Genomic DNA, 130,002 nt, shown 5'->3' with positions numbered 1-130,002 from the left:
AAATCCAAGACAAGAAAGAAGATAGTTTACCTCAGATATTGTTGATTTGCAAGATTTTTGAAATCCTACCAGCAGAATATTCCAACTTTCAGACAACTTGGTTAATGATTCACAAGGATAAAGCGAGAAACCTTGACAATCTTACAAATTGGCTGTGTACAGAAGCAAGAAAGCTGACTTCAAAGGAAAATGAGAAAGAAGATACAGCTTTAATGGCAGTCAATAGATCTAAAGAAGCCAAAGGTAACTTAGTAGGTCTACAGAAAAACAGCAAGAACAATGATAAAAAGAAAAAGTGTCCATGCCACTATTGTCACAAGAAAGGACATTGGTTGCAAGAGTGTCAGAAATGGATAGCGGATGGAAAACCTGAAAGAAAACCTGAAAAGAAAAGCTTGGAAAAAGAATCCAAACAAGCAGCACTAACCATATTAAGCAATTGTGTTTTTCAAACCCAGAATACTGCCGTATCACATGATTGGTACGTGGACAGTGGTGCTACCAACCATGTTACACATTGTAGGGAAATGTTTACTGACTTTGAACAATTTGAGTTACCTCATGCAGTTACAATGGCAAATGGACAACAGACAAGTGCTATTGGTAGAGGAACAATTTGCATCATGGAAGCAAATTTGGATGGTATTTGGAATCCAGTAAAGCTAACCAATGTATGGTATGTACCTGGTATTTTTGCAAACCTATTTTCAGTAACCGCTGCTCAAGATTTAAATGTAAATAGTAAATTTGTATCGACATCCAAGGATTGCACTTTGTTTGATAGAAATGGTAAACCACTCATCAAAGGACATAGAAGTCCAGGCGGAGGCTTGTTTAAATTAGCAGTAAGAAAATCAGTAGACCTCATGGCTGTTATGATGGAAGGAGTTCCAGCTGTTAATCAGTTGCAGTTACTTCATGAACGACTAGGACATCAAAGCAAAACTCATGTACAAGAGTTTGCAAGAAGAGAACTGAACCTTAATCTCAAGCTCGACAATGAGGTATGTGAAGGATGTGCTTATGGGAAAATGCACAGGACACAATTCAGAAGCAGAGATGAACACAGAGCTTCAGTACCTGGTGAAATCGTTCACTCTGATGTTTGTGGACCTTTCTTTGAGTCGATTGGAGGTTCAAAGTACTTTGTATTGTTCAAGGATGACTTTACTCGCTACCGCAGTGTTTATTTTATGAAGACAAAATCTCAAGTTGTAGAGAAGCTGAAGCAGTTTCTTGCAGAAGTCAAAGTCACAGGCCATGTAATATGTAAGTTGAGATGTGATGGAGGAGGTGAATTCGACAACGAAAGTATTAGACAAGTCCTTCAAGTGAATGGAATACAACAGTTGATCACAATGCCATACACACCACAACAGAATGGATCTGCAGAGAGAGAAAATCGGACCATAGTTGAATGTGCAAGGTCAATGATGCATGCTCACGGTGATCTGCCTCAAGGCTTGTGGGCTGAATTGATAAACACTGCAGCCTATATTTTGAACAGAACTGCTAAGTCATCAGTTGCCGGAAAGACTCCATATGAATCATGGTTTGGAAAAAGACCTACGATAAAACATTTACGGGTTATCGGGACAGATTGTTTTGTCCATATTCCAAAGCAGAGAAGACGTAAGTTTGACAAGAAAGCGATGAAATGCAAACTTATTGGATATGATGGTAATGATGGATATCGTCTCTGGAATTCATGGAAATGTACTGTCATTCGGTCCAGGGATGTAAAATTTTTGAAAGAGCCTATTAGTGAATCCATAGTAAATAGGCCTATATCTTCAGAAGAAAAAGTCCCCGATGAAGCAAAAGATGAGAACTGTTCAGCCCCTGTAGTAGAAAATGTCCCCATTCTCTTTCCTGAAGATGAATCGGAAGAAGATAAATTGACAGACGAGGAAGCAGAACAACAGGAAGAAAACGTTGTGCAAACTCGCCAACTCCGAGATAGAGCTATGGTAAGGCAGCCCATTCGTTTTGAAGATTTTGTGATGAGTGCTGTTATGGGGAACACACACTATGAACCTAATACATACATGGAGGCATCGAACTGTGAAGATCATCTCCAATGGCAAAAAGCAATGGAAGATGAGATTAACTCACTTCACATGAATGAAGTGTGGACACTTACTGAACTACCCAAAGGTCACAAAGCCATACCTTGTAAATGGGTATACAAAGTAAAAACAAATGCGGATGGATCCATAGAGAGATACAAAGCCCGTCTAGTAGTGAAAGGATTTGCACAGAAGAAAGGAATTGATTATAATCAAACCTTTAGTCCAGTAGCAAAAATGCCAACAATCAGAAGTGTTATCGCAGTAGCTGCTAATGAAGGAATGAAACTCACACAATTTGATGTGTCTACTGCCTTTTTGTACGGCAAAATAAATGAAGAAATTTATATGCATCAACCAGAAGGATTCAGTGATAACAGTAATCACGTCTGCAAGCTTAATAGAAGTTTGTATGGTTTGAAACAAGCACCAAGATGCTGGAACGAGAGAGTTGGAATGGTCCTAACAAAACTGGGACTGAAAAAGAGTGATGATGATCCATGTCTTTTTATCCGTAACAACAATGGACATAAGTTAATCGTTGTTCTATATGTTGATGATGGACTCATAGCTTCAACTCATGATGAAGACTTAAATTCATTCCTAGTAGAATTGAAAAAAGAATTTAAAATCAAGTCAAAACCAGCAATTATTTTTTAGGATTGGAGATTTCCAAATCTGGTGAAAATATCAAATTAAGTCAAGGAGGATATGTTTCAAGAATTTTGGAAAGATTCAACATGGAAAACTGCAGATCAGCACCAACACCTATAGTAAAATCTGAACAGGAAGACAAAAGAACAGATGAGACGTCTTTTCCGTATCGAGAAGCTGTCGGAGCTCTTATGTACCTCATGGTTAGTACCAGACCGGACATAGCGTACGCAGTGAGTGTCGTCTCCAGAAGCCTAGAAAATCCTACAATAAATGATTGGTGTCGAGTGAAGAGAATACTCAGATATCTTCAGGGTACTAAAGATTGTGGAATCGTGTACAAGAAGCACATTGGAAGTGGCGTTCTTAATTGCTACAGTGATTCAGACTTTGGTGGTGACCATGAAACCAGGAGATCGACAACAGGACTACTGACTCTGTACGCAGGTGGAGCGATATCATGGATCAGCCAACGACAGCCTTCTGTTCAACTTTCCACTACGGGAGCAGAGATAGTAGCTGCGAGTGAGGCGGCCAGGGATGCAATTTGGTTAAAGCGATTACTAAGCTCATTAACTGAACTTAAAAGTACACCTGTGATCTTCGTAGACAATGAAGCTGCTATATGTCTAGCACAGAATCCAGAGCATCACAGAAGAACCAAACACATTGAAATAAAACACTTTTTCATTCGAGAACAAGTGACAGCAGGAAACCTGGAAGTGAAGAAAATTGACACAAGTGAACAACTAGCTGATTTGTTTACAAAACCTCTTCTTGGACCAAGGTTGAAGGTTTTAAGACAGAAAATTGGACTGGCTTAACGTTCCCATGAAGTCTCTAAGGAAGCCTTGAGTAGGGGGAGTGTTGCATATAATAACTATTGGACTATGTTTATTATATTTAGTACTCTTTGACTTCCTTATGAGAATTCAAATGTTTTTGTTTTACATATGGTTTTCTGTTGTTCATTAATTATTCTGTAAATAAGTTTGACCAATTTAGTACATCATAAAAGTTTCTTCCAGTAAAGTATTCTTTTCATTTCATTCTATTTAACTTGTAACAATAGTATTTTATAACAATATCATACCCGAAGCCTTATATTTGTTGATGCGATAGGTTATACAAAAGATAGGGTGTGACATAAAAGATGCTGTGGTTTACAATTGTAGAAAGTAGAATAGAACTTTTAATAAGCAACTTTTTGTCCATCCACCTGCGTTATGATAATCCTGCTGTATGCACCAACTGTTGGCAAGTCCAACACACACACACACACAATGGTTGAATAGTTTACTCAGTTTCCCAAACTCAAATGTGCAGGTGGGGAGAGTGTAGTATTTAGGTATAAGAGTAACATATTCAATAAATTCAAAAACTTCATCACAAAACTTGGACTGATACAACTTTTCAATATGGGCTGTGTTTACATAAATTACTGCATTATCAATAAAGATGAAGAAAATGAAAAAAATATATTTTGAAACATTCGATAAGAAAGGATTGCGGACTATTGCGTAGTATGACAGTTTGACCGGAGTCAGCCAACTTCGCTTTGATAGTGTAGGTGCCCAAGTGAGCGACAACCAATCTTGGACCATGCTTAGGTTTCTCATCAACATGATAATAGAGTTCTTTTTAGCATGGGTTTATGAGTTAACAAACCTAAAGGGCTTAAGTAAATCGAACCAAAACTTATAAAACCGTTTCCTGTCAGTAACAAATTCGACACAACATAACAATTGAAACCTGTATTAAAGAAAAGATAAGAGGTGATGTTTGAAGATGGAATTCTTAAATATACATAGGTCAGTAGGTATGTCAAAATTAAGACTATGTTGTAAATAAAGAAATATAAAAGCTAAAGAATCTATGTGATACTTACTTTTGAGATGTTCTTGTTTAGACTTCTTTAAAATGAATAATATGATTTCAGTTTCTGGGTTATTTATCGTAGAAAGCACACACCAAGTTTGTTTGTTATTTTTACGTCATGGATGAAGTACAGTAAAAACAAAACACCCTGAAATTTGAGAAATAAGGATTTGTTTCTTTTGATTAATTAAATTCACATGTTTCAATTGATCGAATAACTTAAATAGACATTTCAAGTCTAAATCACTTTCAAAATTATATACGGTAATAGATCGTTTTTACAAAAAACTACTGAAAAAAGGAGGATTTGTATATTTTATCCCGTGTAGTAGGTAAAAAAAAACTTTAAAATGACACCTCATTATTTATGAAGAAATAAGGAAGTTTTAAATAAATTACTAAAACATGGCTGGTTTTATGAAAAAATGTCAAAAACACTCGTATTTAGCATTTTGTATCATGATTTTTAGTTATAAAATGAAGCAAACCTTACTGTTTCTAGCTTAGCCTTATTCTACTCTATTTTACAACTAAAAACCCTGATATTGAAGTTTTTTTTTTAATTGTTCTTGTCGAACTTGGTATCGTTTAATAGAAAATTAAAAATAGCTGCCATTTAAATTTTTCAAACCTAAATTACTAAAATATGGCGGATTTTACAAAAAAAAGTCGAGAACACTTTTATTTAGCATTAACGATAAAAACATAACTGAAATATCAGCGTTTTTTAGTTGTAAAATGAGAACCAGGCTTAGTCAGGTTTGCCTTATGATGATATTTTGAGCTGATGATATTTTAGTTATTTTTTAAAGAGTTTTTTTTTAACTTGGTATCGTTTAATAGGGAATTTAAAATGCAAAATAAGAGTGTTCCTGAAATTTTTTCATAAAACCAGCCATAATTTAGTAATAGTATTAATAGTCAAAGGTAATAGGTATATTAAAAAAAAAAATTAAATGGCCCTAATTTTGAAATCATAAGTTAAATAACTTCTTGATCAGCATTGTATGCGTTATTAAATTTACGGAAAGTAAATAAAAGAAACGTCTTATAACACTTAAAACATATATTTACGCTTATACTGTTACTCACAAGACGGTAAATATACAAAAAAGATGGTAAGTGGTGATTGATTTCGATTGGACACTTCATCATCGGACCCAATAGGCGAATGACATTCTGCCTATTGAAATAATGAGAATAATGAAGCTGCATTATTCTTATTTCTAGTTTCTGATATGAAACTAGAAATAAGAATAATTTTTGGTTTTAATAGACATAAGCTAACGTTTTATGAGAAGAAGCCAACATATTCAGGCATAAAATTTTATAATTCATTACCAGACAACATAAAATGTATAACTGATTTTGGGTCCTTCAAAAAGAGATTGAAGTAATTTATTATTGTTAAACCTTTGTACAGTTGTAATGAATTTTTTCGAGCATATGTCGTCTGTAACAGTTAATTTAATTTCTTACAGTGATTTATAATTTTAATTTATTATTGTATGATATATACTTGTACTTACTAGTTTATAATAGTACTTGTTGACGCCATTCTGTACTCTATGTGTACATAATGAATAAAGAAAATTTCGATTTGTTTTGAATCAATCATTTAAGATTTTTAATACGTTTCTTTTCTTTCAAATGATTCAAATCTTAGTAGGTTTCAGATTAAAATCGTTTAAAGCTGGGTTGACCCGTGCTCATCATTCAAGTGAATAGAAGCGATGGATTTGTCCTATTGATAATTGTTGGAAATCACCACAAATTTTTCCAATTACTTTGTTTAATTAATTGACAAGAAGTTATGATTGTTGTTCGCCAAGATTTGGTGGATTTGCCCATACAAATAAATTGTGTTCACCTGTGACACCGGTAAGTGCAGGTGGACTCACCCATTGTTGCGCTCAAATAAGCGTACTACTAGTATATAATTAATTATGTTATCTTGCCGAAAACGATCTCAATGATATTGCTGTGATATCTTTTACTTGTGTTGCATATGGGAACATAAAGATTTAAATAAATGGGGGTTTTGGCTTCTGATAACTTTCAATGAAGAGTCCTGGGTCTTACCATGAAGGCAACAGCAATAGCTATGTTCCAGAAGGAGAAATAATATAAATTGTGTGACAAGGTTGTACATTTTATGTTTGCTTTTTACACAAACTAGTGTACCTGTAGCTTTAAATCGAGCAATTGTCAATTGTTCATAACAATCCGATATAATCAAAATTTCTTGAAAATATCTATCATTTTTCAGAAGCTGGCCATGTTTTTTAGTGATTTTTCTACAAATGGATCGACGTACCCATAGCTGCCTAAAGTTATCCATGTTTATCTTCATCATTGATAAAGTAGCCTGCATGTGTAGCCAAAATGTTTACAAAATTCTGTAATTTTTAATAGCGATAAAAATTTTTCACATTTACCCTTCTCAACCCGATTTCCAGCATAATCTGTCTGTCACAATTTCATTTGCTTCAAATAGCATTAATTCTTTTGGCTAGTTGATGTAATGACGTCAATTATATTTACCTGTAAAAATGCAGAGTTAAAAGTCCTGATGTTGTTCAGGTGTTTATTTTTATTTTTTATAAGTGAATTCTTCAATGAAAGTTTTAGTAAAGGTTTCTTGGATGTAGTCCTATTCTTCTCAAATCACTTGGAAACAAAGATTAAATGTCCTTGAGTACAGTACCAGTTTTATTTCGCCATAGATGGGTTTCCTCTGCAAATATTACAAAGTCCATGTTTCCTTCTAGAAATTGTAGCACTTCGGCTAACATTCTTGTTCACCGTTTGTAGGAACTAATGTTCTTCATTATTTAGACTAATAACGATAGTAAAATTCTGAATAAAAAATTATCTCTATTTCTTCTACTTGGTGGCGTTCTATGACTTTTCTATATTTCCATAATCTGCAAATCGGTTCTTTTAATGATTGCTCAAGAAATACAGTACTGTGTCAATTCAGTTTTCTTATTTTGTGAAATATATAAAATTGCCCACACTTTCTCAGCTTTTTCCATTATAATATGTACACATCTAGATTCAATAGCAATTTAAAATTTTAACAGCAATTAAATTATCCAGCTGATCATAATGTAAACAAACAATGATAACATGGGAACTCATTCTGCTGACAAAAACCGTGCTTGCCTATTTTATATATAGACTAGCTGTACCCGCGGGCTTTGCCCCGTTCAACTTCACAAGTGAGCTGCTCGTTCGCATGGCTCAATCACGTCCTGGTTGATGTTCGTTCGCTACGCTCACTCACCTTTAGGTTGGAGCTCGTTCGCTTCGCTCACTTACCTTCAGGTTAGCTCGTTCGCTACGCTCACTCGCTTCCAGGTTGAAGTTCGTTCGCTACGCTCACTCACCTTTTGGTTGCAAATTGACTGTAGTCATAAATTTAAAAAAATAATAGTGCTGCACCCTGTTGGTAATCCTTGTAACTTTAATGCTATTGAACATCATAGAACAGAACCAACTTGTTTAATTGAAACAGCTGTTAAGAAATTCCTTTTAAATATGAAAATCATAAGGTTAACATGGGAAACTCCAGAGCCACTGGGGCGGAGCCCGAAACTCCGATCAGAATAAAAACTACTTAGTTTTCCTATTTAATGCCCAAAGAATCGGTGTACCGAATTTCAGCCTCCTAGGTAAATGGGAAGTGGGAGAATTAGTGATGAGTGAGTGAGTCAGTCAGTCAGTCAGTCAGTGAGGGCTTTGCCTTTTATATATTAAGATGATTAAAACCTTACTAAAAAGTTTGTTAAAATGGTTCATCGACATTAATAGATATTTAATTGCAAGAAGAGAAAATAGGAGAAGGATATGGTTTGAATATGTTTGTGTTTTAAAGAAATATGAACACTTTAAACTCTAGTTGTTTTAATTTTAGACACCTACACAATCTTATTGCCATAAATTTTGTAGATAAATAATATCTAGAATTGAATGTTTTCGACTCTAAACCCTGATGAATCGCTTCTATTGGCCTGTGAATTAGTGAACTCCACAAAACCCAACTACTTCAGCATGAAGCATTAGAGTTCAAAAATTCAAAGTCAAATGCATCCTTAGACATCAATACAACAACAGTAATAAAAATAAGAGAAGCAGACATTCTTAATTCAGCTTCCCTTTACATATTTGTACACTGGCTTATATACACGAGCTGGAGCCAACCTTACGCTAAGTACTTACATTAGGAATAATGTACATCTCGTTAACTATATACAAGAATTATTAAGAATCAGTAAATTCAGCGGTCAAGAAATATTCCTCCTATCTTAGTTTTAAATCAATTTGGTTTATGAGATCAAAGCTCAACTGCCAAGTATTTACAATTTTCAACAACAACAGCTTTAATTGTTTTAAATTCTCTAAGGCTACAAGTGATTAGGACCTCAAATGGTTATATCTTATAAAAATTACGGGGAATCGGAAAATATACCGTTAGGACATTTTCATAGCTAAAAGCCAGCAACATTTTGCGTAGGTATTTTTATAATTATCCCTCGCTAACTGGATATAGTAAAACAGGTCCAAATAGTAAATCTATGGCAACATTCAGCGGTTAAAATATCTATGGTAACTGGAGACTTGTACAAGTTCACATTAAAATATAAATTTACTAAACATTCTTACTCTACTCAGTGATGCAAAAATTGTTCAAGCTTTGCAGGCTTTTGTTCAACTAACCTTGCTCGGTAGAAAGCTGAATTGCTAGAAAAATATTTATACAAAAATCTCTTCATTAACTCGCTTGGCCCAATTTATTCAATAGTAAAATTTTAAACTCAGTAAAAAAATTATTATTAAAACAAATCTTTGACAATGGAAGAGAAAATGTCTCAAACACCAGTTAAGATAATACAATAAATAAAGCTAAAAGATAAGGTACATCTAATATGTAAACGATAACTATTTGTGCTAACACAAACACTGTAAAATTTACATAGAGTAATTCAAAACAAAATAAAATTATTGTCATAAAAATGTTATCACTAAACACATAGATACACATTTTCATAAATTGTTTTAATAGTTCGATGGCACCTTCACACTCACTTTTGCACACCAAAAAAAACCACAAAATTAACGCTTCTGCTTTTGGACGAACTCAAATTGATGAGTCTTGTGTTCAAAGACAACATTCAATGTACACAGCAATTAACTAGTAGCCTTCCAACCATACATACATTTCATCCAGCTCCTTCACTTGTCAGGTTAGTAATATAGTTTGAATTTGGAAATTCAATAAAATATATGTTTAAAATAGAGTTTATCTCTACATTAAAGTGATCTTATCACACTAAATTCATGCGATACCTTAACGTATTTCATACCATGAAAAATATGGTTGACACTTTACTTACATTCTCAAAACGTTCCATTAAGGCAATTTGAAAAATACTACATAATAATTTTCAAGTTACACAATTTTTAAGTGAGCATTAATTAAAGGCGAGCTTCAGCCTGACAAGAAGAAGTTGCTGACATTAGATTATCACAGATAGTCAAGTTCAGGTGTGCTTCAAGTATCTTTACTACAGAACTTGTTCTCGCACAATCACAATCCAAATAAACGATCCACATTATTATGGCGTACTGATCAATCGACAAATGTTATGCTCTACTTAAAGTAAGGTTAACTTATTTGTATTTGTGACAGTCTTAATAATAGAGGTGAACAAATACATGGCCTAATGTTTCATATAAAGTAATTTGTCATGCCTTAACTCTAAATTTGATATGAAAACTAAAATGTATAATATACACACGATTAACCCTGAACGGCCTAAAAACAGACCTAACATTATTCAAGTAATGAGAACATAAATAAAAATATAAAATACTAATAATTACATAACGGGACTAGTTAATAAACAAATTTTGTAGTTAAGGTAGTTTAACTATAATGGAGGTAGTAAACTATTTATTAGTGTTAGACACTTTACTCAATACGTAAGAATAACTAATATTTAAAACATATAGAAATGCTATTACAGAATAACATGAACCAATAGGGACAGCTTACCTATCTTGCTAGTTGATTTTCGATTCAAACATTGCTTTTAGCAAATTGATAATGAATGAAACAACTAATATTCAAGGTGTAAAAAGTATTCGATACAAGAAAATAAATACATAAATTTTTTCAAATGTACCACTTTATCTTTAAAAAGCAAGATTGAGCGCCTAAATGATATTTCCTGTTGATTGTAAAAACAATTTAGAGGAGGTGACCTCTAGTTGGATCATCCGAAGTAAAAAGGGGGAAAAAGCTCCCACAACAGAAACATACATTCTACAAGACAGACTCGATTTGTTTGATCTCAATGGTAGGCTTGGATGGCTGTCCACCCACGGGGCTCGGCGCAGTCTCTACGATCTCAGGGATGTTGTGATCTTCATCGCCCTCACCCTCCTCCTCCTCGTCTTCATCTATGGGTGTGAGCGCGTCTAAGATGACCGGTGGCTCCTCCTGTGGCACGCAGCTCTTGAGCAGCGGAGCGACAAACGACGCGATTGTCGCCAACAGGAAAAATCCAGAAGCCATGAAGAATGGGTACATGTAAGAAAGCGTTGCGTCGTAGATCATACCGGCCACAGGCGACCCTACGATAGCTGCCGCTCCACGGAACAGGATCAACAAACCGAAGGCGTTGGTCAGCTTGTCCAACCCCAGCAAGTCCACGAGGATGATGGACGTAAGGGAGATATAAGCAGCTGTCAACAAAAACATAAGTTTATTAACCCTTTGAGTGCTATGCAACGATATATCGTTGTTATAAATATCCAAAGGATATAGAGAGGAAGTAGTTAAAAATTACTTATTTAAAAAAAATATAGCAAAACGGCCATTGGTGACCTGCATCTAGGCATTCTATCCCCATGTTAAATTTTTAGCCAGATTTGTTATCAAAATCATCGCAGATGATGTGAGCCACCGACAGATTGTGCTGATCTAAATTACTAATTTCTGTGCAATAGTCGGAGATAGGGCTCTAAAAATATACAATAATTTTGTGTTTGAAACCGATGGTGACAAGTACAAACTTGACAAAGTAATGAAAAAGTTTGATGACTATTTCATGCCAGAAAAGAATGTCACATATGAGAGACTAAATTTTTTCTCAGAGAACAGAAACCTGACGAGAAAATAGACAGTTATGTTACCGAGCTTATGGACTTAAGCTCAACTTGCAATTTTGGTGATCTAACAGATAGTTTGATTAGAGACCGTGTCATTTTAGGTATTAAAGATCTTGCCATTAAAGATCGCCTTTTAAGAACTAAAGATTTAGACCTTTCTAAGGCCCTAGACATATGTAGGACTGCAGAAATCACCAAGACACAGCTAGAGGGTAATTGCAGTACCAGTGGGGTGAGTGGGTCTGCCGATTTGGACCGTATCTGTGTGGACAGAAGAGGTACGCCTCAACACCAAACTGCAAACTCTGCTAAGCGGAAACCTATTTCGCAGGTTCCTAAATCTAATAGGCCTACCTTCAGTAAGCCTAATTCTTTTCAACATGATAGGTTTGGAAAGCCTAAAAGTAAATACCCCCGCCGCAGCAAACCTGACGCCTAAGCGAATTTCCATTTGGCTGAATTGATTTTCAATTGATCTATTTAAATAACATTAGGTTTAACGAGTACCTAGGTTTGCTGCTACAAGGAAACTAATAAAGTGTGTGTTTTAAGTAAAATAATTATTGCTTAGTATAAAATGAATATATTTGCCATGTTTGATCAAAAGATATCCATAAACAAGCAAACTACAACATTTTACAATATTCTCCATAAGAATAACATGGGAATTTTAAATTTTCCATTTTTTTAGTTTTCTCCGTAACCAATAACCGTACAAAAACACTTTGATATACTGAATTGTTTGTTTTTTTAAGCTTTTTAAGAAGGTTTAGAGAAAAATTGGGAAATTTTGTGTTTTGAGGGTCAAAAGTGAGAAAAACCAATTTTTACCACATAAAACCCCCCATAAAACCCTGTTCCCATGGTCCGATCATGCTGGATCGCGAACTCATTCAAGTTTATCCCGCCTTACACCTTCAAACCAAATTTCATCAAAATCGGATAAAAATTACTCAAGTTATCGTGTTCACGGACACATATATATATATATATTTATACATATATAAAAATTTGAACAAGTGGTGTTTTTGGCCTCTGGGGACATCAAAATGAAAAAGTAAATCGGTCCCGGGCCTAAGTCTTACCATGAGACCTACGGTAATAGCTACGTTTAGCTGCGGTTACGCACACAAAGGTGATCATTGTCCAGCGAGGGGCAAAACTTGTCTGAAATGCAATAAATTAAATCATTTTGCAAGTCAGTGTCATTTAAGACAGTCCGTCTCGAAATTCCGATGATGCTGTTGCTGACAGTAATGACTTAGACGTACCAGAGGATAGTCAGGAACTATTTTTAGGTAGTGTCGAGTCACAAATGAGTGAGTGTAAAGACTGGACGGTTCGCCTACTTATTGACGACTACTTGCCAGTGATGCTTAAAATTGATAGCGTTGGCGCTCAAGCCAACGTGATACTTTCAGTTTGCTAGAAATTGACAGGAATAATCTTGTTAAAACTGTGACAAGGTTAACCTCTTATTCAGGTCAAAACCTGGATGTACTTGGCAAGTGTACCTTGCAAGTGGCATTAAATGAAGATGCGCCTAAGCATAGGCTAGACTTTTATGTGGTTAGGACCACGTCGCCGTGTATTCTTGGTTCAAGCTCAAGCGTTGCGCTCAATCTCATCAAGAAGATTAATGAATCTCGAAGTGACAACCTACTGGAAAGTTTTAGTGACATTTTTACAGGTGTTTGCTGCATTAAAGGTAATCATAATATTTACATGAAACCAGATGCCAATCCAGTTGTTCATTCACCTAGAAAAGTGCCTTTTGCACTTAAGCCTAAGTTGAAACTTAAATTGATGGAATTAGAAAAACTAGGCATTGTTAAAAAGGTATGTAGTTCTGAGGTATCGGAGTGGGTAAATTCAATTGTTATTGTAAGTAAGAAAGATGGCGATATTAGGTTATGTATCGATCCTAAAGATTTAAATGAAGTAATTGTTAGACAACCTTTTCACATTCCAACCTTTGACGAGATTGTTAGTAAACTTTCTGGTGCTACTGTTTTCAGTATGCTTGATACAAAGAATGGTTTTTTTTACCACATAAAGCTTAGTGAGAAAAGTTCTAAAGTTTGTACATTTAATACTCCTTTTGGGCACTACCGCTTTTTAAGACTTGTATATGGCTTGATTTCAAGCAGTGAAATTTTTCAAGAGAAAATGTCTCATCTCTTGGAAGACCTAGAAGGTGTATCTGTATATATAGATGACATAATTTGTTGGGGTAAAGACCACGCTGAGCATGATACAAGGCTCAAAAAGTTGTTCCTTAGGTTAAGATCAGACATAAAGTTGAATAAATCAAAATGTAAAATTTCTATCAGTGAGCTCAAGTATTTAGGCCATAAGATTTCTGGTAAAGGCATAACACCTGATGTAAGTAAAATAAAAGCAATTAGTGAAATGGAAGTCCCCAAAGACAAAAAAATCTCTATAGAGGTTTTTAGGCCTAGTAAATTACATTGGTAAGTTTGTAAAAAACTTGTCTCAGCATACTGCGCTTTTGCGAGAGTTATTGAAAAAGAATATTGAATTTAGTTGGTCAAAAGTTCATGATGAAGCTTTTAGTAATTTGAATCAGCAACTAATAAAGCCTCCTGTTTTTTTGATTCAGAGAAACCAGTTGTTCTATCGGTTGATAGTAGTAAAGATGGTCTTGGTGCTGTACTTTTACAGAATTGTTTGCCTGTAGCTTATGCAAGTAAGTCGCTTAACGACACTCAAAAACATTATTCTCAAATTGAGAAAGAACTTCTTGCTGTTGTGTATGGTTGTGAGTGTTTTCATCAATATGTGTTTGGTTTGCAATCTTTTGTTGTAGTGTCAGATCACAAGCCTTTGATAAGCATTGTAAAAAAGAGTTTTGAGCTGTGTCCACCTCATCTTCAAAGAATGTTGTTAAGATTGCAGAGGTACAATTTTAATTTTAAGTTAGTGTACAAAAGAGGTAAAGATCTTCACATTGCTGATACCTTATCAAGGGCCTGTTAAAATAGTTCTGATGACTTAAATTTAATTACCGATGATATTGATGCTCAGGTATGTGCCATAGTTGATAATCTTAGTGTAAGTGATGAACAATTGTCTAAGCTAACTGAATTAACTGATACTGACGATGAGTTAAAATTGCTTAAACATTTCATTCTTAAAGGATGGCCTATGCACAAGAAATAAACTCCAGAAATTATAAGACATTATTGGTGTTTGAAAGATGAATTGTCTCTGTGAGAATTTAATCTTAAGAGGTACAGCTATTGTCATTCCCAAATGTATGAGACAAGAAATGTTAGCTAGGCTAAACTAACCAACACAAGTAGACTTCTCATCCCATTGTAAATTTTGAAGAACGTTTTTTGTGTCTAGTTCATGTACGGTGACACTGGGCGCTAGTGTCGACGAAACTTCTATTATTTTAGGGTTAATTTCTTGATTTGTGCTTTACTGTTTGGTTATATAACTAGGGGACAAGTTATTGTTTATGATTAGATCGTATTACTTGGTTAAACGAGGTTTTAAATGGCTGTAACAACGGGAAACAAATTGTAAACAAAACACGACCTCTACATAAACCGTACAGAACTAACAATAAAATTGTCTTCAGCTGTTCCATAAGGATGAGAAATCTACTAAGCGAGTATGTTTTATCTATGGCTACAGTATACACACTGTGGTGTAAACAAAACTATTTTGAGGCTAAAGGAATGATTTTTTGGCCAGGTATGTACACTCAAATTGAAAACACGGTTCTTTCCTGTGAAACTTGTATTTTGCATTCTAACAACAATCGTAAGGAACCTTTGAAACCACACTCTGTCCCTTTCCTCCCTTGGGAAAAAATTGGTATTGATTTTTCAGACATTAAGGGTCCGTCCTACATGATTGTCATAGATTTTTATTCTAAGTACACTGAAGTGTTCTCCCAATCAAACATGAAATCACTCACAGTGATTAGTAAGTTAAAATCAACCTTTAGTAGACATAGGATTCCAAAAATTGCATTTTCAGATGGCGGCACGCCATTCACAGCTAGCGTATTTCAGGATTTTTCTAAAACTTGGGGTTTTACTCACACAACTTCTTCTCCATTGCATTCACAAGCAAATGGAATGGTACAGCGAGTAGTTCAGACGTTAAAGAAAATGTTAATTAAAGCTGTTCATGATAAAAAGGATTTGTTTTTAACTATGCTAGAGTACAGGAATACTCCTATTTCAGATAAGATTCCCTCGCCTGGTGAAATATTGTATAACCGTAAACTAAGAGGTATTTTACCCTGTACTGAAGATGTTTTAAAGCCTAAAGTGTGTAAGGATGTTAGGAATCATCTTCTAGATAGACAAAGTATCTAGAAACGTTATTTTGACAAAAAGGCTAGGCCTTTAAGTAGGTTAGCATTAGGTGAAACTGCCGTAATGAAATTGAAGGATGATAAATGGATTGAGTGTACAGTTGTAGGCTATAAACCTGGAAGTAACCGATCGTATGTTCTCAAATGTTCTGGCAGATTGTATGTAAGAAATAGAATTCACGTTAAGCCATTGTTTTTACACGCTTCTTACAATCAAAACGTTAGGTTAACCTCTTCACATGTTAGACCTGCTGTAGTGTTAAAACATTCTAAAAATCTAGGTAGTTCAAACTCTGAGCCTATTCCAACCAAACATTTGAGTCTTTCGAAACCAAATAGTCCTGTGAATCCTCGTAGTCCTGTAAAGCCAGCTAGTCCTACTAAACTTCTGAGTCCCGTGAGGCAGCCTAGTCCTATCAAACCTAACCCTAACCCTGCTAGCCTAAACCCTAATCCTGCTGGCTTAGAAGATGTTCATTGGAAAACAAGATCAGGTAGGATTGTCAAGCCTCTCAAAAAACTTAATTTGTAAGGTTGAAGTTTTTATTTTTGTTATTTAAGTTTTATATTTCCTGTTTAAATTTTATTCTGCCTAAGAAATCTAAAGTAGGCTATTCAGTTATTAGTTTTAAGTTTTGAAAAGTGAAGTTTATTTTCAATCTATTTTCTCAATAATGTTTGTCTCTGTCTAAAATGTTAATTGTAAGACATCAGTTTTATTAGGCCCTAAGTAAAAATTTTCATTTAATTTGATCTGACATGTTTTATTTGTATTATCAAGTGAAGTTTTATTTTTGTATGTAAAATCAACATATTAATTTTGTTTTCAAAAGAAGGGAGATGTATTAATGTTTTTATATAGTACATGATCAACTCTGACTTGCAAGTTTCTTATTATTTTATGTATTACTCCATGCGTTGGGCCGATGGCTCTTGCTCAGAATATACCAAGATGTCGAGCAACCAAGATGTGTCTTTTGATTATTAAAGCCCTACAAGTCCGACTAGCCCTAGTTCAAAAGGTAAACCAAAAAAGTCTTACAAAATACAAATTATTGGCCTAGAACTCTAAGGGTTAAATTAAAATAACAATTAAGGGGTGTTTTATTAAAATCACATTAAGTATCAACGTATCAGTAATGCATAGGCAAAAGGGATGGCGAACTCACTGCCCGGTAGGGATGCCTTATAAGCCAATGTAGATGATATCTCTGGTCCCCGACACTGTATCAGTATCTTTGATAAATTTTAAGGCTTTATTCAATGTTTGAATGAAAGTTAATGTTAAATACTTAAGTTTGAAAAATTGAGTTGGAAATGATAATTTTTTTGTTATATGAATTCTGAGCGGGCCTTAGAAATTGTCTTTCACACAAGGTCAACTTTATTGCCTTACCCAATAGTGGAGTTGTGGGTATCCAAACATAGGATGAATCAGATCATCCAAGATAAGCAAATTAATATCACAATACAGTGCTACTAAGTAAGGAGAAACAGTTAGAGTGTTCAATATTTTTCTTAAACAAGAAATTAAAAAACAAGTAACTCACATATCGAGAGGCCAAAGACAACGGAGACAATCACATACTGGGTGTAGGTGGTGCAGAGAGGAAAGCAGAAGACAGCAATGGTGGTAACAACAAGACTCAAGTTGTTAAGGAGAAGAGAATTGACCCAGGGAAAGTCAGCCACCCAGCCGCAGAAGACACGACCTACAGTGTTGGTAATGCCGATGATACTAAGCAGGAACGATGCTTTCTGCTCCTCTATACCCTGAAACAATTGACAAACACTTCAGAATGTGGTACATGACAGGATAGTAAAGGAAATCTCAATTAATATCCCAAATCGTAGCACCAAGAAAGAAGGGTTAGGAAATTCCATAGGCTTATACTGTTTAGAAAGATCCTATCAACTCAATTATTTACTTTGAACCTTGGTTTCTAGTTCCAACCGCATTGACCTGACAGCCAATTCTCCATGGTAGGTCTCTACAATTAGAACGGAGATGAATTTTTTAGTCTTCAAGAGATGATATAATAAAAAAAAACATTTGAAAGTTGGTAAGCCTTACAACTAGTTAACCAATGCAATCACCTCCTGAATACCATGTTTGTCAAACATTTATATGTGTGGAGGAAATATTATGAGCAATGAATTAGAACAAAGATTAGTTTAAACTTATGGACAGGATATTGTACCCAATCAGGATTTATGCTTGAGACCTAGATATATTCCCCTAATAATTTAGCATTACCAACATTTAAGTTTTGTCAATACTTTTTTTAGAGTTGTGGCCAAACAATCCCAAAATAAACAGTAATTTAAGATTCATAAAGCAAACATATAAAATTACTAACCCCTTCCTTAATAGCTGTGTCGACCAGGTAGACAAAAGGAACGTAGAGGCCAGCCATGCCGAAGACATTGCTGATTCCTATCAATAGAAACACTGGGTTCTTGAGCAAGCTGTAGTCCAGCATAGACTGTAACACTGACTTGACGGAGTCTGGCATCGTCAGGCACGGGCAAAGGTCCGCTGGCAAAACAAAAACCAAAGCACATGAATAATTTTAAACATTTTTATGGTTGATATTTTATTGGATTTCCAAACGAGATTATGTCTTCTTTTGTCCACAAAATGTATCGGCTTGTCTAGTGGTTACAGCGCGCACCTAACCTAACCTAACCTAACCTAACAAACTTACAAGCTAATAAAATTTAGCTACAAAACCATGAATGGTTTGTCTGCAGCAATTATTATAATGTTTGTTATTTCACAGTGCTTTTTTATTCAATCAGTCTTTTGTTTCCCTTGTTTTATAATTAACATGTGGATCCTCTATACTTGATTGGCTAGTGGTGCTCAACAAGAAGGACAATGTGAGATATCAAGATATCAAGAGTTGCTGGCTTGATTCTAAGCAAGAGACCCAGGAATCGTCAATGGGCTATGAACTAATGAGTAATGATGCTATCTAAAGAATAGGTCAATGTTAGATGGTAACAAAACCAGAGTTTCGACCGTTCCCTATCAAAAGGTAAAAAAAATTTATTGAAAAGAAAACACACAAAATAAATATAAATACATAAAGAGTGTAGCAGATTGTTTATTTTTACATTTCCCAAACAAATCGCCAATTTGGTGGACGAATATTTAAAAATCATCAATGTCGACATCCATTAAATTATCTTCAAACTCTTCAACTTTTACATGAAATTCTAATGTTGACCTATAGATTCTCCCAAAGTACAACTTACATTGGCCTCTCTCAACATCATTGACTCGGTTGGTGCTGTATTGAGGCAGAGACAGCACACTCTGACGGTAACCAGCGAGCGACCGCTGACTCTGATACTCGGGTAGGTTCATCACAGAGCCGGAGTAGAAGATGTCCTTGCGTGACAGTGGACGGATCAACTCCTTCCTTGCCTGGATACTGATACGGGACATCATCATGCTCTCAGCATCCATCTGTAGAACAAAAGATGGTGTAGGTGAATGGAGTTTTATAGATTATCAATCCACAATCTCACCACCAATAATGACTAGCATTTACGAATATGAGGTTTTGTGATAAAGATGATGTTTATGCACTGTTGGTAAGTTAGTTAGTGCAAAAAAATGCTTTATAAAAAGAGAGGTGGAATCAGTTCTCACTGTGTTCTGCCTATAATTGAGCTGTCTCTTTAGTTTTTAAATGGTTAATCTTAATAATATTAATTTTTAATGGTTGGTAATAAATTAATTTAGGCTATTGATCCAGGGTTTTAGACACCTAAAAAACAAGTACTTTAAAAATGTAATATTTTTTACTTTTTCATAGTAAAATTAGTGTAAAGAAAAAAAATACTATGATTTTTCCTTCAATTGTTTTCATGTCAAGAGAAGTAACACAAAATGCGTTTGTTAACATTAACATTCCAATCACATGAACAAAGGATTTACTAGTGGTGGAGAACATAAAACCACTATATTTTAGGGTACAAGAATATCCTTCACCAGTTTAAATACACTGGTGTAATTGGTGGAAAGGCCAACGAATGTAATAAGTGATGATCTGATGTAGTGAATAGGCCAAATCAATTACCAAGAGTAACACTGATTAAAAACACTACAAATCAAATTAGTATTCTAAGAAACTCACATCTGTTTTAGAGATGCCCATGTCATCGGTATTGTTGTTCTTGCTGCCAACGACGGATGCCGTGGACAGGCGCAGGTGGAGGGATTTGCGAACATCTCCGTTAGAGTTCATGTTCCCCCGAGAGACTCTGATTGCTTGCAACGTCGGCTTGTAACGTTCTCCTTGGCTCGTCTTGCGAATCCTGTCAAAGAACGGTACAGACCCGTTTTTTGGAAGACCTTGTGTAGAACTAGTGAAGGCGGGCTGTGACGCGTTTCTGGGAATTGCTCCAGCTTGGCGGTTTTGAAACTCCGTCAGAGAAGTTTTCTTTAGTCTAGGCTCCTTGATTTCCTCCTCTGATTTTTTCTTTTCTTCGATTTTCTTGTCTTTTTTCAATTGTGCATCGCCAGATTTCAGGTCTGGCGCGCTTCCACTCTCTGAATTTCCGCTTGAACCACTTTGTTCAGGAATCTGAAATAACATTTAATATTGAAAATATTTTTTACTATTTATTATAGAAAAAACTACCAAAATAAATTTAAGGATCAAACTATGAATTAAAGTGAAATATAGTTTTACACTATTAATTTTACAGTTTAGAGAGATATCTCAAAACTTTCTGGTCTAGGATGAAACTGAATCCATACCACATTATCCATATTGTTTTGTACCATATTTTCTCACACATTCAATCATTTTGTGGGTAGCCAAGTGGTTATAATAGTGCTCGCCTTCAAATCTGAATGTCGCTTGTTCGATTTCAAGTAAGATTCATACTGGAACCAGATGCTATTTATCATTGAGCAAAATTAATTGCTAAAAAAGGTGTACGTTAGATGGAAACAAGACCACAGTTTTTCTTACAGAAAACGTAATAAATGGACATGATGGATAAACACAAATTAAAAATACCTTAGCCTCTGTGATGGTAGGCAGAACAGCCATGGTAGGCACTGGTGTGATGGGTGTTCCAGGGACTAACTGGTCCAGGTTGAAGCTGGAATGTACCCCAGGGTCTACATTGATGGGCATCTTCATTCTCTTCTCCATTGAACTGTCATAGAAACAACAATTAAATGGCTTTTCAAGGCTACAACAATAATATCTTATATGCTACCCATTTAAACGAATTGCCTTTAATATTACACATTTTAAGATCTTTGATATGACTAGGACTCTTTTTTATATTATTTTGTACATCAGAGCATTGACTATTGAATACTAAGGTAGACGGACGTCTCATCTATATGGGCCAGCTGTAGCCAATTTGTATTAAAAATAATAAAAAAACATAGTTGTGTTAACCAGACACAGAATGGGCTAGTTTCAAAAATTATATTTTCTACCTTATTTTTGTTGTTGTTGACCAAGGTTATGGGTCAAAACAGATGCTATAGCTTACAATAAGTCATTTCATTAGTATGATTTGGTAAAAAGGCTTGTGTATTCGTTTAATAGAAATTATTTATAGTAGAACCCTGGTTAATCGAAATAAAGGGGGGGAGCCGTTTCGGATGACCTATTTTTCGGTCATATGCTAAAAATAGCCTAAAATACAGTATTTTATTTCAGCTACAAAAATGTTACAATGGGTTAGAAAAGCCCCTTTCTAAGGAGAGAGGGACTCGGCGCTACAACTCGCTTTTTACATATTACGTATTGTACTTATATTTTAACCCTGAATTAATTTATGGAACCGTTACGGTTAACCCGTTTTCGCTTAAAATGAGGTTCTACTGTAATTAGATCAGCAAAATTTGTCAGTGGCTCACATTAACTACTCCAATTTTGATTTAAAAAACTGGCGACAACTTTAACATAGGGATGGAATATATAGTTCTATCAACAGTCAAAGATCAGAGGCCTCCAATTTACCTATTACGGAAAAGGTTACACAATATTTAAACATAAAAATAAGCTAGGCGTCCTTAAATACTATCCCGGGTATCCAGCCAATTGGAGAACACATTTGGCTGATTGGGATAAAACGTCTGTGAATTATATGGAACACACATATTATGTTTTGTATTGAACCTGGAAACTTGTAACACTTTCCAATGATTGGTATATTGAAGTACCCACCCGTCCGGCAGCTGCACTATGAAGTACGAGCCTCCTATACTGCCTCTCTCCATCTGGAAGCGTTTCTCATCAGCCATGCGCAGCAATAGAGGCTTGCAGTTCGGGCCCTCCTTGGGGAATTCCAGCGGCCGCATCAATGCTCCAAACACCTGTCAAACACTCATCGTCTCACTGCAGAGCTAAACAACTTTGGGCTTTGGAAAATCGCCAGAAAAAAATTAAATTAAATTAAATGCATTTTTTGTTAGAATACAGTGAACAACCTAACTGTACATAATGAAACTTGAACTTGAAAATGCCTAACTAAGAAACAGAACACAAAACATTGAGTCGAAAGGTAAATAAATACAAATAGCAAAAACAAAAAAGAAAAGATTTACAAAGGCAGAGCTCATGCATAAACTGAGTTGCAAACAGAATGCTTTTGTGGAAATCGTTTGGAAGATTATAGAATTGAGAAGTTATCTACAACAAACAAACAAGTTATTGAACAGATAGGTGTTTTCTTATGAACATTTTAGTAGACTTTTAGAGAGATAATGGGTTTAGAGAAATGAAGACAAAGGGGTAGTGATGGATAAATAGTTAGCGATGAAAGCGTAAGATTTTGGTTGATAATACATAAACAAACTTGCCATCACCGACGATGAACTCAGGAACATAAAGGCACATAAAGTAAAATACACCTGGATTACTGTCACAAGATCCTAGTTTTGGTTGCACGATCAATGGTTTTGGACCTAAAAGGTTTTATTTTCAACCACATACTGAAAATATAGTCTTTACTTTAAACCAAAACTTTATTACCTGATACTCCTGACAGTTATCCCGGTATTTGTGTGTTTTATTTAAATTTTACTTTTTTAGCAATATTTAACTTAAAAACAAACCACAACAATCACACATAAGAAAAAAAAGATAAAAATTTTAAATTTACATCAGTCGAATGGTACTTACCTTACCTGAATCAGTGAAATGTTATCAATTTGACTATGAAATGAAGGCTGTTTGGCTATAAATAATAAACATATTTTATATAACTCAAAAACAGTGATAACTCTTTTCTACACGATTAAAGAAACAAAAGCAGCAAACCAGACGGACAGAACCATGAAATACATATTAATATTATTATCCAGAACAAAGAGTTGTTAACAACCTTTATTTACGACTGTCAACACTGTTTCAACACGAAAACTACTAGTTTTAATCAAAAATAAAGTTATCTACAAACATAAAATTTACATCAATGTTTGTTAAAACCATCCCAGCTTTTAGAAAATATGGTTTCAACATTATTGTAAGTGTTAATAAATTGTTAACCTTTACAAATTTTGCTTTTATTAAAACTGAAAACAGAGGTACAGTTACAAACTCCGTCAAACAATGTTAGAATGCATATTCTTGGTAAGGCACAACATTTCAGAGCATACATAACCAATGACTGCAAATTAAAAAAAAAAAAACTAGATATATACACAGTGCTGGATTTACCACTAGGCCACAGTCTAGGGCCGCAAGCAAAAGGGAGCCACAAATGATTGACAAAAAACATTTTTTTATTAATTTGTCACGATTGAAGGTGACAATAATGATGTCCCTATGATTGTGGTGAAGATATTCTTTTCTTTTAGGGTGAGTATCACGATTTCCAAGAGATCCTGGTGACGATGATAATGTCACCATGTTTGTGGCCTGCGGGATATGTTCATGATTTTGCCACCTGGAGACGATGACAGTGTTGCCTTCATGATCGTTTGATTTTCACGAGTTCATCTGCAATCGCAGGTCACGATGATGATGTCCCCATGATTGTGGCCTGCCGGTAATGTTCATGATTTAGCAGCAGTTGCAGGAGTCAGTGATGACATTTCCTTGATTTAGGGTTGGTAGGTGTTAACAAATTATCTGTGATCATGTATGAGAATGAGGTTCGCGTGAAGCGGCTCGGGGGAGATGTCCACGATTTCATCCACGATCGTGGGCAACATTGACGATGTCCCCTTGATCGTGGGAGATGTTCACGATTTTATGGTATTGCAGGGAATTTCCACCACAGTGGTGGGGGCCGCTCGAGTAATTTGGCCTAAATCCAGCACTGAGTTAACATATAACTTTCAATTTAAACCAGTGTTTTATAGATTAAAATAAATAAGCCTACGTTAGAATGGGATGGAAAACCTATTTTATTTTCCAAACTTGTAATAGTGCGGAAAAGTTGCAAATTACACTGGCAAAAAAAGGAGGGATAAATATTCAAAGTAGAAGAATATCTTCCAGTAATGTGTTGGGTCAAGTTTGATAAAAAATTGTTCAAGTTCTTTTTTTCAACAGTTTATATCTTCTCTGTGTTATTACAGCTTTGAGCAATAAAAATTTGTTTATCGGCCCACCCTAATGCATATATATACATAGGCAAGGCAATAGTGAATTATGGACAGTAACAAAGTAAATATACAATTGCAAACACCTTATAAGCTTAAGTAAAATTAAGCATTACAATCTATAGTTCAAGCATGTGCATATTGTTAAAGCAAAGCATGAAAGCATTCAAAGAGCAATGGAAAACAAGAATAAACAAGCCAAGCATTTAGTATTAGAATAGTTGTTTGCAACTAAGTAATCAGGTAACTAATATGTTAAAGTGGGACAAAAAATATTTCAATAAAAGTATTTACAAAGCTTTATCATAAAACGGATGAAACATGATGTTATAATAGTGTATAATGTTAGGAATGGAAAAAAGATAGAGCTAAAGTATAGTTATCAGGTTAATTCAATTTAGATCGAGGTAGGCCTAGTAATGATTATTAATTTGTTATTACAAATTTATGAGCTACAATGAAATAATTTGATGGAACCATAAGAAAGAAAAAGACACAGGAAAATGAATTGCTATTTGAAAAGAGGAAGACAACAGTGATAGAGTAATAGTTTGTGCATAGTAATTTGGTTATGATGTTTAGTGCATTAATGTTTACGGTTAGTGACATGCAGTTATGGACAGAAGTAATGAAGATTAGTTAACAAACTAAATAAAACAAATTGATTCTCTCAGTTCTCATTCCCAGCTGTGTTACAAGTTCTTTTCCACCTCGAGAGGTGATCAGACCCTAGTGTAGTTCAGGCTTATAATTGTTTAATTGCCGATCTACTATGCGTAACAACCGGTACAAACGTTTGTTGGTTTTTGGTTAAATATTATTGGGTTTAGAGTAGCTCAATATTTTAGCCTAATACAAATAGAAAGACTATTCAAATACAAAATAACTAAAGCCGAAAGCATTTTCAGGACATAGATATAGCAACATCGACAATATTTGGTGTTATTTTCATAAGAAATTTTAGTTTGTAAGAGTTTTAAGAACTTTTGAAATATTGTTAGATCGTTAGAAAGAATCAACAATAGCAACAACAGGTTTTACAACATTTTTAACAGTTTATTTATCCTTTCTAAGTTGAAGTTACATCTCACTTAAAATGGTAGAATTTTGTTACTGAGTGATTAAAATGGTACTTTCTGTTGAGTGGACACTTTTGAGTCAAAACCATAAGGATACGGTCAGTAAAACAAGGCCCCCAATCAAACTGAAACTTCTATCGGCGATGTGTACACAGTTTGTTAAGATCATAATAGTATTCACATAATTTTCAACATTGCATACTGCACTGATACTCAAGGGCTTAGCCCAGGAACACAAGAGTAACGATTGCAAAGGGGGAGTAGCAGTAGACTTTTGAGACAAATGGACCAGTACATATGAGCGAGCGGCAGTAGCGACACCTCAACAATGCCGTTGCGGGCAGGAAACAGCCAAACGGATCACCAATCTAATATTAATAAAAAAAAAATACTTTTGTTCTCAATACCGAATGTGGTTCAAATTGTAGACCAAGTTGGATCAAATTAATTAAAAAGGAAGGATTGATAAATTACTCCTAATACACACAATTTTGAAAAGGCACTGTAGGATTTATTCATAAATATTAAGAGTTATCTATTCAGTATTCATACAAAATTATATGTATATTTTTTAATGCAACAGGAATATTTAAAAGTAGGGGTTTTACCCTAAAATTATTGGGGATTGCCATGTTTCTAATGGGATTTGAGTGTTTTGGAACTTTTTGGAAGAATGGAATAGTACCTCACAATACACCCTGTGGAGGGTGAAGTGGGGTAAGTGGAACCAGGTTTTAGCATAGTTCAATTTTGACCTTACATTCCTCAAGTAATATTATACTTGTGATTGTGAAATTTTTTGTACCAAAACTTCAACTAATTAGCTTTTTAAAGACAAAAAAGATCAAAAAGAAAAAAAATTCTTAAAATAAATTTGAGATAGCCTATTGCCTTTTTTTAATCGTTTATCTTGCCAAGATCTTGAAAATGACCACAATATTGCCATGGGCGGTTATCATAACTTTGCCATGAACGTGGTAGATGACCACGATTCTGCAGCAAATCGTAGGCCATTCTTGAATTAGATATGATTCCAAAGTCACAAAGTATCAAGAACAGTATGATGAATTTGAGGAGTTGAGAATCAACCTATTTCCATTTTAAAGGTTCACCCAAGGACTCAATCAAAGAATTCAGTGTGGGTACCATGATTAAATTAAATTTGCATAATCAAAAAGAGCCTTGCACTTAAAATGTTTAATTTAACTCTTTTACTATGTGCTATATTAGGTGTTAAATAGTAATTGAAGGTAAAATAATTGGCAAATAATTATACTGGTAAATTAAGTTTGGCTGAGTGTTTTCCGCTTTCAGAAAAAAATTAAAAAATATTTTACCTAGGCTATAGCTACTGTAGTAAGGAAGGAAAGTTAAATATTGTTCTTCCAAGCAATAAATAATCCATACAGAGCCAAAATATTTTTCCACAATAAAAAGACAGTCGTCCACACAACAGACAAGTACCACAAAAATACAAACACGGTAAGTTATTTTTCAAATCAATAATCTTTAGGAATTCATGAGAGTTGAAGCTTTCAATTTAATATGTTGGTATACAATGTATATATTAAAAAAAAACGGGGGTACTAATTCTATCATAATTCATTTGGTACTTATTTTGGTGCTAAATAAATACAGAAAAAAATGTTGGTGCTAACAATATAAATAAAAAAAATCTCTAACTTTTTGCAAAATAAGCATTCATCTTGCCACAGTTCAGCTAGTACCCGGACTCGAAGCGGCATAAATAATTCGGCTCAAAGCCAAAATGCAAAAAAAAATAATGTTTGCGTTGGAGGGAGTGTGTGGGGTCTAACTACAGCTCGAGACGGAAGAGAACTCACAGCACAGTTGAGAATAAGTCCTGCGAGGATCAGATGAGCGCCCCTCCACTCGTACATCTCCAGCAGAGTGGTAGCAACCGGGGCGAACACAAATGTGCCGAACCCAGAGCCGCACACAGCGAGGCCAGTGGCTAGCGACCGCTTCGTCTCAAAGTAGTACCCGACACACACGACGGCCGGCAGGTAGATCATGCCGAACCCGATACCTGAAACATCAGACACACTGACTTTAAAGTAACTTACACTATTTCTGCAATGTAAGAGTCTCAACATCTAGGGTTTACCAACTTAAGTTTAGTAATATGGAGGAAAATCTTTGGTACATCTATAAACACATTTTTGTTGTTTATTCATAGTTGTTTTCACTTGACCTTGGTACACCAATCTTGCATCATCTCTTTTACTTTTAATTAGACACTTGCTTTAATTTGAAAGCCATAAATATACTACCGAGCAAACTAAAAGTGTCCTCATAACCTTCAAATAATTGTTTGTAAGAAACATTTGCCCTAACTTTTCCCTTACAAAAAATGTTAAAACTGCCAGGGGTTTGGATATACACAAATTAAAAATTAAAATACCCTGGTGTCTAAAGCTGTATTTGGAATTTTTGAAAAGGGATAGAATAAAGTTCAAATAGTTGACCTGAGGAACCTGGAGATCATGACTTAACACATTCCCTGGGCTCCAATATCCTCTAACTAAATGAGTACTCTTAAAAAAATCTAATCAGCCACTTGGTTTTCATTTAAATATTATAAAGGCTGCGTTTTGTGGAGTCAACTTTAATTTTGTTATTTGAATTCAATAACCATTGGAATTTTCATATAGGTGTCCGAATATGCTGACGTAACATTCTAAAACATGCAGTTTTTCAGTGAGGTGCAAGGGTGACTCGGCAGCAGAGTGTGAAAATCTTCAAAATGTATATAATAATGTACTAGTTTACTATCACAAAACGTAAAAAATGTCATACTTAATTTTCATACGTCCAATGTTTAAATGTTCCTAAATCAGACTTCTATCTGTGAAAATAGGTTTTTTTTTAACATCCTTCATAACCAAACTGTCACCATTTGACAGAAGCAATATTCAATAAACGAGTTTCCCTTAGTATTTATTTTTTAAATATTAATGACCTTTAGCAAGAGAGAGACACCTTTCATGAATATTCATAAATAGGACAAGCTGAAAACTGTTAAAGGTGTATTAAATTTTGACAGGACAACCATGAACCACATGTCCCAATTTGATTGGAAAATTATAGCAAGGGACAACAATGGGGAAATATTCCAATGTTGTTTTCATATAAAAAAAACATGATGTACACACCAAAGAGTAAAATCCTTCTTCATTACACATTTTAGTTCAATAGACTAAAAGGTAGGCTGATGAAATTCAGTAGACATTTTAAATGTCAAATCAGAACAGAAGATTAACAATGTAGGTGACATACATTACAAAGTACAGTACTTAAATACCGTTTGAATGATTGAGTAAATTTTCCACTTGTTATCTCATCTTGACCCGTATCAGGTGCACTCAACTACTTTGTAACCTAATAACAGCCGAACAACCCATTTACCTAACTCATATGAGATGAAACATTTATTCCAATTTAAGCTCTGAATAAATATGTAGCTGAAGAAGGTTTTAGGTATGTCCCTAAGAGTGATAACAAACAGTTGATTCACTGAACTAGATTAGAGTAATCGACAAACCAGTTTGTACGTTTTGATGTATATGAGTGAAATATGATTGTTTCCAAGGAGCAAAACGTTCAGCTTTATTGTAGATCTAGTCCAAGTTAAAACAATGAAAAAGGACCCTAAATTTAGAGTCACAGCAACAATTTTATTGTAATTATCTATTGTTGACAAAGAAATTTGGTTAGTGTGGAAGGATTGTGAAGATAAAGTATGACTCTATGACTCATTCGTCTTCCTACTTCCTACTCCAAACGGGGTAGCGGATTTTTATCCCCCTGGAATTTTACCCCCTGGGCAAACGTGACGTCACAAACCAGGGGGTAAAATTCCGGCCGCGAACTTTTGAGTTTCGCGACATCAGCTCGATGGATTAAACGTGGAATTAAACATATATTTTCACGGTTGTGAATTTAATCAGAACACATCAAATTATCAAAACCTAAAATGTGGCCAAAAGTTTATTCGCGGCCGGAATTTTACCCCCGCGGATTTAGAAGTCTAATGAAAGTAGTCAGAGCGTGATTAATTAGATTAGCGATATAAACCGGAATTTTACCCCCTGTCCATATAACTAGCGTTTAGACAACTGAAGATGTACGGGCCGGATTTTTACCCCCGGATTTTTACCCCCGGAATTTTACCCCCGGATTTTTACCCCCGGAATTTTACCCCCTAGTCAGATGCATAAATTAGTGAGAATGATTAATTATCTTCATTCAGTTTTAATTTAATAGTAAACATTTTATTATTAAGTAGCCTCTTAATTTATTTGTAACATTAACAAATTGAACATGTTAATAATTTTAATTTTGAGATTCGAGTATCAGGATTCGATCTTGCTGGACTGTTGGTTAATACGATCAAAATAAAACAGCGAATTCTGTTTACTTAGTTGAGATTACAAAATAAATAAATAAAGATAGGCTACTAAATAATGAACTGTTTACAATTAATTAAAAACAGAAATAAGGAAATCAATCATTCCATTTCTAAAATCGGCCAGGGGGTAAAATTCCGGGGGGTAAAATTCCGGGGGTAAAAATCTGGCCCGTACATCTTCAGTTGTCTAAACGCTAGTTATATGGACAGGGGGTAAAATTCCGGTTTATATCGCTAATCTAATTAATCACGCTCTGACTACTTTCATTAGACTTCTAAATCCGCGGGGGTAAAATTCCGGCCGCGAAGAAACTTTTGGCCACTCAGGTTACTACGTCATAGTGACGTCAGCTTTGCCCAGGGGGTAAAATTCCAGGGGGATAAAATTCCGACGACCCCTCCAAACATCCCTCAGATGTAGGACCATCTACAAAGGGTAGCATTAGACTAATCAGTTGTAGCAAAACAAGTAAAATTGTTACATGGTTGAACCATTGACTATACACGTCAGCTATAAGGGAAAATATGTACACTAAATAACATGTGTAGTAATAAGACCACAAACTCCCCACCCTGTCTGGCTCTTCAGGGTGAAAAAGTTATGTAGAAAACGATAGAACAATAGCTATTTACATTAGAAGTGTAGTAAGAGCGTTTTTACCTCACGCAGGTGAGTGTTGTGCGTAATTCACCTAAGTGATGTAAAAACGCTCTTGCGTAACGTGTAACGTAAAAGATTTTACCTGACCTGACAATATACAGGGGGTTACGTACAACATTTTTCATTATCCATTTCACTCATCTTCTAACAGCAACGTTCTTTTACAAACAAAAGCTAGGTTAGGAAAATACTTTAAAGCATAACAATAACATTCAAGCACACAGCTGACTTCTAGCGGTAAACGTCGTTGGCTCCATAGAGGTATATTTTTTAAGTTAAGCACTCAATGTTATTTAAATGGGTTTCATTACCTCACCGAGTGAAATTTTTCAACTTTACATAACTTGTGAAGTAAAGAAGTTGTCACGCTTGGGATAGGAAAGTTTAACATGGCGGGTTATGTAAAATATTTTTTGACACCTCAAGCATTGAAATCAACTCAAGTCTTATGGAGGAGGATTAACTCAATTCTTACGGAGGAGATATACAAATGGTTTTTTTTGTTGCACTCACCCTGTCAAGGGCTGTACTAGTTGGTGCTCATAAGTACCCATCAGGTAGCGACTTAAGTGGCTGCTTATCTCATTCCCAGAATCAATACATCAGGCATCATACTGTAGTATTGTATATTTTGACTTTAGAGTTGAAGACATCCCATTCCCATGTTGTGGTCCAAGTTGTGGCCATTCAAAATAAACGGTATCAGAAATCTGACGCATACTTTCTCCCACTAGCTTGTCAACAACCTTTATAATATTTTATCGAGAAAATCACAAAAGTTGCAATAACATTTGAACCGTATTGTTTACAGCAATGGTGGGTTGCACTATGTTGTTTAGAATTATAAGAACCATAACATACTAAATTTAATTAAAACCAGAATTTTTTTAATCCGAATTTCCATAATTTTATAGGGTTTTTTTTATAGGAAATTAATATTTAAGTTACCATAACTTTTGAACCCTAATTTTTACAGCAATGGGAGTTATATGATTTTGTTCAGAATTTTCTAGGCTATAACATACTAAATTTTTATCGAAATCGTTTGGGCCATTTTTAAGAAAATTTTATATTTCTGTTATTTTATGGGTTTTCATGGGAAAATCACCATTAGAAATGAAAAAAAAAAAAAAAAAAAAAAACGCCAGAAGATAATATGGATTAGTACCTACATACCAAATTTTATCGAAATCGGACCACAGGTGTAGTCCCTAGCTCTGTACATATTCAGACATACACGCAAACACACACATAAATCATTTCAAAAACCACTTTTTTTGTCCAGGGGGACCCAAAACGGATGTATCCATTCAAAACTCAAACTCGAAAATTTTGATGAAAACAATACTTTCTCCATATTACACTATGGTATAGGGGGAGAAAGTAAAAAGTGGTAATTGTTGAATTGAGCGACCGTCAAGAATGTGCTGCTATTAACCATTGATTTCTATGGTATTGTTAGCTGGATAGCTTGATAAAGTGCTTGTCTAGTAACCATTAGGTCGCAGGTTCAATTCTGAGAAGATTTTGTATATTTTGATGTTTCGATGCTGGACCAAGCTGTCCTTCATCGTTGGAGCTTTTGATAAATGGCCCTGAATAAACATAATCCACTGAATAATCTACTGAATGGTATGTTTTACCTCCCATGAAGCCATATGTGAGCATCAGAGTGTTGACGTTGGGAGAGTACGTGCTGAGTACGAAGGCTGCACACCCGATGAGACTGCCAGTGACACACACCGCACGACAGCCGTACTTGTTGGTCAGAGCGCTCACTATTGGACCTGCAAACAAAATTAAATGTCATCACTTACATCTTCATAAGGTATCAATTTTTAAGACTATGTCAGTGACAAATAAACAGTTCTGTAAATTAAGATCGTCATCAAATTCCAAATAAGTTCAAATCTGAAACCAACTCCATGTTCTTGAATGAATTCACTACTATTCAACAACATTGTAGCCAAAAAGGATGTGAGGGAAAATCGAGGCTCCTGGCCTCGAAGTTAGAACCGTATTACGTGTAAGTTTTTGTAAGTAAGAGGTCAATCCCTATTGAAATGCGTAGTCAGTTTGCAAATGTGTTTGCAGAAAGGACTTTGGATGTGAAGAACACTGTACAGGTCTCAGATTTTAACTTGCTCCCTTGCATACCAGGAGCTTGAGGATACTTTACTATTTTACAGAAAGCCATCACACCAATGCTAAGACTTAAATAAGCTATCACTTGTAACTAACTCTTGAGCATTTATGAGTGGGTAGAGTTAAGAGAAATTTGAAATTTTTATAAATGGAAAATTAGGCTCTATTTAGATGGCCACTCAATGTAGTTTAGACATCAACTCACCAACACTGAGATACATCCCCGAGAGGAGTGACCCGGCCCACGCTGTCTTGCCCTTGCCCTCGCCAAAGTCCTTGACGTACTCTCCGAGGAAGACGCCGAACGTGTACGCAATGCCGTCCACTATCATGTTGCACATGAAGCTTGCGAACACTATGACCCAGCCATAGCCTCCGTCTGGTGGTGGCGGGATGTCGTGGAACTCGCAGTACGACAAGTTGTCCTCGTCCTGAGGGGGCGACATGTCTCCTTCTCCCCCCTCCGTCAGCCGCGCCGTCTCCTCGTTCCTCTCCCCACATGAGCACTCGCTCTCCGTCTGCAACAAACAAGATTAGATTTTAGATTTTGACAAAATTACTTCGCCGACATACCAATGTGAGTATTTTAAGGCAACAATGAGTTTTGAATGAATAAGATATGTTACAGCTTCTACTGATTAAGATCAGGTGATTCTTAAAGTCAGGCCCTATCAATCTTGAACAGCTGATCCTAGTTTCAAACTACCAAAATCATATGATTTTTCCAGCAAAAGAAATTATCAAACCTTTAAAAAACCTTTAACCTTTAAGTAAAGCATGGTGCAGATGAAGAGGTTCCAAATCTGATAAGTAAAGAGGTTCAACAAAGTTGAAAGTATTTCTTTGATTTTCATTCCATGAAGTCAATCCAGGGTGAAGTCAGTAGCTTATTAATGGTTCAAAAGTGCAGTAACGGTTTTGATCATTGGACTTTTAGCTTTATATGGATGAAACTAGACAATAAATTCCCATCTGAAAGTTATAGCCAATTTCAGAATTTAAAAAATTAATGATGATGAAATTGTGCGTTGATGTAAATTACTGTATTTAACCTAGCCAAACTGGAAGCACGTCTTAATGTAGGATATAGCATATCTTATGTTTCATAAACTATCAGAGTAACAAAAACGGAGAAAATAGAATTTCAGACTGCGGAACAATATGTAAGTGGGTCATTCAATTGTGTTCTTTTTGGGTGAAGATTTGCTAATAGCTAGTCCACATCGATGATACGTCTATTTAGTATCCAAAATTGTATTGTCTTGACTAAAGAAACCGCTAATCTTCACCAGAACTTGACAAGATAACGTGACGGGCCCAAGTATGCTGTTATTGGAGATTGCAGACAAATGGGTTAGTAAAGGAGCTCAAGCCCTTTCACTGGACCAGAGCGTCCAGAGCAGACAATTATTAATGTCTGGATGGACCAAGAACGATGTAAACACAGTCTATCTCTTAGATGCGAAAAATTGAAGAGTTCAAAGAGGATGCATTCAGAATGCTTGAGATTGTACTAACAGCTAATGAGTATTCTGTTTACACTTTGCAGTATTAGTGGCGCACACAGGGCCTAGCGAGAGGTTATTTAAACAGGTACTGCAGTACAGAGATGAAATTACACAATGTCAAAATTAGAGTATGTTTCAAATTGAAATATCAATAGCACATGGACCTAGCCAATGAGTGTCACAGCTTTCCCCATTGACTATTGAGGTTTTGTGGGTCTGCATAAGTGAGGCAGAAATCCAATTTAAGTCACCGATTGCACTGATGTTGGCAATCAACCCTTTTGATCTAAACAAATAAAAATATTTACAATAGGCACATTTGAATTATCTATATATATAAAATCCAATGTATGTTTGTTTGTATGTTTGTCCTTTATGGACTCCAAAACCGCTCGACAGATTGTAATGAAACTTTCAGGCATTATTAAGCATTATTCAAGGATGGTTTGTGTGAAGTTTGGTGCAGATCCGTCAAAAGGGCTCCGCCCCAGTGGCTCTGGAGTTTCCCATGTTAACCTTATGAGTACTCATATTTAAATGGAATTAAAGAATCTTAACAGCTGGTTCAACTAAACTATCTGATTCTGTGATGTTCAATAGCATTAAAAAGTTAATAGGTTTACCAACAGGGTGCAGCACTATATTTTTTAAATTATGAGAACAGCTAATTTGCAACCAAAAGGTGAGTGAGCGTAGCGAACGAACTTCAACCTGGAGGCGAGTTAGCGTAGCGAACGAGCTAACCCGAAGGCAAGTGAGCGCAGCGAACGAGCTCCAACCTAAAGGTGAGTGAGCGTAGCGAACGAACTTCAACCAGGACATTATTGAGCCATGCGAACGAGCTCATCTTGAAAATGAACGAGCTCATCTTGAAAATGAACGAGCATGTGACATAAAACCACAATAGGACAGGACGACGTCTGTCGGGCCAGCTAGTTTTAAATAAAACTCATTCTCAAGCTAACATTCTCCAAATGTAAGTTTAAATACTCCCACCGCAGCAAATCTGCAGACTAAGCGAATTTCCATTTGCCTTATTGGTTTTTCACTTTTAACATAAGGTTTAACGAGTACCTAGGTGTGCTGCAACACCTAGTGGAAGAGTAGTGGAAGAGTGGTAAAGTGTGTTTTTAGTAAATTTTAATAGCTTAATGCAAAATAAATACATTTTCGAAGTTTGATCAAAATATTTTCATAAACAAGCAAACTACAACAGTTTACTGATTCTCCATAAGAATAACATGGTCATTTTATATTAATTTTTTTTCTCTCTGTAATCAACATAAAAAAGAAACTTTGATATACTAAATTATATGCTTTTTTATCTTTACAGGTTTAGAGAGAAATTGCAAAATTTAATGTTTTGAGGGTCAAAAATGAGAAAATCTAATTTTTACCCCATAAAACCCAATTTCCATGGTCCGATCATGCTGGTTCCCGAACTCGTTCGAATAAACCTAGGTTCAAACGTTTGTCCCAGATTTAATAGGAGGATCCAGGTGATACCATGAGACCTACGGTAATAGCTTATTCCCTATAAGGGAAATTCGCTAAAAGACCCTTAACATTATTTTTAGCTGTTATTTATTGTAGGAGGGAATAGGTCTAGAGGTAGAGCACGGAGCCCTGAGTCCAATCTCGCAAATAGATAATGTCTTTTAGCAATGTAATGTCGCGACTCTATGCCTATGCCTGCTTTGAGTCTAGGATTCTAGAACGTGAAGTTGTGAACAAATGTTATTTACCCTGCTTGACACCAAGTAAGGCTTTTGTGAATGCGAATCAAATTCTTCCCCATGAGCGGCCACTAAAGGTCGCGGAATCTTCCATCGCCGGGCCGGGTGAAAGTTTTGGCGGGTGATGCCGACGTCGTCCCGCTAATTCCAGCCGATCAGCTGATCGGGGCGCTAGGCTATGCATATCAAGCGTGTTCCATTTATTCATCGAAACTCGCTCGTAATTTCTCAAAATTCAATATCTCGTCAGAATATACTCACTAACAACTTTCATTTTAACGACGAGATCGCGTTGGAAAAGTTAATTGTAACATGCTTATCCAGTGTTTAAAATGTCCAGTGTATGGACGTTTTACGATCTCAAGGTTGTATTGCATCATAAGGTACAAGCACAAAAACTTTCGATGGACAGCTTGTCTATTTTAAATAAAAATTCAAATGTACATTTAGATTTTGCCGCAAACCATGATTTTCTATGGTAAATCTAGATTTGTATAACATTTTAAAATACGTTTGAAAGTCTTAGTTTAGATAAGCCTTAGTTATCCTAGTTAGCCTTAGTTTAGTTAGCCTTAGTTTATCCGTAGGACATACATGGGAAAATTTGTTAGAAGTCCAGTTAAATTCAAATGTCTTATAGCGGAAATTGTTCAAAACAACATTTAATATACGTTCTTTCGATACCACTACCACTTAAGGTAACCTACAAAAATATTCAATAGTCAATATTGTTCTTATAAGTAAACAAGTAGTATGCGTATACAATAATATTGAAATCAAATTTACTAAGTTTAGTTGCAATCGTTAAAATCATGAATGTGTTTGTGAAACTAAGCAAAGACGAAAGATCAACACAAAGTGAAAGCAATGCATCTTTAGCCTATACGCATTATCACTATTGCGACCTTTAAATTACATTTATCACTAAACACTGTCTAAATTCCAACAGGGTTTCCACAACTTCCTGATGTCTATAAAAAACCAGCAACTCTACAGTTTCCCCTTAAAAGGTAATGTGGCTAAATATTAAGTCATGACACGAACTCGTGTCATACTGTCATTCGTAACAAAATCATTTCCACTTATACCCGTTGACTGAAATGAAAATAGGTAAAAGTTTGGTCCCCATTTTTTGTAAGGTTCTCCTCCCTAACTTAATACGCTTAAAGTCTGATTTTAAATTCCAAAAACATAAACCTTTATAGCAACCCAGGCATCTTGTTTTTATAACACATATTTCACAGTGAGTGGCAGAGTGGTACAGGTTTTGCTCAATTTAAAATGTTTTATGTTTTATGTTAAAACTAGCACAATCTTTTTATTCGGGAGGTTAAAACAAGCAAAAATTCAATACAACATTGTGTCCTATACCGAACCGTTTAGCGTCTGTCTCTCTGTATGTGTTATGTTTTGCAAAAAACTTTCATATAGGCCTATCCAGTTTGAGCTACACCGTTGAAATGCTGCAGCAATGTTTATCTTTTTGACCACAGCCTTTGTGCAAAATACGAATAAAAACTTTTGAACCGTTTCAAAATGGTTTAAACAATATTTAATGTCAAATTCCACAAAAACCAACCGTTGAGTTTGCAACAAATTATAGGATACATAAGATTTGTAAATATTACGCAGATTCCAACGACATCATATTAAAGCTTAGTTAACTTTAGTGTGGTTAAATAATAACTGATAAATTAATGTTTCTCTTGTCATGGCTACAGTTTTCTCCATTTAAACAATGTTGAATCGTTAAAACTAGTTTTTGTTTAAATGGAGAAAACTGTAGTATGTATAGCAAGAAAAAAAAATAATTTCTCAGTTATATTTGACCAATTTAAGCTTATAGAAGAGAAAAACACTGACAGGCAGACGCTAAACGGTTGGAGATAGGACGCATTGTTATTGCATTTTTGTTTGTTTTTACCTCCCGAACAATCTTGTAAGGTTTGTCCTAGTAGAAGCTGGACACACTGTATGGTTGTTAGTTGTTAGAGTACCAATTCACCTTCTAACAACGTTGTTACGTACCCGGACAGGTTTGAACGAGACGACAGGATAGCTGATTCTGCGGGCTGGTAAAGAATGTCGTCGCATTGTAGCTATAACTGTGGACCTAATTACTAGGGATGATCATCAGGGGACGTCATGGGGAGGCACTGACAACACTAGAACAGCCCCAGAGTTCTCTACACTCTGAAACTTTACGATTACGTCGCGTGGAGATTCGCCTGTGGCACTTACTACAGTGAGGGTAGATTCCACAACTCATTTGGCACTAAAAGGTGAGAGTTCCACAAAAAACCACATTGACTCTTAGAAGAGAGAGAGTTAGGAGCGTCAGTATTGCACAGAAAGGATACTCCCAGAAGAAGGTACTACAAGGAAAGGGTTCTACCAACAAACACTAACTGAAGGGAATACATTCTTCTCACTAACACTGAAGAGAGGATGAGTATCTAGATGGTAGCACTAACTCAGATTTCATTTCTTAACGCACTATTTCACTGGGTGTAGGGAGGTAGATCCACCTGACAACACTTCCGATCCACATTGCACTAACTAAACATTGGTCCTTCTACCCACTGACACTAAAGGACCGCGGTGCTGCAGCAGTGTCGACACTAACCACAGCCACTGCCAGGGCCGTAGTGCGGAGTGTGGCAGTGGTCGTATATCAAGGTCAGCACCCGTCACCCGAGGCATCATCATCATCAGGAGGCGCGGTCGCAATCATCGCATTGTTGTAGATTCAGTTCCTCCAACTGCAGAGAGAGGAGGGGGGGGGAGAGGTCGAATCAAAATTGATAACGGACTGTGATTGAAATGTGAAAGTGAGGAACGTTGGGTGGGTTCAAAAACTACGAATCGAGATACTACAGTGTGGATACCCAGAAACTACAAACTTATTGCTACCAAGTTTGTTCTACGGCGTGCAGACCTTCTTTGACTAATAACAGAAAGAGACATGGTTGTAGCCAATTTAAAAATGGAAATTAAAGTGAGTTGAGTATGCTGTCAATTACTGATTGTTTCGAACAAGCAAACTATTGTTAAAACCGAGATTGACCGGAAAACCCAACTGAACGTAAACTTTAGCATTTTCCTCATATCTAGCACAATCTTATAATCAAATGAAGAAATAGTTATTTGTGCAACTAGTGAGAAAAGTGAGCAATTGACTCACTCGAGTGAGGCAATTGTACTTTGAACTCGAGTTGCACATTATACTTTTCCTACAGTTACCATAAAACAAATAAATTTGTGAAGAAACATAACCTATTTTTACACAGAAGTGAACGTTTAATATAACATTTAATGTGAAGTGACAAATACAACAGTACAACAGCTGACCAGCTGATTTACAGCCAGTGCTGCCAACGTACTTCGCGCGCATACGACGTTGCCTGCATGTTACGCGCTCACTATTTCGTGCCTTCACGTTGCATATCTGGAGTGAGACAAAGTAATTAGAGTGAGACAATGTTAACATTGTCTCACTGATGAGCGAATTGGCCACTTTGCTTTCTCAAATCAGTGAGAGAACATGTACATTGTTAGGTAACTGTAGGAAAATATAATTTTTAATGGAGTTAATTCAATTCAACAAAACTACCCAAAGTCGATCCATGATTATTGGCATATTTTTAAACGATCATTCAAAACAAAATCTTGGTGTTGTACAAACTTATCAAACAATTTTATCACAACCATTTTTAGTGAACAAAATGTAGGTAAAATCCCAATATCTAGGTCGGCTGGAACACCTGATATAGATGAAATAATAACTTTAGTGTTAAAAAGCAATTGTAAACCATCGACGTGGTAATCCCGCAGATTTAATATACGCCCGAACATTCTCTAACTCGTGCTGGTAAAACCGCCAATATGTACCAAGGTTCATGGCAAATATTTCCAAACAAGGATACGCCAAAGATTCGCACCTTACAGGGAACATTAAAGTACAGTAAAGTGTATGTTACAATTGAAAATAACAGTCGCCCGGTACCAATGGCGCTGTGTCCCAGCTTTAGTGTACCATTAAATGCATTTTATGGCGACCAATGTCACAACTGTGATGGGAATTTATTGGTGTTTACAAGCTGCCTACTTTGTTAAATAGTTCCACTAACATGATAGAAAATAATTGTAAAAAGTGTGCTAAGTGCTTTGACATTGAACTTCTAAGACTTGATACAATCACAAAAATGTGTTCATGATACGTTTCATAAAATAAAATGTTGTGTTGAATAATGCCACAATTGTCCTAATTTTAAAGACATCCTATTTCTGTCAAGAACATAAACTTAAGAATTTCTGAGAAACCAGACAATATTTCAAACTAACTTTAAGTTACTTTCCGTCTCCAAACTGTTGGAAATTACAAAAAAAAATTAAACCTAGTTGAAAACACTTTTTAAATTTAATTTTAAGCATTGTTTTTAAGCTAGATGTAGGATTTAATGAAGTTTTCTTAACTCAATGCGCATACAAAAGTGTTCAAATAGTAGCAAAACATTCAAATCAAATATAGTGCAATAAGCTTCTTAAAGAGCTGTCAAAATGTGAGTATCTCTGTTAATTTCGATGTTTGGTGTGACATAAAAGGTGTTATAATTTGCAGCAAGTGCCATTTAAGTTTAGCTCTGTTCAACAGTCGGTGTTTACGAAGGTCTATAACTACGTCTATTTTCATTCAAAATATTGCTTCATCAATAACAACATGGGAGAGGGATGTCTAGTTCATAGTCAGACATGAGACATCGCTAGTTCCCAAACTCGCGAATTAGCAAAAGTGGTCATTCTTGACTATGGATATTTGAGTACCCTACAACATAGTAGCTTCGTAACAAGAATGTTCCTAGTTGACAAGTTTGCTGGACCAGCCAATTGAGCCAATGAGATGATGAAATGCTAACTACTTGTGACTTTTCTGGTCTGACAACACCACACACGTCACATAGCTCACTGCAGATAAATGACGACTGTCCAGTGTTTCGTACTGAGGCTAGTAATTAACCAATTGGCGGATCTCGGAGGAAAACAGCGATAAATATAACAGGCCTGATTGAGATAACGATAAAACAAAGTGACATTAGTTTAAAAATTGGCCTATATAGACATCCAATCTTTTATCTTTTATATTATTAATAACATGGAAGATTAGTAAAGGAATATAGCGGTTTTTTTCATAAATCAGATAACATTGAACATTTGCTTTGCTTGCTTCATTGTGTAATTGGCTGCTTTATTCAATAAAACAGCGATTTGTGTAATGTTTAGTCAAACATTTATTTCAAATCATCCAGTATTTTTTAAACTCATCTTTTAAAGATGTCAAGTCTGTTTCATTAGGCCGTTAGATTACGCGATGCACTCTGCAAGCTAACTTTGCTAAATGAGCGTTCAAACATTTTTGGATTTATATTTGCTCAAGCCAGCTAAATAAATTTAAAGTCTATAAAAAAATCTAAAATGTAGGGTAGCCTATTTTATATTTTAGTATCCCATTACATAGTCTCACATCTTAGATTAGCACTGGTTTTACATTTAATTTATTTTAACTGCCAGTCACACAGCTTGGAGATAACTATGCAGTAAAATTTAGTACTTATCGTCCCAAGATAATAAAAAATCACAGACTCCATCCAACAGTTGTTATACACAAATTGACCTAGAGTGCTGACAAGAGCAAGCTACCATTACACCATTGCAAGCTAACGTAATATAATTACCATTGCAATAACTCGTTTCCCCTGCAAGTAGTTAAACGCAGGCTGTGCACACTTGTGTAGAGCGGGCGAGAGCGATGAAATGTAGTCGCTTTAGCAATGGAACATTTAACTTGTAACACTATATAGCGTCATAAACAATGTCTACAATCTTTTACATTTGTTTGAAAATTTTGGAACTAATACAGAGAGCATCATATAATCTAAAACGTGGAGTGTATATAAAACTTAAACTACACACAACGAAAACATTTATTTCTGTTATTCGGTTAGTTGAGGTAAAAGGTTGTACACCAAGGAAGTACAGCTGCATTTTCATATTGCATTGAGAGTAACAGTTAGCTGAGACAAACGTTTCAATATTTATTAATAATGGGAGTTCAGTATTTTCAATTAACTTAAAGGACTAAATAGTTAAATTCAGCGAATGGTCGTTATTAAGTGCATGGTAAAGATTATCAATCATGATTATAAATAAAAGTCAAGACAGAATGTCAAAGTGCAATGACCACCTCCTCTGACACGACGTAAGATGTAACGAGTGACATGACAGTGTAAATGTCACAGTGTAAATTGATTTTGGATACTGAAGAAGACATCCTTTCTTATTGAAAAAAGACGTATGTGAATGAGCCATTCACATAGCATTTAAAGTAGAGTATACCATCATAGACTACAACACAAGTAGACTCCTCATACCAATTGTAAACTTTGAAGCTCTTTCCCATCTAGTTCAAGTTGGTGACACTGATCGCTTTGGTCGACGAAATTTTGTATCTATTATTTTAGGGTTAATTTCATGATTTATGCTTTACTGTTTGGTTATATAACTACGGGACGAGTTATTGTTTATGATTATATCGTTTTATTTGGCTAAACGGGGTTTTGAATGATGAAATAACATGAAAAAATTGTAAACAAAACACGATCCCTACAGTGCACCGGACAGAACTAAATATAAAATTATTTTCAGCTAATCCCTAAGGATTACAAATCTACTAAGGGAGTATGTTTTATCTATGGTACCGGTACTTTAGTCTTGCAGCATAGTGTTACGAACCACTACAATTAGGTGATACAAACTAAAATTAATTTTCCTTCCAGAATTTATTGTTAAATAACACATGCACAGTCTGTTAATTGTCCTTTCCATATGGCTTGGTTGAAAAAAGTCGGCGTAATCGACAGAAATCGGCCGTTTGCATCAGCACACTCTGTCGATAACTCAATTCAACCAAGTTTATTTTCATTCTTCTACTGTACTACATTCACTACTTCTTTAACGTGGGAATGGGATGGAATGTCCAGCTGTATACACAGACTGTGTGTGTACTGTGCGTGATAGTGTCTCGAGATTCGGTCGTAAGTCAGTTTTACAAAGGGGCATTCATCGAACTAATAAACACAGGACAGTGACTCGTACAGTATGCGGGTTGTCACAGGGTCAACAACACAACTACACACAACAGAACCTAGAACCTCGGTAACAAAACCCGCGATAGCAACAATAGAGAGTTGATCATCACCAACCTATTGACACTACTACTGCAAAAACTGCAACATATGTATATGGGACTTCGTGTAGAACTGGTTTATTTTTAATTAAATTTTGTGTTACAATCCTAGTCTTGGCACTAGCGGTAGAGTAGGTTTATTAACCTAACAACAACATAAGAACATGATCGATCAAGCGTTGGATCAATATGGCAATCTGTGTATTTAAAGGCAATAACATTAGTGGGCGCTTTGGGAACATGTATTGGCACCGGTGCAGCCCGTGAGTTTGTCTAGAAGACGACTTTGGGTCGCCGGATTTCTACCCCCGGATATTTACCCCCATGAAAAAACGCCTACGTCATTTTGACGTCACGAGGGGCGGGGCTTATACACGTTTGAGAAACAGCCCGCGACTGGAAATCTACCCCCGGCCATCTACCCCCAGACATCTACCCCCGGACATCTACCCCCGGACATCTACCCCCGGAAATCTACCCCCAGAAATCTACCCCCCGTGGTCAGCTCTGCCGTGTATCGGCCAATATCCATTATGTTGTATAATTGATTTTATAAATTGCTTTACCTTCTTATATCCAGTAGTAAACATGCGATATGTCGATGTCTGTTTTAACATTATCCATATTTATAATCCAATAAGTTGTAACAGTCCTTTTCAACCCCCCATTGTTACTTTCACATACAGTAATAGCTAACGGCGCATGCTAAGCACGGATTGAAAGTGTTTATCACAAAAGATTGACCAATACGATTTTAATACTATTTAAAGGTTCTTCAAAAAGAAGAGAAACCGGTTAATTATAACTCTTATGACGTACGGTATGGGAATTATTTTATTCATTGAATGATCAACCATATTTTGTAACTAACGCAATAGTCATTATTGCTTTTACACTTATTACTCATCAAAAAAGCTAAAGAGCTAAATGCTCAAAATTTGTATTACTTCAATCTATTTATCGCAGTTATATGAATTATCATAAGCCTTGAAAGTAACCGTCAATGTCGACGGGTTTCACCTAATTCTGTTCTGTATATTACATTAAATTCCTCATTTTAACATTTTACTGGCAGGAAACCTGCATATTCACTTCCTATATGGTATTCTTATGAATGAATCTTTTGAACACTTATTTATGGAAATAAGTTGACAAGTTTTGTTTTAAGGCAGGATTTTCCAATAAGACTTTATAGATTCCCTGAATATACGAATGTGCTGCAATGGGGATATTTAGGCGTATATATGTATTAAAAGATAAGATATAAAAGATTTATTAGGCTATGCTTAAAAAATTGAATGTGGCCATTATTTTGAATGTGAATAATTGTCTTATTTCAGGTCTTTAAGAGAAAATACTTTAAAATCCTTTCTTAGTACGCATCTAAAATCTTAGAAACTAAATTTTTTACTTCTAGGTGATATGAAAAATTTGCCATTATACACCTAACTTTTATTGATGAAAAATTACAAATATAAAAAATATATTTATAATACAAAATATAATTATAATACAAAATAATACAAAATACAAAAATTAAATTTGAATATTTTTTTTTATTTTAAGTCTTAAAGAGAAAATACTTTAAAATCCTTTCTTAGTACGCATCTAAAATCTTAGAAACTATTTTTTTTACTACTAGGTGATATGGAAAATTTGCCATTATACGCCTGACTTTTATTGATGAAAACTTTTGATCCTCTTTCTCAATTAAACAGTTTACAAATGAGTTTTAGTTTACTAAACAATTATTACTACTAGGCCTACATTGAATAAACCGGAAGTTCACCACAGTTTATTCACTTTATCCTTTAAGAAATGTGTGTAAAAACAATGGTTCAGTACGATGTAACTTGACCATGTGAAAAGTGCGCAATATTATATTATTTTCATAGCTTTTTCATCTCCTGTTTACAGTTGCAGACGATCTATTCATGTTTTCACAACCTGACTTAAAAATTGATCTGATGAGTACTACTCACATTTCACTTTTAAACTGTTACTGTATAGTGTTTGTAAAAGTTGGTCAACCATTGGAAGCACCTTCTATAGTTCGGCCGCTTAGAAAACGACCTGCGCGCTAATGCTAAACCAATGCTGGAGGAGGTCGTTTTCTAAGCGGCCGACCTATAGGAATAAATCAAAGGCTTAGGGGTCAACCTTTTGAAGCCATAATCGAAATATCCTTTTAATTACCATTTTGTGCTGCGCTAGATCTTAAGCTTTTAAAAGACACCTCAATCGTAAAAATCTGTGAAGTAGGTCGGGTTGAAAAGTACTGTTACAACTTATTGAATTATAAATATGGATAATGTTAAAACAGACATCGACATATCGCATGTTTACTACTGGATATAAGAAGGTAAAGCAATTTATAAAATCAATTATACAACATAATGAATATTGGCCGATACACGGCAGAGCTGACCACGGGGGGTAGATTTCCGGGGGTAAATTTCCGGGGGCAGATGTCCGGGGGTAAATGTCCGGGGGTAGATGTCCGGGGGTAGATGTCTGGGGGTAGATGTCCGGGGGTAGATGTCTGGGGGTAGATGTCCGGGGGTAGATTTCCAGTCGCGGGCTGTTTCTCGAACGTGTATAAGCCCCGCCCCTCGTGACGTCAAAATGACGTAGGCGTTTTTTCATGGGGGTAAATATCCGGGGGTAGAAATCCGCTACCCCACGACTTTTTCCTCTTTCTTCCTCCACCGGGGCAAGATTCATGCACCGGGGAAATAGTACGGTGCGTAATACACCAGCGGCCCCTGATTGGTCAGTTTCTTGGATAACGTCTGCAGCTATGGAAAGATGGCGGATACATCGAATAAATGTCCAATTGTTTATCAATTGTATGAAATATGTTACGTAATAATTGATATATGATTTAAATTTATTCTGTGGTTGTAGGTTTGTTCGGTTTAAGTATTATAAAGTAAATAGTAGGTCGATGTGTAAATTACAATCACATGAGCACGGTAAACCTGGGACTAACCGTTCTGGGATCCCGAGACTCTTGTCCAGGGGCGGTACCCGTGAGTAGGTCAATCATCAGCACCGATGCACCAATAAATGATCCCAGAACGCGTCCAATATGTCTACAACCGAAACATATAAACCTATCCATGGTAGAAAGAAAATACCAATGCTTCTATCGACATAAAACACAAAAGCTATAGTAGACGAGACAGAACACTTTACCACAAAAACACAAGTTAAAATGTTACCATATTTTCGTGTAATTAAGGCTTAAAACACAAAGTTTGACGCGAAATTTGTTTAGCAAAGAGATGAGTTTCGTCAACAATCTACTGCCCAGCCCAACAAGAGTGGGTAGTGTCCACTGTTGCTGTACTATGCAGCACACAAGTAGCTATGCCAAGTGGCGACCGCCCAACCTCGCCAGTCAACACCACCATCAACACTGTCAATATTTTCATTACATCTACGATATCCTTATATATAATTCTGTAAGAAAAAATTTTTACCAGAAAATTGTGGATGTCTGGTAAGTCGCAGAAAAGTGGGAGGGGTCTTAAATTAAAGGTCTTCACCCCAGGGACTCGGAAAAAATAGCAGAATTCCCATAAAGTTACCAGAAAACTAGATATAACGTAAAATATCCACCATAAGAAATGCATGGGGACTGAAAAACGTCTGCATTCTATCAGCTGTTACTTATTTATTTGCAATGTTTACATTTATTCCGAAAGTCAATGTTGGTAAATAATGTTTAAAAATTAATTGTGTTTGATTTTTTTGTTTTCCGTTTTGATAATGAGCGAAGTCACTGGACAGGGTAGGGGAAGACCTGCAAGACGTGGAAGAGTGTCCAGGATTTCAACAGTCTTAAGAAATGCAACAGAGAACGTCATGTAGGGCCTAACTGTGAAAGTAATCCAGACGCTATTTTACAACCTGTCTTTAGAAGAACGCTGGAAAATGAGTTGAGTGTTGTTTTTTCACAATCTAGGCTAGGTCCTCTTAAAGCACTTGCATGCATTGTGGCGTATTTCACTTCACAGAAGAGGCCACAAATGGACATTTCAACGCATGTTGCCACAATGGACATGCCACAACCACAAGTAAATGACGAACTAAAAGAACTGGTTTTACATGATTCGAACTTCATAAAAAACATAAGGCAATACAACAGTGCAATGGCTTTTGCGTCGCTTTCCACTACACAAAAAGAGATTCCGGGAAATGGACCTTACTGTCTTAAAATTCAGGGACAAATGCATACATATATTTCTGACTTACTACCGCAAAATGGGGAGTTGCCTTCATAATAATTAATAATAGCCTAATTTTAACCTTTACATTTGGTTCTCAAAATGGAAACTATAACAGAATTCGTAAGATTACAAAACAAATCATCAGTTTTAAACTAGAAAAGATGTGCAATGTTTGGCTGTATGATTTCATCTATGATTCGTCGTTCTCCGGGCTCAGGCCAAACCGTGTGCACGTTTCCATTTGTAAATATGTTGTGTTATTGATTTATTCATTATTTTACAATTGTATTTCATTGACACATCAGAAGCAACTATAAATACGACTTATAATATACGACTCCAACGGTCCAACGGAAGGAAAACCAAGATATAAAACGAAAAAAACACTGATAATTTTAAAAACATATTTCGAATGTTTGTCTTTTTGTATATGGTTTTTTTTATTGTAGTCTAAATTAGGGGCTATGGCCCCTACAGGCCACTAGTTTATACTATAATTACATATCTGTTATAAAACTCCGTCATATTACTCATGGTGTTAAGTGGTATTAACATGATTACATTAGGCCTACGTCAAAACAACAATATTTTATTTTTAACCTAGGCGTCATTTTGTCTAGGACTCATGCCTTGAATGCATTTATCGTCAGGGTACCGTAAACTTGGCATAGAATCATCTGACTATGACTACCAGAATGGTTAATCTCGCCTTCAAATCTCAGTGATTTGTTTAGTGATTCGGTCCCAAGCGGAATCGCTTCTGGAATCAGATTCAATTCGTCATCGGGTTAAAGTTCAGCGGTGCTATCTAAAAAAAAGACCTAGGTCAATTTTATTAAAACCAGGAGTATTGAACTGTTTTCTTGACTCAAAACGTTGAAAATGCTGCTGGTATTTAAACACACACACAAATTTATACTTGAGAAGAATCAGCGACACAATTTTATGATACAATTGAAATTACGACAAAATAGTTTTCTAAACAAATGTACACAACACTTGTACGATTTAAAACCATTCAAGTTGCAAGCTCGGGCGTGGCAGTAAAGCTGGGCATATGAAAACACTGAATTTCCCCGGAGGGCGGCAAATATTTGAAGTAGACAAGTCGAGAGGCCTACAACGACAACGACAAACATAACAAACACACACTGAGATCTGTCACAATACCATGTCAATATGTAAGGTCAAAGGTGCTGTCGGCGCGGCTATACTGTACCATCGAATAAAGAGTGTTCCTCGAAATCGAGCAAAGTGCTAGCTCGATAACAGTATGCAGTAAGAACAAGACTGCCTTATAAATTACAAATGAATTGATTAAATTGGAGTTATTCGACACCACCGCACCATTTTGCGTGTTTTAAGGCGGATATTATAGAAGGTTCTTTTGCCAGGATGTTAAGAAGAGCTGGGTACACTTTCGAACCATCGACAAGCTTCCTTCAGGATCGAACCGGCATCCCTCTGACCACCAGGCTATCACTATTCACCCCAGCTACCTATCTAAATGTTATATAAGGACATCATGATAGATTATATTGGATAAATTCGTGTTATAAGACGAAGACACACCAATGTGCGTTAGAATATGATTGAAAGATGGGCATTAAATCGATTAGATCATCCTGCTACCAAGATCAGCTTGTTCTTTAGCAAGGCTCAAAAAAGAATGATTAATGACAGCTGGATACACTTTCGAACAAACTTTTTTTAACCAACACACACATTAATCTTAACATTAAAAAATTATGTGATAAGCACAATAATATTTAACAGGCCCCCTTTTGGGACTTATTCTTGGAAGCAAATGTAAATCTTTTCACTCATAAAGAGATTAAAAGTCGAATTATGAAGGTCATAACTTACATCATTGTCAAAATACAAACACCTCAGTATCTCGAATTGTTACCCCTCCCTATGTCACATTATTACTATCACATATTTAGATTATATTATTTTCTATTTGTACGACACCAAGTGTGGGTATCATAGGACGAAGATGAGTGAAGAGAGTTGAATAGATGTAATTGTAGTTCTGATCAACTTCCTTTTTAACCATGAGCATTTATTGCAAGCCCAGGGTCAAGGACAACTGTATAAACTTTGAAACCACCAAACGTTTACTGACTTACTCAACATCGAACTGGCGACCTTCTGAACAAGGCAAGCATGAATGGTGTGGTTCAACGGAGCGAAGATGGACGCAGCACAGCAGTTTTGTACGTAATGCAGATACGTGTTGTAAACACCTCTGTTATTAGCCATAAACCCGCACTCACAGTGTTGACTCTGATCAGTTATAAATCATTTCATCGTCTGTGTTTGAGCCAAGTCGTAAAGACTGTGTGAAGGTCTGATGATAAACGCAGCGCCCGTCTTAACACACTTGGCTCTTTTGTGGCAGGTTTAAGTCAGCGCTCTTTTTATTACAAAAATTTAAAGAAAATGTACATTATTTATCAATTTTTTTTGTATTTTTTTGTGTACGTTTACACAGGACAGATAGGTACTGAGGAAGAAACTATATTAGAATTACGTTTAACCTACTCAAGAAATAACGATCAAAATGTAAACCTTTGAGGGGCCTTTTGCAGTATAGAATTGTAGTATTGTTTTCACTAACATCGTTTGAAAACAATTTACAAGTCTCAGACCTTTTATTTACAATGCGGGGGTTTTCATCAAAATACCTATTAGAGTTGTTTATCCAATAACAATCAGTGCAACGCCAAGACCGATGTTTCAGCAAATCATTTAAGTTTTTCCTTTAGATAAAATATACACAGGACACTTTCAAACTCAGATAAATTACATATTGCTAGTAACTCGTGCCATTCACTAAATAGATAACCTCAAAAAGATGTGTGTATTACTTGTCACAAGTGGATGCTTCGCAGACCTTGTCAAATAGTTAGTTGTTCAAGTTTAAAGTTAGTTAGTTTTATAAGATTAAAAGTTAGATAAAACTGAAATAAGTTGAGAGTTTTGTTCACAGTTTTTGTATTTTTATAGTAACAATTTCAAAACAATAACAAATGAATTATAGCCAGCTGGCATTAAATATATTACTGTAATCCATGCCATTGGCACACTCCGGGCGAAGGACAAACACTAATAATTCTTCAATTCTAGTGGATATAAGAGATTTAAGGGACGTACAACTTTCTTTTTCGAGCTGAGAATCACTGTAGCACTTCTTATTTTTCCGTCTCGACTTGAGTGAAGTTCTACCATCTTTCGCTTCTTCCATCTCCCACAAGGTGGGATTTTCTTCCAAACGTCCCAAGGTCCTTTCATAGGTGAACTCTCACTTTTAAAAGTAGTGTAAGGTCTTTTCTCTGCAATCATCTTCTTTAAGGCTCCACCTTTTTTGTCGAAATCAAAAAAGTGGCTTGTAGTAATCATGTCGTCTGTTACACATGATTCACTGAAGGATGTGTCAACAAGTGGTCTTGAGTTTATAACTGCCTCAGACTTCACGAGAACAGTTTCCGATTGTAAGTAGTTTATTCCAAAGTCTTTTTCAAATGGGGTTCCTACGATCTTGTTTATGGAGGCATCAGTTAGAATACCTATTTCTTCAGTTCCATTCTCCTCAGTCGGCTCTGCAGGGTTACATTTCCACTCTGGACATTTCATTTTAGGCCTAACATTTTCCATTTTTACCTTATCATTAAATCCACACAAAGCTATGGCGTCATCATTCTGATAGGGATAGTCGTGGATTTCTAAATTCTCTATGCTCCGCAAGTTCCTTACATTCAAACCCTTTACTGTCTGAGAGTCAGGCGTTTCAAAGTTCTTCTTCATTTCAAAATGGTTAGTGGGTTGAATTATAGTGTGAAAGGAGGATGAATATCCAAGGTGATGATGAATGTCCGTTTTCTCACTTAATGCTTGTCTACCGCTTACAATCCAACCAACTTTGGAACCGATCAGATAAAGACCAGACTTTAACTCTATTCTTTCATATGTCATAATATCTAGGTAATAATCATTCCCAATTAAAAGATCGACTTCAGAATCTTCATTCTGGTTTTTGGCAAAGTTCAATGAGGGGTAGAGTTTCTTGATTTTACTGACATCAATTGTAGTGCAAGCATGAAGTTTTCCGGTAATTTTTGGTACGACATTACAGTTAACCTTAAGTAAGTTACCATCAAGTAGTTTAATACCGGCAGTAACAGTTTGGGTTTCAATGGTCTTAGCTTCTGTATTACCAAAGGAAAAAACTGATAAAGATTGTGTATTATTGCACTCAAGTTTAAGTTTTTTAGCAAGATCCTTTGAAATATACGACCTCTGACTTCCAGTGTCAAACAGAACTCGAGCAGGTTCGGACAAGTCATCATTCACAACATATACTTTTGCAGTTTGTAAAATTGCATTTTCGTTTGCCGAAATCAGGGAAGTTTCTTTAGAAAAAATAGAGTTAGCAGAAGAGGATTCAGTACTTTTAGTGTTTTGAAGGAATCGTTTGGGACAGAGACTCCTATGATGGTTTGTCCTCTGTTTACAATATACACAAGGTTTGCTTACCTTACAATCTTTTAAGTTGTGGCCACTCTTCAGGCAAATAAAACAGAGACCTTTAACCTTACTTTTTCTTTCTTCTACAGTTTTATACTTCTGGCATTGGTCGTTCCAGTGGGCGTCTTTGCAGAAAATACAGGTTGCAGTTCTGTTTTCGGTCGATGGAAGGGCCTGTGTAGTTGAAAAATTATCTTTTTCTGAGATACGAAAGTAGTTTCCGTTTTCTGATGGTGGGATGGAAGTTTTTGTTGATCCTAAACCTAATAACAGTTGTGACTTTTCTCTAGCTACGATTATATTTCTTACTATACTACATAATTTAGTGGCATCAAGAGTATTATCTACGTTGTTTTCTTCTACTTTTATAACTATATCCAGAGGAAGTTTCCTCATAATCAGAGAAAAAAAGAAATTTGAGTTGGTATCTTCGCCTAAGTTTTGTAGACACCTGATGTGTTTGTCAATAACATCGAATAAGTTCCTAAGTTTTCCAGTGTCGTTTGATTTTAATGGACTTAAGTCCATCAAGGCTTTGTAATGCGAATTGATTATGAGTTGTTTGTTAGAAAATCTTTCTTGGAGTAAAGAAATGGCAACGTCATAATTGTCAGCAGTTAATTGTAGACCAGCAATGCATAGTTTGGCCTCTCCATGCAAAAGGGAGTTAAGGTAATTGAATTTATCTACTTTAGTTAAATATTGCTGACTGTGAATGGCAGAGTTGTACGAGTCCCAGAACTCTTGCCATTTAAGAATGTTACCTTCAAACATGGGAAGGATTAGTTTGGGCAGTTGTACTAAACTGTGTGGATTTTCCAACATTCGCTCGGACGAAAGACCATTTGAATTATTGGCATGATCATTGATAGCTTTCGTGTTGAATGCTTCTAGTCTTACCTTCAAGGTTGATATTACTTGCTCACTGTCAAGTACGATACCAAAAAGGTCCTCGGCGTCGTCGGTACCCTCCACAGTTGCCGACCCGTTGGCTGTGTCTAGGTCAATCTGTTCCATCAAGGCTTCTAGGCGAGCTGAATAGCCTTGCAGAGTTCCCAGCGTCGCTAGTAGCGCGTTCCTCGAAGGGTCCTCGGCGTTAAGCAGTGTAGTCGCCTCTGCAAGGGTAGACTTCACACGTGCCGTGAGAGTGGCAGCCTTCTTCCACAGTCGAGTCGTCATGTTCAAAGTGCAGTTGAAGTTAGACAGTACAAATAAGTGAAATAAAGATCAGTTACGTGTGGATCGTTGCAGCTCTGCTACCATGTCAAATAGTTAGTTGTTCAAGTTTAAAGTTAGTTAGTTTTATAAGATTAAAAGTTAGATAAAACTGAAATAAGTTGAGAGTTTTGTTCACAGTTTTTGTATTTTTATAGTAACAATTTCAAAACAATAACAAATGAATTATAGCCAGCTGGCATTAAATATATTACTGTAATCCATGCCATTGGCACAGACCTCTTCGCAACTACGTGCCAGATGCAATAAATGTGCAAGTGCAAGTCGTTGTACACTGCACACTGCACAGTCGGCTGAGAGATGGAGCAACTACGCCTACGCTTGGCTGAAATCCAGCGTACTGCTTACTGCATACAACGGCAAACTGCATACAGTATGCACCGACAGATTGGTCTATGATTATGCGTTGACAAATGTGAGGGTAGTCACTCTTTTTGAGTGTATATTAGTTCTTCAGGGTAATTACTCAATTCGCTAGTAAAATCAAGTATTTTGAATAAAATGCGAAAATAACATTAGTAAAAATATTATCACTCTTTAAAATAAAAATATGTTTTTTTATTTGTAGATAAGGGAATATTATAATTTGTGTCAACAAAACTGGACTCTATACCTTTTTTTAGGTTAAGGATTGTGCGTTTTCACTATTCATTCAACGTGTCATTCATGTCAATTACAGGCATCATAGAGGGTAATTAAAATAACCATTTAGGTTCAAGTTTTACAAATTGTTCTTTGAATCTGATTTACAACAATGTTTTTATAAAAAATAAAGACATGTTTGTATAATTTTTGCGAGAATAAAGTGGGGTTTCTTACTTTCTAGAATGAATATGTTGTTTATTTGTATAGGCCTACATTAAGGTGAGTTTGTTTCAGCTTCCTTTAACTGTGATAACATTCACTATTGTCTATCATTAAGATATATAATTTACTTTGTGATATATTTTGTCAGACACTTACTAAGCCTTCGGTGGAGGTTTGAATACCAAAAAGTGTTAGTATTTGAGGTGTTTTAGATGGTAATTTAGGCGAGGATTGATGGTAGTTTCATGAAAGACGGTTGGCAATGCTGCACACGCGCCTACTTCTTTGTCGATGTATCATAATTATGCAATGCACCATGCACGCAACCATGCATCAATATGATTAAACAAGTATATACTCCACCACCAGGCTTACAGGTGCATCACCTTCCATTATAAGCACTCACAGCAAACGAAATGTCATTTAAAGTTTGTGTTACTGTGTTTTATGTGAAATACATTATTTTTATTCTAACATTTTTAGTTTTGGGAAATTAACCTTTTCTTGGTATAAGGAACGTGATACCGTTCATTTATCTAGCGATATATCACATTATTTTAATGCTGTGGTTATAGTATACGACGATTCAATCTTGCGAAAAGTCAGTAGCTTTTAGACGGTTCCACACTGGACCCAGATGTTCTTGAAATTTGGCTTTTAATAGACGGCCTCGACTAAAGAAATAGCTTATCTTAGTAACTAAGCTTCACAACAAGGCATCTGACTTCATTCTGTATCCATCCAGCATTCATATTTCGGAATGCACCCAGTAGGGTCCTTGTCTTGATTGGCAATAACAATACTCTTGATAAAATAATGGAGCAGTTAGTTGTACAGGGTGGCTAGTGAAACCACATTGAAAAATTCCCTGACTTTTCCCTGACAATTCCATGATTATTTTAAACTTTCCCTGATCGACAAATTCAAAATTACAATTTTAATACTAACTAATTCTTCAAAAGGACTAACTAATCTTTATCTGACAGATAGCTTATGTTTGTTTACATGAAAAAATACATAAAATCTATAGATACAGGCTAGCTTATATTCAAACTTTGCAACTTGCCTTAATAAAATTAAACTGAGTTTGATAAGATGATACGCAGTTTATAACAAAATTTAATTTGTACAAAAACACAAAATTTATTTGTACAGACATTTTTTTTAATTTTTACCCACACGGCATAGCCTACGTACTCTCACCAGATCGACCTTACCTAACAATTATTATAATATTATTTTAAACATTTTAAAATTTTCCCTGACTTATGACAAAATTCCATGACTTTTCCAGATATTTAATATTCCCTGACATTTCCAGGTTTTCCAGGTTTTCCAGGTCACTAGCCACCCTGTTGTATTCATAACATGATAAAAACACGCGTTAAAATGTGTATTTGCTAAACGACCATTATTAATGTTGTTATACTTACGTATTTGCGTGACTAAATTAAAGCATCTAAGAACGTTAATGCAGTATTCGTAATGTATCTAAAACTGTGCATATATGAATAACAAATCAAAAGATTTTCAAATATTTAAACTCGGGATATGCCTAACTAATCTAGGAAACACGTATCTTGGCCAGACCGGTCAATAGTAGCACCAACAGTAATTTGTCTGTTCTTTATCTCGATATTAAACACCCGCTTGGACTACAGATATAGTTTGACGTCAAGTCTGTCTAGTTACTAGAAACCAAATTTAGATATACTCCATCGATGTAAACACGATAGAATATAAATACTGGAAATATGATATTACCTATGATGCTGTATTGGTGAACATAGATTGAATATTATTTTTTAATACTATCGTAATTACTTTTCAAAACGAATAATTTACAGTTTGATATACAGTAAAGAAGATTATATAGTGCAATAATGAGTGGCATATATTATACATTATTCCGAACCGATAGTTGAAGATGTATAAATTAACATTATGTAATTATTTGTGAATACTGTACATAATTACAAAGCAATACTCAAACTACATTACGAGTTTACATAATAATCAGTAGTGATTGGGCTTACTTTGAAAGACATTTTGACGCATTTTATGAAATAATTTAAATTCTATTATAAAAATATCTGCAAACATTTTACAAAATACTTAAACTGAACTGCAATACCTCAGTGACCACAATGGGTTGAAACGTTAAATAATTAGGCCTACTAATCACTGTAAACCAGGTGATTTGAGAATATGTAAATCACAGAATAAAGAGTATCGGTGTATCTAGCTTTATTCTCTGGAAATGTGTAAAAACAACAAATCAAAGTTTTAAAGAATCGTTTTGCTAACAGCCTATAACAATGATTGCACATTTTCAATTGTACCAAAAAGTCGTCCTTTGCCATAGTAGATTACGATAAGTCAGCGTTGGCTAATAATAAAGTCGATTGTTTACCACAACCCGCAACGAGAATGAGGTTCTCTATGACTTACCTAAAACACAATGATAGCACATTAGAAACAAGGATAACGCAAGTTAATTTGCATACTACACTGAGGCTCAAAATAAAGATTGATGACTGGTTAAGGCCCGCCGCACATTGGAGCGAGGCGAGAAAACCTTGGCTGGTAGATTGTCTAGTCTCTCTATAGAATGTCCGATTATACATACTTTGCTTTGCTGATAACAACAATCAGCTGAAGGTGAAATCACGTGACCAGATCAGCTGGAGCCGAGCCCACGTGACTACCAGCTGACTGACCTTCAACTGGCGTCTATTACATCACTGTTTTACCGTTTCCCGCACTGTCAACCAGTCTTCAATTGGCTACAGCAGTTGTAATTGCAAAGCTAAATACATGGCTCGAACTGACTTAAACACGTTTTAACGAAATCAAACTGTTTAAACATTGTTCTGGTTTAACCAACAATATAAATCACGGTTCACAGTAAATGAGTTCTTAATGTGCGTTGTGAAGGAATTTAGCGAAATAATATCAATAGCATAATGTGATTGTGAAATAAACCTTGTAAGTTTAATCTAAAACAAGCGCTTGTGGACAAACTTTTTTGTATAATATGGGGTACAGTATTTGGCAACGAGAAATCGATTGGAGTTGGTCACAAGGCTGGGAAAAATCCAGTTTCCGCCATACAGTCCTTTAAAGTAAAGCTGCGCGACCACTAGTTCGGTACGGTACGGTTGGTACGGGATTTTCCAAAAGTTAAAAACATTGAATTCAATGAGCATGCACCCACTGCATCGTCACGTCTGTCAACGGCGTTCCGCACCTTCGGGATGTCCGATAGAAAGTCTGGAGCTACGAACTCCAGGACGATTCCGTGACGGCGGATCCGTCCGACGTCCGACCGATCCAGTGCGCGCGGGCTTCGGACGTTCGGGACGGTCGGTTCGGCATTTTCAGCGTTCTACGGTTCTACGCAGTCTGCTCTCAGTTTTCTGTTGTGCTCGTGTTCAGTTGAAATCCTAAACGCAACAAGGATGGATGTGAGTACGCTGATTAGTGCTAGTTGAAAAATATGAAAAGATCTACAATGTCATTGAAATAGACTTAATTGAAATTCAAATTAGGCAAATGGAAATTCGCTTAATCTGCATGTTTGCTGCGGCGGGGTATTTATAATATAAAATACTTTAAAGAAAATTATGTGTGCTATAGTATTCAAAGTTATTTCCTCAACTTAAATACAAGAACAAATAGGCCTAGTACGCATAATTATTTCATTACAAACAAAACAAAGAGTAGGCCTAGTAACTTTTCCGTCCTCATAGCCAATACAGTACATAGCCTCTGCGCCTGAACGCCCGATCCATAGTGCGCGCACCCCCTCAAAAAGATTCCGAGACGACTGTACCGATCCAGTCGTCAATTTCCACAGAGCATAGTTTCTTTTTTGTAGATGTAGTTAATAAAACAGCTGATACAGGTAATATTTATATTTATTTATGAAGGTGTATTAAAATTTAAAATGTTTTCTTTCTATCATCTAAAATTTGTTCACATTGATTAACGTACATAATAAACATCTTTAATTTAGCTAAATAGCTTATCTAATAAATTTTATGTTTAATTCTCCTGGTACTATTTGATGAAAATAATTGCAGAACAGATTAACGACTAATCTTAACACTTCAATTTCATTTTTGTTTGGTGTTTAAGACAGATAATAGACTATCAAAAAAGGTTAACTCAAACTTCAAGACGCACCTGTAATGGGTAAGATCAAGAACTTATAAAAAGGACTGATGGTGGTGATTTAATCGCCGAAATGCATTTCCTATAGGCCTAAAGGAGTATAACGTGATTAATTGGCGGACACAAGTAATTTATCCTTTTCTATTCTAATTGCAAATGTTTTTCATGGGTTGACAATGTTGAGATTTCAGTCATAATGGAGATTTCAAGTAAAGAATCACCTTAAAACCGGGAAACATATATTTCAGTCGTAAACTTGTAATCTAAAAGTATAAAAGAGGATGTTTGTATATATATTTGTTTGTTTGGCAGTGATAAACTCAGACACCGCGCCACGAAACTTGGTACATACGTGTAGAATGTCATGGAATAGGTTTATACCACCATCAATTTCGTGATCCGTCCAATCGGCTCCGCCCCAGTGGCTCTGGAGTTTCCCATGTTAACCTTATGAGAAATGGAATTAATGAATCTTAACAGCTGTTTCAATTAAACAAGTTGGCTCTGTTCTATGATGTTCAATAGCATTAAAGTTACAAGGATTACCAACAGGGTGCAGCACTATTATTTCTTTTACATTTTTGACAACAGCTAATTTGCAACCAAAAGGTGAGTGAGCGTAGCGAACGAACTTCAACCTGGAGGCGAGTTAGCGTAGCGAACGAGCTAACTGAAGGCAAGTGAGCGCAGCGAACGAGCTCCAACCTAAAGGTGAGTGAGCGTAGCGAACGAACTTCAACCAGGACGTGATTGAGCCATGCGAACGAGATCATCTTGAAAATTAAGAAGTTAAACGGGGCAAAGCCCGCGGGATTATAAATAGTCAAAGGCAAGACAACGTCTGCCGGGTTCAGCTAGTATTTTCTAAAATTCATTCAATCTAGCGTGGGAAGTTCATTTAATCTAGGGTGGGAAGTTCACAATATTGTTTTTAACGATTTAAAATAAATTACATTATTTCTTATTTCTAGGACGATGAACTAACATTCTAAAAAGCCCCTCTGAAAATGTAATATGGTTAATGATATTAGAAATAAACCTAATATAACTTATCAGTAAACAAAGCGCCGCGCCGGTCACCTAGATAATGGATGGTTTATCTTTTCCTAACAATTGAAGTAGTGATGCAAAAATTGTTGCAAACCATGTTTGGAGTTCCATTGTCCTTGTTATGTTTGTCATCAGTAATGACTCGTTAGTCAGTTAACATGCAACCGAGACAAGTCACTGTTCCTCACTACTACAGTTGACTACGGATACAGGTCACTAGGGTCAAGAATGGCGAGTCCTATAGAGTAGGCCTAGCGATTGTGAAACTAAAAGCTGCAATAAATCCTTGACGCAACCGGTGATGCTGCGACATGCAACGTAACAAGTGACGAATCTCACGTCAAAATCCTGGACCAAGGACGTATCTAATCAGTAGATGAAACTGATAAGGAGTCAGTAGCACAATCTAGTATCACGTTAGCGATCGCTATCACAACACAAGCTGATAACGGCATGCAAATATCTCAATACTGCCACAATGTTGTTATGCAACGAAATAATCAATATTGTGAACAAAATTATAAATATTTGTAAACTCTTAGCTTTGTGGGGGGGAGGATATAGTGAACAAGTTGCTAAACTGAGGAAATACCATAACGATTGCAAGTTACTTGTATTTGCAAGATTTTTGTTTGACAAGACGGTAAATGCGTTATTGCTTAGGTTAAAAACTGTAATTTAAATTATGAATTAGAATAGATGATGTCACCATTATGTGTCATAACTCATAAAACACTGTACACCACTGTCTGCCAATTAGGTGCGTATCAATTATTATTATATTATTATAATACTAATATTATACTAACCCAAAAAAATATGAGGGAAAGAGGAGTGTAGACTGGAGTGATATGATGTTTGTAGCTTTCTTACTGACACATTAGGATTAGTATTGAAATAGTATATTACGATACCAGTCCAAAAAAATATGTTTTTACCGGACGAGTCGTCGAGTGCGGGATTACCATCCGAGTAAGGTAAACACATTTTGGACGAGTGAAGTACGGAATTTTTCGCCATAATACACTAAATTAACCTAACAATTAAAAAAATAAAAATGTACAAATCCGAAATATATTTCCACCGAACAATCACTCACTACTCATAACTTCTAAGAGAGGTTATGTTTTCTTACAACAATGTTCTTTTTTAAACAAAAATTGGCGACAGCAGAACCACTTCAAAGATGGGATGTCTACCTATTTATCCAATAGTCAATGGCACTACTAATCCACTTCAAATCAAACATGTACACTTATATTACATGTATTTAACTGTTCAAATACCTTAAACCATAGATGAAGTAATATAAAACGCTGAAAGTGTTCTACATCTTCTACAAAACAAATAAGATGGAGTTAAAACTAACAGTAGGCCTAGTCCACAAACACTGGAAGCTGCGAAGATCAATGAAAAAGTATAAACAAAGCTTGGAAGGTCAATGATGTGATAAACTGTATACAGCATGACACAAATAACCTTTTACATTTGGATACTGAAGTGAACATCCAACATACATGGGCCAGCTGTAGCCAATGCCATGGTAGCAAATGAAACTGTCATGTTCAGCAAACTGACTGACTCCACTCCATAATGTATATTATGTATATAATGTATACTATGCAATCCAAAATGATCAACTTCCACAAATAGTCATCCTCAGGCACAATTCAAGATGGTTGTGTTGCTAGCCTATAGTACATTTCCCCTACCAATTGTACATATTGTACATAGTGCAATAAATATAAATAGGCATAATCACCTTAAATGATTTTTTTACATGAAAACAAATATTGTATTTATAGAGTTACAACACTGTATGACCCGCCAAATGTAAGTGAATACAGAGGGAATATGCAGATTGAGATCTATGTGTACCGGTATCTAAAGATGAATATTTGCCTTAAACATTTTTTTTATAGGAAGAAAATCTGAACTAGATAAATGAAATGTGAGTCAAAAAAGAAAGTGACAATATTCAGTGTGGGAAAAATTCCACAATCCAGATAACATAATTTATTTTCTTGACAAAAATTATTTATTTTCATTATCTTTTGATTGTGGTTTTAATCTTAATTTAGCGTGTACAAATATTTCAACAAAACTTTATATTTTTTCAATATTAATAAATATATTCATACAATCACACAAAAGTAGAAATTATAGTGATGCAAAACTAGTCTTTACCAGCCAACAATGAGACAATCTGTACGCATAACAATCCTTCTTTCTAAAAGAAAATAAAACTCTTGTGTTTACTTTCCACCAATATTTAAAAACGTTCTAAAAAAATGCAAAGCAGTTGATTTATAGTCAAACAATCTTAATTATAAACTTATCCCCGACTCATTAAACACCGGATTTACCTAGAGCCACCATTAAATAAACAATGAATAACTGATCTCCGTAACGCCGGATTTACTCAGAGAGAGTCACTCTTAAGAACTAACAATGATATTCTTCTACCCGAACATTTTACAGCCCTTGTATTTTTAAATAAAAATATAAATTACCGATCCAATAAGCAGGTAGTACTGTATCCCTTCGTCCAAGCTACGGGCCCTTGGTCTATCTCGGCTGTGTAGGCTGTAGGCACCCATCATACTAACACAACCACCCTATCTTATCACATATCACTACTGACACTTAGTAGAAGCTATATTAAAATCGCCACCTTCCAACTGCGCCACAGCACTTCTTGATATAATTATATTGCCTTTGTGTCAAATACTAGAATCAAATTTTCATTTTATACCTATAAAAAAAAAGATAATTTCGATGAAATTTTCAAATGTCACAGAGAAAAGGTACAAGGAGTTCTATCAACTGATTTTACCTATGCTATTTTGCTTATTTTGAAAAGTAATCAGTGGCGGTTCCAAAGGGTGGGGGCTACAGGGACTAAAGCCCCCCCCCCCCCATCGGACCCTGTAAAAATCAATTAAAAAATACAGTATGTCCTAAAAACGTAGCGGAGGATTTGAACACAGTTTCAGATGTTTAAAATAGCTTTAGAAAGTCAACAAACGGCTTTAAAAACATCATATTTTCTGAGGAAGAATCTTTCCTCCTTTCTTTCAGGGGTGCTTTTACACTAGGCTAGCAACACAACCATCTTGAATTGTGTCTGAGAATGACTATTTGTGGAAGTTGAAACTAGCTGACCAATTGGATCATTTTGGATTGCATAGATGCTGGTACACATGGGTGTACCACATGGGTGCAGGGGGGCACCTGCCCCCCCCCCCCCCTAGAAGCCAGGATAAGGTATAAAAAATTGAGATCCAAGAAAAATGTTATTAGAACGAGAAAAGGAGTAAGATAGACTGATTTTTCATGACATTTTTTGACACATGTTATCAATTTTTCATTTTCTTCAATAAAATAAAAATTCCTACATTAGTAATACAGACCAATTTCTTGCAATATGTATAAACTAACAACTTTGAGTAGTATAATGAATCAATATAAACATATTTTTGTTGCATTATTTTGTTTTCATTTGCCTTCAACAATAATGTAACGAACAAAATTGATCTACGGCATAAGTTACCAGGCATTCTTCAAAACAGTTTAACACACATTTCGGGTGTTATAAATGGATGTGAAAAGTTGGCATGGACACAAAAATACAGTTAAATGTTTATTGTACAGCTAAGCAACCTGACCTGACCCCATTGACGGACATAAAGCCACTTCATAAACTAAGACTTAAACACTGGATTATCGAGCTAGGTTTGTTATATTAATGTCTCAAAATAGCGTAAAATACGCTAGTTTCAGCATATTGTTTTTTTTAAACTTTCCTGGGGGAGAACCCCCTGACCCCACCCTCCAGGCCCCCCGGTGGTTCAAGTACGCTCTCGCCCCCACCCCCCTAGTTTGGATCCTGGGTACGCCCTTGCTGGTACACCAAATTTCTTCTATTTAAACAAACAAATAATTTAACTGAGTAGTAATAATAGTTTTACTGAATAAATACAACAAACAGACTAAACCCAAAACACTTGTTAACTATTCAAATCCTGTAATCTTATAAATGACTCAAGCAAGTCACTGCTTCCCAGCCACTGTACTAGCAGCTGGTTGAACCATGAATGGAAAGTGACTAAGAATGAAGTCAAGGTCTTGGATACTAATAATTAGAGCCACATGTTTCACAGTCAAATAGCAAACTCGCTACATAGTAACAAAAAAATATAAACATTTAGCTGTTTAAAATTTATATCTATTTATTTATACGTCTAGAATTTTATGTCACTGTAACTCCCGCTAATTTTTTGTACTTAAATATAAATTATCTCTGTATCATAAGATATTTTGAAAATTACATCTGCCAGTTTTAAAAAGATTGCAGCATGAAAAGAGAACCCCTAGAAGGTTTAACATCCCTGTTTATTAACTTTTAACAATTAATTAGTAAAACTTTTATTTTCATTTTCCAAGTACTGTACTGATTAAAATCATCTTGAAGGCCATAAAAATATCCATTACCTACGTAAATAGTTTCTGAGTAAATTTACTATTTTGTTAACTTGTTCACACTCAATTTGATAAGGACCTTTCTCAAAGTGAATGTTAACATACCGTACCTCATTTCACACATGAGTGAAGTGCCCCCACCAATTCCCCCTTACCTGGGAGAATTGGTGGGGAGCTCCTTCCTTTGGTGTAACAACTTAGCCTATGTAGTTACAATTTATTAGATTGTAACAGAAAACAGACAAAGGAAGGCGAACAAAATAATCTCATCGTAATTTATACTTTTTTACTCTGTTCTTGTTTTCATTTCAGAAATAGTTAAGTTATTATGTTTTTGCATTTAAAATCTTTGGCAATTTAAGATCAACACTGTCCAAACAAATAAAAATTACAAAAAAACTTGTTTACTGATTATTGTACTGATTATTTATAGCAGGTAAGCTAAAAAGGGAAACAAAGAACTTTACATTTTTCTGTTAACATAAGCTACCATTTTTATTACTGTATAAATATAATTGTAACTACATTTGCTAAAATTTAAAAAACACAAAAACAAAACAACTGATTCTCAAAAGGATAAAAGGTCTTAATAGTTGGCAGAATGCAAAGGATACATTAATGCCTATCTCTTATTTGTTACCATTGCAGGTGGAATGATATGTTGCGAGCCGGCATAAATGTACAGTAACTTATTGACAATCCGAGTCAGGCGCCGGATTGTACCAAAGTCCTATATACTGCTACCACACCAAGCACAAACCTCCTCTCCTTATCCCTAAGACAATTGTTGTTTGAGCTCTGTATGAGGTAAATTCTTTTTTCCTACAGTCTACAGTCACCCGACAAAGTTGGCTTCCTTGTACTGTTTATAGTACAGAAAGCTGCTAATTGCTGCATATTTATACTTTGTCGTACGGTTTATTACAAAATGCCTCTGCAAATTACAAAAATATACGGAACTATTTTCTCAAGTCGCGCGGAGCACATTGCTTGCCCAGGAAAAAATAGCGGAGTGATACGGACCGGAGACTACTTTCTCTAGGGCACCTATTTGTGTTGCCAGCTGAACCTAAAAACGTGTTTTATAGTGTTTGAAAGACTAATTATTTATATGCTTTATGGTGACAGTAGGAAAAATATAATGTGTAACACGAGTGCAAAAGGCCTTTGCTGTACTCGAGATCATTCCGCACTCGCCGCATTGCTCTTGTGTGCAGCAAAGTGCCACTTTGCTCACTAGTTACACAAATAACTATTGTTTTAATATCCTAACACTTCAAAATATATAACTATATTATATTTCAACTGTTTCTAAGTAAATTGTGGTTTTTCTTTTTCACTTACAATTAGTTATTCAATTAAATAGCCAAAAAAACAGCCAAAGAGCAATAGGCTATCTTTTGTTACATATTTTTTAATTTTAACAAGTTGACAAAAAACATTTGTTATTTTTAAAGTTTTACAAAGCTTGACTTAAGTTCCACCTTTATTGCAGGGTTGCCACCTTAAGGTTAGGGAAAAATCTGGACATGGCCCACTCCCCCCGGATTGACATAGGCTATGGGCATAAGGAACCGAAATCGGGACTGTCCCGGCAGAATCGGACGGCTGACAACCCTGCTTTATGACATTTTGCAAAAGTTTTGTTCTTGAATCTTCATAAAAGGATTTGTCGACCTAACCATTATGGTTTGTTGATACCATTAGGCCTATAGGCCTACTGATTGACATCATCTCTGATCCATACATAGTTTTTTCATTAAAGCTCAAAGTTTTTTCACTAAAGCTCAAAAAATAAACCAGGATAATTGTAGCCTAATATTCTCAAAACCGTATGTTAGAATGAGCTTGTACTCACAAAGTTCTAATAAAATTTAAAAACATAATACTCTGTTTTCTAAATCAATCGATTAATCAAGTTATATCCAAAATCTCGGACAAAGATAACGAAGACAAATATCCAAGTGTTAAAGTAGGTACCATTATTGATTTTATTTTTCATTTTTTTTTTTCTGAAAAATATTTTAAAATGTTTTTTACCAGTTAGGTCAACATAATTTAACGTCACAATTTGTATTGCAGTAAAATTGTATGTGAATGAATGGACTTTAATTGACAAAGAACGTGGACATATCAAGACAAACGAGAATAGAAGAATGCAGTCTCAGTTGCCAATGTCAATCAGGCCTGGTGTCTGAATAATGGATGTGGTTTACATGTAAGTAAGGTGAGCTGAGTGCCTTGCTACCTACTACAGCTGTTGAATACTGATTCACACTATCATCACTTCAAACTGCTCCTGAAGTTCAAACATTGTTACTTAACAAATGTCTATCTTCAATAAGGTTTACCAGAATTTTCTACTGTCCAACACCATTGTTAATTTAGTTTTTAATTTAAACCTGAGAAGTATGTTGGATGCTATTCAAAGTGTTGAACATGAGAAGGTGGTTGATCAGCATGTAATTCTTCTAGCAACTCTCTTAGCCTACCCGTACTTACCTACTTACTTAGCCTACCTGTAGGGGACTAATTTTTCTGTTATAGCTTATTTTCTGTCAAACCAATGGTATAAAGTAAGTAGTGTTGTTTTTTCTGTAGTACGGTACAATTAATTTACAATAATTTCTGTACAATTTTCCTACACATTTTTAGGATACGGTAATACATTTAAAATTTGTGTTTGGTCTGTGATTGATAATTTTCTGTGGATATAAATTGAACATAGGCTAGCCTAATAAGACTCTTGAATTACTCGAAATGGAATACAAAATAGAATTAGAACACTCCCGCCACAGCAAACCTGCGGACTAAGCAAATTTCCATTTGTCTGAATTGATTTTCGATTAAATTTAAATAACATTAGGTTTAACAAGTACCTAGGTTTTCTGCTACAAGGAAACTAATAAAGTGTGTTTTTTAGTAAAATAATAAAAGCTTAGTAGGCTATAAGATAGGCTACGGTAAATAAATTTGCGAAGTTTGATTAAAATATATCCAAAAACGAGCAAATTACAACAGTTGTTTACAATATTCTCCATAAAAATAAAATGGGAATTTTCAATTTACAAGTGTTTAATTTTATCCGTTTCCCCTACAACCGTACAAAAAAACTTTGATATACCGGTACTTAATTATTTGTTTTATTAATCTCTCTAAAAAGGTCTCTAAAGAAAAATTGGGAAATTTTTCTTTAAGAGTCAAAAAATGCGAAGTCAATTTTTATCCCATAAAACTCCGTTCCCATGGTCCGATCATGCTGGATCGTGAGCTCATAAAATTTTATAAACCCTTACATCTGTAAACCAAATATACTAGGCCTATAAGAGAGTTACAACACACTTATGCCTGCCAGGAAACAAAAGCAAAGCTCAATCGTATTTATTGATCATTTAAACGAAGATCTTTTTACTTATTACCAGCATTTATGGGGGATAGTGTATTGAATTTAGAATATTCAAAAGTCTAATTCAATAACCACATGGCACCAAGAAACAAATCTTCATATAAACAAATACAATATTTAGTCAAATGAAACATACCATTTATTTACATCACCTGTTTCAAATTTTATTTCTTTATATATTTTGTAAGTAAACAAATCTAACCATAATTATTTCAAAATCCCTGACATGGGTACCGGTGTAAAAACCTACTCCTTGAAATTCTACACCAAGTTTTGTGCCCATCGGTCTAGCGGTGTAGGTTTATCACTGCCAAATATATATACAAACCAACATCATCTTTTATACCTACTTATAAATTCTAAGACGTGCTTTTAAAAATCACACAACTTTACACCATAAATAGATCACACAAACAGCCTGAAAAAATTTATCCAACCCAATTTTTAAAACAACTTTACTCACCCTGGAAATTTTCCTGGACCGGGACACTTTTCTGATACGAGTAGTAGACATAATCACTGAACCCACCTAGGGTACGGCACAGACAAAAGTGTCAGACAACGTGAAACACCTCAGTCCGAGAACACAACCACACTGATCATCACCAGACGAGTACGGTACGCCACTTCTAATCTATCTCTTCCATGTCCACTCTAGAGATAATCAAGTCAAATACCGACTAATCATACATCCCAATTATCTTCGGTCACTTAAGTCATAGTACTAGTGCATCACTAAAACAACAATAGGTTACAAAACAACACGCCTAAAATATTTTGGTCTTTTAAGAAATTATCTTAAACCAAATGCTATTAAAGCTTGACTTGAAAATAAGAACAGCTTTAAGTTAATTTTTTACTTTTGATTTTCCATTTGACACAAACAATTAAACACTAATATTCACTCTTTAACCGTGGCCATTGGCTATTAAGATATCAGATAAATCACTAAAAAGCACTACCTCACTAATGAAAAAAAATATTAAAGCTAATAATAGGCCTACAGCTTTATTATTTCAATATTCTTTCTCCATAAATTTATAACAGTCATTTCAGGCAGTTGAGTTTTGTGCATAATTGTCAGAAATTAAAAAATATACCTATCAAAAACTAGGTGTCTAAGTTTAATTTTAGGATGTAAAATATAAATTTTAATATCCTATCTTCAAGTTTATTTAATGAAGGGTTTTAAGTTAAGTTAAAAAATTTTAAATGGGACTTAGAATAAATTAACCAAGTGAAAGTGTGGTCACATTTAATAACAATCTATGAATTTGATCAGCCTTCATTTATTCATTGATAACCTTATCTGTTTTATAACTACTCTAAGCTAGTAATCAGAACTAGCCTAGTCAAACTAAGTTTAATATAACTTAGGCCTAGCCTTCAGGAAAATAATGAAATGAAACAATTAAAATATAAGCTAGCCTAAGTATATACAATTTTATTCACAAGAATTTCATGAAAAAATTTGGGTGGTCTTTTGTACCATCTGTTGTAAAAAACAACCGAATGAAAATATCGATCGATATATCAAGTATTCGATATATCGTTACCTGACTAACCAAACATGAAACAATCGATATTTTCATTCGGTTGTTTTTGACAACAGATACGGAAGTCTACCGAAAAATGTTGTAGGATGGAAGCTTAAGTTAATTTAGAGCTTAAACATTACTTTTGCCAGTTACAGAGAACATGTGATATATTATCGGATTAAATATCAATATATATTCATGATGTTTTTATATTTTTTAAATAGCCTACCAATAAAAAAATTAGGCCTAGCCTAACAGATCAAAACTTTGGTTTGATGATTACATTGGGGAAAATTGTATTGAAATGAACTATGGGCCTAACTAATGGCTAACTTCTATCAATATTTAAAACGAAAACATATCGCGGGTTCTCTGCGGAATTGTTAAGCCTATCCTTTTTGCCCCAAAATGGTGTCATTTGACACTAAAAGTTTTGTTGGTGAACGAACACTTCATATGGGCTCTTGTCATGATCGAGAGGATTTTTTTACTTAATAAAGAGATTAGGCCTAATTTTATCTTCCTATGTTCATAGTAAACTTTCAGGCTGGAATAATTATTTAGCATTAATTACCAAATTAACAATGATAGTTTGCCCTAGGCCTTTTCTAAGTGTGGTCTTTACTTTCTCAAGTTAGTTTACACAAACATCAACCAAAGTTTAAGTTTTACTTTGTAACCCAATTCATTTGCTTATGTGGGTCTGAGCCTACTTATAATTCGGTCTTTGATCTACATATGAACCGAATTACGTAGTCTACATAGTGGTAACATCCAAACAAGTTTGCTGATTGGTTCAGTCTTTCATTCTTAGCCATGCTAGGCCCCTAGTAGCCTTACATCTTTTGCTACTCTAAGTTATGCATGAGTTTCTTTTAAAGCAAATTTGTACACGAAGAATAGTTTTTTTTAACTATATAAAAAACGATGTTTTTTTCTCAGTTACTCATAAAAACCCTAATGATTGATATTAAACTTATTAACATTAGATTGCTTGGTACAAGACAGAATTTAGACCTGTATAAATCATCAACAAGTTAAGTTTAAGCCCTATCATACATAAGTTAATAATGGAAAGAAATACTGAGCCATTGTTAATGTGGGTTGGAGAAGAATGTGGAATCACTTAATTGTAAACATTTTGGGTATCATCAATTAAATCATACAGTAAAATGTAAGCTACTTAGGTAGGCCTAGGCCTATTCTATCTCACCTAGGATTGGCCCTATTAGAGGTTATGATTGTTGAACTTAGTATGCACTTGCACTAACAATATCCAAAATTGGTTTAACTATTAGTAAAAAACCATCGTATGAAATCACGCATTTTACAATGGCGATATCTTAGAGCTATAAATATTAAATAACTGAATCTGAATCTTAAAAACAAAAAAATAATGAAGCAGAACGCTTGCCCCAGAGTATCACATTCACATCACAATCACAGCTGATCAAAGTGTTCCGCTCCGCCATTACTGTCACACAAACACAGTTTGTCCAAACAAAATGAAGATGGTTCCTGTTTTTCCCACAACGCGCCAGCACGGGAGGCACGAAATTATACAGTCTGTGCCATACTATAAACAAATAATGACCACCCGTATATTTTAAACTAACGCTAGTAACTCTACACTTTCATTTTTTGATGAATAAATGACTTGGGTGTGTTGCTAGCCTAGTGGTTAGCGTCTCGGACTTCGGTGCAGGAGCCCGGCACATCCACAAAACTTTAATTTGTATGGGTTTGGACCTCGTTCCCTTAAAATCATTTGTACTCACGTTGACTTTATTATGGTAAAAAATGCCACTGGCATAGAGGAAAAATTATAATGATGATGCTGCACGATTATAACACCAGACAACAAAATCGTTTGAGCGTACAAAACGTCAGACTAGCTACAAATATAGAATACACTACTTAATCTATATCCAAATCCAGAGCTCATATGCCATCTTATCCAGAAAAATCACAGTAGACTCCCCTTCGTCTCTCCAATTCTAGAGGTAATCAAAGCCATAACGAGGGAAGAATATTATTTCAAGGACCTTTGATGAAACTAATTACGACTCACTCACTAATACCCAATTAATATAGCCGAAGTCTACGGCCCGTAGATTAATACTCCACCTGGTCTGTACAGTGTACGTACATACGTCTGTGACATACAGTACTGGTAGCCTTGTGTTTATGTATTTTCAATATAGATGATAACTATTATTTTTTCGTTATTATCAATACCACCATCAACGAGGGGCAAGATAAAAAGTAAATGTGCTAGAACGCCGATAAAACTTTAAGTTTCAGACCAATATTTGCGTATGATTGTTGCGTACACACTTGATGAAACCGGAGTATGTTTAATCTATGATAAAACTTATCATTACATTGTTTCAGATACAGTATTGTTTTCGATAGAGTTTAAATACACTTAACCTATACACACACAGTGTCCCTACTTACACACATTCTCTCCTATTCTGGACTTTGAGTTGTTTGTGATTAAATGCTCACGTGAACTAATAGGCTTTTTTGCCTTGTTGAGTTCAGACGGTAAATATTTGAATCGTTAAAGATTAGAGAGAGCAAATATGTATTCTATCCGTAGATTGCATTAAACCCAACCAATTATTTTTTACTTTAAAGCCATGAAAGTCAACCAAATAAACGCGTTCACCTTTGTTTTTAGTAATTTTTGAATACTATGGCTAGTGTATGATTTCATAGGCAAGTAGTTTAGTAACAATGATATATAGTAACTCAGTTTGGTAAGCAAAAGTCAAGCGTTGAATGATGCGTACAAATCGACGAGTATTAGCTACTTGTCAACTCTTATCAAGAGCTAAACCCTCATCAATTACTTAAGTAAAGTAGTCACATGCGTGTTTGACACACGATAGACAGATTGTGGCCGTATCTTGGATACAGAGTCGAGTTTGAAAGTCAAGTGGGCAAGAATGTACATCTTATTCTGAACGCGTTTATGTCAATAAAGTTATTTCATTCATCTACTTATATGCGGGGGGGGGGGTCACTGAGGTACCTGGGGGGGGACAAGGAGTACCCCTCGGTGAAACAGGGGGGCCCGGGGTCCTCTTCCGAAAAAAAATTGAAAATAATGTTCTTACATGAGCGATTTTAAAAGATGCTTTCATTATACGATTTTAAATCCTTGCATTCGCTTTATAAAAAGTTATTAATTGTTTTGAAAAAAAAAATTTACCCATATGTACCATAGGGACTTGCATTTTATAAAGTGTAATGTATGTTTTTGTATATTGCTTAAAAAATTAATATGCGAGATACAATTTGATTAATCAGAAGAATACAGGGCTTCATACTTTATATTGGGGACAATAATAAAATACGTAGTTTAGTATATGAATTGTTCTACTATCACTTTGAATAAAACAAAAATATAAACTAAACTTCCAAAAGGCTAATAGACTGATGGTTCTAATAAACTTCCGATTTTCTTAAAAGACATCAGGTAGGACACACAAATTGCTGTGTGTTTACCACGACTAAACATCACCGGTGACAGACTTATTATAGCTATTTGCATTAATTGATGTAATTCTATTAGCACACCAGTGTTTGTGGATTATGGAATAAGTCGGTTGTAATTCTTGTATGTGACTTTAATGAAAACAGTAAGTTATCTTGTGTAGAGTTATCTTATCTGAAGTATAGGTAGAAATATTATACTATGAAGGGTGCTTCAATGTACAATTTGCAACAGGCAGACGACAGACTGAATGGTAGATGATAATACACATCAATCAATAGTGTCCAAAACAGACGTTAGGTGTCTGACATGCTACCACTGAGGTGATGAATGAAAATCATAGTGAAAACTACTCGGCGCAATATCTGCGAAATCGTTGTCAATTTGTAGGATTATTGGGCCTCTTGAAATCTCCTGCAAACTATCCTAGGCCGCCTTAGGCAATCCTACAAGCTAACCAAAATTTCCAATATCTATGGTTTTGATCCCATAATGGCTATTGAAAGTATGTTCATGTTTGTAGTCTGTCAATTTTGTCACTATTGTCACGGACTCTTCCCAGCCATACTTTAAAAGATCTGTTATATGGCCATCATTTGCTCTTTTAATGATTAATCATGTTTGGTAAGGAACAATTCAGGACTTTTCTTGCAAATAAATCTGACTCCATGATGAACACTGAGGATAGGGAAAGTATTCCCATTCCTCGAAGAGTGTTTTGTTGGGTGAAAAGTTTAGCATCACGTATCCTCCTTGAGATGCGCTTTTTGGAAGAGAACTCCTATTGCAGCAGCTTGACTGTCCCGAAAGCACAACTCCATCGTCACATTAGACTAGAGAACCCCGTAGGATACCTCAACTACTCCTATCTACTAGAGTTTCAAAGTTGACAAGTTTTGACACAACTGACACAATTTAGGTGGAAGACTGGAGTCAGTCTTACACGTAATTCAAAATTATCATAAGCTTATTCCAGGCATTATTTTCAGAGATGTATATTGCAAGGTACTTGACATCCTCACACTGCTAGAAGTTTTATCTAAGTTTATCAGTGGAGGTGGTTCGAGTGTACATATTGTAAAAATCGTTTTCCTAGTGTTAACCAGGCAAATGTCCGCACACTAATCAGCCACTGAATTCAGACTAATTTGGGTACTATTGATCAAGGCATTACCAGCAGAATTATAAACAAGGTAAATTCCTAGACTTGCTTCCTAATTTTAGCTGAATAATGCATTTCTTCACACCAGTATATTATTTGCTTCGTATAACTGCCGCGATTTTGTCCATGGTCTATCAATAATGATGATGGTCTCTCGTCTCAGTTATAATCTCAGAGGCTATTTTCTATTTGCCAATATTTCGTTTTATTTGGTATAACCCATTTTTGTTAACATACATTGGACAAACTGAGTACAGGTAGCTAGAAGAAATATAACTCATTTTTGTCTTCAGCTAATTCATAAGGATGATGCATCTTTAAGAAAGTATGAAGCCATGATACTGAGAGTTACCTGTACGGAAACATATAATAAAGATGTCATATCTTTAATTAAGACATCGATTGTGTTTCTAAGATATTTTACATGAACGTATACAAAATGGTTGTAAACGTGACTCAACTGCGGATAGATGTGGAAATCACTAGAAAGATTCGTTAAGCTACAATTTTAAACTAAACATTTGCTAAATTTGTACCAGTTTCATTTACCCAATTGCTGAACTCGGAAACAAACTGGAACGCGTGACTGACAAGAGTTATACAAATGACCTCTTGTAAACATCCCTCGGGCCCTAGCCACTGAAACAACTTCCTTCTCTAAACAAAATGCCACAGTGCTTTGCATGATTATTGTTTTATCTTTTCAATTAAAATTTTGATTTGCAAAACGAATTGTGGAATGTATACATTTAATGAATTATATAAACCACGTAGATGTATTTTGGGTAAGGTAGGCAGTTATGGAAAGCAAATAATTGAGTACAAAGGAATTTCCATTTCCAGCAAAAAGTTTAGTAGATCAACATTTAGTTTATTTATCTGCTTGTCAAATTCACAGGTCCTCTTTTAAGATCTCATGAAATTAATTCTGTTTTGCACACAAAACTCAGATGATTAGTGAATATTCTTAAGTAACCTCTAACCATACCCAAGTTTAGAATGTTAAGCCATTGACTATTGTATACTGAAAGGTTGTGCTCTGTAAGCAATTAGGAAAGAATGATTTATCATTAACAAGCAACTTATTTATGGGCTCATTAAACAATTTCTCAGGTCGTAAAAAAGATTCGAATGTAGAAAGAATGTTTATTTTCCCATGTTGAAAAAAACTTTCTCCCTTTCAAAGCAAAACTCTCTTGGCGTTTATATTATTCGTTAATGAAACAAAATAAATCGTCTAATAAATTGTAGTGGCAATCTTGATAAAAACAAGACTTAGAATCAACAAAAATTACACTACGTTAATTTCTGAGCCCAAATAATTAGCCTGATAATCTAAATGCGTGGAATTTGCTATGAACGTATCATCAATTATCATCAATCATCAATCACGATACAATGCTACAAGTGGCTTTTCTAGTTCCATGTTAAATTGAGACTATGGATGTTCATTAAGTACGACTAGAGGTCGTCCAGTGGTGGAAACTCGACAAAAAGTTTGTAATGTACAGACTTCTCTATTTTCACCCCACACTGTAAATAGAACATGTGGTTGGAGTTTCTTCAATTTGTTTTGATTTTCTGTTTATATTTCGTCACCAGCATAGAAACCCATAAAGCCCATGTTATTTTTTTCAGATTTCAAATTCATTTTTGGTGCTTATTTCTCAGCCTATTTTAATTTTTAAAGGGATTCTGCACATCTACAGGAAAATATCTTTCTAACAGTATGCGAAGATTTTTCCTGCGATGCCCTTGAGCTGAGAAAAAAGGTTTTAAAGAAACATGCTTGCCTATTAATATATAGATGGATGGATACTACTCTACAGTGGTGGTGGGTGAAGAGGATAGGAAAAGGATCATAGGAAGAGCGACCTACAGTATAAGGTAGCTGGTTTGATCCTGAGAAAAGTTTTGATGGTTCGCAACTGGACCCAGCTGTTCCTAATCATTGAGCTTTAAATAAACAATCCTGACTGAAGAACAGCTGATCTTCTTAGTCAGTAACAAAGCAAAGCTACACAAATCATCCCACACCATTCTACACTCTTTTTTGGGTTACAAATTAACTTTTCAAAATATTTGTTTAAAATAAAAAATAAAAAAACATTACAAAAATCATTTAAGATTCAAGTGAGACTACCAAATAACTTTCTTCATGGCGCACGTCAGTAAACTATCAAATGTACCAAAATTTGACTCTCTACATTGCATTTTCCGTGACTGTCGATAAACTGGTAATCACTTTGTGAAACTTTGAACAGCCAGGAAACCCAGCATTGTGTTGGGCAAGTCCAGCCATCGATTGACGCTCGCCACCTCACGCTAGGGGAGTTACATTCACGTCACCCGTGGCGTAGCGTGGCTCTCACCATGGATCCAACATAATGGCTACTTTGTCAAAATTGAGAAAAACATACATGATAAAATGTGGCACAACGTACAATTTATGAACAGTGCAGAGTTGAAAACTTAACTGGATCCCGTAAACTGAAATGAACCCACTGTACCTCTATACCTAACTCCGTTGATCACCTCTATCGACTCATTCGAAGGTCTTACATTCCATCTTCAACAACATCAGCGTCCTTCTCCAAATATTCCTAAGTATCTCTTCCAACTCTTCTTTTGTCAGCAGGGTGCTTTTGTCAAGACGGGGCTGCTTTGGAAATGTATCTTTCTTTATTGCCCAACCTTCAACTATCGCCATTTTCAGATTTTAGACCTCATTGGGAGTTTTTATTGTCTGACGCAACAATCCGTTATTCACAATTATTCAAACCATTTTACTTCCAAGTCGTCTTAAGTACCTATTCCTATTAGTTTAAATTATACATAAGCGAATCATTTTTTATGTCCAATTACACGAACCAAGCAACATGCAAACAATGTTATGAGCTAAATCTAAATGATAACTTTGTCGCAATAAAATCGAAATACTGGTACCAAACCGGAAGTAGGCCTAATACTAAAATAATAATTGTACATTATGTTTAACACGTTGAAGATGAACTTTGAAAGTTACAATTACAGTTTATTTTTTTAAGATCTTGGTGCAGAACGATAAAGCCATTTAGTTAGTCCTCCTTAGTTAATATATTTGTACAGTACTTTCTTCACATTTATTTAAATGTCATCTCACAAGATCGGTCTTAAACTCCTGTTCTACAACAACAAAAATTCAGTATTAAAGAAAAAAAGAATTAAAGTGGGAAATATAAATAAGAAACTTCTAATAAATTTAGCATAAACTTCGACGTTCAACAATTTCAAACTTATAGTTTGAACAATTCGGTTCTTACTGAAGAATCCTTATAGCATGTACCACCACTAGAGGTCCAAAGGTTGAAAGACGTTTGAAGAGCTCATTCCCTCACTTGCTCTCTTGCTCATTACCTCCCAAAAGATTTGACATCAGTTTCACGCTTAAACTTAAATATATAATCAGTAGAAAAATTCCCTTTAATCTAACCTGACAAAAATATCCAGCTATCCCAAAACAGTTTTGTTGTCAAATCTTTTCACAGAACATAACCTAACCAGGTAGGTTGGGTTTTTATTCTGTGTTTTTTGTACGATCGTATTCCACATTATTTTTACAACAACAACAAAAATGACAGTATTAAGTAAAGTGCAATACAGTACTTCTATTCCAGTCTGTGGATTTCTAAAATACGAGCATTGTGTTTGGACGCGTTCCACTTCTAAGCTGAAATAGATCAAGGAAACGCAACGTTGTTTACTGAAATACTTCCTCGTTCCTTATTTTCAAACGTCTTCTTTTTTAAGCCTTAAAAGTGTACTACTTTAGTTTATGATGTTTAAATTAAACCGCAAGTCAAAGAATATACTAAATGGTCCACGATTATGTCATTGGTGGTCATAAACTTTCAGAGGAAGGATTTATCCGAAACAAAAAATAACCCTTAAAGTAAGATACCAAATCCATTTTTCTAGAAAATTCGGCCTAAGGCTCAATTCAGGATCTGAACCACCCATTCAACATCACCACATTGTTGAAACTCATTGGTGGTTGGTCGAATTTTGAACACGATCCCTCGGAGCAAAACCACCGCACTTTCACGTCAATACCGCACCTTTGAAAATATTAGGTACAGTAGGAAACTTTATTCCTAATAAAAAATAACGTAATGTTGTATACACATCTCAGCGTTATAGAAATAAAGGCTAGAAAATAGTATGCATTTCAATTTGTATCGTTCAATATAAACATTGGAAAACAATATTTGAAGTTCAGGCACAACGTCAAAATTGGTATTCACCAGTTTTCCTCCACATACTTTCGTAGTTGTATTCAGTTGGTACCTGTTATTTGGAGTACCATTTCCTCCCATTCTATTACGTAACTAAAAAATTGTATCTATGAATTAGAATTGATAGAACAGCAAATTTATCCTAATTACGAAGAAAATAAATAAATTGAAGAGATTTTGACCGACCGTCTACAAGAATCAAAAAATAACAAAACAATACGCATAACAACAACAACAAGGCGCTTGCAGTAAGGTGCCATTATCATGTCTCCAAACCATCGGTCTCTATTACTACTCGATGCTCTAAACGTTTCTGCATTTTGTTATAAGGACAAAACTAGCACAGGATATAAGCAGTAAAGCCCTGTGTCCAAAATATTGAGTTATTGCCCTTTGGGGCCGAGTCGCCGTGGCGCGCTCCTGCTTTTACAAAACGACTGTTTTATTTCTCTCCATTTGGCACACAAGTTAATTGTTGTGGTATTCTTTGCTACCAGATACCAACTTTTGAGTTTCAAGCATACGTAGTTCAAGCAGAGTGTGAAGAAACTGAAATGTATTTTTTTCGACATACTTTAGTTTTGTAGAGAATAAAGAAGCGTTAAATTCTTACCGTGGCGTTAAATTCTTTGTCATTCGTTACAAGCGTTGAAGTAACCTACTGGTAACAGTTTCCACTGCAAGATCGTCTGTGCAAACTTGTAAAGGGAACGCGTAAAACATAATGTACATATTGTGTCTTTGGGAAAATTGAAACATGTGTTTAACAAGGAAAACAATTTAAACAAACGAATAAAATGATAAAATGTAATTCAAAGTTAAAGGAATTTCGAATAAATTACCTCTGATAAGTGTAGCAAAACATTTAACTCGGGAATTTAGATTTTCAATCACTGCTAAATAGGTTTGATTTATGGATTGATTTGTCGAATGATTGATTTGTAAAAAAAAATAATAAAGGATAATAGATGCCTTTGAATGGATCCGATCTAATGGTTTGATCCTGAGAAGAGTCTGGGGGCTGGCATGAATTGCGCCAACTGACCTGGAGTCAGGTAGTCGGGTATTCATAAACTGCGCCAACTACTCCAGGGAGCCACCAGATACCTTCATCAACTGCGCCAAGTGGTGGCACTCTTTGACTGTTTAAAGTTGAGAACAGGTTAGGATAGGTTAGGTTAGTTTGGTTAGGTTAGGATGACACGTAAACGAGTACATTCCTTCTGCCGCCAACTCACCCCTACCTGGCTTGGGCTTGGCGCAATTTAGGAAAATGTTTGGGGCCCTTTGAGAGCTTGGCACAATTAAGGATCTCTTTGGCGCAATTAATGCACGACCAGAGTCTGTAGCTTTTGTATGGTTCGGATATAGACCCAGTTGTCATTGATCATTAGGTTTTTAATAAATAGTTAGGCTAAAAAACTAGTTGATCTTAGTCAGAAAAAAATATGCAATCTCATTCATTAAACTTATTTCATTACTTGCCTTAAACTATTTGGTGCGTCACGTCGTTGTAATCTAATCTAATCAAAAACCGCCTCCAGTTTTTACATAGGTTGATAAGTCTACTTGTGGTATACAGCCTCTACTTACAATGGTCAGTTTTGAGATGTTGTAGCACGCGTCGCTATGATGAGATGCACACAGATAACACTCTCAAACGTTGGACGTTCAGTCGGTCAATTGGTATCAATTAGACTACAGCTCGGACACCGGATATTTCTTGAGTTGGCATTTTTAGCGGTTCAGTTGGTAAGTAGGATAATTCAAAACAATTTAGCCGAATTGTTTTAATGGCGTTGAACTGCTATTAGGGGAAAAGCTTTATTATGATATAGTTTCCTCTATGAACCAAAACGATATCACGATGTTAATGTATTGTTATGCTATTTACTTCAAAGTTCTATTTAAATAAAATGTACACATGACAAAATCCGTCTATTAATTAATTGAACAAATTAAAGACTACTACTGTCTTCACTAGCTCCGGGCGTTGTAAAGTAATTTAATAGTAAGTGTTTAACTAGATAGTGTACCATGGTCCTAGGATGAACTACTGAATTGTCTCTTTGCCACCTGAGGACGGGATCAGTTTCCAGATCCCGAAACGTCACGAAAACTTAGTTTTTTACCAATTACCTTTAGTGAAAATCCACAATAATTCATTTTCTCACGAAGGGAAATCTCCGCAATAATGTCTTAGATCAAGTAAACTCGCCATTACAATAAATGAGCAAGAAACAAAGAAAGTGAGTGTTCTTCATTGAATAAAATGAGTTCCATTTCACTGAGTTTTCTACCCACAAATTGCTTACGTTATTGTTATATTTTAAGTTTTACTAAAATTCCTTTAATGTAAAAATGTTTTATCGTAAGGTGTTGAAGGTTTGTTTGAAGATTTGAAGCTGCATATTATTTGGTTGTGCTGAATTGTTATGTATCCGGTAGTGTCCTAAAAGAGTTCCCCTGTCTAAACGAGTCAGTTAAAATGTTCTTTCTAGACTCTGTCATCTATCCTTTTGTTACTATGGACCTTAGCTTGAAGGGAGTATGAAATCGAGATACTTAACGTTTTTTACGTTATGTCCGACATTTGTGTTTGTATGCTTCAAAAGCTTGTTCAACAAAAATCTAAGATATCCAGTAGTAATTATTTGCATACAATACTCGGACAGTGCATTAGATGTATTTCGATTGTTAATTATATTGGCAAAACGGCTGTTACTAAAAATTCACTATACAAAACGTATACATAAATTAACCTTATTGCCGTTCGTGTCCACTCACAAAATATACAGCAACCATTACAGAACACGCTGCATCCATTTGCCTTATCAAGTAAAATAACTACAAACTATAATCCGACGGACACCTACACAAATTTCAAATCCGTCCAATCTAAATTTTACAGCCACGTATTACAACACAAAACCTAACGATTGTTTCATAGCCCTTCAAAGTCGGTAGTAATTTAAAAACAGTTCTATATCAACACCAGTCTCTAGGTTAAATAATACACAACTCATTCCTCATATTGTTTTCTGTAACTCCATTGTTCAGACAAGAGAAGCTCAATATCAACTCTGTTGAGGGCGCAGTGTCGACGCGGCCATATTTTGAAAAAGAAAAGTATCCTAATAGATAAAATTCAAAAACAAAAATTAAAACGTTCTCTTTTTAGTTAATCTATGTAAAACCTGCATTGAAATAATTTTTTTCCAAATTTCCTGGTAAACCCATATTTTAAAACCAATCTACAAATTTTCCAATGCTAGGAAACAGTCCAAACCCTACTCACCACGACCATGGTGGGCACTGCCAGGTCCAGACCTCCGTCCTCCTCGTCGTCGTCGGCGTCCTCTCTACTAGTCGCCGGGCCCATGGTCCCAACAGGGCATAGTCCCGAACGTCCCGCGCGTCCCAGCGAGACTGGCCTGGGATCAATACAGGACATCGACCGTGCCACCCCCAGGACCACCCCCAGTATCACCCTAGCGCTCGCTCAACGCCATTCATGGACTGTTACAAGCCGGCGGTGTGACATGGCGCAAATTATCGGGGGCTACATTTTTAGATTTGGACACTTTTGGTTATTGTGAACAGGAATTTTATTTTTTTACAATAGTTTCTACTTTCCTGTTGTTTTAGTAACATTGACTTCCGGATAGTGAAGTAGACATTCCAATCTACAGTATATGGGCCAGTTGTAGCCAATTTGTATTTCAATAAAACATAGTTGAAAGAGCCACGTACAGACTACACTGCTGTCAAAATTAAACTTTCTCCGTTCATTTTGGGTACTTTTGCAAATACAATGATGCGACATAAAATATACCATCTATATTTATAAAAAGTCATCTTTTCGGTGTGACTAGAATAAAAAGTGTAACGTACTCGAAAAACCGTAATTGACAATTATTCATTTAATCACGACACTGCGCTGTTTTATATTTGAGACCAGTAGTAAGTATATGATTGCAAGAACACATGTTACAATAATTAATTAGCTTGCATATAAAAAACAAACAATAAGTGATATTAATTCATATTCATGTTCATGCAAGTTCGTATAAGATGGAGACGCCACCTATAGTTCGGCCGCTTAGAAAGCGACCTCCTCCAGCATTGGTTTAGCATTAGCGCGCAGGTCGTTTTCTAAGCGGCCGAACTATAGATGCGTATTTTAGCCCGAATATGAGTGAGGATGCGTGTAGAATGGAGTGTGATGTCTTGTGTAGCTTTGTTACTGACTAAGATCAGCTGTTTCATTAGTCAGGATCATTATTTATTAAAAGCACAATGATCCAAAAGGACACCTGGGTCCAAAAAAGTAATAAGTAACCATAGACAGGTTGAGTCGTGGAGACGAAAAGCGATGTTCATGAATATCTTCTAATGAAGAGCGAGATTTTGATTTGGAGCAGTTGGTGAATTCGAATAGATAATTTATTCTGAAGTCAAATCTGTCATTGGTAAAAAAACATCCAACGATTTCATTAACATCTAAATGATTCCAAAATAACGATATTTTCAACTCAAAGCATACATTATTCGATTTCTCAAGTTGTGCATGCTAGTAAGCAAGTATAAAACGTTAAACAATACAATTGGTAACAACAGGAATGTGTTGTATTAGACTAATAGAATACATTGGTGGAAATAAGTCAATTTTATGTATTGACAATATTTTCACCTAGGAAAAATCTTCAATCCATTAAATAATCTAAAATGCCTTACCCTAACCTTGGAGCCGAGCGAGGTAGGTCGGGAAGTCGAAACATAAAACATGGTCAACGCCTCGACTGCCATGGTTCACTACGTCTAACAACGAAATTGTTACTTAAACAGATGTTTTGTCAACAATATCACAACCATCGAGGATCATCCATCTCCGAAAATATACACAAACCTTTAAAACTTGAAAGTCATAAGTTACAGACACGGAGGCTAGGGCTGACTAAATGTTATCTTCTTATCTCACCTTCACTCTGTGTTTACAACTGGCCTAACGTCGAGTGCTTCTTGCACTAATTAATTTTTATAAAAATTCAATTTAGATGTAGAGTGGTGGTTGTGATCAGTAGAGGTTTAATTTGAGTGCTAAGTTATGTTATAAATTTGTTGTTTTTCTGTAATTTTCATATCTCTATGTATGGATAGAATAATATTAACACGATGTGTAATAACCTTTGTCTATGGTAATAATAATTGTACATTTGATTGATTTATGAATCTTAGGGTACTCGAGGGAAAACTGAACTGAATAAAGAGGCCAATAGTCATTTTAAATAAGTCTGACATACAAAATTACAAGTATCTTGATCGATCTAAATATCAGTAGTATGTTATATATGATGATATCGCACAACGCCTAACGGATATTGGTAACCAATAGAAGGTTACCTGTCACTTTTATTTTCATCACTACTACTTCAACATAGCAACACACACCTAGGTGCGTATTTTAAGCTAAATATGAATGCAGGGTGGGGTGACATAATCACTGTTAACAATGCTGCTAGATATGATCAGCTGTTTGATTAACCAACACAATTAAAACGCCAGACGTTCAAGCATAGATTAAAGGAGAAGACAAGTATATGGCTCAAGGGCAGCTGGGCAAAAAAGACCCATCAAAACCCTCAACCTCAAAAAGCTCGACCTGTCAAAAAACTAATGACTTTTTTACTCTTTCATTGTAGGCATTATTTTAACATATGCACTGACGTTGACATAAATGCGATAAAATTCAAAATGGCCATGACTATTCCCATGATAGTAAGAGTACGTACTAAGTAAGAGAGGTACTTTTGAAATATTCTCAAATTAATTATACTTTGAACAAATACTACACATATAGAAAAAAGTACAAGCAGGCTATTAGATTATTTGGTTAATTTTTTGGAGCTATCTTACCACCGCGTCATCGATAAACTAAATACAAATAGAAATACAAGAATGTAAAAAGAAACACTACAAAGGTGAAGTTATTCCTAGTTTTCGTTGTGTCAAGTGCAACCGCAGGAAACATAATTAAACTTACAAGTTAAATAAGCAAAGCCACGAGAACTGTGAGGTAAGATGAAAGCACGTGTCACAGCGGGCGTCCACTGTTGCCATGGCAACGACAACGTTGTCAGCTGTAACCTAGGCTCTGATTGAAGGCAATACAAAACTCGGAAATAGTATTTCATCACTAGGACGTAAGGGGGCTCTTTTCGACCCAAGATCAAGTTTTACGATCGCGGCGAAGCCGAGGTCGGAAAATGAGCGAGGGTTGAAAAGACACTTTTGTCCGCGTGATGAACTATAGTTTTCGTCATATTGCATCATTAATTAACGAAGCTAGAAAACGGGATAAAGATAACGTCTCAAAAAACTTACAGCTTGTTTTCAATTCTGCTAATGTAAGCAGCTGTTTAGTAAGTGATTTAATTATTTCGTCCACTACGATTTACTGTAAACTAGTAGTACGCTTGTTCTGCGCGTAACGGGATGAGTGAACATGAGCGCAATAATGAAAGAGTCCACCCACACCTAGCATACTTACCGGTGTCACTGGTGAACACAAAAATGTTATTTGTATCGGCAAATCAACCCATGAGTCGGGGCAAATAATGGTGAGTCGGTGGCTCAGTCGGTAGCGTCACGCGGACTTCGGGCCCAAGGCAGCGATGTCGTGGGTTCGGATCCTAGTCACAGCCACTAAATTTCAGTTCACCTTTGTCCTGTACCGGCTCACCCCTTGCTTTGCTGTAAACGATCCACGCTAGGGCGCTTAGTCTATGTGGACAGGCAAATGCAAGGTTAAAAGAGGCTGCCAGTGCCAACCTCTTAAAAAAAACCAAATCTCAGTCAACAAAAATCCTAACTTCTCGTCCATTAATTAACCAAAGTCATTGGTAATATACGTAATGTATTTCCTGTTTCTCTCTCTTCTCATAGCATTTTATTATTGCAGATACATCAATCTAACTGTCAAAGAGTTCCCATCACAAAGAGTTAATCACAAAGAGTTCCCACACTCTGGACTGTTCACCTTGACTACTTCCTTCACCACTTCCTACTCGTGGACCTGTTTCCCTCTCTGCTCATAGCATTTTAGTATTGCAGATACATTAATCTAACTGTCACAAAGGGTTCCCACACTCCGGACTCCTCGCCTTGACTACTCCCTTCACCACTTCCTACGTCGTGGACCTGTTTCCCTCCCTTCCCATGGCATTTTTAGAATTGCAGACACTGAACATTATTCTAATCATCACTGAGGGTTTCTACACTCCGGAATGCTCGCCTGGACTACTTCCTTCACCACTTCCTACGTCGTAGACCTGTTTCCCTCCCTTCCTATAGCATTTTAGAATTTCAAATAGATTAATTTAACTTTCACAAAGGGTTCCCACACTCCGGACTGTTCACCTTGACTACATCCATCACCGCTTCCTACGTCGTGGACCTGTTTCCCTCCCTTCCCATAGCATTTTAGTATTGCAGTTACACTAATCTAACTGTCACAAAGGGTTTCTACACTCCAGAATGCTCGCCTCGACTACTTCCATTACCACTTCCTACGTCGTGGACCTGTTTCCCTTCCTTCCTATAGCATTTTAGTATTGTAGGTATATTAATCTAACTGTCACAAAGGGTTTCTACACTCCGGACTGCTCGCCTCGACTACTTCCATCACCGCTTCCTACGTCGTGGACCTGTTTCCCTCCCTTCCCATAACATTATAGAATTGTAGTTACATTAATCTAACAGTCACAAAGTTTTTCTACACTCCAGAACGCTCGCCTCGACTACTTCCATTACCACTTCCTACGTCGTGGTCCTGTTTCCCTCCCTTCTTATAGCATTTTAGAATTGCAGTTACACTAATCTAACTGTCACAAAGGGTTTCTAAACTCCAGAATGCTCGCCTCGACTACTTCCACTACCACTTCCTACGTCGTGGACCTGTTTCCCTCCTTGCCTACTCCGGACTGCTCGCCTTTGACTACTTCCATCACCGCTTCCTACGTCGTGGACCTGTTTCCCTTCCTTCCCATAGCATTTTAGAATTGCAGTTTCACTAATCTAACTGTCACAAAGGGTTTCTAAACTCCAGAATGCTTGCCTCGACTACTTCCACTACCATTTCCTACGTCGTGGACCTGTTTCCCTTCCTTCCTATAGCATTTTAGTATTGTAGGTATATTAATCTAACTGTCATAAAGGGGTTTTAACACTCTGGACTGCTCGCCTCGACTACTTCCATCACCGCTTCCTACGTCGTGGACCTGTTTCCCTCCCTTCCCATAGCATTTTAGTATTGCAATTACACTAATCTAACTGTCACAAAGGGTTTTTACACTCCAGAACGCTCGCCTCGACTACTTCCATTACCACTTCCTACGTCGTGGGCCTGTTTCCCTCCCTTCCTATAGCATTTTAATATTGCAGTTACATTGATCTAACTGTCACAAAGGGTTTCTACACTCCAGAATGCTCGCCTTGACTACTTCCATTACCACTTCCTACGTCGTGGACCTGTTTCCCTCCCTTCCCATAGCATTTTAGAATTGCAGTTACACTAATCTAACTGTCACAAAGGGTTTCTAAACTCCAGAATGCTCACCTCGACTACTTCCACTACCACTTCCTACGTCGTGGACCTGTTTCCCTCCCTTTCTATAGCATTTTAGTATTGCAGGTATATTATTCTAACTGTCACAAAGAGTTTCAACACTCCGGACTGCTCGCCTTGACTACTTCCATCACCGCTTCCTACGTCGTGGACCTGTTTCCTTCCCTTCCTATAGCATTTTAGTATTGCAGTTACACTATTCTAACTGCCACAAAGGGTTTCTACACTCCGGACTGCTCGCCTTGACTACTTCCTTTACCGCTTCCTACGTCGTGGACCTGTTTCCCTCCCTTCCTATAGCATTTTATTATGGCAGATACATTAATCTAACTGCCACAAATGGTTCCCACACTCCGGACTGCTCGCCTTGACTACTTCCTTCACCACTTCCTAAGTGTCGTGGACCTATTTCCCTCCCTTCCCATAGCATTTTTAGAATTGCAGATACATTATTCTAATGGTCACAAAGGCTTCCCACACTCCGGACTGCTCACATTGACTACTTCCTTCACCACTTCCTACATCGTGTACCTATTTCTCTCCCTTAAGTATTACCGATACGTTAGTCATAAAGGGTTTCCGTACTCCTTTCTTTTCACTGCTCACCTTTCCGCTTCCTCTACGTCGGGGACCTGTTTCCCCCCCCCTTCGCATTGCATTTTAAAAATATACTAACATCTTTGAATATTTAATATTCAATGCCAACATTAAATTGAATAATGTAAAAAGCTGCTTTGTTCTAAATACAAACATACCTATATACTTTTAATTTAAAGGTGAATTTTAATACTGCACATAAAAGGTATATAACTGCCGACTAATATTGTTAAGTTCAATTTATTATTCTGAAAGTTGTGAAATTTAATTAGCTTAAATAACATTATTCTGAAAGCTGTGAAATTATAATGATATATATTCATAGACGCCAAACTGTTTACTCCATGAATGAAAGAGCTTAGAGTAAAAGTCGTTCTCTCTGTCTTAAGTAGACAACAAAATTTTTGGTCGCAAAACGTAAACAAATACAAAGAAGAAGAAGGTAGCTCCTAATGTTATTCTTATGGGACAAATTTAAAAATGTTTTTTAAGTATTTTATAATTACTACTGAGCGGAATCGTCTAGAATTTTAATGAGGTCTTCCCAGTCGTGTCATAATTATTTGTGCAAAATTTGAACGCTATAAGTGCGACGGTTCTTGAGTTTTTGGTGCGAACACACAGACACACACAAGTGGACAACTTTTCTCCGACTCCGCTAGACACGAACACGATACATTGATTCGTTCACTTCGTTCACTCATCTATTGTACCATCAATCTGTCAAACCATTGACAAGAACGCAACAATAAGCTTAGTAAATAAATCGAAAATAATTCCCCATGCATGTAATCGAATGATCGAAACATACAATGGTTTACAATAGCTGATATTTACTCCCTATGGAGTAAAATTACTACTTTAGACCCGCAACGTATGTGTAAAAAAGGCTGTTTTTGCTTCAGTATGACGAAAAATACTTGCCTCATTAATTAACTTATTTTTTTACAAATCTATTATTTATTGAGATATTTATTGATTATGGACCATTTTTCACTTTCTAACATACACTTTATGGTGTGTTACAAAGCTACAACAAAAATAACAAATCTTATGTAAAACAATAGATTAAATTCATACAAAGTAAAATTTACTTAAGGAAAATTAAAAGTCTGAAATAGTGAATCTTTAAATGTATTTCTAATGAAGTAAATTACTGATTTCTGTCGAATATGATAACTTTTCAATCAAGTCAACGACTTATTGTAAAAAATAGCATATTTTAGGTCACACATCAACTCTCTCAGTTACAAAGACTGGCTCACTCAACTATGTTTTTTTAATAACAAATTGAATACAGCTAGCCTACTATAATACTGTACCTAGATGGAATTTATGGGACTACTGTACAGTATCCATAAGTAAATGCTCATAAAAGAATAAAAATCTACTTGTGGATCCATTCGACCCTTAGTCTATATTTTATGGAAAATAAGATCCCTATTCGTGAATTAGAAATAGTGCTAAATAACAACGTGTTTTCAAATCCTCTTAAAAAATATATATATTACGTCTATTAAACTGAATGTTAAGAACAGAAGTTAAGTAAATTAAGAAAATACATAAATTCGCTTATTCTATATTTAGTTACCTAACTTATTAGATTAATGAATTCGATTTATAAAATAAGTATTGCTTATTTTGTTTATTATTTTCATTGTTTAGTAGTTAGGCTAGTGTGTGTGTTTGAAGTGGCAACAGATGCTCGTAGAACTATTGTTTGGCCTAGGTTCAAGCATGCAATTTGGCAAATATAAACACTAAAATTGGCAAAATATCATAGTGATGTCACTAAGCAAATTTACATTTCTGAAATTCTTAGGCCTATATTTTAGATATCCAATTATTTTGATTTAAGTTTTCAACTATTTTGTGTATCAGATCAATAGTTTTTAAATCCGTACAAATAGAAAACTGTGAATTTTCTACTTTTCTCTCTTGTCAATGAAACGCCCGAAACGGTACGATACCACGACAACGCACTAGCGTACAGGTGGCTGCTTACTGACTTATTGCAGGCAGTCTCATATTGCCGCATGTGCTTGCCATCTCACTTGCAATGGAATTAAACTAGGCCTATGTAAAATGTTACATGTAGTTTAGTTTCAAAATATACTTAGGCCTAAGAGTTTCTATTGAAAACAAATCTATTGATCACGTAAAACAAAAAAAATTGGATTATGTGAACTAAACACTTGAAATTAACTACAGTATATGTTCGCCTACATTGTAAATTTGTTTTCTACCTTTACATGCAAGTGGGGTTTTGGCTCCCTAGACTGGAACATCACGAAACGTACCAATTAGTTGTGTTTTGCACCTATCTATAAAGCATATATATAATCTGATAAATAACATATGTTTAATATTCATTTGTTTATGTTGTTTATGTAAATATTTACTTTTGGTTTTATAAAGATAGTTAATACCAAACTATGATGACTTTTAATTATTTATAATAGCTTTACTGAAGGGCAGGAAGTATGGGTTCAAGATGTATTCAATAAAACATGGGATGAAGGAGTAATAGAGAAGAAACTTCAACAACCCAGATCTTATTTAGTTTCTATTAAAGACAAGGGTATAAAGAGAAGAAATAATAGATTTATAAAAAAAAGATTAGGACTCCAAGCTCAAGGGGAAGATGACAAATAACATATGTTTAATATTCATTTGTTTATGTAAATATTTACTTTTGGTTTTATAAAGATAGTTAATACCAAACTATGATGACTTTTAATTTATAATCATAATCTGTAATGCTATGTCTTTTGCTTAGTAGGGGAGACCGGGGATACTTGATACATAGGGAGACTTGATACACCCCACCTAATTTATTACTCTATGGTTAGAATCAGCTGCAAATCAAACCAGATACTCTTTAGGTTGTTTCTAGTTTCCTGTGTTGTCTGGAATAATCTGCTGCACATGATCTGCATATGGTCTTGAAATATTTCATTTCCACACTTAAAAGTAAGTATTTCCTATATCTATATAAATGTGTCTCACGCATATAATTTATATTTTTTAGTTGAAATAACATGTTACATTGTAAGGTACATATTTAGTATATATGCTCTATCAACCTCAGCTCTTCTAAGTTAACCTCAAAGGAGATATGGAACTTGTTATGAAAAATGGTCATAGAGGGACACTTGATACAGTTTTCAAAGGGATATTTGATACACTGTATCAAGTCTCCCTATATTCAAATTCATCTTCTTTAGCCATTTTTTATAAATGTTTGTTATAAATATTTATATATCTGTGTCAAATACTGTTGGTTTTATTGGCTAAACTTGTAAAATGACCACTTTAAGTTTAACCTATAACTATGTTAGCTTGTGTGATTTGAGTTTGTAGTTACCGGTATTTTGCCATTTATTTTTTATTTGTGTAGTTATTTACGGCCTAATAGGTCTAACTTAATTAGCCCACTTATAACCTCAGACTTTATGAGCCTAGGCCTAAACCTAGGTAAAACTAGGTTACAACACTAATCCTTTGGACTAACTTGTTACTACAAGTGTTTTTTTCTTTTTTTTTAGATGCCGATGTTTTACAAACCGAAGCCTACTACCAATGTACGAAAGAAAATCTCATCTGAAACAATGGAGGCAGCTGTACGAGAAGTTGTTGACGATGGAATAGGATTGCGGAGAACAGCACTTAAGTATGATATCGACAAAATGACCCTTCAGCGGTATGTTAAAAAATTCTTGTCAAAAAATGCAGAACCATCTTCAATGACATTTGAGCCAAACTACCATCAACAACAGGTTTTTACAAAACAGGAGGAGACCATGCTTGATTTTCTTCCAGCCTCAACCACAGACAGACCAAACCCGGAGGCTTCTGAAGGAAACTCCTCAGACCAGCAACCCACCGGGCCTAATAACACGAGTTCAAATCCAGGAACGTCAAGCGATATTCCAACTGACAATTATTTATCTCCTGTAATAGGCCTAGAGATTGAAGTAACAAGTACTCCTGTCTCTAAGAACTTGAAAGAGAGAGAAGGGGAGCGCCACATTCTTACCCCTGAAGACATAGCTCCATATCCGAAGGCAGGTCCTAGGAAGGCCCAAAGAAAAGGTGGGAAGAAAAAGGGCAAAACTCTTATTTTAACAGACACCCCTGTTAAATTACAAATTGAGAAAGAAGTGAAGGAAAAGGAGGAAAAAAAGAATCAGAAGAAAGTGAAATTAAATTTGTTTACATCAAAAAGTAGGCCTGTGAAAAAATTTAAATCAAGCACAAAACATACGCAACCCTCATCTGAAGAAGAAGAGTGGGAGTCAAGTGGGAGTTCCAGTAACTTTGAACCAGAACCACTGTCGGAAGAAGAAGATAATTCAATAAATGTTGGAGACTGGGTGCTCGTAGCCTATAGGTCAAAGAAAAAGGTTCGTAGATTCGTGGGAGTCCTTAAGGAGAAAATTTCTTTTGATGAATGGAACGTTAAGTTTGCTCGCCACATCGAAGGCAGTAAGTTTAAGTGGCCTGATTGTGAAGACATCAGCTGTATCGATGACGGTCAAATTGAAAAAAAACTGTCACCACCCAAATTTCAAGAAAAAAATGACAGATTGACGTTTTCTTTTCAATGAAAAATTTGAAGGACTATGTATCGAATAAGACAAAAATTATCTTGACTTTGTTATGAAACATGGCCAATATCCGATGTATTTAAATATATCTATAAATGTTCTTCAGGTGGCCTAGTTATATTGTTAACGAAAGTAATGTTTATTTTGTGAAGGAAAACCAATTTGTAAGGTTAAATTTTGTCTTTTAAAAGTTCAATTATAGCCTAGACTTGTATTTTTAATATAACTGTAAGCTGTTTTTTATACTTTTTGAATAAAACCATAAACATATCTTGTGAGTTCTTACTATTATAACCAATTTAACCCTGTGTATCAAGTGTCCCCAAAGCTGTCTCAAGTATCCCACCCCTGGGGAGAATTGATACACTTTGCAGGCTTTTATTAAATAAAAATAAAAAAATATATAACATGATTTTTAATGTTTGAAACTTTGGGTTTAGCTAACCAAAATGTTCTGTTAACAGAAAAAACTGGTTAGGTGGTTCTAGGGAAAATAGGAAAAAATAGAAAAATATAAGTTATAAAACTGTATCAAGTATCCCCGGTCTCCCCTATTTTTTGCTAGAACTAGGATCTTATTAGTTTTTAGAAAGTAATTTTAAGAACCAAAATTGTGCTTACGGTAGTTGTTTAAGGGCCAAAAAGTGGTTGATAATCTATTTTCTTCCCCCACAAAGGCTTTGACTAAGGATCAATGACATCGAATTTGCATTTTATTGCTCAGCAGCCATATAAATATAGGGATTGTGGTATCAATATTGGCTTACAGTAGGGACTACGAGGATTAATTCTTATATTTTAACTTGTGATTATTTCATAGCAATAGACCAATTCGTATATAACAAGGCAAAAATGTGGTTCGGATTCCACAATAAACTGTAGGTCCCTTAGTTGCCATTAGCTGTATGGGCTATTAATTAAGAGCTGTGTCTAAGGAATGTCGGCCTAGTCACTAACAAAACTACAAGATCGCACCACTCATCCTACACTCATCTCCATTCATACTTAGCTTTAAATAACTACTTTGTATGGTCGCCATTTCATAGAACAGTATTAACAGTGAAAATTGCATTCACCCATCAGGTGTAAAAGCATTTCGCAAGCTCTTGATTTTTCCGTTTACAGTTTGAACTTGAACTTAAAACTTAGTGCGGCATATATAGGTAGGCCTATTTTATTGATTTGATTATGTAGTTTTCCATATTTTTCACGATCCTGAATTAAGAATGTGTAGTTTTTGTGTTGCTTGTCCCAGACTGGATGTAGTGTTGTGGTTGCCAAACTATTCTGGTAAACGGGACAGAAAACAAACCTCACTGTGTAGATGTAGACCAAACAGTCCACATGCGGTATGATACAGTTAGGCTATTTCAGTTTAAGGATTGGTTATTGGCTATTAAATGTAACCTTTATCTTTAACTTAACGAAAACATATTAGTTAGTTTCATTTATATCCCGAGATATAAGTAGCTGTATAGTCCCTACTTGGACATTATGATTGTTGTAAGAAACCTTTTAAATTGACTTGAATATTTGTATGCTTACTTTCAAAATAGAAGTACAATATTGACGGATTATAGCGGATATGAACTTCTATTAGTAGGCCTACAGACTACAGAGACATGTCTATTTATATCGTATTCCATGAGTGTCAACGCCATCATGGTACTTTTTAAGTTGTTTGCAAGGGAAAGGTCCAAAGTCTGGTCTTGCAACTATCTAAAGCTGACTTTTAGTTAGATAGCATCACTACATTGACAATCCAATGATCGACCTCGCATGGAAACGAACCAGCAACCTTTAAGAATTATTGAAGGCCAGTCCAACCACTCAGCTACACAGTCAGTATTGACATGTTATTAAGAAGAGGGCTAAGTAATTAGTAATTGTGTCACAACGTCTTAACAAAACGTATTCCCTAAGCGCACATTTTGTTATTTTATATTAGCCTACATTATCCCTCCATTCAAAGTCCACACACTTTACTAACTGTAGGCGTAACTTAGCTTAAGTTATTAACTTCTAAAAGATTTGGATAAATCAATAAATTAACCATTTAAAAAAATAGATTTGTTATATCAAACGCTTTGACGTTGACAACCACTTTTCAAAGTAATTATATAGATTGGACAAGATGGGAGCTAGGTGGGTAGATGAGAGTAGGCTGCTGTAAATGAGAGAGAAGCATTATAAATTTAATCGACACAACAGACTCTGGCGATACCGAACATGAAAGATGACATGTGAGCAAAAAGAAGACAGTCAAATAAATATCAGTACATTGAAGGAATATTGTGAAAGAGGCATGTTCATTAGACTTGATGGAGATGGCCAAGTTGTTGTCTTGTTGTACATTGCATTGGTGACGAGAAACGATTGTACTAGTACTAGTACATCGGTTCTTTGACTAATGACTACTACCTAAATGACAAATTGATATATAGTTTTTAATTAAGTTGCCTTGATTTTGCTCTAGTACAAAACAAATCTCAGTAACGCCTTGGCCTTGGTTTGGTAAGGTAGTTTTATTTTATATTTTTCTTATTATGGACTTCATGACAAAACGAACTAAATGTGGGTACCTTAAAGCTTGGTGACGACCTATTAAGCTTAAGTCTTTTGTGTAGGCTTAATTTCATTTCCATACATGGACAAACAGAACTAGGCGCGAATACCTCAGCGATCGGACAGTTTGGGGAAATATAAGTTAAAATTTTGGAACTTACCTTTTGTCGGCGAGCGAACTCCTTCTGTGTCTGTTCGTAGTCAGCGATCTCCCACACATCGTACTTGTGGAAGGAGAACATCGTGATGTATCAGGACATCAGGATTACTGGCACTGACACTGGCACTATTGCACTAACACTTACACGCACTAACACATCCCACACTAACACTATCAGGATTGTAGAAGATCCTCCTCCAGTAGTGTCTGAAGCATGGTCAATATAACGAAAAGATTCACAAGAACAAGGTTGATTTGTCTTCAAGGTCTACGCAATTCTCTCGCACTTTGCCTGCAACAAAAACGAGAATTTTGTCAAACATACAACGGAATAACCCTAGGTCAGAATGTTATAACGTTTCAAAATTATAAAGTAAATAATAACATAGAACAGCTGATTAACAATGTTAGCTGCGATAAGCCGATTACCTACTAAAAGAATTCAAATAGAGTATGAGTTTCATAGTGAAACGACAGATTTAGCATAGTTCCTCATTCTTGTGAATCAGATTGAGATTGTTTAAAGGTATAATAGAGGGTGTATATAAAGTCCCGCACGGGCTTAATATTTTCTAAACGATAACAGATAAATCAATGAGATTTGGTAAAACAAAACGGCATCAGCACCTAAAAAACTACTTTTTGAAGGAACTGTCAGTTTTCTGTCGTATCATGGAGACGTCCCGCAAAGAGTCAGGAGGAAATCTTAAATAGTAGCATAGGTTGATATGTACATCGAATTAAAGGGTTTTATTAGTAGAATACAATGCTCCAGAGTTGAACTCAAATGGACAACCAGTCAAAAATGGTAGCCGTTCAAAGATATCTTAAATATGCCATTTTGAATCTTTGAACGGCTGCCAATTTTTACTCAGTTGTTCTTTTGAGCTTGAATTTGTGGAATTGTAATCTACTAAAAAAGACCTTTAATTTGATGTGCATATTGACCTATGCTTACGTTTACGATTTTCTTCCGATTCCTAGCGGCTGCACCCCTGAGGACTTAGCATTGCAAATTCAATGAATCTTTGATTGCTGTCATTTTTGACTCGGTTGTCCGTTTCAGTTCAAATTTGCGCCATTATACCACACTCTGCTAGGCCTTTAATTCAATGTGTATATGACAGAAAACTGATAGTTCCTTCAAAAAGTTGATTTTTAGTTGTTGTGTTGATGTACCAAATCGTATTGATTTATCTGTTGTCGTTTAGAAAATATTAAGCCCGTGCGGGACTTTATACACCCTGTGTAACCAATGAGTAGAGTCCAATAAATACAAAAACAAATTACATTTAAAAGTATCAAAGTGTGCAATGATTTATGTTCAAGCTATTGCTATTTTAACCATTGAGTAAGTAGGCCTACATATTTAGAAATTTACCCCCAAATAAAAAAGTGATATTTAGTCAACATCAAATAAGCTAAATGCAAAATAAAACAGACATCAGCTGTAAAAATATTTTACAATAACAACTCAACTTACAGTATCCAATATCAATGATAAAACCAATAGAAAGCGCAAACAAAACCCGCTGGAATTTCTGGCTTTGCGATCGGAAATGTTGAAAAGTGTTTTATAAGCCTCTACTAAACTGCCGTACGTAAAAAAAAGTTATTTAAAATGTAGGAGGACCAATTAAGCATTATAGTAAAGATTTTCTTTTACAGGTTTCTGAGAATTTAAAAATATTCCTATGAGATTGTTCAATCATATTTGGGTGACGACTGACGAGGAAATGAAGCCTAACTTGTCCAGTCCTATTATAGTGAAAAATCTAAATATGAGTTGGTGAAGCTTTTAGTGTTTACAAAAGTTTATATTTTATTTTCGACGTTCCTCATTTTTTGGTAAATTTAAAGATAAGTGTGTTAAAATTAAGATTAAGATTAACTTAAATCTTGTTTTATTAGTTAGTTATCAATTCACTACTGAATAAGGAATACCTGAAAAATATTCAATATATTTTGGTTTTTATAAAAATAAAAAATAAACTACTGTAACACCATTATTAATATACTGTATAACTGTTTGACAATTTGTCCAAACAACTACAGAAACTTAATTTGTTCAGGATTAGCTATAGAATATAACCCAGAATAAGAATAACCCAGTAGTAGAATAACCCAGAGATACATTTATAAACACTGTATTCATACGATATTGTCTTATTTCGACTGAGAATTGTCATGTTTGTCAACTATATACGTTTCATTGATTTCGAGATCTAGAGACGTGTAAATCCGGTTTGATCCGGTCCTCAATGGCGCAACCCAACATCATCCGAGTGTATTTCTGCACTTCACAAGGATCGGGCTGGTGTGAAAACAATAACAATGAGAAACACATGGCCAAAACATCGTGGTCTAACCTTTTAAATGTCAATATAACCCACGAAACTGCGATATCCATCCTGAACACTGGGAATTCTAACACGTTTGTTATTTTGTTGAACAGATTTTGGTAACGATTTTGGTGTACGACAAAGCTTTTGTTTCTGATTTAAATTTTGATAAAACCTTCCTATTTTGTGTTATTTACATAAATTGCAGTTAATTTTTATACCTAATCTGTAATAAACAATTTAATAGGTGCTCATATTGTGATTGGGAGATGAGTGTAAATTCCAATATACAGAATTCATACAGAATGTACTATGGAAATAAAACAGAGCAATATAATAGCAATATAAAAGTAAAATAGCAGGCCTACAGTAACAAAATGTAATTCATACCAGTTGATTTCGATCTAACCATATCTGTAAACTACACACCTAATGTACCGTTAACTCAACGAACTTTTGCCCTACACAAACACACTTCGCACCTCATGTTAAACCCGATTGACAGCTGTTGCACCCGGTTAAGTCACAACTTGGACCCAGTTGTGACAAAGTAGGTCAGCTATCCAGCTGTTTATCAGCTGTTCCTTGCTTATCACGACTTATCAGCTGTTCCTGGCTTATCCTATCAACATTGCGATTCGCAGAGGATGGATAAGAATTCGCTTTAATTGTTGAAGAAACGAGTCATTTGTAAAGAGTTGTAAAAAACAAATTATCGTGAGTAAGTGGGTTGATATTTTCATATTAATCTGAGTATTGTTACCTAATTAGGTGTACTTCATTTGGCATTTTTTTATTTTTACTAAATACTTTGAGGAACAATTGATTTATTTATATTAAAAAAATGTACCTGGCTTTTACGTAGTGCACATTTTCTAGATGGTTTGTGTAAATAGGTACATAAACTTTAAACAAATTGATTTTTAATACTAGAAAAATAGTAAACCAACTTCTCAATAACTTTATTGAGTCAAGATTTATTCATAACTCTCTATACACTGTACTACAAGTTGCTTAGAGTTTCCAGTATCACGTTCTGGTATTTTACACAGACAATTGAGAAACTACAAAAGAAGATTTAATTTGTGATTAATTCGTAAGCATACAGTAATTGTTATTGAGCGGAGCGAGCGAAGCTCTTATACGTTGACTCTTATGCATTTCGTAATACGCAAACTCCTCCTAGATGGCTGAATCAATCGTTTTCAAATTTTGCATAGGTAGTGATAAAGACCATATCGGTGAGTGCCAACATCTATATGGCGTTAAAAAAGTCTCTCAGGAATCCGCCCCACTGGGTCTCAAAGTTTCAATGTAATCCTTATGGAAGCAGTATTTGACACATAAACAAAAACATATGATCAGCTGTTGACTTTTGAATGCAGTAGATAAAGAAATAGCTGATAGCATTAATTCACAGATATTAGAACAGAAACGGTATGGATCATAAATATAATCAAATGACGACACTAGCTTGAGGTCCGTGACGTAGGAAGTGGTGAAGGAAGTAGTAAAGGCATAGACTAACCAACACAAGTATGTTTTATCTAAGGTAAAGGTGAGCAGTCTGGAGTGTGGAAACTGTTTATGACGATTAGATTTAGGTATCAGCATTCCTAAAATTCTATTGGAAGGGAGGAAAACGAGTCCGCGACGTAGGACGTGGTGAAGGAAGTAGTCAAGGCGAGCTGTCTGGAGTGTGGGTACTGTTTATGACGATTAGATTTAGGTATCCACATTCCTAAAATTCTGTGGGAAGGGAGGAAAACGGGGCCGTGACGTAGGAAGTGGTGAAGGAAGTAGTCAAGGCGAGCTGTCCGGAGTGTGGAAACTGTTTATGACGATTAGATTTAGGTATCCACATTCCTAAAATTCTGTGGGAAGGGAGGAAAACGGGGCCGTGACGTAGGAAGTGGCGAAGGAAGTAGTCAAGGCAGGCTGTCCGGAGTGTGGGAACTGTTTATGACCAATAGATTAAGGTATTTGCAATCTAATAATGCTAAGGGAAGGGAGGAAAACAGGTCCGAGACGTAGGAAGTGGCGAAGGAAGTAGTCAAGGCGAGCTGTCCGGAGTGTGGGAACTGTTTTTGACGATTAGAGGTATCTACAATCTTAAAATTCTATGGGAAGAGAGGGAAACAGGTCCGCGACGTAAGAAGAGGTGAAGGAAGTAGTAAGGTGATCAGTGTGGAGTGTGGGAACTGGAAACCGTTTGTAGCAGTTAGATTAATGTATCTGCAATGCTGAAATGCTATGAGAAGGGATGGAAGCACGCCCACGACATAGAAAATGGTGAAAGAAGTAGTAAAGGCTAGCAGTGCGGAGTGTGGGCAATGTTTGTGGCAATTAGATTAACGTATCTAAAATGCTATGCTATGGAAAGTGATGAAAACAGGTCCACGATGTAGGAAGTGGCTTAGGAAGTAGTTAAGTATGAGCATAGTGTGAAAACCGTCTGTAGCAGTTTTATTAATGTATCTTCAATCCTAAAATGCTATGAGAAGGGAAGGAAACAGGCCCCACGACGTAGGATGTGGTGAAGGCAGTAGTAAAGGTAGGCAGTGCAGAGTGGGGGAACGGTTTGGGCAGTTAGATAAATGTATCTAATACTTAAATGCTATGAGAAGGGAAGGAAACAGGTCTATGACGTAGGAAATGGTGAAGGAAGTAGTAAGGCTTGCAGTGCAGAGTGTGGGAACTGTCTTTGGCAATTACATTAATGTATCTGCAATCCTAAAATGCTATGGGAAGAGAGGGAAACAGGTCCACGACGTAGGGGGTGGTGAAGGAATTAGTAAAGGTGAGCAGTGTTGAGTGTGGGAATGGATTAATGTATCTGCAATGCTAAAATACTATGGGAAGAGACTGTAGGTTAAAATGATTACGAAGCACGAATCGATACATATTTCGATACATGCAACCGTTTACAATAGAAGTTTACAACTGAGTTGACAACAGCTGATTTTTACTCCATAGAGGCTAAAAACGATGTTTACTCTATAGAGGCTAAAAACGATTTTTACTCCCTAAAGAGTAAAAATACTACTTTAGACCCGCAACACATACATTAAAAACGACTGTTTTTACTGCAGTATGGCAAAAACAATATAATATGAACCCTTGACGACTCCGCTCAATTTTGTGGATGCCTCTGCGAACGCCACCTAGTTAATAAAATAATGTAGGTTTACATAATGATTACCACTTTACTTTATTTGACCGCTTAACTGACCAACAAAAACCGATGTATAGGCTATATTCTATAAATTAAAACTAAAGATTAAATTTTAACCAATCTTAAAGACCCACGAACTAACGTTCCAAGCCCTAGAATTGGAACCTACAAGATTATCCTTCTATAAAACGACTTCATCGTGCTGGATTAAAGTGTGGTAAAAACTATCTACTGATATGAGATGACTCACTGATAAGATATGAAACGGGAAAAATACACATACCGAACCAACGTCGCCGCACTCAAGATACAAACACTGCTCAACTTTGAGCCCTTTTTGGTGAGAATAGCAGCGTCACCTAGCGTCGAGTGTATTTTTAGTCGAACTAGCTTCGGTTCAACGGCTCTACAGTTTAGACTCATGCATTTGTCAACTGTCAGCCAATTGAATATAGGTTTTGTAACAATTTGTTTCTAAATAAACTCTTAACACACTTTTTAACAAAACAGTTCAATGTATTTCGGCTTATAATAAGCCTTCTTCGGGAACACAAAAACAAAACAAATAATAGGCTATATGTTTACCACTCAGTATCAGATGGTTTAGTCAAATTCAGAAATACATAAAATTTATAAGGAAGTAAAAAAGAAAATTTTGATGAAAAGAAAAAAAATCATCTCAAATTTAGACCCATTGTATTTTAGATATAAATATTTGATGAGCTTGCTCAAGCTGTCTGATTTTATGCTTGATTTTCTGATGAGTCTTTGGCCAATTTTATTATTCCTTTTAGTGAATAACACTGTTGAAAATTTGTAAGATGCTCTCTCGCTTGTATTCATATAGGAACTCTAAGAGCATTTGTGGTTTTGCCAATGTAGTCTTTGGGACAACTTTTGCAGGAAATTTGGCAAATTACATTGGTAGAGTCACAAGTGATGTTGTTTTTGATGGGACGATTGATTTACAAGTGGTACATCGTGGTTTGTGGCATGGATTACAGCCAGAAAATTTTGCTGGTGTTTGGGAAAATTAAAAATATTTAAAAAAGTGAACACAAGAAAATTTGACTAGTTAATTAACCATCCCCCAACAAAGTACATAAACAGAACTATTCTATTAGGTTTTATTGAACAAACCTATTTGGAAGGTCTTGTGGATGATGGATTGATTCTCTTAGGTCTGGAATCAAGTTAAATACCTTTTGTTCTTGATCTTAGTTTGTTCATTTCCCCTCAATTGAGGTAGGTATCCCCACAGTTTATATACTACATTTTGGAAACTTATAATGAGAGGTACTTACCTAAAATAGTTTTCAATAACATTGTATCTACGGAGGCATACCAAGCGAGGTAAACTGATTATAGTAAACGTTTAAAAGAGCAAATATTCCAGGATTTGATATGTCTTTAAAAAAATTAGGGATATTTTGAACAATTCACAGAGAGCATAGATAGCATGGTGAACTAAGGGTTAGATTTGGTTTGTTTCTGTTATCTCGTTTTAGCTGCGAGTTCGGGTACGAGGATAAACAAATTTCCAATAACTACATGGATTTAAAGGAGTTGGGTTAATTTTTCATTTACATTAACATTTTTATTGAACACCAAATAAAATTGTTTGTGAAAAACCCATTGTTCGTCTTTTTTCTGCTAACAAACTTGCTACCCATGGTAAATTACGATTAACAACCCTATATAATAGGGATCGTTGTTTCAGTATACTATAACACAGACTTTCATAATATGTATATTCAACATTTTGTACAATTTATGATGAAATTCTATTAAAACATTAACTAAACATGTATTAGTCCAAACAAACTAAAAAAACTAACACAGGGATCGTTAAAAAAATTGCAAGAAAAAGATTTATTTTGTAGTGTTGGGTTTGCAGAATGACATACTAAAAGTTGCCAAAAATCGGAGCACGAGAAAACCATTAAAATCAAAATTTAAAATGGCGGCTTTTACCAACATTGGACAAATTAAAAAAAAATATTTCACATGCATTTGTTATGCACATTTTTCGAGATATTGACTTGGGACCACCACCTGTATTTATTGGGTGGTTAGTACTTCATTTTAATAGGGAACACGTTTTTGGCCGCCATCTTGGATCCGCCATATTGGACATAGATACGGTAATTTTTGTTCAATGTAATGATAGTGTTGTGACACATCATTACAAACTATATTTTTGCACTGATTTCAATGCCGAAATCCGTTTTTCAATATCTTTTTTAATTTAGAAGATATACTCAAACAAAAACTCCCCCCCCCCCATACATTCCATATGGACGTTTCGTAGTTTGGTATTAAAAAAAAAATATTTTTCTTAAATCTCCGGTTCTTATTAAAATTCTTATTTTATTCTATTCTAAGAACATCTCTAGAAGTTTTAAAACATCCCCCCTCGTGAATGTTTTCTAGAATGTATTTCCCTGCTGATGTCCAACATCTCAAGCAGAGACACTAACATTATTAATTTAATTGAAACCATTGAAAATTTGTTTTAGGTCTTAATTTTGAAGACCACTCAAGATGTGAATGAAACTGAAATATCACACTATAACTTTCGATAACATCCAGGATTAACTTACTGATTTAGGCAACATAAATCAGTGTTTCATTCTTAGGCAGGAGCAAAAAAGATAAGTACCAACCATTATGTATTTAAAAAATACAATATATCATTGCTGTAGTAAAACGAGTAGTTATGTAGTTAGTCCACACACATATCCGTCTCGGATATCTGACTTTAAACAGCTCACCTGTACCAGCAACAAAATCATCAAACTGTGTGAAGTCAGATATTCAGACAGTTAGGTAAAAACAATTTTAGGAGTCTTACGACTAGGTCATAGTAAATCCTTATAGCCAGGCACAGATTATGAATCATTATTGAATTGTTCTAGCTTATATATTCCAAGACAGATGATATACTCTAGGATTCATACTGTCTGCCTTCACATAAGAATTTGATGCTGCACCAACAATTCAAATTGATTTCATCTGTGCTGGTGGAAAGTGGTCGCAGCCCCAAACTTATCACACAAGAACAAACTTGAGGTGTTTATTAACAAAACAACCATAGAGACAAAGACAACACACTCTATTTGGTTTTGTATCCTCACCTTATCCTCCACTCCCAAGGGCAAGGAACTTTGACTTTGATGAGACGCAGCGTCTTCATCGTTTAATTTCAGCAATAATTCTTTTGTATGGTAAAAATCATGTTTGTAACCAACCAATTTTTCACTAAACTAATATTATGGGGTAAAAATACCTCAGGTGCAGCGTTTTATATTGTTGGATGCAGCAAACCTGCATGGCTGCAGACAACGCAAATTTCTAATTGCGTGATTTGATGTTCAATTAAATATTTCCTTCAAAATATAAGATTTATTCCCTACAATATTAAAGAATCTGAGCGAAATTTAAGCTCAGTCAGTATGTCTGTATTTTTCAAGTTTTCTCTGCATGGTACAAATACACACACACACACCACCTTATAACTGATAACTAAGCTTATACGTTCGATAAATAATTTGACTTTTACTAGTTTATTTAAAAACCAATAATTTAAAACCAAGAGACACAATAATTTTTGTGTATACATCAATCAAGAAGCTGTAATACAATTGAATCAAAATCCATTCTGTAGTAATTAAGTTAATAAAATATCTTGTTGGTAGAAATAACTCTGGTTGCTTTTATAATAGTGTTGGTTGATAACAACAAGAACAAATATATGTTTTCACCACACTATGATGTTTTTGGCTGTATTACATACGTTAATTGGTGGCCGAAAGTTACGTTTTGCTGGCGATGCCAGCTGTCATTGTAAATTGGGGACCGAGCAGGTTTTTACAGGCCGGGGCCGCAAAATCAGCTGTCCGCTTACTTATTTAAACATGAATGCATTTTAAATACACAATCAAAATAATAGCATTGCAATAGAATTGTGTTATTGTCACCGTTGCCTAGCAACTATTTATTTTTATTTTTGCTGATTCCTCAAATTATATTTTCGCATAACCTTAAAGTTGTAGTTGTGTTGACTATCAGTGTGCATTTTTATAGTGGTGAATTAATAGTGGTAATAGGGTATAGTGTGGTGAAAAATAGCGTTCGTACCACGGCCGAAATGGTTTTGCAGCTCTCGATCGATTTAAGTTCTCGACTTCGTCTCGAACTTAAAAACTATCTCGAGCCAGCAAAACCTCATTTTCGGCCCTTGGTACGAAATATACTATTATTTTGTGTATGGTAGTAAAAAGCAAAATAATCTATAAAGGGTTAAAACTTGGTAAACATTGATTGCTACTGTATATACCTTTATTTACATAATCTGAATTTATTTACAAAACTGTGTTACTCTTATTACTAAACAAATTTCTATAAATTTTATTACTGTCACTTATTATTGAATTCCTTCTTGAAAAGTATGTATTCTTTTTTTGCCTCTTCATCTTCACCTCTGTTCATCATCTTTCTTCCTTCATCATTTTCGTGCACAAAAGACTTTCTGGAAGAAAATACAAGTTAAGAATATGAACCAAAGATAATAAAATATTTAATAGCTCTTTAACAGTTGAAACTCTTTCCTACAGATACAAATTTTTAAAAGTAAAAAAAGAGGATTTCAAGAAATTGCCCTTAGAGGGCTTTACATCCATTAGCCTACTTGGAAATAGCAATCAAGAAAAAATGTATGCATCGGTCGTGGCCTAGTGCCAGCAGCCAATCTTTCCAAAAGTTAGTGCGGATATTTTAACCCAGTTAATCTCCCAGTTCACCCCGTTGTTAGAACAGAAGTCAAGAAGATCATGGATTCTGTTCTGTATAGTTTTCATTTTTACGTTGAAGGATTGAGCCGAGCCGATCAGCTTCAGTAGTGATTCCTACTTCATCATTATATGTGGACATCTTTTGTTGTAAACGTTATGTGAAACCGATGCAAAAGGCCTTGAGGTGGTGAAAGACAAAATTGAAAAAAGGGGTTAATCCTGGATATCGCTTTGTAAAGGCAATTGGCTAAATGGCTTATGGTATTGATATATACAGAACCCGGTATTGCTAATCCGTTGTGATGAATATGATGCCACATGTTTACGATGTTTTTTTTTGTTTTTTTTCCTGGGATGCTAGGCACGAGCCTGGGATTGTTTTTCACATTACTTCAGGCTAGACCTAGGGGTTGCAACATTATCACTTAGATAAAATCCATTGGTGATTTGGCGGGATTTGAACCCGGGACCTCTTGGACCGAAGTCCCACGCTCTAACCACTAGACCAGCTCGCTCCCCATGTTTACTATGTATAAAAGTTTATCATCGAGACTATCTGTAAATATTTGGCAAGATCAGAAAATTCTTCCTTTATTCAACCAAAAATAACTTATTATATTCAATTTATTTTTAGTCGTCACTGCCACTGGAATCTGTATATTGTAACTTTGGGCCTATAGCCTACATTTTTTTAAATCACATAGTACATTTTGCAAAACGACAATTCTCTCATCATTCTAGCTAAATTCTGAGAGGTGATCTAGCAGTTTGAAGATTCATAATCGTGTCGGGTACAGTTCCGCCGCAGAGAACCTGCGATATATTGAGCTTATCGGTTTAGTAATGTTATTGATAACTAGGTGGCGTTTGCAGAGGCATCCACAAAATTGAGCGGAGTCATCAAGGGTTTATATTATATTGTTTTGGTCATATTGCAGTAATACCAGTCGTTTTTAATGCATGCGTTGCGGGTCTAAAGTAGCATTTTTACTCTTTAGGAAATAAAAATAGTTTTATCCTCTATGGAGTAAAAATCAGCTGTTGTCAACTCATTTGTAAATTACTATTATAAACGATTGCATGTATCGAAATATGAATTGATTCTTGCTTCGTAATCGTAATTATTTAACCTACAGTCTACAGTCTCTTCCCATAGCGTTTTAGCATTGCAGATACATTAATCCATTCCCACACTCAACACGCTCACCTTTACTACTTCCTTCACCACCCCCTACGTCGTGGACCTATTTCCCTATCTTCCCATAGCATTTTAGGATTGCAGATACATTAATGTAATTGCCAAAGACAGTTCCCACACTCTGCACTGCAAGCCTTACTACTTCCTTCACCATTTCCTACGTCATAGAGTTGTTTCCTTCCCTTCTCGTAGTATTTTTGGATTAAAGATACATCAATCTAACTGCCATAGACGGTTTTCACACTATGCTCATACTTTACTACTTTCTAAGCCATTTCCTACATCGTGGACCTGTTTTCATCACTTTCCATAGCAATTTAGTATTTCAGATACGTTAATCTTATTGCCACAAACATTCCCCACACTCCGCCCTGCTAGCCTTTACTACTTCTTTCACCATTTTCTATGTCGTGGAGATGCTTCCATCCCTTCTCATAGCATTTCAGCATTGCAGATACATCAATCTAACCGCTACAAACGGTTTCCAGTTCCCACACTCCACACTGCTCACCTTACTACTTCCTTCACCTCTTCTTACGTCGCGGACATGTTTCCCTCTCTTCCCATAGAATTTTAAGATTGTAGATACCTTATGTTCAGTAAACTTTAACCATTCATATTATTTAACACTCTATGTTTTATTTAATGTACATCTCTTTTCCTTGCAACTAACATGTGTTCTTAATCAAATTAAATTATTCTCTATTGCTAACACATGTTGTGTATCAAAAAGTAAATAAAACAGTGCTTGTTCTCCTATCCCAAAAGTGTGTTCATTTTTTTTCTCCTCTTATAATCTCCATTTAATTTCATTCTCTACAAAACATTCATTGGTCCTAATCGAGCCTGGATTTTGAATTTCAGTCTTTGGATTCAATTTTCAGAACACTTTCAAGCTATCGAAATATCTTTATTTTATCATTCAATCTCTTTATGTTTCTCCCCACTCTCATAGTGTCACAAACTCTATCTAATTCTTAGTAAAGTTTCACTCCATCTGTTTTGTCCAATATGGCTACCAGATCAATTTCACTCTCAAACTTCAACAAATCAACCCTTCTCATACAAAATTCTTTTGAAAAGATTCTCAAATCTGTACAAGAGCTTGAAACACTTTCCCCCTCAATCTTGTCAGTGATACAAATCAGAACTTTAAACAACTTCTCGAACCAGTTAGAAAAGAAACATGAAGCCTATGAAAATTACCTGGAAAGAGCCTTGGAACATATATCAGAAGAATTAGATTTGGATGCAGTAAGTGACACTGAAGACAAACTGCGACTGCTATTCGTCGAAGCCAAGTCTCGGATTGAAGCCCTTCTCCAACAGCAGCCGCAAGATGTTCCAGAAGAAAGTAAAGATTCAACAAGAATTAGTGACATCTCAGCTTCATCATCTGCTCACGTAAGACTCCCAAAACTAGACCTCATCACGTTTGATGGTTCTCCTCTACAGTGGGTAAGTTTCATCAACTTATTTGACACTAGCATCCATCTGAATGAAAGCATTTCAAACGTCACTAAATTTCAATATCTTCTCAGCGTGCTCAAAAATGAACCACTAAATCTCGTAAAAGCTTTCAGTATCACTTCAGCCAATTACTCAATTGCCTATCAGCTCCTCAGAGACAGATACCACAACACCCGAAGGTTAACTACACTTCACCTAAACAAACTGATCGACCTACCGGACATTTCCTCTACCTCAAACAAATGTCTCAGAACGTTCCTCAACTTGTTTTATGAACACACAGAAGCACTTAAAGCTCTTGACTGTGACATTACTTCTAACTCTAACCCTCTGTTGTCCACCATACTCTTACGAAAACTAGACAATGACCTTCTAAAACAACTAGAGGCTTTTAGAATTAATATAAAATGCGAAACACATTCTCTACCAGAAGTAGTCGAAATAGTCAAGTTTCTTAATCAAGAGTGTAACCAAATGGAAGACGCTGTGTTACATACCAAGTTTGCTCAAAGTACGAACAACCACAATTCAAATTTTAAACCCAAATCTTTCACATCCAAGCCCTCTTTCATTCAAGCTCAGAAAGTTACAATGGTCTCTACTCCAACTCCATCAAATCAAGACAACTCAAAAAATCCTTTCTCATTTCCCTGCTTTGTCTGCTCATCAACTGGCCACAAGGTTTATGCTTGTCCTAGCTTTCTCTCTCTTTCTTCAAATGAACGTTTTAAAACCGTAAAGGACAACAACAGATGTGTCTCTTGCCTCGGAAAACATGATGTTAAAACATGTAAGTCTAAAGCATCTTGCTTCAAATGCCACAAACGTCATCACACCTTACTTCATTTTGAACATGACAAGACATCTCAAGGTTCTACATCATCACAACCATCAACCACTCATGTTTCGAATGAAAAACCTACCGTATCTCTTTGCTCACAGGAAGCCAGTCCTGCTAATCAAATCCCTAAAACTGTAATTTTAGGCACAACACTGGTTAAAGTTACTGCTCAAAATAACGTTTCTCATGTGTTCAGAGCATTGATTGATAGTGGCAGCATGTGTGATTTTATTAGTGAAAAAGCTGCTCAATTACTGAATGCACCTCGTTTCAAATCCAACTTACAAGTAGTTGGTCTTTCTCAATCTCCAACTCTCACAAAGGGTATTGTGAACCTCACTGTTAACACACTGGCAGGAAAATTAGTTGCATCCAACCATGAAGTGCACATACTTGATAAAATATCTGTCAATCTCCCTAGATCTCAAATATCACAAAGAGTTCTATTGAAAGTAAAACCTTACCCCCTTGCTGATCCCAGCTTCCACTTATCAGGGCCCATTGACATGCTGATCGGAGCTTCTCTCTTCCCTCTTCTTTTAACGAATGAAAACTATTCTCTCGGCCCTAACATGCCTAACATGATGGGAACTCACTTTGGCTTTGTTGTTATGGGGAATGCACCTTGTTCAACCGATTCCCAGCCTGCCAACACTCCATCCATCTCTCTGCTCTCAACGGTTGACAACGAATTGCATAACTCTCTACAGAAATTTTGGAAATTAGAGGAATTATCTGTACCCTCAAAGATATCGGTTGAAGAGCAACAGTGTGAAGATCTGTTTAAAGCTACCCACTCTAGGGACGAAAATGGCCGTTACTTAGTTCAGCTACCATTTAAAGAAAATCATCCACCTTTAGGATCTTCCAAACTCATCGCAGAACAACGTTTTCACTCACTTGAACGACGTTTTGCACTCTCTCCTGATTTGTATAAAGCTTACTCTGACAATATAAATGAACACATCTCTCAAGGTCATATGGTAAAACTACCTCATCTAGATATCAACTCTCCTCACTATTTCTTGCCACACCATGCAGTTGTGAAACCATCCAGTACCTCAACTAAACTCCGAATCGTTTATGATGCAAGCTGCAAAACCAGCTCTGGAATTTCCCTCAATGATTCTCTCATGACCGGCCCTAAATTACAGACCAACATTTGTGATATATTGCTACATTTCAGAACACACAATATCGTTTTCACTTGCGATATTCGCCAAATGTATCTTCAAATCTTAATCAAACCTTCCGATCAACTGTTCCAACTCGTCTTGTGGCGTGACAATCCCTCTGAAGATATATCCACATACAAACTCACTCGAGTGACTTTTGGAGTAAATAGCTCACCCTACTTAGCGATTCGTACCCTCCACCAGTTAGCTGAAGACGAAGGTAAAGACTTCCCTGAAGCAGCAAATGTCTTGCGCACTCAGACTTACGTAGACGACATTGTAACTGGAGCAGACACGGTAGATGAAGCAAAGAACCTTCAAAATCAACTCATTCAACTACTCAACCGTGGACACTTTGAACTTCGAAAATGGACTTCAAATTCTCCCGAGCTTCTTCAGTCTCTTCCAGACACTCATAAAGACTCTCCAGTCTTTCTTGAAAATACACCTGATCCCCATTTCTCAATTCTTGGCCTACACTGGTCTCCAGACTCGGACAATTTTTCATTTCATCTCAACCTACCGCCAAAAACACTAACTAAACGTCACGTTCTCAGTCTAGTCGCTAAAATATACGATCCTTGTGGATTTCTTAGCCCATGTACTATGACAGCGAAATGTTTTATTCAACTTCTCTGGACGACCGGTCTACAATGGGATGAACCTCTCACTCCAGAACTTAGTGCAATTTGGAGTAACTTTATCTCAGCGATACCAGCACTTGCAGACATTCAGATCCCTAGAGCATTGAAAATCTCTCCAAATTCTAGTGTTGAACTTCACGGCTTCTCAGACGCCTCTGAACGTGGGTTTTCAGCTGTTGTCTATGTACGATGTTCCCAACCCAACGGAGAAGTGACTACACGTATGGTTTTATCTAAAACTAGAGTCGCCCCTCTCAAGAAGGTGACTCTTCCACGATTAGAACTCTGCGCTGCCCACTTATTAGCTCAACTCGTAAACTTCTGTTGTTCTTCATTCAAACCCTTAATTTCACTCAACCAATGTTATTTGTGGTGTGATTCTTCAGTAACCTTGACATGGCTTCAAACTCCATCTTACAGGCTGAAAACATTCGTGGCTAACAGAGTCGCCCAAACACAAGAACTTGTCCCCTATCACTGTTGGCGTTACATCCCTAGCAAGGAAAACCCTGCTGATTGTGCTTCAAGAGGTATTCTAGCCACTGAGCTTGTGTCTCACCCCCTTTGGTGGTCAGGGCCTTCTTGGCTTTCTCTTCCCCCTTCAAACTGGCCTGATGTAACTTTTTCACCTACAGATATCTCAACATTAGATGAAGTAAAACACACTCCTCTAACTGTACTTGTGTCAACTACCACTGAATCTACGCTGACCAATCTTCTCATTAAATATTCTTCATGGGAACGACTTCTTAGGATTTTTGCTTACGTCCTTCGTTTCATACACAACTGTAAAGGTTCTGAAAAACGCCAAGGTTTCATCTCAACACAGGAACTGAAAGACACAAAATATCACATTTTTAAACTTGTACAAAAAGAAGTATTCACAGAAGAAATCAACTGCCTCAAACGGAAATCATTTTGCTCCACTCGTTTACAACGTCTTTCACCTTTCATTGACTCATTTGGATTATTGCGTGTTGGAGGACGTCTTTCTCAGACATCACTTCCTGAAGATGCTCGACATCCCATTATTCTGCCAAAAAAGCATCATGTGGTAAATCTCCTCATTGACCACTACCATATCTACAATCTTCATTCAGGCCCTCAGCTTACTCAAGCATTACTTTACAAACATGTTTGGATACTGTCTGCCCGTTGTGCCATACGCTCTCGTATCCATAAATGTGTCAGATGTTTCAAAGTCAAACCTAGAAATGTGTGTCCTCTCATGGCTGATCTCCCTCAGTCTCGTGTAACTCCTGCTCGACCTTTCCTCCACACCGGCATAGATTATGCAGGGCCTTTTACTGTTAAAATCTTCAACCTCAAGGCAGTGAGACACATAAAGTCATACTTTTGTACTTTCATCTGCCTCGTCACGAAAGCTGTACATTTGGAAGTAGTAACAGACCTAACGACTGAATCTTTCATTGCTGCAATGACTCGATTTGTATCTCGCAGAGGACATTCTTCCGACATTTACTCGGATTGTGGGTCCAACTTCATTGGTGCTGACTCTACCCTACGCAAGATTGTTGAAAAATCTCTTTATTGTCAAGACTCCAAACGGAAGATTCAACGATTCTCTTCACTTAAAGGCATCAATTTTCATTTTAATCCACCAGCCGCTCCGCATCAAGGAGGATTGTGGGAATCGTCTGTAAAGAATGTGAAACATCATCTCCGTCGAGTAATGGGAAACTCAGTCTTAACACTCATTGAATTCATCACATTGTTGACCCAAATCGAAGCAATGCTCAATTCCCGACCACTGACACCTCTTTCAAATGATCCTTCGGATCTCGCAGCACTGACTCCCGGACACTTCCTGATTGGTGCACCCCTCACAGCAGTACCTGAACCTAATCTCCTGACAGTTCCTGAAAACCGTCTCAAGCAATGGCAGCTAGTTCAAGCATTTCATCAACGCATATGGCATAGATGGCACCTAGAATACTTAAACAACTTGCAACAACGTACCAAGTGGACTCGGAAATCAAAAAATCTTGAAGTGGGTGACCTTGTTCTGGTACATATGGACTCACCACCTCTCTCGTGGCCTCTCGCTCGAATTACAGCAGTTCATCCAGGGGCTGATGGGGTTGTGCGAGTGATAGACTTAAAAACATCAAGTGGCAACCTCAGAAGATCTGCCCACAAAGTGTTTCCCCTGCCAACTGTGGATTCGTGAACTGTTTTTGTTGAATCCACTGGGGATTCAAGGCCCCCGGTATGTTCAGTAAACTTTAACCATTCATATTATTTAACACTCTATGTTTTATTTAATGTACATCTCTTTTCCTTGCAACTAACATGTGTTCTTAATCAAATTAAATTATTCTCTATTGCTAACACATGTTGTGTATCAAAAAGTAAATAAAACAGTGCTTGTTCTCCTATCCCAAAAGTGTGTTCATTTTTTTTCTCCTCTTATAATCTCCATTTAATTTCATTCTCTACAAAACATTCACCTTAATCTAATCGTCATAAACAGATCCCACTCTCCGGACAGCTCACCTTGACTACTTCCTTCACCACTTCATACGTCTCGGACCTTTTCTCTCCCTTCCCATAGCATTTTAGGATTGCAGATCCCTTAATCTAATCGTCATAAAAAGTTCCCACACTCCAGACTGCTCGCATTTACAACTTCCTTCACCACTTCCTACGCCACGGACCTGTTTACCTCCCTTCCCATAGCATTTTATGATTGCAGATACATTTCTCTAATCCTCATAAACAGTTCCAACACTTAGGACTGCTCGCTTTTACTACTTCCATCGCCACTTCCTACGCCACGGACCTGTTTCCCTCCCTTTCCATAGCATTTTATGTTTGTTTATACCTTAATCTAATCGTCATGGGGGAGCGAGCTGGCGTAGTGGCTAGAGCGCGGGACTTCAGTCCCTGAGGTCCCGGGTTCGATCCCCGCCAAGTCACCAATGGATTTTATCTAAGTGATAATGCCGCAACCCCTAGGTCTAGCCTGAAGTAATGTGAAAAACAATCCCAGGCTCGTGCCTAGCGTCCTAGGACAAAAAAAAAAAAAAAAAAAAAAAAAAAAAAAAAAAATCTAATCGTCATGAACAGTTCCCACACTCCAGACTGCTCGCCTTTACTTCTTCCTTCACCACTTCCTACATCACGGACCTGTTTACCTCCCTTCCCATAGCATTTAAGGATTGCAGATACCTTGATCTAATCGTCATAAACAGTTCCCACACACCGGACAGCTTGCATTGACTACTTCCTTCGCCACTTCCTACGTCACGGACCTGTTTACCTCCCTTCCCATAGAATTTTATGATTGCAGATACCTTAATCTAATCGTCATAAACAGTTCCCACACTCCAGACTGCTCGCCTTTACTACTTCCTTCACCACTTCCTACGTCGCGGACCCGTTTTCCTCCCTTCCCATAGCATCATAGGATTGCAAATACCTTAATCTAATGGTCATAAACAGTTCCCACACTCCGGACTGCTCGCATTTACTACTTCCTTCACCACTTCCTACGTCACGGACCTGTTTACCTCCCTTCCCATAGAATTTTATGATTGCAGATACCTTAATCTAATCGTCATAAACAGTTCCCAAACTCCGGACTGCTCGCCTTGACTACTTTCTTTGCCACTTCCTACGCCACGGACCTGTTTCCCTCCCTTTCCATAGCATTTTATGATTGCAGATACCCTAATCTAATCGTCATAAACAGTTTCCACACTCCAGACTGCTCACCTTTAGTACTTCCTTTAGCACTTCCTATGTCACGGACCTCAAGCTAGTGTCGTCATTTGATTATATTTATGATTCATACCGTTTCTGTTCTAATATCTATGGAATAATGCTATCAGCTATTTCTTTATCTACTGCATTCAAAAGTCAACAGCTGATCATATGTCTTTGTTTATGTGTCAAATACTGCTTCCATAAGGATTACATTGAAACTTTGAGACCCAGTGGGGCGGATTCCTGAGAGTTATTTTTAACGCCATATAGATGTTGGCACTCACTGATATGGTCTTTATCACCATCCAAAATTTGAAAACGATTGATTCAGCCGTCTAGGAGGAGTTTGCGTATTACGAAATGCATAAAAGTCGACGTATAAGAGCTTCGCTCGTTTCGCTCGCTCCGCTCAATTATCTGATTCAATATATATCGTTCCTTTGTTTTTAAACATCAAATAGAGTTAGATTTGTCTATGATTTTATTGATATTCAACACTAATACTGAAACCCTACCTGGGCGGACGCTAACCGAAACCACCAGTCTGTGAGACCCCATTTGAAAATAATGGACCCCGCTCAGAAACACCATAGACAAATAGATTAAATATAGACTGTCAAAGGAAGGTTCCGGCGCCCTCTGCTAGGGTTTGCCGTGTAGTTACGGCGCACACCGCTGCAGTCGGGGAGTGCAGGAGCCGTATGCCACCAACCGATGCTGCAGCGGTGTGCGCCGTAACTACTTGGCAAACCTAGCGGTGGACGCCAAAACTTCTGCAAACCGCAGCACAGCTGACGGTCTATATTTTTTCTATTTGTCTATGGAAACACACAAACAGAAACCCTGGGCCTGTGAGACCCCTTTAACCCCTTTAAAATACACCAACGCGGGGCTTCTGAGACGGGCATGGTATGAACAGACATCCTGTCAAGATCACGGCATCCACACAAAACGAATAAACAATATGTCATCAGGTAGGGGAGGAAAATGGGGGAATATAATTCCCCAAGTAAACAGTGTTGCCAACATAAGTTAGTGAAAATTCCCATGGAAAGTGTTAATTAATCAATAAAAACAATATTAGCCTACCAAAAACAAATAATAATTAGGCCTGATAAAAAATTAAAAAAAAAAACAACTAAAACCACAAACTATAAGCAAACTAAGTTATAGTCCTCGCCACCCTAAGTTGAGGCAGCCCAAGGCCGCACGGCGTATATCTAGTGCGGCCTTTGGCTGCCTCAACTTAGGGTGGTGAGGACTATAAAGACTATGATTTTCCTATGATTTTGATAATTTTATGGGATCAAACATTGTTCGTTTAGAAAATGAACGCAGATTTTCAATACTTATTATAACTTAATTTTGATAACTGCAAAGGATTGTAACTAATTGTTTCCTCAATTTTTTACCGTAATTAGCCTACTTAATATAATTAAATAAACACAAAACACTTCTTTAATGTTTTTGTTATTGTTTCCATCGTGTCAACAAAAAATTTAACAAGTTATAACTTGTTAAAAAATAAATACGTACCTAACGTAGTTGGGGTAGGCCTAAGGTACCGGTACTATAAAAGTTGAAACTTGTTGTATAAGTTATATGTTCTTATAAGTTATATGTAGCCTACTCTATGAGTCTATGGTGTGTGTACCAGTAGGCCCTACCTATACAAAAATTTGAAATGATTTAATTGAAATCTTGGTCTGGTAGCCTACTTCCTCAGTCAACAACGTTACAGTAATAACTGTTTTGATTTTTACCTGGAAACAAAGACCCGAAGGGAACACTTTTTAAAGCCTTAACAAGCGTTACGAGAGGATTTGTTTTAATGACCCAAATTAGGCAGCTAAAGATCCAATTCCTATCCTGCAACTGTTACGACTCTAGTCGGTCGAGACGCTTGTCTTAATTCCTATGCCGCGACTCCTGCGACTCCCAAGACTAGTGACTAGTGCAATTGCACTCTTGACCGTCATGGAATAAGTAGGCCGAGAGTTGGTAGAGAATTTATTACTTCGAGAAGAGGAGGAAAAAAGGAAATATTAATGTGGATGGTAAAAAACAATGAACAACCTAATACATTGTTCATGGTACGGCAATAAGAGGGGTTTCAGAGTAGCCTATTCTTATTCAGAAACATCTTCTTCAAGTATTGCGGGTGCTTGGGGTTGAAAACGTACGGGTGGTGACGAACCAGTTCCATCAAATTTGAATCATCTATGAAGGTACACACCTCAAACAACTCTGTAGCCTATACACTATAAATTCGTTCCAGCTGTGCAGCCGCGCGGCTGTAGACCCTCGATAGGAATGAGTTGCATTTACTTTGCATTTAAGTAGTAATTTTTTTCAGCCTCGCAGCTAAAACCGTGTGACTAGAGTCGTAACAGTCGCAGGATAGGAATTGGACCTTTAGATTTAGAAGAGTGCAGGTTAGGCTATTCTACTCTTGATTTTTCATATTTACGCAAAAAATATTAAAAAATATTAAAAAATATTTACGCATATTTTTCATCGATTATGAATTATGGAATTACTGTATGGGGCTCATCAAGCCAGGCCAAAAAAATATTTATTCTCCAAAAAAGAGCTGTAAGATTAATGGCCAGAGTCTCCCGTAGAACACATTGTAAAGATTTATTTATTAATTTTAAAATTTTAACTTTTTTTAGCTCTTATATTTACAAATTGGCATTAATGGTTAAAAGTGATTTCGACACATTCATGGACTGTCAACAATCTCATCCACATAACACAAGATTCAAAAATATTATAAAACCAGTTCAACATAGGCTTAAAATCTTTCATTTATCCCCTCAGTATATGGGACCAAAAATTTACAATAAATTACCCGCTGGGATTAAAAACATTGCCTCATTCTCTAAATTTAAACTATCTTTAAAAAATTTCCTTTTGGAGAGGGCATTTTACTCGTTAGAGGAATATCTGGAAAATGAGTATATTTGAAAGATATTGCTTCTCCCATAGGTTTGTAGCTTATTATATGCTTTATTTCTTTTGTAAACTATTTTATTTTAAAATGTAGTATAGTATTAGTATTAGACTTTGTGACAAATCACCTGTCAAGAGAATTGATGTAATGTGATGATGTTTAATAAATAAATAAATAAATAAATAAATAAATAATTGATAACAAATAACCATTGCTACAGCCGATGATGTAGGCCTACAGTAGGCCTACTGTGATTTGTTTTTAGTTTAGAACAGTATCACTTTATAGTCAGCTGGTAGTTAATGTATAATGCAGCCTATAATAGTGAATGTAGTACGTAAAGTTAAGTGCAACCTTGTTTAGGCTTAATATAAACTTACGGTATTAATTTACAGTTTTAATATGACATTGGTCGGTTTGAGATATCGGTATTTTATATGCTCCATCGTTCTCAGGTTGGAAATTGATACGAGGCCTATTTCCTGATAAATATATAAATACAAAACCAACATAGAGACCTACCTCATAAAAAATGCACCTCCAAGCATCAGAAATACGCTTCCAATTACCAAAGGATATCTGAGAGTAGAGTACTTTGATGTTTGTTTTCTATCCATTCTAAATGGGCATGGCAAATATTGGCTTCGATAGTTTAAAAAATAAACAAAGCCTAGGAGTTTTGGTTTTTTTTTAAGTAGGCTAGCCTAAATGATTTGATAAGCCTAATTGTGATTAACTGTTGACGTTTTAGTGAAAAACTGCAATCAATCAGTTTATTATCTGTTCGAGATAAGCTAAATCATACTTGCTAATAATTATACAGTTCAAATTTCATCAAGGAAACTAATAATTTATTTAAATAATTAATTGATTATATAAGCAAACGCCTACCTCCTACCATGACATTTTGACAGAATTGAGGTTATATTTTTATTCTGAATCAGTGTTGCCACCGCGTTGTTGCGATTTTACCCTAAATGCGGGCTAAAATTACCCTAAATTACCCTAAATCTACTTTGAGTTACCCTAAAAATTACCCTAAATGTTAATATTTGCGTTTAATGCTATAAAACATTGTTAAAATCATATAAATCTTATATAAGGTGGTTAATTATACAAAATGAAGTTCCAATACCAATCAATTTACGTAAAATTATACTCGATTCTAAAACACCACCCGAAAGAAGAACAAAATGTTGATATTGATCAGCTCTATCGACTATCGTATAGCGAAAAATATCGAATCAAGAACTATCGTATTTTTTTTACTGTATCGACCCATTATTACTGTTTTTGAACAATCATATCTTTAAAATACAGTACGGTACCACCAAAGCTTTATTAATCTATACATAGTACACATTTCTTGACACAATTTGTAAAATAATCCAGTTTAATTCAATTCAATCACATAATTAAATATCAAACCCAGTAACGAATAATATTTCATATTTTATTAGGCCTATAACGTGTTATAGAATCGAATACATTCTAAAACAGATAATTCCCAACTATTGATAAGATCGATTAGGCTAACTTATTATGAAAAATTCATCATAGCAATCGATTTAAACCGGTTGAATCGAATATGATGGCTTGGCCATAGTATTTAATGAACGTTTTTTGCCAAATTTTGAAGTTTTTTTTTCATTTTTTTAGTAAAATTTCCATTGTTATGCTAACTTTTAGTTTTACCCTAAAATTACCCTAAATCTACCATTACCCTAATCTTTACCCTAAGACCAGTAAATTACCCTAAAAAAGGGTAATTACCCTAAAAGTGGCAACACTGTTCTGAATTCTGCTGATAGATCTAGATGGATGGATGTGGATTGGATAGCTAGTTGTTGTTCTTCTTCTTCTTAGTCCCTTACCATCGCATGTCAGCTTTTTTCAAAGACGAATTTCAATCACTTTCACCAAAGTTTGTAATTAATTGGCACCACTGCTACCACGGCCACTGCAACTCTCTCATAATGTGCTATAACTCCATTGGATTAATTATCAATAAAAGTAACGAATTTATCGATAACCGATTAAATCAACCAAAATCGTAACTTTCTATATCAATTAATTGTAGCAATATTGATAATCCGGTAATAGGCATTTTGACAACTCGTTGCCATCTCAGAATGATTATCTAAACTTCCCAGTATGGTCCTGACTGATGAACCAGTTTATCTTAGTCAGTAAAAAAATACACAGAGGTCATCCACGGCCACATTAAACCCTTTGGGACGATCGTGAAGACAGCTATCGCCAGCTAACGGCGGGCGGAGAATTCCACACCCCCACTACCCTACCTGTGTACAATCTAATACAACAGTAATAGACCTCAACTGTGTTAAAAATGTTAAAACCTTAATTTAAACGATATAACACATGTTGTAACGTTTTCCGGCACATTTTCACAAATGAAATGGGGGGAAATACTTAAATTCATAACATATAAAATAATATATACATAAAATCTTAAGTAAATTTGAGTCTGAAATCCAGCGCTCGGCGTACTAAGAATGTTCGGACAAACATTTACCTATGTTGTGACGGTATTCCCCAAAATTTTATCATTTTAATTTGAAGTATACACTTGAATGTACAACATATTAAAAAATCATTAAAATCTAAACATATATATTTAGGTTAATTTTAGCTTAAAGTCCAGCTAACGAATTAGCGCTCAGCGTACTAAGAATGTTCGGACGAACATTTACCTATGTTTAGACGATATTCCCCAAAATTTTATCATTTTAAATTAAAGTTTACACTTGAATGTACAACATATTAAAAAATCATTCAATTCTAAACATATATATTTAGGTTAATTTTAGCCTAAAGTCTAGCTAACGAATTTGTTCTCAGCGTCCTAATAATGTTCGGACAAACATTTACCTGTGTTGTGACGATATTCCCCAAAATTTTATAATTTTAAATTAAAGTATACACTTAAATGTAGCACATATTAAAAAATCATTCAATTCTAAACATATATATTTAGGTTAATTTTAGCTTAAAGTCCAGCTAACGAATTAGCGCTCAGCGTACTAAGAATGTTCGGACGAACATTTACCTATGTTAAGACGATATTCCCCAACATTTTATCATTTTAAATTAAAGTATACACTTGGATGTACAACATATTAAAAAATCATTCAATTCTAAACATATATATTTAGGTTAATTTTAGCCTAAAGTCTAGCTAACGAATTTGTTCTCAGCGTCCTAATAATGTTCGGACAAACATTTACCTATGTTGTGACGATATTCCCCAAAATTTTATCATTTTAAATTAAAGTATACACTTGGATGGACAACATATTAAAAAATCATTCAATTCTAAACATATATATTTAGGTTAATTTTAGCCTAAAGTCTAGCTAACGAACTTGTTCTCAGCGTACTAATAATGTTCGGACGAACATTTACCTATGTTGTGACGGTATTCCCCAAAATTTTATCATTTTAAATTAAAGTATACACTTGGATGTACAACATATTAAAAAATCATTCAATTCTAAACATATATATTTAGGTTAATTTTAGCCTAAAGTCTAGCTAACGAATTTGTTCTCAGCGTCCTAATAATGTTCGGACAAACATTTACCTATGTTGTGACGATATTCCCCAAAATTTTATCATTTTAAATTAAAGTATACACTCAGATATACAACATATTAAAAAATCATTCAATTCTAAACATATATATTTAGGTTAATTTTAGCCTAAAGTCTAGCTAACGAATTTGTTCTCAGCGTCCTAATAATGTTCGGACAAACATTTACCTGTGTTGTGACGGTATTCCCCAAAATTTTATCATTTTAAATTAAAGTATAGACTTAAATGTAGCACATATTAAAAAATCATTAAAATCTAAACATATATATTTAGGTTAATTTTAGCTTAAAGTCCAGCTAACGAATTAGCGCTCAGCGTACTAAGAATGTTCGGACGAACATTTACCTATGTTAAGACGATATTCCCCAAAAATTTATCATTTTAAATTAAAGTATACACTTAAATGTAGCACATATTAAAAAATCATTCAATTCTAAACATATATATTTAGGTTAATTTTAGCTTAAGTCCAGCTAACGAATTAGCGCTCAGCGTACTAAGAATGTTCGGGCGAACATTTACCTATGTTAAGACGATATTCCCCAACATTTTATCATTTTAAATTAAAGAATACACTTGGATGTACAACATATTAAAAAATCATTCAATTCTAAACATATATATTTAGGTTAATTTTAGCCTAAAATCTAGCTAACGAATTTGTTCTCAGCGCCCTAATAATGTTCGGACAAACATTTACCTATGTTGTGACGATATTCCCCAACATTTTATCATTTTAAATTAAAGTATACACTTGGATGTACAACATATTAAAAAATCATTCAATTCTAAACATATATATTTAGGTTAATTTTAGCCTAAAGTCTAGCTAACGAATTTGTTCTCAGCGTCCTAATAATGTTCGGACGAACATTTACCTATGTTGTGACGGTATTCCCCAAAATTTTATCATTTTAAATTAAAGTATACACTTGGATGTACAACATATTAAAAAATCATTCAATTCTAAACATATATATTTAGGTTAATTTTAGCCTAAAGTCTAGCTAACGAATTTGTTCTCAGCGTCCTAATAATGTTCGGACAAACATTTACCTATGTTGTGACGGTATTCCCCAAAATTTTATCATTTTAAATTAAAGTATACACTTAAATGTAGCACATATTAAAAAATCATTCAATTCTAAACAAATATATTTAGGTTAATTTTAGCCTAAAGTCTAGCTAACGAACTTGTTCTCAGCGTACTAATAATGTTCGGACGAACATTTACCTATGTTGTGACGATATTCCCCAAAATTTTATCATTTTAAATTAAAGTATACACTTGGATGTACAACATATTAAAAAATCATTAAAATCTAGACATATATATTTAGGTTAATTTTAGCCTAAAGTCTAGCTAACGAACTTGTTCTCAACGTACTAATAATGTTCGGACGAACATTTACCTATGTTGTGACAGTATTCCCCAAAATTTTATCATTTTAAATTAAAGTATACACTTGGATGTACAACATATTAAAAAATCATTAAAATCTAGACATATATATTTAGGTTAATTTTAGCTTAAAGTCCAGCTAACGAATTAGCGCTCAGCGTACTAAGAATGTTCGGACAAACATTTACCTATGTTGTGACGGTATTCCCCAAAATTTTATCATTTTAAATTAAAGTATACACTTAAATGTAGCACATATTAAAAAATCATTCAATTCTAAACATATATATTTAGGTTAATTTTAGCTTAAAATCCAGCTAACGAATTAGCGCTCAGCGTACTAAGAATGTTCGGACGAACATTTACCTATGTTGTGACGGTATTCCCCAAATTTTTATCATTTTAAATTAAAATATACACTTGGATGTACAACATATTAAAAATCATTCAATTCTAAACATATATATTTAGGTTAATTTTAGCCTAAAGTTTAGCTAACGAATTTGTTCTCAGCGTACTAAGAATGTTCGGACGAACATTTACCTATGTTTTGATGATATTCCCTAAAATTTTATCATTTTAAATTAAAGTATACACTTGGATGTACAACATATTAAAAAATCATTCAATTCTAAACATATATATTTAGGTTAATTTTAGCCTAAAGTCTAGCTAACGAATTTGTTCTCAGCGTCCTAATAATGTTCGGACGAACATTTACCTATGTTGTGACGGTATTCCCCAAAATTTTATCATTTTAAATTAAAGTATACACTTGGATGTACAACATATTAAAAAATCATTCAATTCTAAACATATATATTTAGGTTAATTTTAGCCTAAAGTCTAGCTAACGAATTTGTTCTCAGCGTCCTAATAATGTTCGGACAAACATTTACCTATGTTATAGGTAAATGGTTGTTTACTCAGAATATTAATGATGGAAATGGAACTGGAAATAGCTGCAATGACAATTTAACCAGAAATGAAGAGGAAAAAATGTCCGTAAAAGCTTATAATGAGTATTGTGAAGGAAACTGGTATGAAAAACAACCTGATAGTGACGTCAATGTTGAAGCGAGAAATAACAAAACTGACTCATCTAAAAAAATCCAGCAAAGTACACAGCATACGAATGAAATGACTTTTGATGATGATTCATTATTACCATTCAATGATAGAAGTATAACAAAAAAATCATTGATTTCAATCGGTGCCGAAAATATGGAAACAAAAGATTCTTTCGTACATGACAAGATTCCAAATCAACACTCTACAACGAAACAAGACGTTAGTCGTGACGTTGGCTACTGGGAGTTTTGGATTACGTCAGAGGACTGGAATAAAGTTAAAGTAAAAGGTGACAGCTATTCATGGTTCATGATTCGCGAGTTGATAAAGCTTGTTGCTGCTCCAGTTTTTAAGATTTGTTTGGTGAACTTTACAACCCACAGAAGGAATAAGTGCAATATTGGAGAACCTGAGATTGTTTACTATGGCAAATGTAAACATGAAGGCTGTAGACAATTTCGGTTTGATTTAACTCAAAGTGCTGGTGGAGTGAAACTTACTATATCTGCAAGTGGTAATAAAATACATCAGGGTAAATTGTCATCGCGTCTAAGTGGCTTAGAGAGAAGCGTAGCAAAGCAAGAATTGCTTTCCAAAAAGGCGCTGAACTTTAGGAGTGAAAAGATTCTACAAGCTGAATCACAGACTGTTCTTTCAGGAAATCTGTTACAAATAAGATCTTTGGATGTGTTCAGGCAAGCCAGAGCAGAAGCTGCAAAGATGTTGGATAAGCACAATGACGATGGAATAGATTTGATACTACGATTCCGTGAAGACAGGGATGGGGATGAACAACAGAAACAAATTTTAAAAAACGAAAAACAAGAAACTGAAGATGACGAGAAGATAATTCAGAGAATTGGCGAGCCACTGCATGTATACATGTTTAGCAAGATTCAGTTTAAGACACTAAAATTTACTATTCAAAATGAAAACAGTAAAATATGTGTTCTTCATATTGACAGCACGGGCTCGGTTGTAAGACCTTTGAAAGGTGATAGAAAAACTGTTTACTACTACTCAGGATGCGTGAACGTATCTGGAAAACTTCTACCAATGATGGATTTCATTAGCTGCCAGCATGATGTGGCTTCGATAACATCGTTTTTCTTGCAGTTTGTTCTTTTCCAGAAAAAGTACTTTGGAAAAAGGCTCATTTTTACGCACATCGTCACAGATTTTAGCACCGCGCTTCTGCCGGCGGTGATTTTGGCTTGGAACCGAATGACAGTACTTGCATACCTAATAAAAATGTTCAGATTTTGCTTGAAACCTCAGTACAAAATTAAAGGAATCGTAACACTTCATCTGTGTTGCAGCCATTTCATGCATATGGTAGCAGGTGATTTGTCAAAGATTGGAATGAACAAAGATTTGAAAAGATTTTATATGTATTGCATGGCATCTTTGATCAACTGCAGCTATTTTGAAGAATTTAAACTAAAGGTACAGGCACTAGTAGTTGTTGCAAAGAGCAAAGAGGTAAGCGAAGCAGTGGAAGCAGCTAAACATATGTTTGAAAGGGATGAATCTGCAATCCAACTTATCGACCAGCTCGGAGATAAAGTTGACGAATCCACTTTGATAGAGAGTGAAAAGAAGACGATTTACCAATCAAGCCCTTTCTACAAAGTCGGAAAAGAATTAGAAGATAGGTTTGACGTTGAAGAAGGTGAAAACAATAACAGTCCAACTGAAAATAATAAAAATCTCCTGCAATCGATTCAGTTCTGGGATTTGTTTTTGACCAAGTACATGCCCTACGCTCCGTTATGGTCGGGCATTGTTATTCGACACTCGACGAAAGATAAGTGTAAACAAACCAGGTTTAGCAATGCACCTGTAGAAGGATGGTTCAAACAAATCAAAGAAAGTGTGCTCGATGGATTGACAAATATGAAAGTTGGTAGATTTGTTGAAAGGCTGAGAAATAGAATAATTTCAATTTGTAAAGAGATTTATTTAGAAATCCCAACTGCAGCATGCAATAAGAAGAAGGGAAATAAAACTAGAAAGATGACTAAACTGAAAAGTAATAGTTTTGATACCGGTATGTGTTCTATCATTAGTGGGAATGATGAAGAAGTTGAAGAAAAATGGGTAAAACGACCTGTAAAAAAGCCTGCCACATACTTCACAATGAAATTCCCAGAAACCGCGCGGAATGAAGTTGCAGTTAAACAGACGGAAAAGAAAAATATTTATGCGAGAAATATAATGGAAAGCACAGCTATTGAGCTTATAGAAGATCAAACTGAACAGATGGCCCAAAGATTATTGGTTAAGGATGAAATACAGGAAGAACAACGCATGGAAACGTATTGTAATGAAATGTATCAGAAATGCCAAATACATGTAAAAGATAATCTGAATCAAACTAAGGAAGGATTGGAAAATGTGAGACATTGCGACCCAGACGTTAGAAAATCCAATAGAATTGTCAAGTATGGTCCGCTGCAACTTGAACTTGAACCCAATGACTACGAGTCTCTCCGAGGAAGCAACTGGGTGACAGGCGCAGCAATAGACGCAGTGGCAGAAACTTTATTACGTTTCAAGGCGAATTGCACATACGTTTACGTCAGTTTCGATATAGCGACAAGAATATTTCATGGAGAGAAAATATACGACGCCTCTTGTATTAACATTGAAGACTTCAATCACAGTCAGTATGTGCTGCTTCCGTACTCCACAGCAATGATGGACTCACATTGATGCTTGGTTTTAGTTGATTTAAAAAACAAGTTTGTTTATAATTTCGATTCGTTGGACTCAAAATCACGAAATAATAATAACATTCTTGGAAGAGTACTTAATTTTCTAGACAGTGTGAATCTAATGTCTGAAGTGGGTGCAAAAATCGATCTGATAGACTGGACTGACAAATCTGATACAATAACATACCCAAAACAAAATGACGATTACAACTGTGGAATCTTTGTCATATATTACATGATGAAAACTGTTGAAATGGGATTAGAGAGTAATAAGCCATTTGAAGAATTTGATACACACGAGTTTAGAATAACATGCTTAATGATATTAGAAGATCCAACACAAAGTTTGATTCTTCCATGGATGGCAAACGGCTTGATTGCATTATCAAAGTATTACACTCCAGAAACAACAAAGATGAACTCAAAAGAAAAGGAATTAGTCCAGCGATTAACCGTAGCACGGATGAAAAACAAGAACATGGGAAGATACTTGGAACATATTTCACAAAAGGATTTTGCATCACTCACGAAAGGACACTGGCTGACTTCTGTCATAGTTGATTACTGCAATGCTACATATGTAAAAGATGGACAGTTTTGTTTCGCCATTGGGGAGGCTACATTTGCTCTCCAAGAGGGAAGACCTCGCTACACCCAGGTTTTCAAACCAATTTCAACTGAATTCAAGAAACTAAGTTTGGTCTTTGTCCCATACAACGAATGCAGTCACTTTAGTTTGTATGTTGTAGATCTGAAGAATAAATTGTTGACCCATCTAGACCCAATGAATGATAGTCCAACAACAAATGAAAGGAAATGTGAGAAAATCAAGGAATTCCTAAATATCAGAAACCGTTTATCTACAAAGGAATCAATAAATGTTGACGAATTAAACTTCATTAAAATAAACTATCCCCAGCAAACTGATGGCAACAGCTGTGGTGTTTACGTAATTTATTACATATCAGTATTAAGCGAAAAGAACATGATTGACAATATAGACATGACATTTGACAGCACGGAATTTAGAGAGAAACTTAAACTACGGTGTCTACGATTATCCGAGCGTATGATAGACATTTGCTTAGTATGCGGAAAAGGGTCTGATCAACGTCGTCATCAGTGGTGCCAGTGTCAAACATGCAAAAGATGGCTACATTACCTCTGCATGGAAACACAGCAATCCTACGAATGTCTTCAAAGAAGAAGCATTTCATTTCGATGTTTACTTTGTACTTTATATAAAGCAACTTAATTGTTCTCTATGGTTTATGTGGGTAAAATAGTATTCCCAAATTCATATTGTAAACTTAATGTATTCTTAATAGTGTTTAATTTAATTATGCACCCAATTTGTTCTGCGCCTACAATGGCTGCAATCATAATAATTACAAATTGTTTTCAATTTGTTCTGCGCCTATAATGGCTGCAATAATAATAATTACAAATTGTGTTTCAATTTGTTCTGCGCCTACAATGGCTGCAACCATAATGATTACAAATTGGTTTCAATTTGTTATGCGCCTACAATGGCAGCAATCATAATTAATACAAATTGTTTTACAATTTGTTCCGCGCCTACAATGGCTGCAACCATAATGATTACAAATTGGTTTCAATTTGTTATGCGCCTACAATGGCAGCAATCATAATTAATACAAATTGTTTTACAATTTGTTCTGCGCCTACAATGGCTGCAACCATGATGATTACAAATTGGTTTCAATTTGTTATGCGCCTACAATGGCAGCAATCATAATTAATACAAATTGTTTTACAATTTGTTCTGCGCCTACAATGGCTGCAACCATGATGATTACACATTGGTTTCAATTTGTTATGCGCCTACAATGGCAGCAATCATAATTAATACAAATTGTTTTACAATTTGTTCTGCGCCTACAATGGCTGCAATCATAATAATAACAAATTGTTTTTCAATTTTTTCTGCACCTACAAAGGCTGCAATCATAAACAATTTAACAATAACTTACTATGCGCCTAAAATGGCTGCAATATGGGAGATAACTGTTGTTCGCGTCCGTCAAACGGTATAGAAATAATGTTTCTATATTGTTTGGCACGTGTCTCCTGGGTAACGCTAAATGAACAACGCCTGTTAATATTTTGTTTAGGTATGTTTCAGGTAAAGTACAGTAAAATCACCATTGTAAAAAACAGTCAGGAAGTAAGGCTGTTTAATAACTGGAGGGAGATAACAAAAAACTAGAAGTCAGACTAACATAAAGTCCTGAGGTAAGCCCAAGTTAACCTATATATATAGTACGCTGAGCGCTAATTCGTTAGCTGGACTTTAAGCTAAAATTAACCTAAATATATATGTTTAGATTTTAATGATTTTTTAATATGTGCTACATTAAAGTGTATACTTTAATTTATAATGATACAATTTTGGGGAATATCGTCACAACATAGGTAAATGTTTGTCCGAACATTCTTAGTACGCTGAGCGCTAATTCAATAGCTGGACTTTAAGCTAAAATTAACCTAAATATATAAGTTTAGAATTGAATGAATTTTTAATATGTTGTACATTCAGGTGTATACTTTAATTTAAAATGATAAAATTTTGGGGAATACCGTCACAACATAGGTAAGTGTTCGTCCGAAAACTCTTAGTACGCTGAGAACAAATTCGTTAGCTAGACTTTAGTCTAAAATTAACCTAAATATATATGTTTAGAATTGAATGAATTTTTAATATGTTGTACATTCAAGTGTATACTTTAATTTAAAATGATAAATTTTGGGGAATACCGTCACAACATAGGTAAGTGTTCGTCCGAACATTCTTAGTACGCTGAGAACAAATTCGTTAGCTAGACTTTAGGCTAAAATTAACCTAAATATATATGTTTAGAATTGAATGAATTTTTAATATGTTGTACATTCAAGTGTACACTTTAATTTAAAATGATAAAATTTTGGGGAATATCGTCACAACATAGGTAAATGTTTGTCCGGACATTCTTAGTACGCTGAGCGCTAATTCGTTAGCTGGACTTTAAGCTAAAATTAACCTAAATATATATGTCTAGATTTTAATGATTTTTTAATATGTTGTACATCTAAGTGTATACTTTAATTTAAAATGATAAAATTTTGGAGAATACCGTCACAACATAGGTAAATGTTCGTCCGAACATTATTAGTACGCTGAGAACAAGTTCGTTAGCTAGACTTTAGGCTAAAATTAACCTAAATATATATGTCTAGATTTTAATGATTTTTTAATATGTTGTACATCCAAGTGTATACTTTAATTTAAAATGATAAAATATTGGGGAATATCGTCACAACATAGGTAAGTGTTCGTCCGAAAACTCTTAGTACGCTGAGAACAAATTCGTTAGCTAGACTTTAGGCTAAAATTAACCTAAATAAATATGTTTAGAATTGAATGAATTTTTAATATGTTGTACATTCAAGTGTATACTTTAATTTAAAATGATAAAATTTTGGGGAATACCGTCACAACATAGGTAAGTGTTCGTCCGAACATTCTTAGTACGCTGAGAACAAATTCGTTAGCTAGACTTTAGGCTAAAATTAACCTAAATATATATGTTTAGAATTAAATGATTTTTTAATATGTTGTACATTTAAGTGTATACTTTAATTTAAAATAATAAAATTTTGGGGAATATCGTCACAACATAGGTAAATGTTTGTCCGAACATTATTAGGACGCTGAGAACAAGTTCGTTAGCTAGACTTTAGGCTAAAATTAACCTAAATATATATGTTTAGAATTGAATGATTTTTTTAATATGTTGTACATCCAAGTGTATACTTTAATTTAAAATGATAAAATTTTGGGGAATATCGTCACAACATAGGTAAATGTTTGTCCGAACATTCTTAGTACGCTGAGCGCTAATTCAATAGCTGGACTTTAAGCTAAAATTAACCTAAATATATATGTTTAGAATTGAATGATTTTTTAATATGTTGTACATTCAAGTGTATACTTTAATTTAAAATGATAAAATTTTGGGGAATATCGTCTCAACATAGGTAAATGTTCGTCCGAACATTCTTAGTACGCTGAGCGCTAATTCGTTAGCTGGACTTTGAGCTAAAATTAACCTAAATATATATGTTTAGATTTTAATAATTTTTTAATATGTTGTACATTTAAGTGTATATTTTAATTTAAAATGATAAAAGTTTGGGGAATATCGTCACAACATAGGTAAATTTTTGTCCGAACATTATTAGGACACTGAGAACAAGTTCGTTAGCTAGACTTTAGGCTAAAATTAACCTAAATATATATGTTTAGATTTTAATGATTTTTTAATATGTTGTACATTCAAGTGTATACTTTAATTTAAAATGATAAAATTTTGGGGAATAC

General features: G+C 35.5%; 2 protein-coding genes across 6 annotated transcripts; one reads left to right on the top strand and one right to left on the bottom strand.

The window, feature by feature from the left end:
- Nucleotides 1-8,493: 8,493 nt before the first annotated feature.
- On the bottom strand, nucleotides 8,494-94,820 carry LOC128991293 (monocarboxylate transporter 4). Of its 5 annotated transcripts, none has more exons than XM_054414066.1 (12): nucleotides 70,208-70,442; nucleotides 67,920-68,191; nucleotides 33,253-33,565; nucleotides 32,546-32,689; nucleotides 27,654-27,859; nucleotides 22,347-22,495; nucleotides 21,177-21,318; nucleotides 20,286-20,735; nucleotides 19,399-19,612; nucleotides 18,498-18,676; nucleotides 17,688-17,910; nucleotides 8,494-11,354 (listed from the first exon to the last, which is right to left on the bottom strand). In XM_054414066.1, exons 2-12 carry the CDS (start codon nucleotides 67,968-67,970, stop codon nucleotides 10,933-10,935), a joined length of 2,493 nt encoding a protein of 830 aa, XP_054270041.1. In that variant the 5' UTR covers nucleotides 67,971-68,191; nucleotides 70,208-70,442; the 3' UTR covers nucleotides 8,494-10,932. The 5 variants fall into 5 exon arrangements, with proteins under 5 accessions (XP_054270041.1, XP_054270042.1, XP_054270039.1 ...); XM_054414067.1 differs by having other exon boundaries at nucleotides 67,920-68,110; XM_054414064.1 differs by lacking the exons at nucleotides 67,920-68,191; nucleotides 70,208-70,442 and adding an exon at nucleotides 94,495-94,820.
- A 12,192-nt stretch (nucleotides 94,821-107,012) lies between these two features.
- LOC128992869 (uncharacterized) lies at nucleotides 107,013-112,322 on the top strand. The gene has a single exon (XM_054416612.1). The coding sequence runs from the start codon at nucleotides 107,013-107,015 to the stop codon at nucleotides 112,320-112,322; it is 5,310 nt and encodes a 1,769-aa protein (XP_054272587.1).
- The last annotated feature ends 17,680 nt before the right edge of the window (nucleotides 112,323-130,002 follow it).

Source organism: Macrosteles quadrilineatus, unplaced genomic scaffold (genome assembly GCF_028750875.1).
Source record: "Macrosteles quadrilineatus isolate MER2022 unplaced genomic scaffold, UCM_ALF_1.0 Scaffold_4__1_contigs__length_99947679, whole genome shotgun sequence".
Lineage (NCBI taxonomy): Eukaryota > Metazoa > Arthropoda > Insecta > Hemiptera > Cicadellidae > Macrosteles > Macrosteles quadrilineatus.
Note: the sequence above shows the minus strand (reverse complement) of the source record. Positions and strands in the feature narration are given on the sequence as shown.

Coding starts and splice junctions, on each gene's coding strand:
- LOC128992869 (XM_054416612.1), top strand. CDS start 107,013: ATGGCTACCAGATCAATTTCACTCTCAAACTTCAACAAATCAACCCTT.
- LOC128991293 (XM_054414063.1), bottom strand. CDS start 81,317: ATGGGCCCGGCGACTAGTAGAGAGGACGCCGACGACGACGAGGAGGAC. Junction 20,736..21,176: donor CTACCATCACAGAGGCTAAG/GTATTTTTAATT, acceptor ATGTTATTTCAG/ATTCCTGAACAAAGTGGTTC. Junction 19,613..20,285: donor TGGGCATCTCTAAAACAGAT/GTGAGTTTCTTA, acceptor TTTGTTCTACAG/ATGGATGCTGAGAGCATGAT.